This window comes from Patagioenas fasciata, chromosome 8 (assembly GCF_037038585.1).
Source record: "Patagioenas fasciata isolate bPatFas1 chromosome 8, bPatFas1.hap1, whole genome shotgun sequence".
In the NCBI taxonomy this organism is placed as follows: domain Eukaryota; kingdom Metazoa; phylum Chordata; class Aves; order Columbiformes; family Columbidae; genus Patagioenas; species Patagioenas fasciata.
In genome coordinates, this window is record NC_092527.1 from 37,446,389 (window position 1) to 37,590,567 (window position 144,179).

The 144,179-nt window shown below is 38.6% G+C and overlaps 1 protein-coding gene across 1 annotated transcript; it reads left to right on the forward strand.

Moving 5' to 3' along the window:
- The first annotated feature begins 47,322 nt into the window (after positions 1-47,322).
- On the forward strand, positions 47,323-103,975 carry PLPP4 (phospholipid phosphatase 4). The gene is made up of 7 exons (XM_065843969.2): positions 47,323-47,797; positions 67,106-67,214; positions 71,455-71,545; positions 74,238-74,301; positions 75,828-75,952; positions 97,769-97,939; positions 100,952-103,975. The coding sequence occupies exons 1-7, from the start codon at positions 47,742-47,744 to the stop codon at positions 101,149-101,151; spliced, it is 816 nt and encodes a 271-aa protein (XP_065700041.1). The 5' UTR covers positions 47,323-47,741; the 3' UTR covers positions 101,152-103,975.
- Positions 103,976-144,179: the final 40,204 nt, after the last annotated feature.

Below are 144,179 nucleotides of genomic sequence, written 5' to 3' on the forward strand. Positions count from 1 at the left end.
TCCCTCATATTCAACTCACATCTCAAAAAACAGTTAAGAACGCAAACATTAATCATTGAATGCAGACTAATATTTCTTTTGAATACTCAACTTCAACCAAATCATCCAGGAAGCATCAGCTGATGGTATCTCTGTGGGGTTGCTGTGAGAGTCCTTGAGGGTCATATACCTACTGTCTCCATGTAAGGAAAACCCAGGGACACCAACGTTTGTGCTTGCCATCACTTATAATTTTTTCTGGGTTCTCTGAATTGACTGAGGTCTGACTTAGAGGTGCTTTTACTTTCTTTCACTGTCTAATATTTAAGTGTCTGTTTTTTTCAGTTTGGCATAATTTTTAGTTAGCAAATACAGGGCAAATTTCCTTCTGGACTGGCTTAAATTTGGCTTGACCTTGGTTAACAGTTTGCTTTTTCCCAAGACATGAAATATAATTTAATCATGAAATTTATAATGAAAATTGCCAAGAGGATCTCATCTAATTAATTATTTACTAGTATAAGTGTTTTCTGTGCAAGTGAGAGAGGTGATTTAAAAAATTTAGTTTCTCTGACCCACACATCAGATTAGAATATTTGAGAAACTGACATAAGCAAATTCCTTTTTGACATCTTCTTTCTTAGCAGACTAAGGCCACCATTGTCTTCATCTCTTGCTGTAAGATTTCTGGGGTATTGCATCTTGCAGGGGAAATGAAAAAGCTGTTATAGTTTCCATGTCATAGCTGGATAGTGATAGTAGATATCAGGAAAATTTTCTAAGAGTAAGGCAAATGAAATTCTGCAATAGATTGCCCAAGGAAGTTGTGGAGTTTTTGTTAACTGAGGTGCTTAAGAATATAGACAAACACAAGCAAATCCTTTGTTCAGTTCAAGTGACCTCGCACTATATCTAATTTCCAAATCTGAAACACGTTGTGGCAACAGCATCAGTTGGCAGAAATCTGAGGATTCCATTATGTCCTCAAAATTTCAGCTGTGCCTTCTCTTGAAGGTAATTTAACTGTCCGCTCATTGCACTTATTTTCACATCCCTTAGTCCATCTACAGCTCTCCTGTGTTGCAGTGTTACACAGGTATGGAGAAAGGCAATACAAAGTTTCTGTAGTTCATGGGTGCGAAGTTAAGCTGGAAAATGAGCAAAGTGACATTGTAGAAATTGTGGCTTTGGGCAAAATGGTGTATTTTTGTCAGAGAAGAAGAGTGAGAATCAGAAAATCTGCATCTTATTCACGAAAGTTCCTTTGACCTGTTGCATGATGCTGGATAATGTTTTATTCTGTTCCTACTCCCACTTTTTGTCTGTCTGTTTAGAATGATACCTCAGACTTTTTCTCTTCACAGAATCCCAGAATGTCAGGGGTTGGAAGGGACCTGGAAAGCTCATCCAGTGCAATCCCCCCATGGAGCAGGAACACCCAGATGAGTTTCTTCTCAAATTTAAGTGGAACCTTTTGTGTTCCAGTTTGAACCCACTGCCCCTTGTCCTACCATTGGTTATCACCGAGAAGAACCTGGCTCCATCCTCATGACACTCACCCTTTATATATCTGTTAACATTAATGAGGTCACCCCTCAGTCTCCTCTTCTTCAGCTCCAGAGCCCCAACTCCCTCAGCCTTTCCTCACACGGGAGATGCTCCACTCCCTTCAGCATCTTTGTTGCCCTGCGCTGGACTCTCTCCAGCAGTTCCCTGTCCTTCTGGAACTGAGGGGCCACAACTGGACACAATATTCCAGGTGTGGTATCACCAGGGCAGAGCAGAGGGGCAGGAGAACCTCTCTGACCTACTGACCACCCACTTCTAACCCACCCCAGGTACCATTGGCCTTCCTGACCACAAGGGCCCAGTGCTGGCTCATGGTCATCCTGCTGTCCCCAGGACCCCCAGGTCCCTTTCCCCTGTGGTGCTCTCTAATAGGTCATTCCCAACTTACACTGGAACCTGGGGTTGTTCCTGCCCAGATGCAAGACTCTACACTTTCATTAAATTTTTCCCTGCCCAACTCTCCAGCCTGTCTTCTTTCTCTCTACCCTGCTTTGTATAGCACAGTCTCAGCCTGGAGACGGGTTTCCAGAGTTTCACTGGACATGGTAAATATTAATTGCAGTGAGGATGATCTCTTGGTGTGTAAGTACACAGTACCAAGCAAACACATCCTATTAGTCTGAAGCTCTGCTTAAATTTAATGACAATATTAACTGTTAGATATCCCATCCCAAAACCCAATATTCTCCAAGCAATATATTCAGAGAAGCCCACAAAACTGTGTCCCTGCCATGGTTTTTGCGTATGTGCTTTAGGAAATGACTTGCTAAAGCTGAACTTCATAGGGGAAAATTATTTGCTTGCAAGTTGCAAGTGTGGTTGTCAGTGTACTGAATAAGAGAGTGTCAGGCAACTTAAAGAACTCTGAACTACAGTATAGCTCAAGGTCTCGTCAGATAAATTGGAGAAAGGGAGAATCTGGCTATCATTAGAAGCTTTTCACTAATAAAGCTGATTGATCTCTAAAGGAGGACCATAGCACTAGAGATACATACCTGGGGGCTGGCCAAATCAAGAGGAAAATATGCTGTAAAGATATTTTTTTTACTGGAAAAGAGATGGCCAGGACAGTTCCCATCCTCAGTGTGTGGTCTGCTCTTGTATATATTTCTGTAAATAAAAGGGATGTTTCTATCTATAATTTATATTTAACTATAGCACATAAAAATGTTTGTGTCTGCTTTATAAGTGCTGCAAGAATCATGTACTGTTTTTTGCTGCAGCTATTACATTATTGATATTTCTAGGGCAGATTGTGCCACCCAGCAAAATTTACTTATAACATACTCAAACTAACCAAGTAACATCAAAAAACTCCCTCACAAATAAGCCAACAACATCAAACAGAAGCTCACAAGTAACCAAAAAAAGCAACAGCTTTAAAGTTTCAATCAATAGCAGAACTGGGTCGTTATCTAATTCTTGCTATGTGTAGGCTTGTGGACATGGCTTTAGTATGAGTAGGTGTTGTAGATATAAGAAGAATTGTACTTTATAAAGCACAGGATCAGTGCACAGGCTTGAATACATTTTCAAAATATATACACAGCAAAGTGTTTACTATTCTGCCTTTCAGTTTTAGTGCAGAAATTTTGCAGTGGAAAGTTCAGCTGGTTATTGTGGACCAGCAGCTAAATTTTGTTCTCTCAAGCTGGTATTAGTTTGACTTTTTCCTGAATTTGTGGTATTACTGATGATTACAGGTTTACTGACATAATTAGCTATAGTAATCACGTAATAATAACATGATAATAAAATAGTAATAGCCCCATTGAGTTGAATGGATCTCAAAAGAATGAACTGAAATTTCTATCCTGGTTTGTTCTACGTACTCGAGGTTGGCACTTAGCAGCCTGTGATACTATGACTTCTGCTGTGGGACAAGTTCAGTGGGTGCAGTGGTGTAAAGTTTAACTTCATCTACTGCTTCATTTGTCAGTATAAGGGTGACAGACTGAAGTCACAAATCTGAAGGAGTTTTTTGGTCTTGAAATTTGAAATGTCAACACCTTAAAAATAACTTATTGGTCTGTCTCTCTTGCCATTAGCACTGAAATAGTGGGATAGATTGTTCTGATCATTTCTTTCCATTTCTCAATTCTAGAAGAGTAACATTAAATTGGTAAGAACTGATAGATTCCAAGATGTGAGGCATTTTGGCTTTATAGGCCAGGAAACCAATAGACAAAAGCACATTACACAATAGCATCTGAGATAATGCCATTGCCAAACAGGCCCTAAAAGTTGTGAAATAAACTGCACAAGCAGATGGTGAGACACAGTGTGAAAAATCCCAACCTCAGGGCTGCTTAAAGCTGCTTCTTATGTAAAAACAAAGCTACTTGCAAAAGAGAAAAAGTCTGATTTCCCAAGAAATATCACTTTAAAATGATGAGTGTTCATGACAAAACAATTTGTTGTTGTTTTGTTTTGTTTTTACCTGAAAGAGACAGAATTTTAAGGGCACTTTTGTGCATTCTGAGACAATCGTGAATGCCCCAGGGAACAGAGCCCCAAAAAGCGAAGCAGCAGTGAACCAAATTGATGTTGTCGATATACTGAGAAACAGGGAAGCACCACTTAGTTCTGCACCCGAGTTCAAGCTGCACTGTAGGAATCTAGAAGCTTTGGCACGTATTTTAGCAGGCAAAATGAAGCTGTTAGCATGTTTTTTCTTTCACAGATGCTCCAATTCACAGCTCCATGCTGTATTTCTGGGCAGTGCAGTGAGTCACTGCTTCCCATTTGTCATATTCTTTAAGATGCTGATCCAGCACAGTGTCATGAAGGGCAACACTAAATAGATTCTGTTTCCAGGAAAGTACATTCAAATATTGAGCATGTTAGCTGCATGCAAAAACAAGGTTAAAACAACAACGAGCACTCCCAGGTAATTAGAACCTGTGCATTGGAGAGGGGCTGAAATGATCAGCAGATGGCATTTTTATTACTTCTTTTAGACTGTGGCACTGAGGTCAAAGTTTTGACCTAGTGTTGGGTCCTCTTGGGCTGTGAAGTCAAATCTGAATGACAATAATTGCCAAGAAACTTCCATAACAGACAGCACGGAAAAGACCAGGGAATAAAGCAACACACTTTACCAGTAACTCTGCTCTTGTTCTCAGAGCTGCCCACCTTGCTAAGAGCTAGTAAATGTCACAAAATATTCTGCAGTAGATTCCTCCAGTGCCCTGCAAACGTCGGTAGCTCCTTTATTTTTAATCACAGCTCTTGGCATGCATAAAATGGAAAGCTCTGTCCTTGAAGAGGACAATAATTTAAACTGTGTACTGGATGTTGCAAATAGAATTATTCATATGCATGTTTTACGTTTCTAAAATAAATTAACATAATTAAGGTACTTGTTTTGGGAAACAAATAACAAAAACCCAACCCACGGTACTTTCTTGAAGCAGTGCGAAAGATGCCAAGATCTTCTTAATCCAGTGAAATTCTTGATCCTTGTTAGTGTCAGTGAGATTTTAGAGTGATTGCTTAGTGACTTTTTCTGGCTCAGCTGTCTTAAAGCCTCTCTGCCAATACAGCAGTTTGAAACAAGTACATTTAACCTTGCATTAAACGTATTTTCTTCAGAATAATACTTTCTCTGGCTAATCCCGCTGGCAAGCATCCCCCAACTTTGTTATAAATGGCACATTCCTATTTATTTTTAATAAAACTATAGTCAAGACTGCAGGCTATGAAAGAAGAAAAGAATGTTACTGTAAACTAGCAGAATAGGTTCTGATATTGTGTGGGCTCATTTTTAGTCTATGCATTTTTGTGTAGAAAAACTACACAGATGTGTCACAGGCCAAACAGCTCAAGGCTAAAATGAGAATGAGCCGGTATCAAGCTGGGATAGGCCTCGTGAAGGGAATGGGAACATATTGAAATAGCTTCTGAAATAACTAGGAAGCGAGGAGGAAGGAGTGGGGATGCTGTGGCAGGGATGGGATGCACATGTTTCTTAACTTTTCTCAGTGCCCAGCAAGGCTGGGGACTCTGCAAAGCTAATGGCATTGAGAATGTGGGCAAAGACAAGACAGGTGGTGGGAAGGAAGAAAACATCAGGAACCGCCCTGGAAAAAAGTACCAAGAGTTCACTGCAATCAGATTTGAGTGGCTGCCCTGAAAATTTCAACCTGTAATTCTAAGGTAGATCCCAACCCTTCCCAGTTTTGTAAATTTATAAATATATGTATAGGTATACTACCAGATTAAATGAAACAGAATGACAAAAACATATAAACTATAGATGGATGAATAGCTTTTTGTTCAAGATCTCAGTGACCAGTCCTCACAAGAGAGAGATCCCTGTACCTTGCACTGTGGTTTTTCAATATTCATCTTGCTGGAACATATCTTTTATCTTCATCAAATTGCCGCTTCTGAATTATAATACTATTAACATACAAGTAACTATGTTTAAATGTCTGGCTTGTAGAGGGAATGAGGTAAAAGTAGGGGTTTTTTTTATTATAAACTCATGAAATTCTGTCTGTGATGCCATGTCTCATTTGCTGGCAAAATCAATCACATCTTCATTTGATGTTTCTATGCAACTATTAACAGTATCCCATCAAAAATAATCAAGTGTATGATCAAATAGGAGATCCAAAGGAAAGAAAGAATACAATATGGGATGGATGTTGATTTAAGAGCAATTGAGACTACATGAACAAATTTGTATTACTTTGACTACCCTCAGGCCCAGGAAATTTATGTTTACTTGCAGAGAACTGTAAGTTCTGGATAATTTCCATCCTAATATTTTGAAAACAGAAGCCTGGAGCAGGACTCTGCATTAAGAACAAGGAATATTTTATTACACTTCTGTTTAGGAAACTAGGAAAAAATGCAATACATACATTATTAAAGAAGTTGAGGGAGAAGTGATAAAGCCCAAACCAGTTATTTTGTTTGAATTAAATGGAAGACAAAGATTTAGAAACAGACTTGTAAAAGGAAACAACTTAAATATAGAAGTAAAATGAAAAAAAAAAAAAAGAGAAAAAAGTAATATAATTCTACAAAAAGTATATTGTCAGAATAATCTCATTTTTCTTTAACATTGATAATGAGAAAAAGAAATTGAAAAAAATGGTAGTAAATGGAACTGTTTGTCACTGTAGTAGCTGCTATAGTATCAGTTGTGAAATTATGTGTTACTTTGGGTAGGATGGGACACAATACAAATTTTATGAAGTGCTAAGTGAGAGAGTGGCTGTGAGGAACCAGTAACAGGCTTTGTTGAAAAGGAAAGTACTGGACTAAAGATAAGATGATTACTTTATTTCCTCAATAAATATTTTTAGGTTCCTGGCAAAAAAGGAGGAAGGGAGGGAGGGAGAGAGGGAGGAAGGGAGGAAGGAGCTAATAAATTCCTTCTTGACCTGTAGTAGAGGATGAAAAGTAAGTCCAGGTTACTAAGAGAAAAATGGATTAACACAAACATATAAAGATGATACAGGCTGAGCTGCAAACTAAGATATAGCTACCAGGAAAGATTAAGAAATCGCTTCTGATGTGCTTTAATAGTAAAAAAATGTTGGTTTAATCAATGAAGAACAAAACCTATCAATCCATGACAGTAGAAAAGGGCAATATTTTAACACTTTTTCTGTGTCAGTTAACTGCAAGTAATTAAGATAATTATGGGTCTGGAGGACAGGAGTATTTCAACAGAGAAATGCAAATACAGTTTCCATCTTTAAAAGTAGAGCAAGAGGAGAAAAGAATGATAGAGCCTAAGAAAATAAATTCCAAAAATTTCTATAAAAGTCTGAAATAAATGATCATATACTTTTTGTGGAATACCTGGCAGGTAACCAAGTCTGTTATAGACTGGGTGGATTTTCCAAGAACAAACTGTGCCAGCCAAAACAAAATATCTCTCTTTCCATTAGACATGATGAGCAGAGCAGGACCAGCAGATGCCATTAATTTTGACAGTAATTTACGCGATATTTTCCTAAATATAAAAAATGTCTGTATGTTTACTATAGGATGGATACGAAACAGACTAACGGACCTTCCCTGGGGAGGTTTTATTCATTGGTCAGCATCATAATATACTAAATAGTGCTTTGCAGAAGTTAAGAATAGTATGTTTCTGCAAAAGGAGTCACTCGTAACAGGGTGTAAAAGCAAGAGAGTAGCTTGCAAGATTGTTGGCTCTCCTCCCTTTCTTAATCACAAGCAAGATCCACCTGGTCTCATTTGGAGCACTGCAGTTTGAGAAAGGTAGAGAAAATCTATGGAAAAGGGAGGGGGTTTATCAGTAGTGTAGAAATGATAATCTGCGAGGAAGAAAAAAACAAAGAAAAGAGAGAAAGAACTGGGTTTTGCTAGCCTGAGGAAGAGAAGACTTAAAGCAAACCGAGGCACCTCCCAATACATATCCCCCCCGCAAAGCCTATTAAAGAAATGACTTGCACAGTCTTCATGTTGCAGGATGGACAGGAGTGGTCTGTTCTCCCTGTTTGTGCTGAGTAGGATTGAGATTCTAGCCGATGCTAGAAGAAGCCCTTTTCTAATGGTGAGGATATGGCAGCTTTGGAAGGGACTGTATTGTCAAGGTGTGGTGGTGTCAGTGCTGCTGAGTTGGAGAAATATTTATCAGTAGTGACAGTCATAACTGAGCTTGTCTTGGTGCAGGGCAAGGACTCCACAACCTCCTAAGGTGTCTGCCAACCACTCATTTCCATGATTTTGTGACTGCACTGAAAGATTTGTGCCAGGTGAACATTTTCCGTTTAGTATATTCTTTTGCCTTCCTGCTTGTCAAAATGAAAAATAACCCATTCTGGCACAGAACTGTTCCAGATGAAAGTGTCTGCCAGAAAGCTCAATGCCACAGGAAAGCTGCTTTGCACATACATCCTTTAGGAGATTAACTGAGCAGTTAGCATACCGATCCCAAAGCCTCAGAAAGTATATAAAGGACTTGTAGAAAACTGCCACAACTTCATCAAAATGGCATTCATCTTATTCTCAGCGCTTCCCTAGTAGTCTGTGGTCAGTAAAACCTGAATTAATGGGCTGTTATTATTCTGCGTGTGTGGCATAGCTTCTAAATGCTCAAAGATTTCACTATGCACAAAAATGGGGGCTTGGATATCATGGAGAAACAACTATGAACTGGTGTGTTCATGACAAATGTGGGCTTTGTTTTTCTGATATTGTCACTAGATAGGCACAAAAAGATTACAGGGACCAAATACTTACAGTAAGAAGCATAAACCAATGGCCAGAAAATGTTTTTTTTTCTCCAAACCAACCAAACTAATGTAATGGATTGAAATATTTTTGAAAATGGAAACAGCAATATAGTTTGGTATATACCTCTGAGAAAACAGTTTATTAAATCAGAAATAAGCAAGAAAGGAATATGCAAGTTCCTTGATAATTCCAGGTTTCACTAAGCTTCAATATTTAAGACAATGTTGTATTTATGTTTTCTTTACATTCCATGATGCAGTATCCAATGATCAATCTACCCAAACCCAAGAAACCTGTGATTCTAAAGTGAACATAACCCAGCTTTCTTTTGCTTTCTTATCATCCTTCAATCTCATTTCTGAGGGTGATTTTCCCATTTCTCTGCCACTTGCTCGACTCTCATATCAGCAGCATATTTATCAGGTAGAAAATATTGGTTGATACGTGGCCTTGGCTCATTTGGAGGCTGCCCATGGAGGTGCAGAATTGACTCTGGGATGAAGATAGTGACTTCTTGCCCTATTTCACCATTGACTTGCACTGTTGTCTTCAAATAATTTATCTACTCTGCCTCAGTTGCCTATTGGCAGGACTGAGATAGGGCTTCAACAATAGAGGTGGCTCAGTGACATTATGGCAGGTTATTCAATGAGTAAAAATTCTGCTACAGGTCTGTGCAAGCTGCACTATTTGAACTCTGACTTAAATTATGCCATCCACTGCCAAATTTCTTCATAAAATTTCAGGTAAGATGAATGAGTTGAGAAATAATTACTGTAATCTTAATTTGAGTGCTGGAAGCAGATTCTCAATTTGATTTATAAAAATATGCAAGGAAGAAATACCTCTGGAGAAAACTGACAAGTTCTTATTTCAATAAAAAATTATTTATTTCAGTAATTTATTTCAATAAAAGTTATTATTTTAATAACTCACCCCAGAGTTAGAGTTTAGTTTTTTGTTCTTGCCTTGTGAATATTTGAGATGAACTTTGCTTCTGTCATTAAAGGGAAGAAATATTTGAATCTGTGTTTATGAAACTGACAAATGTAAAGTGGAAAATACACCAAACAATTGTATCTGGTGAATTTGTATTACTATATAGCATAAGTCATGGATCATTCTTTACCAACTGGCTATCCAGAAGGGCTGAATCCAAAGTATAGATTTAAGTTTTGAGGAAAATGTATTATCAAGCAGCATATGCTTGTAGTAAAACATTACTCATTGTATTTTTTGCATTACATTCTATTATGTCCTATGACTTCATGTAAAAATCTTTGTAGATAGGCACAGATTATTATCATGCAATAGTTCATGATGTATTAAAAAAAATTCTATAAGGTATATAATAGGTATAATGTGAGAATTGAATTATGCCCTTAATATGTACTTTTACATCAGCTCTGAAATTAAGACATACTAGGAAGGGAAAAAGTAGTGAAGACAAAAAAGAATGTAAGACAATAGTTTCTGTTTGTTTAGTATATTTTTTCAAGTTAATTGAGTGTCTGTTTGTAGGACCTGGTTACACCACAGTATCGGCAGTTTATTTTCCCTGTTAAACTAGAGTCCTCAGACACTTATATGGTTATGAAAGCAGCAGGGCACTTAAAAGGAAGAAATTTTCAAAAAACCCAACTACTATCATGGGAGAAAGATTTAAAATGTTAGCAATTCACAAAGCAATGTCTTCAGCAGGCAGAGAACAAGTGTCCCTTCCTAGCAAAAGGGTGGTTATTAGCAGCAGGTTAATAACCTGGCGGTGGTTATTAGCAGTAGGTGATCTCGCAGTTTCTTGTGTTGACACTGAAATTTGAGGATTGCGTTTTCCTCAGCACCTGCCATAGAGAATCCTGTCAGCTATGTGGTCTGCAAAATTATTTTTTTCAATTATTTTTCGAACAGATCCCATAATCTTCATTAGAGCTTGTGGTGATGTGGCATTTCATAAGCAGGAATAACTCCAAGAATGATAAGAATTTTCTGATACCATTCCCAAAGAGACTTAGATATTTTAAAAAGGGAAAATCAAAAAGGTTGAGCTTGTGCATCTGGGAGTGAACGCTACAGTCATCAAGAGCAGTGATGATAAGTCAAACACATGAAGTCACACTTTTGTAAATATACAAAGAATACTTGATCAGAATGTTGGTGGGCTGTAGGATTTCCACAGTAGTTTTCTGTGCTGAGACAATATTGAAGCAGGCTTTGATTTAATTTCTTTTGTTGTAAAGCAAAATAATGTAACAGTATACGGTATGAAAAGATAAGGCAGAATTTTGTATTAGGAGTGCAACATTTCCCCAACCACTCTATTAGCAGGTCAGGATAACAAGCATATTGTGATTAATAACTACAAAAGAAGTTTCTGGGGATTAGGTACTTCAAAAAAAATTCTAAATAGCTCCATGCAGCAGGTTTCAAACTAATAGTATTTTGATCCACATCTCCAGGAGCCATAAACTAGCTTCAGTCCATTGCCTTTTGTGAAATAACTCTGATTTATATTAGCTCAGAATACCTCCTTTGTATTGTCAGAATTGTTACTGCATGGTTTCATTGCTCTAGCTGTGAAAAAACAAGCAGCAGCAGCCAAGGCTTATTTATAGTTTTGTTAAAGATGTAGCAGTGCAGGCGTTTTGGAATGAACTGAGCTGCAGGCACTTACATTCAGTTTGCAGATGGGGCAGCATTTTGGGGTTAGGGGTGTTGAACAAATGGAGACCCTGCTACTGGAAATTAGTAGTATAGTTCCTAGAGAACTTCCACTTCTCATTCTGGCCGTTCAGCAGGGCTTGATTTTCCAGAGGGAAAAAGGAAAACAAATGTAGAACAACAAGGAAATGCGTTTCTTTGTATTTCAGAGCTTTAGTGGACTATTAGAAGAAAGCAGTGGCGCTTTCTTGGCCTTTGTCATTATTGCTGCTCTTTTCAACATGGATTTCACTCCTGCAGCCCTGTATATGATCCAGTGATTATCCATAAAACGGACACATGCATCCAGACTTTGTGTTGTGAACCATACTAGATTAATCAATTTATCTTGTAAAGCTATATCAATTAGTCACCTTTAAAGCATCAGACTCAACTGTGTGTATAATGGTACATAATGTGTAGTGACAGGACACGATTTACTGCAGTGAAGTCAAATGCAATTACCTGACTAAACCCAGCATGTGTTATTTCCCTGAACTGTTGTAGTAAGACACAGAAATTCAATTTACTCCACCCTTCCAGAATTTTATAAAATTATACAAAACCATAAAAAAAAAGTTATAAAAATAACTACAGTGATGGAGCGCTCAAATTATTTACGGAATGATATCGTTCCTTTTTCTTTCCTAAAGTAACATCTGGATGACTGTTAAGTTCACTGATCTGTAGGGCTGCTCTGGGTGTCTGGGCTGTCCTGTTCTGCTGGTGCATTCTCCATGCTGCTTCTCAACCACCACTGAAGAATCCCTGGAGGTCTCAAGAACAAAAGAGAGGGCGAACTCCGTGTTCTCAGGGGTGAACAGAAGATCCATAGGAGTGATACAAACTTACCTACAGATCATATGTCCAAAGAGCTACTGAATTATTTTGCAGTTTCCCTAGGTCCTCTAGGTTCACTCTCTTTTCTTTAGAGTTTTACTGTTGTGCCAGATATAACAGGATCTCTTCTTGAGACACAAGACTTGGAGTTTGTGCATGGTCTCTTGTAGAGCTTCAGCCATTAGGCACCACATTTATACTTTTGTTTCAACTGGGAAATTATTGTCACTTCTGAGTGTCAGTTTGCTAAGGTTTCTGAATATCTTTACAAGAAATCAAGGCAAAATCAAGACTAAAATGCTCTAACCCTGTTCCCCTCAGCTGCTTTGTCAGTGTTAAGTGTTCTTTGGCTATTAAGCATCATTCTCTGAGTCCTGCATATGGTTCTCCTATCTCTCTTGTGTAGCCAGTTTTTTTATTCCTTTGCTGATCCAACAGTAGAAATAAACATGAAGACCTATACCTCTTTTCCAAGTTCTTTACAGACATGAGTCTCTCTGATTTTTATCTTAATCTGCCTGGACTGTGTTTTTCTGTGCCCAGTTTGACTTGTGACACCTGTGAATCCCAAAGAAGAGACTAAAGATCTTGATCTCTATAGGTAAAAATAGGTCCATGTGCTGAGCCTTCCACCTGAATATTAGTCAGCAACGACCTCTGTTATTCTGTCTTCAGGAGACATTGAGAGATGGGTTCTACATTAACTCTATTTTTTTCACTGCTATAGCGCTGCTTTAGTTCTGTGAGAATGGTCTGTAAGTGCCACGTGAATATATGTTCTCAGTACAAGGCTTTTAAGGCATTTAAATTAGCACATGCCAAGAAATGAACTTTAGTAGCCAAACTGAATGGAAGGAATTGCAGATAAAATGAAATCTGAGTCATCTTAAGGTAATTATCAAGCACTATTGATGTCTTATACATGTAGTTAAATCAAAGCTCATAGGTTTTAAGAACTTCTTGACAGACCTAAGGTGTGTGAGATGCCACATATCGGTTTTTCTTTTAACTCACAATTCATTGTGCATGATTTATTAATATTCAACTCTCTACTTTGACAGAGATAAATACAAATTTGAGATCTTTTCTGGGCTGGCTGTTCATTGCCTGATCCTTGTGTATTGCATTATAGGTCTCTTTCACAATTACAAGGATTTATCTACTCTCAGAATTCTTCCAAAACAGCTCTTCGGGCATAGTTCCAGTGTAGGTTATACTAAATAGGAAAAAGACACTTTAAAGCTAAATTAGAGAGCCTAGCACGGTAATTATTCTTCGCTAGCTATTTTGGTAAAGTTCCAAATGCAGACAAATCCTCAGAGTTCAATTAAATACAACTACTGAATACATTTATTGGAGTTGCTCTGTTATAGTAACCATTGAATACTTATTTTCTTTTTTAATTGCTCCATTAAAGTAATAATAGTTGTTACTTTTCGGGACTGTATCTGTCTTGTTTTATTTCTTATCTGTCAGCCAAACTTTGCTTTGAATTAGACCAGCCCTTTAGTACAGAAAGCAAAGCTGCGATAACGCCATCTAGAAGTAGGATGAGATTTACCTCGTTTCACAACAGTTTTGTACCCACTAATTACAGGATCTATGGAGGAATAAAACTGGGATATCTGTGATGTTTGGGGCACTGGCACAGAGCTCAGCTCCAATGCCTACAGGTAGGTCACTGCTTTTGCCTTTTGCACCTGGATTTCTCCTTGAGGATTCTGGTTCATGTGCCTTCTCAAGGATTAGTTGCCCTGGAATCATTGTGCAAGCATTTTGTGCAACAGATGCAAATACAAAAATCTACACAAGATCAGTTAAATCATACCAGAAATGTACTATGAATTTGAGAAAGCTTATCACAATTTAGAAAAACAATTTGCCATTATGCTGTTGACTTGTATTTGGTCATATTCAGATGTACAAATATCACACTCATAGGGTGATGAAACAAGAGATGGCAGAGGACACTACCATGCAAGACAACTCTCTATAAGAATGACAAAGGTAAATCATATGCAAGGCAGAACCATGTATTGTAACATATTTAGAAAGTCAGAAAAACATAGGGTACCCTCTATAAATTTGTGGATGACACTAATAGAGGCGAATGGCACTACTTTGCAGACTGGAATGTCAGAATGGAAATGTTGGGTAAAACCTTTTCAGTAGTGAAATAGTGCAGTACCATGACAAGATTTCCTAGAAAGGTTGTGGAATTTCCCATCCATGGCTTGACAAAGCCATGGTTGACATCGTCTGTTCTTTGCAATGGTCCCATTTCTAGTGGAATGTTAGAGGAGATGATCTCCAGAGATCCTTTCTAATCAGTATTTCTATGATCTTAAAAGTAATAATAACTACTGCATAACTTTCAGTGCATTTCATTCCATTGAAATCTTCTCCGCAGAGCTGGTCTCTGCCAGACTTTTCGTCACACTGGCTGCTCCTGAGTATTCTCTACCTCCTTCACCCAGTCAGACTCTGGTTAGTTTGCTATTTTTTTTTCTTAATGACTGTATGTTAATTAATTAGTAGCATACTAATTAAAATTAGTATGCTAATATATAACCATCCTTCAGAATTCATAATTGCACCTCCAGCTCTATTTCTGTCAGAGATGCTGTTCATTTACAGTCATCATCACAGATTTAAATTTTTAGATTTTAATGGGTTTTTTTTTAAGATCTACAGGTCTCAAAAGGTTCTGAGATGATATAGTTTATTTCAGTTAGAATTTGTCTGGAAAAAAATGCCACTAAGAACATGGAAGGCTTTATCTTAGAAAGAAGCACAGATTATTCTCTCCTATAACAGTGCAAATTGATGTTTAAAATTTGGCTGTCCTAGCAGGGGTTTGCAGAAGGCTGCAAAACTGTGGGATACAGCTAGAATACCATGTGATAAACATGTCTGTTGATCTCTTTTAAGGGAAAGTGAATCTCTTCAGGAACATTTCTTCACTGATACTGTTGACTAAAATAAGAGTTTGCTGTTTTTTTTTCCTTTTTGCACCACAAAACAACAACAACAAGACCAAACCAAAACAAAGAAGAATATTTTATTTACTATTGTGGAAACAACACTTTGAAGTAAGAGCGCCTCTAAAAGTCTTTAAACCAAGTGCAATAAAAGCTTGCAGAAGTAGTCAGAGAATATATTCTTTAACTGCTGGCAGAAATGAAACAGAGCAAACCTGTCTAAAGTTCTTCTACCTACTCCAGCTGAGGAAATAAACCACATTAGACCTATTCTCCCGTCAAAGATTGAAGAGAATCCACTGACTTTCAAGAGCAGTACCTGCAGATAACTTGGGCAGTAGAGTTCTGTAAATATAAACTGAAAAAAAACTGGCAAAACAACTTTTGGTTTGGAAGCTACACATTAGTGTGTGGTGGTGTTTAATGAAACCATTAGTATAATGTAATATTGACCTTATTTGTGATTTTCAGTGTAGTCTCCCAACATGACTTCATGTTTTTCTAGTTTAATTGGTTATGTCAACTTGAGAAGTTTATCTGGGGAATAGAAGACAAGAGTCTAAAGCAGGGGTGTCAAGTTTATTTTCATCAGGGGCCGCATCAGCCTCATCATTGCCTTCAAAAGGCTGAATGTAATTTTAGGACTGTATAAATGTATGAGTAGTTACATTCAGCCATTTGAAGGCAACAGCGAAGCTGATGCAACCCCTGGTGAAAAGAAGTTTGACACCCTTGATCTAAAGGATTTGCCATATATTAAACAAACTGTGAGCCTGATAACCCAGCTCATTTCACATGAAAGGCACAGAACTAATGAAATTTTAGATGGGTCTGGAAAATTACATTTGCTAACCTCTCTGACCCCATGATGGAAAATCTATCATTGCCATTAGGTTTTAAAAATGTAACGTGTGGAGCTGGTACACTAAGAATTCAGAAATTATATTACCCCTATTAAAATGAAGCTTGAATGTCCTTAAACAATTAAAGCTCAAATATTATATGCCTGTTAATGAATTTCATAAATATTTATAAGGTTCTATTAAGGTGTACAGTATAAAATGAGTAAGAAAAGACTTCATCTGCCTTTTGCTTAATTTGAAAGTATTGTGGCATAACTTGGAGACTACCTATCTGTTGCATGTAGTTCTGTATCCTTTGGTCATAGTAAATCAGAGGTAATTACATTAATGTCAATGAAATTATACCAATGTCAAAACAGTATATATGAAATATCTTACTGTTACACAATGGGTTTTTTTTGTCTCTACTCAGTCTGCACTTTGGCACCAGTATGGCTGGTATAGATACAAGGAAACGCGAAGATTGTAGATTGTACTGCCAAGTTCAACTCACTGCTGGTTCATGGATGGGCAGGAAGTCACTAGAATTTTCAGGTTTTTATAACTGTGGTGCAGTATTTAAGAGCTGCATAGAGAAATCTTTTTAGCAATGTCCATCTTCTATTCAAATGCCAAGAAACCCGTGTCCCACTTAAATCAGGGCCGGTGAAGTTACTGAAACTTTAATCGTGTAAAACTGATGTGCCTGAAGGAAGGGATACAGCACAGTGGTTTTAGTTCTGGTTATATCTTTTGGCGCTCTCAAATGGTTCTCTTTGTCAAAAAGCCCCATTGTAATAACCCCCTCTCTGGCTGCAGCCATGGAGCCGTAAATACTCAGACTGGGTAGTTGGGATATGTCTGGATAGCTGGGAAATATTTCCTCTCCTCTGTCAAACCAGGGAACCCAATCGTATTAGGTGTTTATGAGTATTTAGGCATTCCTACTTTCAGGAAGTTGTGGAAGTTGTTGATTAAAGTAACGTGAAAAAATATGCTTGTAAACAAGTTAGTTAAGCTACAGGCTTACTGCACAAACCCAGAAGTTTTTAAAAAGCTGCCCTTGTTCTGCTTGTTTCCCCTCATCAACATATTGGCCTTTTCGTACAAGTTGTAATAAATTCCTTTCAAATCAATTCATTCCAACTCTTGAATTAAAGCCGGAAGCAGAAAACAACTGCAGTGCATGCGCTTGGACAAGAGACTCATCTCCAGCCTTTGTCAATGTGATGGCCCATCTCAGTCCATTACCTGAAACTATTCGTTCTCCCTTTGATATCTGTCTTGGGAACCTCTTGGCTGGCATCACACAGCTGCATTTCCACATTAATGAGTTTTCACTGTATCTTCAAATATTATTGATATTCACTCGAAACATATCTTCTTATTTCTGCCTTAAAAAAAAATCCCATTAGAAATGCTACATCTTAGTTGCTTCGTCTTGTATATATGAGCTGCTGAATAGCAACTGACTTAATAGATGAGTCTCTGTTTTTCTCTGTCAATAGCTCACTGCATCACTGCTGCTAAACAGCAGACCCCAGTGCATTAGTAATTGCTTCCCAGATGAAAGTGAAATGCTTATAGTAAGTGTTTGGAAACATGTAGCAGATGAGCATAAGCAGCACCCTTTCAGACAGCACTCTGGTGTTTTTCACAAATTACAAGTCCCCTTCTAGACCAATAACAGATGGAGTTTCCTGAGAAATATTTTTCCTTTTTGATTCTTTAGGCCTCGCTGTAGCTGCCTGAGTTTCATCTTTGGAACTGGTACAATTTTAGAGATGCAAAAAATATTCCCTTATTGGAGGAAACAGAGCAGATTTGCTGGTACGGGAGAGGTTACAATTTGCTTTAATTATTCAAGAGATCAATAACGAGGCAATTTTATTTGTTTAATCAAAGTTACTGTTTTAACTTCCCAGAGTATTTACACAAGGAGAAAAACAATTAAAACTCTACAAATGCTGAGATTTAAATCAGAGCTGACTGATCATGTTTAATTCAAATGTCTTAATGGCTGTATATTTGTATTGGGTTTGCATTGCAAGGTTTTGGTAGCCGGGGGACTACAGGGGTTGCTCCTGTGAGAAGCTGCTAGAAGCTTCCCCTGCCTCTGACAGAGCCAATGCCAGTGGTTCCAAGACATGGCCAAGGCCAAGTCCTTCAACAAAGGTGGCAGCACCTCTCTCTGATAGCATATTTAAGATGGAGAAAAAAGTACGCAGAAACAGCAACAGCAGCTGACGAAAGGAGTAAGACTATGTGAGAGAAACAACTCTGCAGACACCAAGGTCAGTGAGGAAGGAGGGGATGGAGGTGCTCCAGGAGCTGGAGGGGAGGTTCTCCTGCAGCCTGTGGTACAGACAATAGTGATGGCTGGCTGTCCCCGTGCAGCCATGGAGGTCCATGGTGGAGCAGAGATTTACCTGCAGCCCATGGAAGTCCACAGTGGAGCAGATACCCACCTGCAGCCCGTGGAAGACCCAGTGCCAGAGCAGGTGGATGCCCAAAGTAGGCTGTGACCCTGTGGGAAGCTCCTAGCAGGACTTGTGGACCGATGGAGAGAGGAGCCCACACTGGAGCGGGTTTGCTGGTAGGACTTGTGACCCCATGGGGGCCCAGGCTCGAGCAGTCTGTCCCTGGAGGACTGCACATGTGGAAGGGACCCACGCTGGAGCAGTTTGTGAAGAACTGCAGCCTGTGGGAAGGACCCACATTGGCAAAGTTCATGGAGGACTCTTTCCCATGGGAGGGATCCCACGCTGGAGCAGGAGAAGAGTGTGAGGAGTCCTACTCCTGAGGAGGATGGAGCGGCAGAGATAACATGTGATAAACTGATCACAACCCCCATTCTCTGTCCCCTTGCACTGCTGGTGGGGAGGAGGCAGAGAAATCAGGAGTAAAGTGCCACCCAGGAGGAAGAAAGCCATGGCACAGGGGTGGGGTGTTTTAAGATTGAGTTTTTATTTATTACCCTACTCTGATTTGATTGGTAATCAATTAAATTAATTTTCCCCAAGTCAAGTCTGTTTTTCCCATGATGCTAAATGCTGAGTGATGTCTCTGTCCTTCCCCCAACCCATGAGCTTTTTGTTGTATTTTCTCTCCCCTGTCTGGCTGAGGAAGGGAGTAAGAGAGCAGCTTTGCTGGGCACCTGCTATCCAGCCAGGGTCAACCCACCACAATTTTGAACAGGACGTGGGTAGGTAGATTAGCTAATCCAGGCTTTCTTCCCACAAATAAAAAGGAAGTCAAAATCTCTAAGACTTTGCTCCAAAAAAGCATATAAACTCATAGACTAATTCAGGCAACTAACAGTTCCACTGAAGTCAGCAATATTGGTCGCTTAAAGTTCTTTTTGCATTGAAAGGCTTGAAATATCATGAGCTTAATCTTGTAGTAAAATTTTTGCACCAGAATAAAAACATTTTGATGGAACTTGAATATTTTCACAGCCTCTGGTTCACAGAGGACACAACAAAAGCCTTTTCCTTTTCCATCTGGCATAGTGTATTCAAATATACCAAATAATTTCCCTGGCCATGGGGGAATTAATTCCATCCAGAGTAGAACAGGACTTTATTTACACCACTGGGGATAATAAAATGTTTGGATGTACTTAAATCATAGTAAAGGAGAGTAATTTTTGGCATTAATTTTGGATTTCATCAAACAGAATTTGCTTCTTTCTTTACTCCCCAGAATAAAAAGTATTCAAACTTTAACAAGGGCTTTTCTGAAGGCATATGATAAACATTAAGTAGTTTTAGAGATAATTATAAGATAGGAATAAGTATAAAGTATTTTGAATTGTGAAATTTTTCATCTCCTGTCCATTTTGCTAAATCAACATCTTTGAGAAGGAAAAAGATTTGAAAATCTCTGAATACTCTTTAGTTTAAAGTCTCTTGCCTAAGGTCCTCCTTTTCCTATAACAACTTGGTGAATGGAAAACTGGAATGAAGTTTGTGATATTGTTGGTGTGTAAAAATACCTTTAAAGTTTGATACTATACCTAGTTTTCAATTCATCCTTAGATTCAACAGTTCCTCTTCAAAGATATCAGTATAGAGCTGCTATTGAACAAGGTAGTCACCAAGTAGCTGTCTTGACATGGTACATAAATATTTATGGCACCTCATTAAGCTGAGTTGTGATCTACTGTTTCAATACCCGCTGCATTTTATGGCTAATTTTTAAATTCCTGACCAAACAAGATTTTTAATGGAGTTCTGACTTATTTTCTATTTGATAATCTCTACCAAGCAGTAGCAGGAATGAGTCTAGCCTATGTAATGATTAGAGCTGTTATACTAACCATATACTAACTCATGTCTCTTTTCTGACCAGACTACAATGACAGATCATGGACTTCAATCACTCGTAAATGTAGCACAACTGAAGTATAGACAGAAAAATAGGTAAAGAATCACTGTTGGATATACAGAAGAAGGAAAGTATGAAAACCAATTTGCTTTTATAAGCTCTAAACCATATAATTGACTCCAGACCTCCCAAATAACAAGGTAATAAATCCGTATGAAAACTGAGCTTACTACATCTGTGGTGTCATTCAGCTGGGCTCATTTTCTGTACTTCCAGGCAGCTGCTGCTCTTAGCTCCTTCTTCATGAAGACATTGTAGAAATATCCATTTACCAACATAGGGAAAAATCAATCTTTTCAAATTTCTGTGTTTCCTGTGACTTCACAGCTGTCCCTAAACATAGAAGGGGAAATAGCTGCAGATAATTTCTGTTGTCTATCAGCAAATGTTGACTATATTAATGAGATTAATTAGTCATTTAGAGGTTAAACAGATTAATTAGATGCTATCTTCTTTTAATTTTCTGTATGCTAATGAATATTTTATATTACACTTTAGTATACATTTATTATAATTATATGCATGCTCTTTTCTTGAAGCATCTGTTTAAAATAATGTTAGCAGCTCACGCACTATATGCAATATTTCATGAATTCAGTTCCCTATCATGTTATGAATACCTTCTAATCAACTGCTTTTGCATGGAGTCCTTTTCTTCTCCTCAACCACCTGCTAAATCATATTTAGGCAAAATTTTTTCCAGACACCAAGAAGTATTCAGGAGTTCTGTCCACAGCCTCGCTTCAGTAAATTCACTTTTATTTAGACACATCTGCATTCATTCAGTTCTGAATCCCTGACCGCAGGGGCTTCAGACTCCTGCCCTGTTTTCTCAAATGGGTTTTGTTAGATCTTTTTTTGAAGACATCTCTCCCCTTCAAATCATTTAGTACCTCTGACTTCAAGTTACGTTCAAGCACAGCAAATATTCAAGGATGTATTGCTAGCTGAAAACATAGTCAAAGGTGTTAACCTCCCAATGAAAGGATATGAATTGCATAGAGCTTACAGAATGTGACCAACCTCTGAAATATTTAGAGATGATCTTTTGAGAAACATGGGAAAAGAGTGGCTGTGAAGGGAGAGTTTGAAGGCTACTGTTCCATTTTCTCACTCTTAGGACACAAATTACAGAGCTGTCAGTGCTTTTACATGGAGAGAATTCTAAAGCCTTCATCTAGGATTTACTAAATCTTACCAAGTCAGCCCATTCTCAGCAGCACACAACACTCATCACCTGTGTCTTTCCATTGCATTTTTATTGTTATTACAGCATCTTTACAAAATAGCTTAATTATTTGTTTGACAAACACATAAAACATTAAAAAGAATGCTGGCTGTCCTCAAAAATGTCAGTATATTCTTCCCCCGCAGTGCTGACGAATGAGTTTGGTTATTCAGTGCAGCACTATGACAGTAGCACCTCCAGCACCTTGTCCCGGCATCAGCCACAACCAGACCTTGTGCTCTTTTATTTCACATGGAAGTAACTTACACTGACCTTCCCCTTGGCCACTCAAACTTGAGTTCAGTAGTAAGTTTTTAAAATTGTCACTGGACTGTTTTGGTTTTTCTACTGAAAATGGGTTTAATCAACATTTAATATTACGGAAAAATTTAGTTTTGACATGAAAAGGCTCTGGTTTTCCCTAGTAAGAAATCACACATCTTCCTACTTCATCTGCAAGTGCCTTTCAACATTTTCAATTGCATTTTTTAATGGTTATTGTAAAATATCTCTGATTTAAATTGCCAACATAAATCGTGAAGAAGCCATATATCATATGCCACCTATTTCCAATAATGACACTGCTTTTTTGAGCTGTTAATAGATATTTCTACCTAAACAAAATTTCTTGGGTCTAAAACATTTTGGGTTTAATGAACTCTTCCTGATTTCAAAACAAGGTCCAAAAGATTCATCATAAAATACCTCAGGGCAAAGTTTAAAGCCAGTCTGCATAAGGAGTGCTCTGGAAATCCATTGCACGTAACCAATTAAAATAATACCATCAAAGCTCAGGTTCCTTGAGAAGCTGTAGGTTTCTGGACATTTCTAACTCAAATTGTTGGTTTGGATTCTGGAAAAAATGTAACTTGTATTCTGGGAACAGAATTTTCCCTAAAGCTGGAAACCTCTACTTTTTGATCAGCTTAGTTCCGAATGTTGAACTGATGCTCCAGTAGAATTCCTTTGTATTAGCTTAGAATAAATAAACAAGAATAAACTAAGAGAGTAATGGGTTTTGCACTTTTCCTGGCTGTGAAAACAGCAATACACTAGCACTAGAAACAGCCAGACATAGAGAAATTGTACCGTGCAAGGCGAAAAATTAAATGAGATTACTAACTCACAGAAAAGGAAAAACAAAAACATGTTATTTTATCTTTTCTAACATATATAATTGATTTGGTATTTTGTTCTATGTAACGGCAATTAATTAATTTGGAATTAAAAGCAATATCTTATCATATTATCGCACTGTAGTGCTCTTGGCATTCAATTCTAATATGTTAATATCAGGATAAAATTGTGAGTATAGATTTTGCCAAGAACAGGAGAGTAAGTGCAGACTCCAGGAAAAATAGAAGAGATAAAGTGCAGCCGCAGGCAAGAGCACTCCAGGGACTGAGCAGGGTATTTGCATTATTTCTGTTCCTGTTGCTTCCATCCGAGTATTTTACTCTTTGTCCTTAATCATGCTTTGCTTTTTCTTAATTGCTTTCCATGATGAATATAAATTCAATCACGTCTCAACAGTCTTGCTGATCCAAAGCTGGAGGTGTCTGTAAATGGGTATAAACCACGCATCGCAAAGTAAAAGCTGAAAAGGCTGAGGTGACTCGAGAGAGGTGCAAATCACACTTGGATTAAACTGCACTTTTCAGAATTTTCAGAACAGGGAAGACATCCAAATTTGTATCTAGTTACAGAACTGGGATGTTTTGCACGTTTTGGGTACCCGTATTCCCCACTGGATTTTGAAATGTCACAGCACATTCAGGAGAGCTGCTTGTGAAAATTCCCTTTCCACAATCATTTTCAAATTTCAAAAGATATTTATGAGCCGGTGTGGCATGAAGTTTCACTTTGTGCTTGGTGAATAAATTAGCAGGAAATTAGAGAGGTTTCTACTGGTAACCAGGCAGACAGGAAAGTTATTCCTGAAGGTTTCCAAACAGTTTGAAGGCAGTAAGTAGAGAGCATTTCAACAGGATGCCTGGGTCCCCTAGGGATGTGGAAAAGCAGATGATGAAACAAAGAGCTCCAGGTGATAGGAATCACTACTGGAGCTTGAGATTTGGCTAAAAGAATTAAGAGGCCTCCAGCAGAACAACAGGAAAGGACCGGGGTGGAATCTTTTGAGATTAAAAGGTACTACTTTTTTTGTTATGAGCAACATGGTAGCATCTTTTTGGCTCTAACTGGGTTGAGTTTTCTCATTCATTTGCCTGACAGGGTAAAAAAGGCATTTTGATGTATGTGCTTGGTTTGCTGAGGCTCAATCACTCTCAGAGACAAATGAGTAGACAGTGTATGCAGGTAAATGATCAGTTACGGCATCTGTGCTCATTGTGTCTCTCTCTCTGTGTCATTGTCATGGGTAGAAGATCGTCACCAACACGTGGCTGAAGAGGTGGGAAGGGGTAAATAGGAGAGGGGGTACCTGGTGGGAAGGGTGGAGAATGATGGGGTAGGAGACAGGAGAATGTAGCACTGCATCCTGTTGCACTTAGGAAGGGCAATAAGATCCTGCTCGAGCATGGGCAAGCCTGAGGTGAAGGGGGAGATGACACACTCAGATGTGTCAAACAAGAGCTGAGGATGGATGCCTGAGTTAGGGTGGTGTGTAGGGTTGATGTGAGGCTATTTGCAGGATGCAAATTACAGTACTTTTCCAGCGTTTCTGTTCCAGTTATGTGCAACATCTGGGAAAGAAGGGTGATCGGATGATAAGGTTTGGAGGCATAACTGGTGCCATGAGAATAAAGGATCAGAACACGGAGAGAAATTGCAGAGGTACTGAAAAGCTGGAGACAAGGGCTGATAAAAGCCCTGAGTCTTGGGGTTCTTGGGATCCTTGAGAAATGGCTGGAAGTACGTAAGGGAAAGGTAAAAGCCAGCAATTTGAATGGGCAGTTGCCACTTGCTAGCTGGTATAGATGATAGCTAAGGAAACATAATTGCTTTTAGTTTCTCTCTCTTACATGTTCATGACTGTGAACACTTAAGTATTTTTTTTCCTGTGTAGCTTACTCATTAATTAGTGTAAAGGGCCATTGGAATCTTTGCTTCTGTGGCATATTCGTTAAAACACTTCTTTGGGGTGCGAGAGGAGGTCTTCCTCTAACACATGTGAAAATAACATCCAAACCACATTCCTTTCCTCCCAGGGAAACTCTCTCAGAGGGCTTAATCTGCCATAGCTGTAGAGTTTGGAATGAAATAAAGATATCTACAAATGAGTTTACAGCCTATAGGTTGGAGTGCTCTCAGGGCACGGCAGAGATTTAAGTCTGTGATGCATCTCGAAGATGCAGGGAATATTGAGTTAGATATGCTATGGAATAGGTTCAGCAGAAAAGATGGGGATATACCTAAGCCACTCTTTAACCCACGATTTAATGTCAGAGAGTTTGGATCAGATGAGGTAGAGGGGAAAACACAAGCCAAACTATACTACTCATTTGTTGCTGAAGTAGTTGCAAAGACACGTGGTGTTTGAAAACCCTGTCAGATGCTACCTGTCCACCGCACTGCTGTATGTGCATTAATTATCCGCTACCAGCCATTAACACTCAGGTTTGGTCGTGGAGCTGGATTTTGTACAAAGCCTGGATTTAGTAGGCTAAGGAGCTACTACCTTTTCTATAGGTGCTATTAATCTGCATTTCCTCACACCTTTTCCTGCCTAATATTACTAGATACACACACTGAAGCAGTGTCCAAGTTAAGCGAGTTGATCTGTTTCAGCAGTTTACAAAAAATGTCAGATAATGGGACTGATAAGATTCAAAACAGCCTCAGAACTGAAGGCATCTAAGAGCTATTTTAGAAAGCAGAGTTAGAAACATAATTACAAGAGAGACTAATGAAGGGTGCCTCCTCAATTTCCCTGTGGCCCTTGCTAAGAAATTAAATCAAGTTTGTACTGGATAAGCATGACTGAACTGTTAGAAATGGGGGAAAGGAAAGATTAAAGTGTTATCTTCTAAACAGTAAGTACATAATGAACAGAAAATAAAAAAGAAAGCCATTATAATGATAAGCAAAGAGAAATTTAATGGACTGTATAAGACCCAGCACTTAAAAATTATACTAGAAAGAGTCAGTCAAGAGTTTATTTTGGAGGAATAACTCCTGAATTTTGAAACTTTTGAGTTTATTCCCTGTTTTCTATATAATATAAGAAGTAGCATACAGATGTTTGAGCAGAGGAATGCAATGCAAGTCTTGCAGACATTTTTTAGCACTATTTCAGGTCCCAAGACCTTGTTTTCCTACAAACTCAATCTCTCTCACTTTCTGTTCTGTTTTGTTTGGCTAAATCAATTTACCCTCCTAATACAATGATTGTCAGCACTCAGGTTACCTTTGTTTCTGAAATAAGAAGATAAATCAGCAATTAGTTTGTGGAACTTTTCCAAATATGCCTATAGGGCCCTTTTTAAAAGAATATGAACCTTTGGCAAACAACATTTGGTTGCATTAATTAATGCTACAGATACTTGCTACACAAAATCAGAGAGAAGAAATGTCATAGTTATAGCAGATATATATATTTGGGGTTTTTTTTTGGAGACTGAGTCCCTATTCATATTATGGATTGCTGGAACTCCCCAGACTTCCAACTACTAATGCCATTTTCCTGTTATATCCTTTGCTTAATTTAGTAGTCTTAGAATAATTATCTTTTTCTTATACAGCTTTTACAACTCTCTTTTATTTTCCTTCAGGGCCAACTTTTCTCCCTCTGGCTACTGCCCAGTCCCTGTATTGGAATATGTTCTCTGTCTTTAGTAGCAAACCATGAATATTAACACTCCAGCATTTATCACAAGTTACAGAAGCAAAGCTCTTAATGAAAGACACTTGGGCATGTACACGAAGGTTGCCTACCTAGCACATTATGATAGATGACCCACCACAGATTCCACAGTTCACCTGTTTTACTGATTTCACAATGTGACAAGCCTGCCCGTCATATAAAGATGTGAATAATTTCACCCACTCCATTACAGTTAATATCTCTCTGAGATGTGTCTGTTGGGGAAAAATGATACACTTATGAACTTTCTGAAACAATCAATTTTTGTGCCAGCTTTTCCTGTGAAGTTAACTCCCTAGTAATTTATTATTTTTTATTAAATCTGCTCTCTGAAAGTAGAAGTCAGCAGATCTACATGAGGAAAGAACAGTCAGCTGCATTTGCAGATAGAACCCAAACACCCTGTAGAATCTAATGCAATCCCCATTGAATGAGATAAATGGTATATGTCTTTGTGTTTACTTATGGAAAAACAGGGCATTAGTCTAATAGCTTGGGAGTTCTTTGCATTGATTATCATGCTCTTCTGATGTTCATACAGCCTTTCATAACCACAAGAATATGATAATAAATGAAAGTACAATTGTATTGGTTTTGCTGGTTCAGCTGGAGAATTAAGGATGATACTCTTTCTGGGATGAAAAGAGAAAATGTAGCATTTCTGCCATACAAAGCAATTACACTAGGCATCTAGTCACTGTAGCCAGCATTTGTCTAGTGCTCCGTAACTGACTCATTAAGAATTTACAAGTTAAGACTGAACATCTTTGAGTCTACCGAGGAGGGAAGGCAGATGAAAGAAACAGCTGCAGTAATACACACATATGAAAATAGTGTGCTTGTAATTAGAAACCTCACCTCTGGAATGATTTCTGAATTTGATCACAAAGGATGGACAGATGCTTTTGGACAAGAAGTAAAGGCACAGAGATGGAAATGGACATAATGGAATAAATAGAATAAATGGGCAGTAGAGAAAGATTACCTAGATGTACTTTGAAATGAGGGGAATTTTCTCAGGACAGTAGCTCCTATGACCTTGTTCTGTGTGGATGTATTCCAATTGCATTCTGCCAGTCACTGGCTGTCAGCACAACCTTTCAGGAAAATTAAGCAAAAATGCGAGGAACTTCTGTCACAGATTTTTTGGCTTTGACTTGAATTCAAGCAAGGACTTAGTATGACGCCCCCTGAATTTACGAGCCAGTCCTCTGTTTTTTCTCATTAGCCTAACAAAATGCTCTAGAACGGAAACTGAAAGCTAAAATATCATTCAGCCCATATGCCTAATTTTTACACTGAAGATTTATGTGTGAGGTTAGCTACATAATTATCCTTTTTAAGGGTGTTGCTGGGTTTCTGAATGAAGACTGATAGCATAGATGAACAAGTAAAGGTCATTCTTCAATGCATTAATTCTTTGTTGATGAACAATTTAACACACAAATACTTCATATTTAGCATGAAACCTCCTTCATGAAAATCACATCCCACTGCCAATCCTTATAAATATTAATTCAGAAAATGCATGTACTTTGTGTAGCTCCTGACAGCCTCTGTGGTGGAATTGACACGTTGGTCGAGAGAAGTACAAAAAAAAAGGCTGTAAAGTTTACTACTCTAAGGTGTCAAAAGGCATTAAGATACATATTTAAATATAGATTTCTACTGAGTTGCAGAGCATAAGCATCAAGTTGAAGACATTCTGATAGATGAAGATGGAACCATCAGCAAAATATTCAGATCTTAAAATTCGCGCTGTAGATGGGAATCCTTCCAAAAGGGCTATGACAAAACAAAATGGTTTTCAAGAATTCAGATTACTGTTCAAATCTGCATTCTTGAAAAGTCTTGACTACCAACCCTGGAACAGGAAAACCTCAGCTGAAGTTCTTATGAGAATTCTCACTTTTATAATAGAGAAAATTAAATCCCTCTGTTAATTCTGATGTCGTGGTTGAGACAGACAAATGACATAGACCAAGTTCTTCCAGGATCAAAGTAGTAGATGCCACTTATTGCCACAAGTGCATTTTTATACAGTTGTACCAATTCATGTGTCTCTTCACTATTGGTTGCAAGTTACAGCAGTAACATCTCATTGCCTAATTTTGCTATCATCAATGTTACTCTTCTACTCCCTTCTCTCTCATGGGTACATCCTTAACATCTCTGAATACTCCTTTACTCCCATCTTTCTCACCGGTAGGCCTTCATATCTTCAAGGCTAATTTCTGTTCCCATGCCCTCCATCAGGGAATCCATGGACCCACCGTAGTCCACCACATTCTGATTTACAAATTTTCTTCAAATAAAAAAATTATTACATTTCTATTGTTGATTGAAACATAACTACTCTTTGCTGTTTTCACATTACCAAACTTCAGAAACACTTGTCGTAACTGGGTCCAGCCTCTCTTATGTGCCAATCTGAAGTACCTGAGAAATTCTGCACCCAAAAGGAAAAACACCTTGTGCCATCTCAGCCCTTTCTGTAACCAGACTCCTGTTTTGAGGAGAGACAGTAACGGGTTCTATGAGATGTTATGCATGGAATAATTTCATGGTCTGTTTTTCACCTTCTAGGCAACTGCAGTTATGCTACAAAAAGTAGGGCACGTTCTTGAAAATAGAGATTATAATGCCATTTGAAGGTTAAAGTCTGATACGAATGTATATTCATTCATGTGACAACTTCCCTGCTTTGCCACGCCGCCACATATGGCTTTAAAAATGTGTTTCTATATCTGCTGATGCAATATCTTCATAATTTAGTCCCTCACCAAAATTTGTTTTGTGGGATCCTGGCCAAAAGTTTAAATCCAGAGTCATGGTAGTTTTCCTGAGAGGATGCGTCTCTAAGAAGAGCCAAAAAGACTGCATTGGGAAGCTGTCACATAGTCCTGTGCCTAGAGCTGTATATGACAAAGCAAAAAGCCTTAATGTCACTATTAACAAATGTATTATCACTCAGCCTTATCACCTCCTGACATCCTGCGACTCCAACTCCTTTTTATCTTCTCACTATCCTCAGGTACCTATGACTACAATAGCAGTTGCTGCATACAGAAAGAATTTAGATCAAGTGCCATGGTTCCCTGAATAACCTTCCACTTCTTTTTACCTTTTAAATGTAAATTATCCAAATGTAATGTTTTTCAAACCTCCTCTGTCTAGAACTTTAGGGATGTTCAAAATGCATCTCTAGTATACCTGGAAAAATACAAATTCCTGCTACAACAGATTCCATGGAGATAACCTGAAGTATCAAAAAAAAAAGTGAGTTAACACTTGGATTTGTGAAAATAATATTTAGTTGGTTGTAATGTAGATTACACAAGTATAATTTCAAATGCAAAGAGCAATGAGTTCTGTTACAAAAGATGTTTGAAAAATACGGAGACTTCGCCTCAACACATATTCGTTTTGTAGATATTAGAATTTGTCTTCAATAATTCATGACCTGCGCTGTTTTTTGTGGCATCCCAATGTTTTTTGACAGTCTTGCTCTCTGGCAAGGGAGGGATGAACAGAACAGAACCTCACGTGTGGAGGATGACTGATTTTTGTAATGTTGCAGACCTGAGATGCTACTAGGGGAGCCAATACGTAGTTCAGGATGGGAACATCTGGAGCCTTTAGACATTCCAGTATAGAATCCTTGTGGTACTATGGAGTTTTTCAATACCAATTTCTGTAATGATTATTCAGACCTACGAGCTTTAGTTATGGGTGTACTACAACTATTTTTCTTCAGAGTTAGATCCTTAATTGCATTTTTTACACAATATGTTCTTGTCTTTTGTAAGCAAAGGTGCAGTCCAGTATCAAATAACTTTCTATTGTCTTGCCCTTGTCTGTGTCCCTCTCTACCCCCTCACTGCGCCATGCTGGACCTGTAGGCCCTACTTGTAAGTAAGGATGCCTGTGGGGTGAATACTAAAGTATCCAAGCCTCCCTGTTAAAAAAAAATCATTATTTTTAAACCAGTGGCATCATTTCTGAGTAGCTGTGGGACAGGGTTGTGAATTTGAGCATTATTTTGTGAAAGATGGATACGGTTCCTTCTACCCATTCATCTTTTTGAATGTTGTTACGTTGGCTCAATTTACTCATTTACTTTGATGCTCTCAGGACTAAGGGAAAATTTCTATTCTACAAAAACAGAATTGAAGGGAATTAGGTAACTTGTAGGCACTGCCAGGCTGGAATGAAGGGCTTTTCAAGGACTGTCAACATATGAATAGGATTACCTTGGATGCACTGGTGACCAGACATATTTTAAGCCTTTGGCAGACAAGAATGGAACCTCCAAAACCAGCATGACTGTCACTCAGAATGAAAGAATTAATAAGCCAGGAAACTAGGGAAACATTTTGAACATTACAGAGAGGGAGCTGAAATTTTTGGAGAAGTGGACAAGGAGACAGGCAGTGCCAAAAGCAGAGATGTACTTTTTTTCCCCCCCTTTTAGAAACAGTAACAATATCTTAAGAAACCACTTATTGACACAGATCTGAGAGGTCTTGGTAAGGAGTTAAGTTATTAATACATACAAGAGGCTTTACTCTAAAAACACTAACAGCCCTGAGACAAGATGCACAGAGTAGGTATTGAAAATGTGTTTACCATAATCTGTAGCTTCTAATATGGCAAGGAAGAGGCTTTTCCTAGGTTTACTCTTGCAGCCACACTAGGTCTAAATCAGCAGAGTACCATGGCTTGTTCATGCTCCTCTTTGTAGCAGTGGCTGATGTTTTACACCACACTGATCATCAAGTGTAAGGTACCGGAGTCAGATCTCATAAAAATAAGTAATAAGGATGTATTTTTCTTGTGCGGGACAAATACAGATAATTGAAAAGCCCCACGTGTTGCTTGCACCTGCCATATGTAGTTCCATGACGGAGCAGAAGATGCCATTTAGAACTGGTATCAGAACTCACTAGAGTAGCATTCTTCTTTCAGGGATTTGGTCCCTGAATCCCAGGGCTTTTGTTAAACCTCTCTAGAGATTCCCTCTTGTCTCCTGAGCCACTTCTGACCTGTCACTTTAACCTCTCTGTAGTCAAGTGTGATCTTCCCTTTTGCAAAAGAGGTGATCTTGGTAGTTGCTGCATATTTCATTCTCACACAGGTCTCTGACCATCATAGAACAAAGACTCCTGGGATTTATTTTTTAAGTACTAGATGATAAAAAATATTAGCTGTTCTGTTGCAGCCCAATTCCAAATTGTGTGTGTTGTCTCTTTGAGATACCACATGTCCTGATCAGTTTGGGCCAGGATGCTGTCAATAGCAGATCACAAAAGTTGACAAGAGGTGAGATGTTGAAATATGGTCCTTAGTTAGGTTTTCATGCCAAGGATTTCTGTTGTGTTTTCTTCCTAGGTCACCTTTAGTTTTGGTCCATGTAGTCAGTTGCACACAGCATATTTGATTCTTCTGGATTTGAGAACTGATGATTTGCAGTTGTCTCGACAGTAACGTGCTCTAGGAGCTTCCAGGTTGGTTCCCCTTAACTCAATGGATTCTTGCCAGTGTGTACTAGAAATTGCCATACCATACAGAAGATCATCTTAGCCTCAGGTATTTTTTTTGCTATGCCTGGACATCCTTTGTTTTTCTTAGATTGCATAGGTCCTGCTCATCTGTTGTTACTAAATTCTAAGTAGACTAGATATGCATTGCTCAACAGGGCAGTCATAAGTGTTTACTGGTCTCAGTATTGCAGTTGGTGTCTGAAGTCGCATATTTTATTACTCTATGAGCACCAGGAGAGAATCTTTGGGAGAATCTCTTGATCATTTCCATCTACTGCATTTTGTTTGATGTCATTGTGTCTCAGAGCACAGAACCTGAGTTTTATTTGGATGAAACTAACTGGAAGATCCACCTAATCTGGAAGCTGGAAACTCATCTAATGAGTTGTTTTTGTTTTTTTTTTTTTTTTTTTAATAAAAACTCATCTAATGAATGCCCTCAGAGGCATTCAGTTCAGGGCACCAGCCTGGAACAACCCCCTCAAAATATACATAATACACACCAAATGCTCAGCACCGTTCCACGCTACAACCCCACTCCCAGCAGGCTGTACTACCTGTTAACATATATACGTATGCAACACATACTAGTCAGGATTAAAATATTGCCCTGTTTTCAAAACTTTCCCCCCTGGCGTTCCTCATGAACAGAACTCCAGATCAGCTAAAAGTTAAACACAGATGTTACAGCAAGATTCTGCTCTGCTGGGATCCCCTTTGTTTACTGCATAACTTGTTTTTCTTCTGCAGAGACTCCACTGATATAATCACAGCTGAAAGCACAGCGTCTTAGCCTTAGGATTTTCCAATTCTGCCCAATCCTGAAATGAATAATGTGAGAGTTTCTTAGCTTTTGGTTGTTGTTTTTTTTTCGATAAATGTCATAGGAAATTGAAAATCTTTTCAGCATCCCATCAAGTTTCAACCCCTCTTTCAGTTTTGAAGTGAACCCTATATTTAGCTGTACAGTGTTGCTGAGGTAAAACGTGTCTTGTGCAAACCCCCTCTCTGTGGGACGTTATTCTGCTCATTTGATGACAGCCTTCAGAGCTTTTATCGCTCCACCATGACGTCAAATCTGCTTCTACAGGGGCAGCCTCCCATCTGCTTTGCTATTGGCACGCAAAGGCAACTTAGAACAGAAGCAAGGGCTGGGGGATGTTGAAAAAGGAAAGGAAAGGCGAGTGTTTCACTGTAATGCTCCTTTCATTAGATGTGAAGTCATTTGACGTTCAAGCAGAGAAACTGTCCCTGTTCCCCGTGTGTATGCCAAGATCTGCCAACTCGGGAAGAAGCTGGTAGTTCATAGAGAAATCGCTGTTTCAGTAGAATTGATCAGACACTCTAAGTTTCTATGGCAAATAATTTATTTTTTGCTTTCTTTCATTTTCCTGAGAAGCAAAATGTTTCTACTGTTCAGCCTTGCAGGCAAAATAAATGTACGTTTCCCTGAAATCAGATCTTTTCAATGAAGAAATTAATTTAATCTAAACCCTGCATTTTCCAGTTTTGACAGGCTTGAAACCTGCATGTTTCAATCATTTTTTGAAACACAGAAGAGTTTAAAACCAAAACATTAATTTTTACTGCAATTATGTTTTGGACACCTATAAACGACAACTTCTTTACATCTTTACGTATCTATAAATATATCATCCTATCATTTATTAAAAGTGACTTCCATTGTGACACAAGCTCTAAGATTGTTTAGCATGGGGAAATACCTTGGAAATCTGGGGATCTTTTTGTTCACGTTTGACAGTTCAGATTTCTGGCTGGAGAAGGTCACCCAAAACTCAGCACCACCCTGGAGTTTCTTGGCTCCCAGTAAAGGTCATTGATTTGCATTAAGTTACTGGGGAGAGAACAAAGATCTTTGGGATTTATGAGAGAGAAGGAGAACCCAGGTTTTTAATCATAAGTTGAAATAACACTGAATGTCATTGCTGCCTTTGTCCTAATGATGGCAATACAAAAGGAAAGCTTTTGAGAGTAGGTGTTACACTGTTCACTGTAACAGCCTGTATGACAAAAAGTATTTAGTACAGATATGTTGCAGGAAATGCATTTGAAATTACATGGTAAATAGTAGTAAATGAAATGATAGACATTGCACGTTTTGATTCATTCAACAATTTGAGCTAGTACTTTCATAATAAATATACATGCAAAGTAGTGTATGTGATACATTCTATAATATCAAGTATGTTATTTAATATTTGTGCAATTCTTTTAAGAATTACAAGTAATACAAGGCTAAGAACTCAAGAGGCTACAGTGCATTGGTTAGGAACTGGTAGCTTCATCTTAATTTTGACTGTGTTGGCTTTGTGTGTCTTTGAAATTGATATTCTCTTCAAAGAAAAAAAAGTGCTTTAATTTTTGTTTAAAATCTATTTCAACTTGGAGCTGTTTTGAAAATAACTCGATTTTGAGTAAAGAGTGTGTTATACATTTTAAAATATTAATATAAATACTGCATGTTGTCAGCGTAAAACAGGTGCCCCCTGTGCACAGGACCGTGTTTTTGTTTATGTCTGATCTCTTGAACATCGAAAGTTTCAGACTGTTATGGAAGGGGCTTTATAGAAGATGGTTGGATGACTATTAAAATTGCAAAGTGTAATGGCAATGTTCAATTACACCTCAGGAGCTGAACTTCAGTCTTTTTTTCTCTCACTCTCATCTTTATCTACATGTATCATTATCATTTATACAGAGCTACAATTTTTTTTTAAGAAATACCTGATTTTTAATGCTTCTATTCTTTCATTTCTTTATTGAGGCACTTAATATTTCAGAGACTTTGAACACCCAGACTCCTACTTTTTCTGAGCCTTATTTTCTGTCTCTAGATACCAAATAAGCTGCCCTAATAGTTTTACTGGCAAGAAGGAAAACTCACAAATCTTTAGCCTGACTTTTCTGTTCTCTTGACAACAGTTTAGCATTGATCTGATTCTGCAGAGAGCTTGAAAGACATGAAAGATTAAAAGAAGCTGTGGCTCTGTGCCACAATTAAGAAACATGGATTTCTCCCTTGCAGGAACTTGTGCTGTGGATTCTTTTCCATCGTGTGTCTGATGCAAAGACTGATGCCCGTCTTTTGACTTACTGCTGGGGGACAATTGAGGACTCAGATCTCCCACTGATACCTTCAGAGCTGGACACCAGTGAGCTCTCGCTTTCATTCAAAAACCTTGCTCTGTGTGACTTTTTGAAAGTGCTTTGGGTATAAATTGAAACGGGGCTAATTTGGATTACTTTTACTACAGTGTCTACCTAGACAGCAGGTAGCACAGTCTCAGTTTCTCAAAGACTAAGTGCTCCAAGACAGCACTTTCCCCTTGAATTATCCCTGGTAAACCACAGTTACAAACTTTTCTTTCTGCCAGATCTATGAAGCTCACACAGTTGTAGAAATCTGTCGTGCCATCATTTACTGAAGGGGAAATTATGATCCAATATCCAGCGTTTATCACTTACAAATACTTGCAGATGAAAAAATGCACCTTTCATACCTATAAAATGATTGTGTTTGCTTTATGATATTTGCTAAACTTTTCCATTACTATCTTTTCCCAGTTTCCAGTAAACTGAGATGGTGCTGGTTTTTATCACTTAGTCATGTAAATTTAAACTGAAACCTGGTAAACATAAACCTTAACGCCCTTCTCAAAAAGTAACTAATCAGATTCTAATAATCATTACATTATGTTGTTGTTGTGTCATAAAAACACAACAATAAATAAGTGGGAACATTTCTGGTATTTCAGAGTCTACTGAAGATTCACTGACATGCCAATGAATAGTTTGTCAAACTGAAGCTAATATCTTCTCATTAAAAATAAATATCTGTAGTTTACATCACAACAAATATACTATGAAATATTAACTCTATGGTACATCTAGATGCTTCCTGGAAAAGCAAGGAAATAACAAACCCAAACAATGTTTTCTGGGTGAGGATCTCAAGGATCTAGTCCTGAAAGAAATGATGGGAATTTTCAGCCCAAATCCATGGGCTGAAAACAGCGTTCGAAACAAATCACACAGCGATTCCCTTGTTCAAAAGTGGCCTCCTCCACTACACCGCTAAACCCTTTGTTTCCTATTGTAAATCTAAAGAAATACTCTGTTCGTTGCCTCTAGCAGGAATTAGAGACTTAGCCTTTCAACTGCTCTTTACTGTTGCAGAAAATTACAAAGGAAGACAAGCCATAGTCCCTTCAGAAATTATGAAAAATCAAGGCTATATTTGGATTATATTGATGTGAGAATGCTTTGATATTTTTGAACCACCATAAATCTAAACTTCTCTCCATTTCAGTTCTTTGGCATGAAAAGGATCACTGCTATTAACTGTGTTAATACCAGTGTTAAAACATCAGCCGGTAGTTTATCCCCTTTCTTCATCAAGGCCTATACTGTGGTCCAGCAAGTGTTTTGATTTTCTGGGGCTGGGAAAAGGTGTAACTGTTTGAAGGAGGAAAAGAAACCAAAATGATGAGGAAGAAGAAGAAGAAAAGGGATGAATCAGAAGAGATGTGGAAAAAAAAGAATCCAAAAAATCACAAAGAACTGAAAAGAAAGGGTAACTGAACTTGTTATTTGACTCCAAAGATTCATTCATTCAATTTATTCCACCTGAGTGTAGAAAACTTAGATGGAATGCCAGTATTCAAAAAACCTATGTCCAAATTTCAGGAATGTTGGTAAAAAATGAAGATCCACAGTTTTGGAACCACCTGAACGAATAATGTGGATTTTTTATTATTATTACTAAAGTTAGCTTTCTATGTTGGTATGTATTAGTAATGAATACTTACTGTCCACTGTTTAGAAACTACTCAGTATTTTTTACTAGCAGAAAACAAGAGAAGATTATATAAATACTAATCGTCAAGTAGTGACAAATTTGCAAGATTGGAAGATCAAATGAGAAGATTGAGGATCATGAGAAATTCTTTTAAGAATCTTAATACTCAGAAAGCAGTCTGATGTGTTCATTTATTCTTTCTTTGCTATATGCAACACAAATCTGGTACGACTGCTTACTTACCACATTCAAACATTATCATAAACAACACTGGGGACCAAAGAGTAGAAATTGTCTAAATAGACACTCGAATACATTGTTTTTTCTTATCTTTCCATACAATTATCAAATCTCTTTCATTCTTAGCCCTCTCTTAAAGAAAAGCAGTAGGAAAAGGAAAATTTATCTCTCAGCATAATCAGTGAAGTCAACCTAGTGGAAGAAAAAAAAAGCTTTATTGCTTACACAGGAATTTTCCAGTGTGCTTAATTCAATGAATTTCTAAAGAATATTTAAAAGCATTGTAGCTAATGTATATATTTACGATTTTACAGTGCCAGCCCAGTGAAAGAGCCTCTAACTTAACTCCATTAAGTACCTTTGCTTTCTTGTACCCAATTTCTGATGAAGCTGAGTTAAATATTCCCTCTAGAACAAATTAAGAGCACAGAACATGTCAAGACTTCCCCTAAAAGCCTTGGAAACTTTAACAGAAAGCCCGTTATATTTGCAGGCTGCATCGCTAACAAAGATGCTCTGTTCTTTTTTGTTCGCAAAGACTAAACATTCAGAGGAATATTAGGTTCTTTCCTAAAAACCAGCAATAAGCAGCTAACATTAGTACTCCTGTGGTACCACACTGATCATGATAAATACACAGAACTAATTTCAATTAATATAGAATTCTGTAGGAATCCTACAATCGATACCTTTTTCAAAACCGTGTAATTTGTGGTTGAATCCACAACAGGATCCTTTAGTGGGTCCTTGCACAGCAGAAAGATCCTTTTGCCGAAAATAGTTTGACAGTTGAATATTTGCACCCAGCAGCATTGGTATAGCATAGTGTTAACCAGCTTGCTTTCTACCATCAAACACATAAAAGCTTATTCTTTAAAACTAGTTGATTAAAATCTGTCAGTAACCATAGCAGGTAAAATACGTATGAACCTATTTTTCTTTAGTTTGGTCTATTATCACGATTTACAAATCAATACATAAGTTCAAAATATGTTTAAAAAGCCAAATAAAAAATTAATATTTGCCTTTGGCTTTCCCAGGGAAAATTGCCCAGCAACCAAATTGCTTATTTCTACTTCTAACAGGAGACACAGTTGCTTCGTGAAATGAAATCTAAATATTGATTACGCATGGCCAGCAGCCACATCGCTATCGCCTGGGATGGCGCCCAGCTCAGTGCAGCTATTTAAATCAGCTGCCTATCATTTTGCTTCATCATTATCAACAACCGTTACCGTTTTCCAGTTACATATGGCAACCAATCTCTGGCTTACCTAGGAAGTGCATTTAGATTTGCCAACTCATGGAGCTGCTGATGTCCGGAACTATAGGATTACCGCATAAATGATGTATACTTTCCCTGCTGGGCAACATTAATGGCTGTTGATCAAACTGACTCAGAACACAGACTGCTTTATGTTGTAAGCTGGTTTTCAGCCACCGTGTTTAATTAATCAGTAGTCTCCACTTTGAGGAACTACAGCAAGATTTGCAAATTTAGCAGTAACATGCACATTCACACCAAATGAGCTCCTTAGCCTGCTCAGGTTGCAGAGCTGTTAATTTTTTAAATACAGATAATACGGAAGGCAAAGAAAATGAAAGAAAGTACTGAGGCTATCACAGTATGGCTCAGGTAAAAATAAGCACCAAGATCTCTCAGGCTTTCCCAGTCTACCTTGCAGAAGATAATGAAACTATGAATACATTTTCTAGTCATCTAAAAGGTAATGCTCAGGACACTTGCCCTGTTCTTACTCTTGTTGACTACTGGTAAAATATATCCTTTAGTACATATTGGAAATTATAAAAATTAAGCCACATATCTTCATTTGACATAAATCACTATGCTAGGTGAGCCTGACAGCAATGATTTCTGTATTTAAACACAACATAAATTATGACTAAGTAATTGCTATGAAGTATGAATTCCAGGGTTCAAGCTGGGGAACTAAGTTTTGCCACCTCAGTCACAAGTAGCATAAAGTGTTCAAATCTAATTTCAGTTTGATTTAGCGGCATTCATGGAAACCGGTGCTAAATCAGGATGTTTCTGCCTTCCTCTGACCTGTGTTATGTGTCTGACAAAACATCAGTGATGTATCCTGATTAGCCATGGAATTAAGAGCGCTTCTTCTGCAGTTATTGATTGGACAGTTCAGCATTCAATAAGGTAAGACGCTGATGGGAGGATAAAGTAAATTGCTCCTTCTGCAGCAATGTGGGTGAATGCACCCAGTCTCACAACATCACAGAATTTAAAAAGGAATGAAGCTCCTGGCATTTCCTAGCCCCAGGTTTAGAAATCACTTTTCCAGTAGCTCGCAGCTCCAACTTAGAAACCGGTCTCATTCTCATCTAGCAGAAAATCGTGTTTCTCCACCTACACATCACTGAGGTGATCGGTGGCTGAGGGAGACCACAGAGTGGCAATAAAGCACGATTTCTGCTGGGAAACCCCGACGCGTTGTTTTTGAAGCTCTCGGCACCGCAGCGAGCACAGACACCAGAACACGGTGTTCTCCCAGCGTTGGGAATGCAGATCCCCGTGCGCTCCAGTGTGCCGATACAGAGCCTGATTCCTAAGGCTGTGCAATAAACGGCATACTTAAAGGGGAATGCAGGCTGAAGCTGTATTAATACACTGTCTCATCCCATTTTTGCTGTTCCCAAGGCTATTTCCAACAGAATTGGTTAGAACAAAATTCTGCTCTGAGTTTCTTTAATATTTGGGCTTATTACACAAAATCCAGATGAAATGGCTAGCAGTTTGAAAAAATCCAAATGAAACCTGAACAAAAGGTCCTTTATTGTTGCTGAGTACCAAACCATCAGGCCATATTCAAACTTTGGAGTGATTGTTTTGCAACTTCTGTCCAATCCAAGTGGCCATTTTATTATGTTTTGCACTACTCATGTTGTGCTTGTTCTTCCATTTACCTCTTACATTTTATTGTCCTGCTTTATTATGTTCCCTTTTGGGTCAAGAGTCATTTCAAATGATTGTGGCAACTGTTGCCAAGTTTCTACTACATTTACAAGCAGAAACCTCCACAAAACAATGGAAAAAAAGTAATTACACAACCATTCCATTGAAAGCAATAATACCATTCATGGCATGAAGTGTTATTTAGGATTAAAGATAGCAGATGTCTGCTTTAAATCACAGTCTCCTATTAAATGCCGCACAAGAATACTAAATATTCTAGATGTGAAAGATTTGAATTTATTACAAGTTTACTATGGGAACATAAATACTTTCACAACTGTAACTCCACAACAATATACACAGTATATTCAGTACTAAAGCTACAGTGCTGCAAATGTCTTTTGGCTCATAAATAATAGGTATCAATTTCATATATACATGAATTGAATTACTTAGACTTATCAAATTTCACCGAGATGCTGATTATTAGGTGCAATAATGTACCGGCTGAAAATTTGTCCCTGCCCATTGTGGTGAAGCATAGTTATAAATGACACATTTAGAAACATGTAAGCCAGGGTTCAGTAGACAAATTCCAGTGAAAGCAGATGCAGCGGAGTCCGCTGCTTGGGGTACAGGGGACATGGGCCAGGTTTGCCCTTGCCCCCCTATGGGCAATAACTCATTTATTGCAGTGTAGTTCTGGGCCACGAGATGGCTCCAAGCACATACATTCAAGGCTAATAAATTTTCAGACTATATACTTGACACAATTTCATGAAATGACAACTACTGAGACACACTGGTGCATTAGTGTTTAGAAGAACTGTTTAATTAGGCACGGTCACGAGCCAGTTGTAGGCACTTGTATAGTGACTAAACAGAAATGTTAACAATTTGCTTTTATAAATGTTTAAATAGGATATCTAGAGCAATTAAGATGTGCAGGGTTACATCATGCTGATGGAGGTTTGTAATACCTTTGAGCTTTGTCCTCTGAGGTTTCTTTTGTCTTACCAACAGATACTTAGGAAAGAAATCATCAGCAGTACATGTGGAATAGCAGAAAAGTCCACTGATGATAGGAACTTCTCAGCTGCCATATGCATCTGTGTAGATGTGTACAGAATAAGTAAAATGTTCTAAGTCTCGACTGGTTTCCTTACCAAAGCCCTCCATGACTTTGGGATTACTCTGGTGGTAAACCTTCAGCCAAGGGCTGTGCGTTGCCTCCGGGTGTGCAGCGTGGATCGAACTCTCCAAAGACCAGCAGTGCTACTTAGGTTGCTCTGATGGCCAGAATACTTCTTCCTCTAGTCAATCTTTGTGATGTTGTTGAAGGTCAGAACTAGAATAAATTCTACCTTTTCATTGACATATATCTATTTCTAAACCCCTGGCTCCCTAAGACATTTGTCCTATACCAGGTAAAGATTTCTAAGCCCTAGAAACAGGTTTTGTTGATGCAAATTAAATTTTTACATCTCATCCAAAATTCACTTTTCAAAATCAAAAAGGTAAGCTGTAATAGACTAATAACATGTAATAGACAATATCTCCCAAATTAAACTATTTTGTGCTGGCAGCGTTCCACTACTCCAAGAAGCCCAACCAATTCAGAAAGCTCAAATTCTTGACTGACATAAATGGGCAAAAGACAGTTTAAAGTTCAAGTTCTTGGCTGCCAGTCCCCTAGAAGAGAGCTCTGCCTGTGCTTCAGTCTTGATTGCTCCAAATGTCAATCAGCACAAAGCAGTAACATCAGAGTAACTTTGCGAGTGGAATCCGGACATGTGGTGTGCAGAAGAGGAACAGAAGTAGCTTTTCCCCATAGTGACCTGAACTTAATTAGTCAAGCAGACATGAGGAAGATTAAGAGAAGCAGTAAAAGAAAAAATACTGACAGAAATAAAGACCGTAAAAGAGCTAAAATAGCCCTTAATTCATGTCTTATTCTTTCAAATAAGGGTTTTTTTTATGGATTGTAACTGCATAGAATAAAAAAGCCATCCAACGGTCATGCCAGGCTTGATCTTAGTGATTGTTTGGCCAAGAGTTTTTGCTTAATCACCTGGTTGTTTACAGACTTAGGCAATGGGAAACTAGAAATTTTGTTCATGCGGACATGTCTTAGTGTATGACTTGAACCCACATCAGTTTGATGTCCTGTGACAAATCTGGAGGTAAAAAAACTCCAAAATGAAAGTTGGTTGCCAAACTGTACCTGATTTTGCAGCAGGACTGTGAACAGTTGACAAAAATTGTCAAGCTTTAGTCAACATCACTTGAATCATTCTTAAAACACACAAAATTATTTCACATAGATGTGCTGCGGTGAGACCTTCGCCTGGTTTCAGAGCTCATTCCAAACTCCTTACACGGGTTTACAAAGAATCAATACTCTGTCTCCTTTGTCCTACAAAAAACCTGTAGCACTGAAGTTGAGCTATGTAGTAAATCCTACCTAATACTTGTATAAGATATTATTGTTATATACTGGAGGCATAACTCTTACTTTCTGAAAGTTCACTTACTGCTGACTTCAGCAGTAGTGGGGTCATTGTGAAGAAATATAAACCAAAGTTCTCTGCTCTCAGATACTCCCCTTTTTATATAAAGTAATAATAACCAGTGATTTAATAGCTTCAACAGTGAGGCATTTAATCAGTAAAAAGCCTCAGTAAAGTTATAAAGGGTAAGAGAGAAGGTGTTTGGTGCCTAGACAGCATGCTTGTTTCAGGTATTTGACGTGAATTTCTCTGTGCGGTATCTTAACATTCTAAGTTTGGTTTTCTTTTGTGGGCCATCTTTTAGATCTCAAGGAATCCTAATTTCATTAGTAATAACAGTAATTACTGGTAATAACTGTAATTTGGTAATAATACAAAATAATGGCCATTTTTCACTGTTAAGGAGCATGGCTCTGAAGCATTTGTGTAGAACTGAGCCACCCAATGTAGTACAAACCTGTAATCTTTCTCTGGGCAACCAGCTAAAGCGTTTTGTAGATGTGTTTTTTACCATAGAAATTAATAACATAAAATATAGGCTAGTTGTTTCTGGAATGAGCTCTAGCAATTAAGAAACGACTTACGCAGATTTAAGAGTTTTCCATGAGGTACTCATACATACACCTAGAGATTTTCTCAGAAATCAATTATGTACTTATACATCTTCCAAATTTCTTATTCTCTTCATTGCCCATCATTTTGTCTCAGGCTAAGTAATCTAAAAAAACGAATAACAGACAGAAGAGGGCTATGCAACTATAACATCTTGGAAAAAGTTCAGGGAAGAAGAAAGTGGTGGCATTTGTTCACTGACTTATGTGAACTGGTCGCACCAGTTCAACTTAATGTGAGAGTTTCACATGGTTAATCACCTGGAATCAATTAGATGAACTCGGGCAGACACACTTTGGGGATCTAAACAGCTCTTTTATTTGAAAATTATTTCAATTTCTGACATTATAATTTAACTTATGCAATTCTGTAAAAAACACACCAAAGTATTTGTATTTATATTCATAGATTAGACACTAATTTGAAGCATTAAAAGAACAGAAAAATGTACTTTACCGGAGAAAGTTTAAAAACAGAGTGAACATAATCACTACATTTAATGATTCAAGAATGAAAAAATGTGAAGTCCTAGTAGTAAATAACCTGTGTTTTCTATTAATTATAATAATGAGCTACTTTCTGAAATCCGGTTTTAAGTGGGGCTTCTTGAGCAAGTGCAATTACAGGAAATTTTCAGGATAATTTTGCTATGTTTCATTTTGGAGATATGAGAGTTTTTAGCATCCTGAATCAATGGAAAAATTCCTGTCAGCTTCAGTGGGCCTCGAATATGACTCTCAATCTTATACATTTTTGCAGTGATACGAAAAAGAGAGGTTGTTTAAAAGTGCTAGTCTGAATTCCGAAATAATCTTTATTTAAATTAATCCTGCTATCACTTCCCCTCCTGAAACCTATGAATTCTGCAACTGATGATGCGTTCCTTAGGATCTAAATGTTTTTCTTCAGCTTTTGAAACACTACTGGTAATTCTTCACAGATTATTTTTTCTTCACTTGTGCAGCCTGGGAATGCTTGATTTATCATTTTTTATAGCAACTACTTGTCTCTGATACAAAACTATAAAAAATATATAGAAGGTGGAACTGTCCAACAGATGTTTTGGGCTGGACCTGTGATTTTTCTCTAACTAACCACTGCATGTAGTCACATAAGGCTAAAAAAGTCAGGCTTTCATGTAATGTTTTTAAGAATCATTTAGAAGGAAGAAGAGTCACTATCAGCCCATGAAATTCCATGGACTTAAGAGCTTCCCCAACCACAACACCTAAAAATGAGCCAGACAACATTATTTAATGGAAAAAAAAACAGTCTTCTTTAAACTCGGTTTACTGTGAGCTGCAAGATTTTGCCCCAAGGCAGGTAAGAAGCACTCACGCTCTTGCTGCATTGGCAAAGAGTTGTGACCTCTGGAGAAACCGTATCAGCTATGCAGGTGTTTCTGCTCATGAACATCTCTCCATGGACTAAAAGCAGGCTGCAGGTGGTTCAGCCTTTCCTCCATGTACTGAGGAGAAGATTCAAGTAGTTTTCTCCTTTTTGCTCCCCAACTGGAGTCTGTACAAACAGAGAGTAATCCTTGTGTGAAAAAGACACTGAGAACCCTGGCCAGCCACCTAAAGGGTTTGGTAGCTACCTCCATCAAAGTAGGATCGGTTCTCTCTCCTTTGTAGTCACTCCTAAGAATATAAATAGCATTGAGAGCACCTGCTGTGCCTGTATAAGGGTGGGATGAACAAGAAATTGGGTTGTTCCCAGGGTCGTTGTGGTTTACTTTGAGCATCTGCTGCAGTGCAATGACTCTGCACGGCTCCTACTGCAGGGTTGTAGCTTGATGGCACAATGTAGCCTTAAATCTGTTCCTTGCCAATTATCCCAATAATTCATATTTGGTTTAAAAGTCAAACCAAGTTTTGTTTAGCAGCCAGCTGCAAGCTGGGTCTAGTTTCCAAAAAATCAATCTGAAGTATTTATGCTTCATAAATCACTGTCAGCTGACACATATTGGAGAATCAGAACACTGCAAGCAGATAGCTGCAGCAGGATGAATTTTGTTTAATTTCTAATTTATAACTAGTATTGTTTGTTAGCTCTGCTGATAACAGTTGAATGATTCCAGTCTGTGAGGAATATCACCACTTGTGTAGCAGGATAGTAGCAAAGGTGCTGTCGCAAAGTCAAAGGGACTGAAGGATCCACAGACTAAGACAACGCGATTGAACAGGTACATACGAGTCCGGGACAAAAATGGAAAGAGGAAAAGATGTGTGACGGTATATACATCTAGATGCTCAAGTGAGGCAAACACATCTTACCCACTTCTGTCACCTGCCTCCTTTACAGCGTGGGTGGAACCCATTGCTGCAGTACAGACCACCAGCATTATCTGATAGTCCCTGCAGCTCCTCATTTTAGGACTGGCTTGGTTCACACAAATTATGAAGCTATTTCTGTAAGGAAGGACTATTGATGAAAACAAAGGTTTTTTTCTTGCACACACCTAGAAACAACGTACATATGTGATCCGTCACTAAGGGCACAAACTAGAGGAAGTACAAATATTTGACAATAAAAGACAAAGCAATTGTCCTTTACCATCACCAGCAGCTTAATATGGAGATGTCACAGCTTAGTTTTGTTTCCTGAAGCAGACTCACATATTTTAAAATCCAGACTATAAAGAGTTGACCAAGCTCTATTAGTGAAATAAGGCATAGAAGGGAGAAAGATCTCCTTTAAGTAATGCAGACCTTTAAAGTGCTCTCCAATGCCATTTTCTGGGCTTCAGTCACCTGCCTTGCAATAAATTTAGTGATGGTGTAGTTAATCTGAGGATGAGGTTAGTGCGGAAGCTTATGCCTCTGTTCTTCTACAAACATGATCCATTTTTACTACATGGTAGTTAAGTCAGAGTTCAAAGCTTCCATTTGATGCATAGTGGATATATTAAGCAACTGGTTTAATAAAGCCCCTCTAGCATTAATTCTCTAGCAATAATCATGTAGTAAAGGGATTTGGATCCCTACTGCAATAGTGATGGTTGTTTTGTAACTATATGCAGTGTTAATAGCTATGAACATTTTCCTGAAGGACATGCCTTCAAAGGCCACAAGAAAGCAGATAATTAAATGCATTTAAATGTGAATTAGTTTGGTGCACTTCATGGCTGAAGGCTGAACTTCTTTTGCAATAAAGGTGTTTAGCATTCAATCCCTCCATGCAGAGAGGAAGTTAAATGAACTCTGTGCTAACCTAGGCTAAGGCAATACAAGGATTACGGTGGCTCAGAGCTCACGATTGGCAGGAATGGAGGATGGATTGGAGGAATCACAGGAGGAAACCAACGCCATGATTGTTTTGCTGCCTTTCTGACATCTCAGCAATCTGCAGTCCCACATAACCACCTCCTCTGCCTGATTGTTGAGCTGGACCCACCTCTAGGAATGAACAGACACTGAACTAAACACACATTTAGGTTGTAACACCACATGCTGGGCAGAATCTGACCAAATGAAGCTAAAGTGATATGCTGGGTTATTTACATTAACAATAAGTAGGGTTTAATACGACATGAATACCTAAATGAGTGCAAAGCCTGTCATATACATACTGCAGAATGTATTCAAACACTGTTAATCCTTTATGCAAAGATAAAGTAAACGTGCCAAGGTCAGGGTCAGCATGGGTGGTCTGGGATGTAATTGCCCCTTGCACAAACTACCAGCAATCTGTCTTTATGAACGGTGTCTAGTGGTGCTTCCCCCCTGATTTCTCTCCATCTTTTCGGGAGCACGGTGTTTCACTACCCATCAGAGCCGAACACAGAGACGCCAGCCCAGCTCCTCATCCGAGCTGTACCGAACCCAGGAGGTCCGAAATGCAGCATGTTTCGGGTTGTGCCATGAGGGAGTTCCGGGGAGGCAATGTCAGCCCCTTGCACCCGCAGGCAATGGCTTCATTTCATTCCAGCTAAGGATGGGCGACTGTTGCATTAAATGAGGCAGGAGAAACACTCTCTCCTTGCCTCCGTGCACCAAAGGGCGCCACGGCCCCCTCCCTAGCATTAGGCAGTGGCAAAAACGCGGGGGCCGCCCAGAAGGGCCGCTCCATCCCGGTAGGACCGGGGGCGGGTGGCGCAGAGCCGCCCCGGGGAACCGAGCGGGACGGCAGCGCCTCGCCAGCGCCGCGGGGGCGGGGAGGGGAGGGGAAATCCCCAGGATCCCCCGGCCCCCGTGCCGGGAGACACCGCGTTAGTCACCGGGTCCCTCCCCCTGGTGCCGGCGCTCGACTCCGCCGTGTCAGCCTGGTGACAGCGCCGCTCCTCGCTCCCGCACAGCGCGGCCGCGCCGCCGACGGGACGCGGTGCCTCCGCGAGGGGATGGAGGGGCCCGGGCTGGCCCTGGCGGGGCTCTGCACCGCGGCCGCCCTTCCTCAGGCCGGCGGGGCGGGCTGCCCGCGGGCGGCGTGAAGCGGCCGAGTCGCCCCGGGTGCCCCTTGCCCCGCGCGGGGAATGAGAGGCGGCGCCGCGGGGCTGCCGGAGCCCGCTGGGACCCACCATGCGGGAGCTGGCGATCGAGATCGGCATACGGGTCGTGCTCTTCGGGGTCTTCGTGTGAGTACCCGCCGGGCAGCGGGAGGGCGAGGGCGGCGGTGGAGACAACTCCTGCCGGAACGGCACCAGCGGGTACCTCGGTACCTCCGGGACTGCCTCAACTTTCCTCCTTCGCCCGGGGCCGCTCTTGCGCTTGAGTCCTTCCCGTCCACCCGGGCGCGGTGTCGGATCTCCAAGCCAGGGGAGTGCAGGGTGGGGATGCGGGGTGGGGATGCGAGGTTAGGATGCGGGGCTGTCCGCCCCTCGGCGCAGGCTGGCGGCCGTTAACAGCCCCGCAGCCCCTGCGGGAGAGGCTCCCAGCGTTGACAAGCCGGACCCCTCTTGGGGGGAACCCCCCAGGCTGCCGCTGGCCCCATCGGGAGCCCTGAGCGAGGGGGAGCTGCCGCCGTTCTGGGGTGCGGGGAGGAATTTTTCCTTGGGGTGAGTGGTTACGGGAGCAGCGGGGAGCCCTCTCTGCCTTGGGATTTTGCAGAAGACTTGCGGGATTTTTGGTTTGTCGGAGAAACTACTGTTTGTGAGAGAAGTGTGCAAAACCCAACTAAACAACAACAACAACAAAACCCTCCTGTTGTTTTCTTGTGGACGATTATAGTTTTTGCTGCGAAGTCTCATCTGCCAAGGCTGTAAATGCCCATCAGGAGGTGGTGGCAGCGGCGGGAGCCCGCGGTGGGTGAGCTCGGGGCAGGGAGAGTGGCAGCCCTGCTGCTCCCAGCTGTGGAGGAACCTGGGGCTGAACGGGAGCAGTGATGGAGCTGGGGATGCGCATCCGCACACTGGGATGTAGGAAGGAAAGTCACGAAAATCTGGTTGCTGAAAGATGTGCAGCCATTGCTGCGGGAGCACTCTTTGCCTTCTTTAGGAGAAAACAGTTACCTATACCGTATACTTCAGGCAGGCTTACCCCTTTCTCAGGGCATTATCTGTTTCTTCTTTCCGGCAAATTGTGTTCTCCATGCGTTTGAACAATCAAAAGTTATGCTCTTCATGGAAGTTTGCGTTTCAGTTGCCTAATGTTTAAAGATGAGTATTAACATCTTTGTCATCTCAAAAGTATCACAGAAACTAGATCAGGTTCTGCTACTGTTCACTTGTTTGTCTGCTTAACAATGGATTCTGTTCACGGGTGCAGGCAGGAATAGCTCAGGACATCTACCAACTGGTGATACTGACTTACAGCTGGTGATTCCAGAATGCTTCGATGTGATTTCTTTCTGAACCTCTCATGGTTAATGAATAACGTGGCTAATTTACTGGGATTTGAGTTTTTCCTTTGTGCTCATTTCTCTTGAATATTGATGCAAATCTTTTGATTTGCAACATGCTTTGTGAGTGTCATCCTCTTCCTTTTAGGATAAACTTTGATACCTTCAAAAACCTGTAAGGTACCTGTGATATCTTTCAGGGCAGTTACACCTTACTTTGAAAGCAGTCGTGTTCCTTTCAATAGAACTCTTTTCTAGAATACATGGAATTACAGGCTGAGCAGAGACAACTGCAGGTGTAATACATTACCTACACCATCCAGTAAGGCATCTCTTCATGCAACTTATTACCATAATATATAGATTGTACTCCATTATAAGCAGTAATCTCTAGGTTATCCTTGTCTTCTGTGTTCATTTCCTCTCTAAAACATTCTGTCATTTTCACTATTCTTGAGATGCTGTGGCCCTAAAATGAGCTGGGGGTGGCTGCAGGTAGAGCCACCATAGTGCCAAATGACTACACGAGCACTTTCCACATTTTCATATAGCTCAGCTTCTTTCTTCTTGGAATTCTGGGGAATAATTCTGATATTGTAAGAGGTCACTTGGAACATTCATTGACATCTAAAAGTACCAAATACGTAGTATTCAGAATTCACATCCAGGTTGGTGTTTAGTTTTTTGAAGAACTGCACTTTGTTTGTATTGGCTGCAAAAATGTAATCTCCAGCTTTTATATTCAGATAATCTTAACACCAAAGTGCTAATTTGTTATTGAAATATCATTCAGTATTTCTCTGTCCTTCCAGAGAGGCAGTTACTCATATTCTGGAACTTTTGTGTTATAGAAGTTTAAATACTGTATTTTCTGTGGTTTTGTAAAAAGCCAGGGCAATGATTTTTATGGAGTGTTGAGTTCATTGAAATATCACTTCAAGTATGACCAGTTACTGGTGAATTTGGAAGCCCTGGGACTGAGGTAGCAGCAATGTGAGCTCCACTGCAGAAGCTGTTTCTAGGAATGAAAAGTCTTGTAATGCTCCCACCTCCCTTGGAAAGGAATGTCGTTAATATCAATGAGTTGAAGCAAAGTCTGGGATCATCTCTATTGTGAATGCCAGCTGTGACATAGATATTTGTCCACTAGGACCTGGGTGTAAGAGAATTAGTTCATTCTGAAAAGGTTTTGATGACTTTGGGCCACAACCAACCTTGTAGTGTTAGAAATCTCACCTTGAAGATAATAGTTTCATAGTTATTTGCCAATTGTGAACCATCTGTGCCTCCCAGATGTCTTCTTAGCTACAACCTACTGATTAGTATAACTCAGAGTAATATACTGGCATATTTTGTACCATAAAATGCAAAACAAAAAAGATTCATATTCCATGTTGTAGTTTTGCTTGGTGATAAATGTCATTTCATAAAAATGAAGGTGTGAAAACTTATGTTGATTGCTAAAATTGAATTTATTGTCAATTTGAATGTATTTTACAGCAACAACAACCATATTTTCTATACTTAGGACTGGCAACTTTTTTTCCCCCATGTGCCATAATTATCAACTTTAGTCATTCCACCGAAGGCAAAGATCTATACTTGTGTTTTAAGTTCTTTGCTGTCATGAAAACATGCACCATTCCAAGTAAGACACATTTTTGCCGGTTGTGTATTGGTTTTGGTGAATTTGGCAGACAGTCAGTGAAGATAATGGTAAGAGCTGACTCAGTTCTCGATGTTCTGTTCTTAGCAATTGCTAGGTGTTCACTTAGCAATTAAAGACGGGTTTAGGGATTGAAATTAAGCAACTCAAGCTTCGGTGTGTTTACGAAGATCTTTGCTGCAGGGCAGTTTAACCCCTGGGATTTACTACAATTGAAAGAAGGATTAATTAGGAGAGATTTATTAGAAGAACTTCAGCTGCTGGAAATTCAGAAGCAGAGTTTAAAACAAACAAACAAAAAACCCAAACAAAACTCACCCGAAACCAAAACAACCGAACCAAAACCAACACACAGCTGATTGCAGTCAAACCCATGCTTGGTGCACACTTTACTTGGAAGGTAAATAGATGTTCTTTGAGTATCTTCAGCAACAGCTCTCAAACCACAACTTACAAACTGTAGGGATAATAGTGATATTTCTTTTCTGCCCTACAGTTTTCCCCAGTTCCTTAACATTGACAAATTGATTTTTAGTTTTACAGCTTTTGATTGAGCTGAACTGATCCTGATGGGCATAGATGATTTCCTACAGTAGACAGGAAAAGAAAATTCTCACGTTATAATTTGTCCATTACATTTTTACTACGTTATGCAGTTTCAAATATTTTTCAATTAAAGCTGACTTAAATAAATTCTCACTATATTTTTTGTTTGTGTAGCTTTTTTTATTTATTAAGAAATATCTATGAGTACAGAACTGAATTTTTTTTTTTTAAGTGAAATTTTTCATGAAAGGTCTCAGAAGTAGAAACCTTCTGTTGTTTAATATCACAACTTTGAGCACGTACTTGGTTTATAGAAAAAAATCAGACACTAATTTGAAGAACAATTGAAGGAGGGACTCATCTTTGTTTTCTTCATTTTGTACTTATTCGTGTGACCTGGAGCATTTTAAGATGCTTGATCAATGCTAAAACACGTTAAGTATGGCCGGTCTTTCATCTGCTCGATGTAGACAGTGGCATTTGTGACGTACTGAATGCTTGATGAAAGTGAATTGTTTTGATTGACTTGGTTTTATGCACGTAGGGCAACTGTAAGAGGATTTGTGAGCAAGTCTGATATCTTACACAGGAATGATGCCTTCAAAACAATGTCCTTCATCTGTCCTAAAAAGAATTCACTGACTTGTGGCTCCGGGTGAGCCTGTAATTGCCAGCAGGGACGTCCTAGTTTCTTAGCAAAATAAATGTTGTTCTATTTCAGATATCTCCTACAAGGAGAACTTTTTCATCAATTCCACAAGTTTTAGAAGATCACATCATTGTATTGGTAGGAAGACAGAAGAATTTGCGTGTGTTGTAGTATATTTAGCCCAAAGACTTGTCAACAGCAGATCGCTGATGGTTCTGTCTAAGTGATTACAAAGACAGTCTTTCAAGAATTGCTTCATCAAACCTTGAGCTCTTCAGTGAGTGTGATGTGATTAAAATATAAATGTCATTCAGAGTAATGGGGTAACTTCCCTACAGCACAGTCTCATTAGCAGCCTCCCTTGGGTATGAATGTTTGTCTGCAGACTAACATATGTATATACAGCATACACGAGAGTGTGCAGTATGGACTAGTGCTTACATCCTTGTAAGGATGTGGTTTAAGTAAATAAAACCTGATTCTGCACACGTTGGGTTTCTTACGAGTTTACAATATTAAGATTTTAATCAAGCTATAAATATGCATGAAATGATTTAGCGTGGAAAGCTCTTTCAAGTAGCTTTCTTTGTCATGGGTGGCGATCTTCTGGATACTCTGCATATGTTGCCTTCGTAAATGATACCATGTATTGTGTTGTTAACACAGACAGAAAATCAATTAGCTGAGGAAATTCCACAATGCTGAAGTTCTGCTTTACTCTTCTCACAGTTCGCACTTGCCTTTTCTGTCATATCTACTGGAATTCTGGAAAACAGACTGAGCTGAGAGTCATGAGCGGTGAGAGATCTGTAGGTAATATAAGCAAAATGATACTGAGAAGAAATCACTAGTCTGAGGCATTAAGATGTATTTCTCCATGCTGACAAAAATGCTGCCAAATTGCACAAAACAGTTAGACCAAGATTTCAATGCACTTTTTCAGCCTAGGTGCTCTAGCTGAATTTTTCAGGTATTTGGCCACATGATCTTAATCTTTTCATGACCTACATTCTGGATTTGAATATGTCATAATTCTGAATTTGTTTGGAACCTGATGTTTGGCTTCCGGTCATCTTAAAAGTCTCAAAGTTCATTTCTCTGTACCCTAATTTCTCATCAAGAAAGGGAGTGTAATACTTCTTTTGATTGCCTTTTGTTCATTTAATTGACAAATTCTTTGTTATGGTGTTTGGACAGTAGCCAAACCCATTGAACATGGAATGTGCTTTGAGCTTTTTTCAGTGTTACTTTCACTGATAGTAATGATAATAGAAAGTGAGAACCTCAACATGTTTGATTATTAACTTGTTTAAAAAATAGGAACTGTATTGTAAGCCATAATTTAGACAATACTATTATAAAATGGGGGAAAGATTTAGTTTTGTGGCCCAGGTTGAAGTGTAGTTCACTGAGTAGGGTTAATGAACAGTTAAGGGAAAGATGTGTTATAAAAAAGACCTGATCCTTTCTGGTGCTCAGGATCTGAGAGCAGATATCAAAGGTTGCATATTGAGCTCCAGTTGCAAGCGACAGACTTGTTCAGTGCTCAGCGGAGCCTGGGATACCTTTGAAGTGATGGAAGAATTAGAATGCCACAGAGCTTCTGTAACACACTGAATGCAGCTGATATATCACAAAGTAACCTGAATTTTAACTTTGCTCAGCTCTACATCCTTGAGAGGTTACTGTAAAAACAGAAGGCCATAAATACCTGTTATTTCTAGTGTAATATGAAGCGCAGAACAAAATGACCGTGTGCCCGTCCTAATATCTATGAAATATCACCAAGGTAACAGAGACACTTGGTACTTAGTGTTCCACTGAGCTGACGCTTCTGTTTCCATTGTTTTCTTATTTATTGAAACTAGGGTAGGATTTTACTGACTTTGATAACTGCTATTCAGGAGAAAGCATACCTGTCTTTTTAGAGCAGACTTTGGTCCGTGCGAAGGATAGGCTGTTTTACGGACTATTGGATCAATACTTTTAGGTTGTGCATCAAAGTTTATTTCATTTGTCTTCCCCGAGTCCCAGGGGATGGAAAAAAAAAAAGGGGGGATTTAACCATAGGAATTCTAATTGTCCTGTTAATAGGATGGGATTTACAGTTGATGTCCATGGCTAAACTTGCAGCCCAATACTTGCTAAAAAAGGATGTTGTTGTGAATGCCAAAGCATCTGCTCCAGATTTTTGAGGAGTAAATGGTCACTTTGTGTCTCCTCTTGTTGAATCCCATTGACTCACTGACTTGGGCACTTTCTATTTATTTGCTCCCAGCCCTGATTGAGGATGTTTTATAGTGAGAATGCTACTAAGACTGATGGGGTTTCTGTAACAGAAAATTTCCGTTACAAAAATTGATTTGTATACTTTGGTCTAAGCACAGTCTTGCTGTGACACAACTAGGTTTCTCATGGCAAAGTCTTTAATAAAAGGTACGGTCTTCTTGCTGAGAATGCAGCCATACCTGACACAGTAAACCAAGATCTTTATAGCTTCACAGCCTGTTGGTGACTTTGAAAAGCGGGTACTTAGAAATAATTGGCAGAACTGTTGATGCTAAAAGTGGATTAAGGATTACATTTAGTGGGTATTATCACTTTTTTCTGTAGTAAGCACTGTACTGATGCTGAATAGGGGATGTTTGAGTGCTGTATCTATGTTGGGAAGTATTAGAGGACAAAGAGAGAAAGCTAAAGACGAATACATATGTCCCTCATTAAAGTATTGGTTGTAATCCACTAATGAACATCAGGGACTTAGACGATTAAGGGACTTGAATGATTAAGGACAGCTTCACTGGTTTCCGAATCAGAATAACTGCTTTACAGACAATTCAATTAGATTGTCTTCATAGAAGAGACAAACTTGTCATCAGATGTGGTACTTAAAATAAGCTTTTTGTAACTACATGGGTTTTAAGGTACTTTCCACTCATGATTTTCCCTTGCTTTGTAAATGGTAAATTTGTAATCGCTGGACCATGAGTTATTGCTATGCAAGAAACTCTGTGACTGATTGATATGATTCTGCAAAAAAACTAGATTAAGAATGTTTATTTGTTGTAAATTTAATTGCTACAGTCACTGTGTGCTGTATGTTTGTGTTTCTCTGCATTAGAAAAACACTTTTAGCTTTTACTGTCAATTGGCTAAATGGCTTTCCTTGTTAAAATATCACTGAATTTTAATTAAAATTGCATACAAAAAATGCAATATGTGGGAATGGTTTTACTGTAGGCTAGAGTGACAGGGTTTACAACGGGTGTTTTCATAGTAAGTGGCAGATTAAGATTACTTGTGTGGGTGAACTTCAGAGAATAGGGGAGAAGTGAGAAAGATGGTAAGAGGACTATAGAAAACGACTTTTCTGAGAAAAGGGGGGAATAATTGAGCTGTTTAATCTAGAAGTGTGAGGAGACATGGCAGTGATCTTCACGTGTAAGCAGCTGCTGTGAAGGTGTATGAACACCACAAACTGCTCTTCAGGTCCTTCAGGAATTGTACAGAAATAAAATGTTTTTAAACTTGTATGTAGCAAGGGAATCTCGCTCTGAGTGTGGGGAAATGCAGCTTGATTGTAAGTATGTTTGAGCGCTGTGATTGCCTGAGGCACGTGTAGAATCTCCACCAATGGGAATTTTAAAAAGCAAGTTACAGTGAAGTATCTTGGGAGTATTTTACATCAAGTTTTGCTTTGCTGCGTGGTTGCAAGGGGACAGACTAGGTGGCTTTGTAAGCTGGCACGAATCAGTTTAGTGGACTGAGGTTTATGCTGCCTGAGAGTGTTCCAGTGTGCGGGGAAAAGTTGAAAGACATTAAAGTAAAATTGCTTGTAAGGGATTTTTGGTTCATGTGGATGGGCAGAAAAGGAAATGGTGTCACCAATTTGAAGTCACTTGGAGAATACTTTAGTAAAGACTGAGTAGGAGTTGATGATCCGTTCTGGTTGGAGGGCAGTGCCGTGTCAGATACCATGTTCTAAATACTCTGCGTTGACGAGATTGTGGGGAAAATAAATCCTGGATTAGGGGAAATGTTTCACTCTGAAGTCTTGTAGTTCAACATTTTTACTCTATATTTTGAGTGAAAAGTTTTACCCCTTCAAGAGCGTTGATAATGGGAGTGTAAATGTCAGCTCAGAAGTCCTTTAACTTTGAAGGATTTGTGGCACCCTGCCAAGTGTTGTTAAGCCTTGCAAATGGAAAACAACAGAGGAGAGTATCATTTGATACAAAGTGTTATATTTTCATTAGCTGCCAATTTGCACTAATGGGAGAACAGATCTAATAGCCTGACTGTGCTCTCATAGCCCGCAGAGAGGCCATTAATAATTTCATTCATCCAGTGTCCGAGGTGTTTACAGGAGTGTAACTATTGCTGTTGGACTTAAGTGTGTGCCACAAAATGCTAACAGTGATGTTCCTGTTCCCCATTACTGTATCTTTATTATTTTTTTAATCATTATTAATGCTCTGGAACATGTAGTTATTCACATAAGTGGTTTTGGATTGAGTGATTTTAATCTGGTTGGATTTGATTGTGAATATCATTAGGCAGGTCTCTTTTTCCCAGAGAATAATGAAGTCATTGCATGCAGCAACCATGGAGGAAAAACTGGAACAAAGTAACTTGTAAATTTGTATGCGATTTAGTAAATAACTTGGCCAAAATAGTGTTTCTTTATCAATACTGAAGTATTTTAAAATGTGCATTTTAAAATTGCTTTTCTAAAATGTCAAAAAATGCATTCTTAGAATGTGTTTTGGCACTTCCCTCTATTTGTGGGCAATTTGTTCGGTACTACTTCATCCTCACTTTTATTCAGCCTGTACCCCTCAGGTACAGCATTATATGGGGACAGATTTCACTGCCATCCAGGTCCTCTGTCAAGGTCACGTCTCTGTCTGTCCGTCATATGTCTAAAGAGAATAGTGGTGCATAGCGAATGGGATACAAATCATAAACATTCACATAAGAAACATATTCCAGACTAAAAATAAAGCTTTGGTCACTAAGACGAATGAATTGAAGCCCTGACTTTCATTTCAGCAGCAAACCTATAGTCAAGGGCAATATGGCACACAGGTATGAAAACAGAAGAAACTTCATCAGAATACTCAGCTCTATCGAATTGCTATGGAGTTAGGATAGTTGTCCAAGGAATTGTTGAGAGTTATTTGTCTGAATCAGTCTGAGATATAATAAAACAAAGCATTAAAAAACAATAGAAGCTGAATTTTGACTGTCTGTAGTGTGTTTCGGTTCGTTATTCGGATATGGGCTTAGGTGATTTAAACCTGTAGTTTTAATTCTGTTTTTCACTTCAGAATAATGTACAATATCAGTGCTCATATACTGATGATTTCCTTGCACAGAAATGGCTTTCATGAAATAGCTTACATTGCAGGGTATATTTAATAAAATAGAGCATAGAGGCAACAATTAATACCATAACTCATGCTTTTTTATTAACTAAAATGAGAGATAACACGATGAATGCAAAGAAAACAGCAGCCAATAGCTTCGATTTTTTGGTGTGTATTATTTTTGTAAGAGAACCACCGTTCTGATCTCTGTTACAGCAGTGCAGCTGGACCGGGCTGCCTGCAGTGTTGTACATTGGCGTAACAAGCAGCAGCTCTGACCTGTTTGCCTTGTGCTCCAAGTGCTTCGCCAGCGCCCCGTGTGAGCAGGGATCGCAAGAACTGAACAACCTTTTCACCCCCCGGAGCAGCTAAATGCCAAAACAAATATGTTTTTCTTTCAAACCAGTTTATTTTATATTCCTAAAGCAAAAAATGCAAAGATCAGTTTCAATATTAGGTCAAAGAAAGTTTACAAAATGTAAAAACTCAGCCAAAATGTGTCAATTTGACTCATTTTTGCGGTGTTTTTTCTCCTGGTTCGGTATAGCCACTCTTGTCTCCTGCTCTTCTGTTCAAAGCTGCAATGCAGCATGACTGACTGTTCCTTTTTTCTTCCTCTCAGTTTGCTCATTTCTAAATATTCCACTTCTGTAAAGAAGAAATGATGGCGAAAAGATTGTATCTAAGCAAATCAAGTAGTTTAATTCCTAGATATCCGTTTTTATTCCCATTAAATGGGAGTTTTCTAGATTCAGTCACTTCATATGGGCAATAATGATACTCAGTGATATTTAGTGCTACTTGCATTTGAAGTGCTTAGCCCATGAACAAGTAGAATGGATGGATTGGAAGCTCTTGGATTCTTTCAGGCGCACAAGAACAACTGGCTGGCTGTGTTAATTGCTTGTTCTTGTGCTGTTCATGCATGTTCAGATAATCCTTTCCCTTTCGTCTTAGCTTTAGTACGACTGAAATAATGTCACAGGAAGGAAATCTTTTATCCGGAGAGATTTCAAATACCAGGGATTGAGAAAGCAGTAGAGGTATAATTGAAGTACTAAGGAAATTAACGTTAGGTTCTAAAACTCCAAGTTCTTCTCTTTTTTTTTCAACATTGCAAAAAGATTGCTTGTTCACTATTTCATATTAGGTATTCTAAGATCATTTATATATTATTATATCAGCTGCAGGACTCCTGTTGTGAATCTATGTTGTTAGTTCAATATAGACTTTAACAGAGCCCAGGGTCCCCAGCTGTTGCCTCCTTGCTGGTTCATTTAATTCATATTGTTTCTTGAATTTGAACCAAACAAGGAAGAGAAAATTTGAGCAGAGGGGTTGGGTCTGGTTTTAACCTGTTTGTGTTCGTATGTATTTTCAGTGTGGGTACACGTGCCTTAAGTCATGTGTTGGAGCAGACTTGAACCTAGTCTTGGGCATAGCTGATTATGTCTTTATATAATAAATACAGCCCCAGATGCTGTAACAGAGAAGGGTCCAGTGCCTCAATAATCAGAGCCACTGGCTGGTACAGACTCCATCATCTAGTTAGACACACTCTGGTTGAAGAACCTGTCCTGGTATCATGGTTGGCTTTGTTGGCCCAGTAATAGTACAGGTTACCCTGACCGGGGTGCAATTCCAGCTGCAAGGCTGAGAGTAAAGAGAGTGGTTGTTCATCTTTGGAAGAAGTCCTACCCAGATATAGATCGGTTAAATCAGTGTATAAATGAGGCAAATCTGGGAAACGTGTTAGTAAGACTGAAGAAATATACTGGAAACTCTCATCTTTCAGCACATCTAGGAAATATGACAGCCATGATAATATATATATTTTTAAAACTGCATCAGAATTTATCTTCAAACCCTTCTTAATCAAAATGATTTCTCATATATCTGAGGGCCTGATGTGGGCATATGTGCTAATTCAATATAACACTGCAATTGCTACCTAATTTAAAATATTCAGAAATCTTTTATATCAAGTGATATTGACTCATCTGAAGACAAACTTACCCCTGACAAACCAGTTCTCTACTTGCCAGGAACATCAAGTAAAAACCCAGAAATATTCCCCTCACCCTTTGCCCTTATCAGTGCCGGGATATAATTCCATAGGCTTTTGGCTGCTCTCTACATAAAGCTGCACCCACAGAATTAAAAGTGGAGAAAGCTGTATACATTCAGATTAGAAAATCAAATGTTATCAGGAAAGTGGTATGAAGGCTTTTATTTCTAGCTTCTCAAAAATACAGAAATTCCCAGAGGTGTGTTGGGCACTGAATAGGGACTGAATGAAAGAAGCCTCTTGCAACATTTTTCTTTCCCATTTACTTTCTGCTGGCACTCCTCTCAGTCTTGGTAAATACTTGCCTACAAATAAGGTTATTGCAAATGAAGAGAGGCATCAGATCTTCTCATTTCTGTAGCAATAAAAGCAGCTTCTGAATTTTCTTTGTAGGGTGTTCCTGATGAATATTAACTACCCTGTATCCCTCAGAACACTCAAACCCAATAAAGCTCTATATTAGGATTATAGCTTGTTAATCAGAAGCAGTAGGTGTATACACTGCATGGCCTTGTATTGTGAAATATAAGCTTTTAGCTGTTAAAAAGGTAGAGATAATATATTGATACAGATGTCTCTGTATCTCTGAGTGTGAATGTAAATTACTTAATGAACTGGTTTTAGTGCAGTTACCAGATGATGGTTATAACAATGCTTTTCCATCAAAGCCTATGAAGAACTGATAAAACATAAATTTCTGTTCTCATGCACATGCTTCTTACACAATCAATATCTACTGCAATATAAATTCTAATGTATTTTAGAGTTTTAACTCTTTACATTTTATGTCATGGAGAAGCTAAAGCTATTGCTTTCCTACTTCAGTGCCTGTCAGCAGTAACTGCACAAAGCACAGCATTAGGAGTCTTGCTTTGATACTGATGTTGACACTGCTGGCTGGAATGATTTGCCCTACCTTGCCTTGTAAACAGTGGCAGAAAACATCAAATCTCTTGATAAATAGTGTTGTGCCTTAACAATAGGGAAGGTTTATCTTTCTATCAAAACTAGAGCATTGGGATTATATTTTTAATTCATGTCAGCTTCTTCCTCAGTGAAATTGCAGTTCATCATTGATAATTGGGCGTGGGTCATATTTTTTGTACCCCAATACATAGTTTTTTCTTGATAGCTGGGGAACTGTGGATTTCCCAAAGCACTATTGAAATTACCTGGCTCAGATCACGTTCCTTATGCTAACCTCTGAGCAATCTCATCGCAATGATATGCACAGACAGCAGCATTTCAGAAACTTAACTCCTCCAACGTTCATGTAGTGAGCAGAATGACAGTGATAAACCACAGGTGTTGTTTCTTATCTCACCTCATCACTATCCTGTCTGCTTCAGTCTGTTAATTTTGCATTCCACTCACAGACTATTTCAAGCTTTTCATGTTTTGCCTGTCTTTGCAGGTTTTCCTAAAATAACCACTAAAAGTTACTTTTTTTCTTGTTTGTTTGTTTCCTTAATATTACCTATAGGGAATAAACAAGACTAAGTTTTCTCATGGCATGGCAATAAGTTATTCTGTCCAGTTATATCAAATAATGTGATATGAATGCTTTTCCCTCTATTAGTATGTTTCAGAATGGATAAGTTAAATCTTGGATTCAAACGTGAGCAAAGGCAATGTGAATAAGCTGTGCTCAGTGCGATGGACTCGTCTCTTTAGCACAGGTCACTAGTTGGAAACCCCTAAAGCAAATTGTCTTTTGGAATATAGTTTTCTTACCTCCACAGCTGTTGTGCCCTATGATGTGTTCTACTTTATGGCTCTTCGTTCAAAATATTGGGGCTGCAAACTGAGCATGTGAGAATTTCTCACTGAGTTATGTATTGTGCATATACCCTGCAATTAGGCCAACTTACACAGAGCCCTACCAGCTTCAGGCTCACCGATGCTACTCACGACTATGCAGTTTTAGTGGCAGGACAACTGATTGCACAATTTAACATGGCAAGTACACTATAAAAGCTTTTGCTACTAGATTTGAGACCTGGTTTGGGGAATACTCAAGGAAATATCCATGTAAGAAAGTGCAGAATGGAGTTCCTATAGCACAGTCACAGCTGATCCGCGTCTGTGGGAAAGGCAGCAGCGAGTTGACTCTCGCAGAGTTTTGCCGTCAGGGAATGGTAGTCAGAGCCAAACTTTTTATTTCACAAGCCTTCAGAAGTGATTTCTAAGAGAGGTTCATGAATATCTGTGGCTTTGCTGTTGTTTCTTCATGACTTGTTCAAATGAGGAATTGCATATGAAGCCTTTTTAGGATCAGATTTACTGATCAACAGATGATGCTTAGGAAGAAGGAGTGTTGGGCATTAGGTATGAAAGACTGCGTATCACAGTCACCTGTTCCTGTCCATTCTCATCTGGGGCTTTGTCATGCCACATGTACTTATCTGTCCTCTCCTTCCTTAGTTATTGTCACTTCTTGCTTGGGACGACACTTACCTGTGTCTATGAAGAAGAGTGATTCTTCAAACACAAGGCAGAAGGAAAAAAACCCAACCCTCCCAAATAAACCCCCTTTGTACATCCTTTAGTTGATGCTCAAGACCAGGAAGCAATCCCTAACCTTCCAATGTGCTATGGACACTCCTGGAGCAGATACCTGTGTCCCCGGGTCTGCCAGGACAAAAGCCCCCCGTGTCATGTCTGGTGTGATTTCCTATTGTTACTCTCTGCAAATGGGGCTGTTGGCCAGCAGCCAGCCTTGTAATGCTAATAGGTGCTTCTAAGGTGGATGCTCGTCATGATTTCCTTGCTGGTAGTTTGTATCTTGTGCTAACAGGACGCAACAATACAATCCTAATGTTAGGCCCATCTATCCTATTCTTGTCCTGGTCTTGTTGCTAGATTGGGAACATACTTTGCTACTCTAAAACTTAAAGATTTCTGTCTTACCGACTTTGCAGTGTTTGAAACAAAAAGGTGAGGTGCTAAATGATATCCTGCTCTTATGGGAGGTGAAGACCATGGTGGAAGCGCAGGTCAAAGACTCTGTGAGGACACTTACGCAATGTTTGATTCACTCACTACTAGCAAATGGTTTCATTAAAAATGTTATTAGTCCATATTATGACAAAACTACTGTGTACTTTTACCTTGATCGGTCTGTGATGTGGTGCTTGCATAGAAATTATCTTAAAGGGCTATATTCTGTTAAATGGTAATGAAGTTGTAACTTGGAAATGCTGTGTCCTTGGAAATGAACAACATTTTTGTTTAGTGTAGTGTTCTAGGCAGTAATGTTGGGATGTCCAATGCAACCTCTGGCACTTGGGTACCTGTTCTTCACTGGTGGTTTTTTGGAATTACGGCTCCTCTTTCTCTTAGGTTGCTTTGAAAGTCACAGTTAAACCTCTTGAAGTTAATGCAAGGCCTTTTATGCCTTAAATATATATCTTATCAGCCTGAAGTGCTCAAAATCTTGCTTGTTAAGCTGTTAAAAATGGTGGATGAATATGTAAACATGCAGAAAATCTGAGGCCAAAAAGGCAATACTAAATTTTCATGTACTAATACAAGGTAAGCTTCCTAAGTTGCCCACCTGCTACTGGGGGACATTAGATGATTAAGCTGTATTTTCAGCCATAACAGAAGATGTCTAGAAACCCGTTTTCTTTATCAAAGGATTACATTAATTTCTAATAACAACTAGTCATTTAAACAAGCTTGTGCTGGCTTATGAATAGTGATAGACTGTACTTTTGGTTAGGACGAAGAAAGTGTCAGGCAGCTTAGAAACCAGTATGTCCTCATGATTGTTTAATAGCGTACAAAGGGAATTGCCTTCAAGCTAGTTAAATCTCATACCCAGTCGCCCATTGGTGATGCTTCAAAAAAGAAGAGAATTGTTCTCATATGAGTCTCCGCATAAAAATTTAATTAGCAGCTGAGCTCTTTCTGAAGATGAAAAAAAAGTGATTTCTTTTATATAGTCACTTTCTTTTAACTGTTTACTTTGTGTTTCTGAATTGTTCACACGAAAAGATCTGCTGCCTTCTACATCTGCTTTTTTTTCCCTTCAGTTGTGATTTAGAAATTATTTTACACAGTTTCAGCAATTTTTTTCATTATGTTTCAGCATATTTGAATGCTGTTTTTGGCAGAACATGAGTCAGAGGAAATGGATACATAATCAGATTTAATATGTAGTGTATAAAAACCTGCTGTTATTAAATAAAATAGTCATTATAATATTTATTACCATCGTTGATGGATTTGTTGAAATGAATCTTTCTTTAGAAGAGTACAAAGACAGTGAGTGTATTCTAACCAGAAAATCAGTCCTCAATTGGAATCAGATACTATTTATGTTATCATAGCTCCACATCTTCAGCATATGTGTTATATTACTCTTAAAGGATTCAATCTTATGACTTAGTGTGTATTTGCAGTGTCATAATATGATTCTTGTGAGAGCTATGAATTTCGTTTTTCTTTACTTTCTCAGATTTAAACAACGATACTTTAATCTTAGTTTTCTTACTTTACAGTGAGAAGGGAAACGAAAGAACAAGAAGAGCCCCAAACCTTTAATTCTTGTGGCCTCCGCTCATGTCAAATTAATTTAATCTCTGGTCTAATGTGACGCATTTTCCAAAAGTGCACAGATATATGCTGAGTTGACCTTGAAGCAGAAATGTTCGTGGGTTTGGGTTTTTTTTTGCAGTTAATAGAAATGCTTCAAGATGTAGATATGTCGAAGAACACTTCTTTGCTTCAAGGCATTCCTTGGCATGTCCATCAGTCCCACCAGTGCTTTGAGAACTTCTCAAAACAGTACCCAAACCAGCAGATACCCAGAGGAGCATGTCAGAAATGATATAACTGGCTGAGACATGTATTAATAGTTATTGAAACTCAGCTGGTGTTTTTAACTTCTTGTATGCCTGGAGGTGCATGTGCTTATCTATTTGTTCATGTTTAGATGACAACAGCAAAGTACATCCTGGCCATGGATCTTGTATAAATCTTCATAACAAATGTGAAGTCTTGGACAATATAGCTGTGAACTTTGCTGTTCAGCTCTCCCAGGTGACACATGTTGGATGTCATACCCAGGCCTGTGACTTTACTTGGCAATGAAACTGTTTCAACCAGCAGTCAATTGCTTCTAGCTGCCATCAATATCTTTAAACACTGAAAATAAATATAATATACTTTAGGACTCTCAGCTGAAGTTTGGAAATTTGCCGTGTCTAGAAATCAACCATTATTTTTCTAGTTGAAAAGAAAAACTGTAAGATGACTTTTTCATATGGAGATTTTATTTCCTCGAAATGGTCTTGTTTGGAAATGTTTCCCTCTTTCAAGTCTTGCACAAACCATTGTTTTTTAAACTTAAAAAGATGTATGTTTTTTGTTTTGAAAACACTGAAACAAAGTGTTTTGACACTTCTGAAATTCACCTTGCACCTTCTTTGAAGAGAAGGGTCAGACTGGATGTGAAGAAGCTGACTATAGTAGTAAATATTCTCTTTGCAATACCAGCCTCTTTGAAGTTTCCAGAAGAACCTAGTTGTCCATGGAGGTCAGTAAGGAAAACATAACTATCAGCACAAGTGACAAGACTGTGTTTGGCTTGTTTGGTCCTCAGATTTTGTTGTTTTACTTTAGGCTCTTTGGAGCGGCCAAAGAGTTTTGTACCTTCTGTCTAGTGGGAGTCCGAGTGTGCTCAGGTAAAGGGGGGCAGCAGTTGTGTGTGCTGGGGATGTGGGAGGCTGTAGCTGATGCACAGATCACAGACTATGGTGAGAAAATAAAGAACAGCTGGTCAGTCCTCAGGGGGCATGAAAAGAAGGATTTCCTAGGAACCAGAAGACTTGCTGTTGTTCAGGAAATTGCTGACTTGGCTAGATTTGAGGACTCATTTTCACAGGGGAGAGTTGCATATGTATAGTTTAATTTTACTCTGCTTTAGAAGTTACTTTGATCTTTTTCTATTTACAAAGGCAATTGTTGTAGCTGTAATTTGTGTAAAACCTGGGTTTGGAGAGGTTTAAGGCCTTTGGCTTTGGGAAATTTACAGTAAAAAAATGTTGGGTCACAACACCTCTGCTCCATGGGCAGAGAACTGGTCCCTGTGTCTTGTCTCAACAGCTGTTCTGTCAGTTCCAGCAAACCAGCCCTGAAATGGGTAATGTAAATGCAAAGCTTTCCAGGAAATCTGATATGACTTCAGAGTTAAAGGAGAGTGAAGGACTGTGGAAAAAAGGAGTATGGTTTAAATGAAGGGAGACAATTTATGTAGTCGTAAAAAGCTTTTGAAACTTACTACCGTCAAAGATCACAATTCCTGCTTCAGTGCTGGACAAAAGAATCACAGAATGTTAGGGATTGGAAGGCACCTCAAAAGCTCATCCAGTGCAATCCACCCCCCGGAGCAGGAACACCCAGCTGAGGTTCCACAGAAAGGTGTCCAGGTGGGTTTGAATGTCTGCAGAGAAGGAGACTCCACAACCACCCTGGGCAGCCTGGGCCAGGCTCTGTCACCCTCACTGAGAAGAAGTTTCTTCTCAAATTTAAGTGGAACCTTTTGTGTTCCAGTTTGAACCCATTACCCCTTGTCCTATCACTGGTTGTCACCGAGAAGAGCCTAGCTCCATCCTCCTGACACTCACCCTTTACATATCTGTAAACATTAATGAGGTCACCCCTCAGTCTCCTCTTCTCCAAGCTCAAGAGCCCCAACTCCCTCAGCCTTTCCTCATAAGGGAGATGCTCCACTCCCTTCAGCATCTTTGTTGCCCTGCACTGGACCCTCTCCAGCAGTTCCCTGTCCTTCTGGAACTGAGGGGCCACAACTGAACACAATATTCCAGATGTGGTCTCACCACGGCAGAGTAGAAGGGAAGGAGAACCTCTCTTGACCTACTGACCACCCACCTTCTAGTACACCCCAGGTACCATTGGCCTTCCTGGCCACAAGGGCACAGTGCTGGCTCATGGTCATCCTGTTGTCCACCAGGACCCACAGGTCCCTTTCCCCTATGCTGCAAAGATAGTTTACTTTGTGACAATCTAACCTCAACATCTTATTTGATGCTCTTCATTTCAAAATAACATAATTACAAAATTGTAGGTGTTTGTTGGTTGATTTGTTGCTCTATTTTTTCGTTTGGCTGTTTTTTTAAGAGAGTTAAATGACGAGAATGAAATTAAGGCAGTCAGTTTTGGTTCTGGTACACTGCAAAATTTCTGGTAGAACTATATTCTTCTTAAGCTTGACAGCCAAATCACAATACAAGAGAAGTGTTTCTATGAGCCCATCCTGTTTTAAGAGTAAGTCTCTTTTGGAGGTATTCTCTAAAGTTATCTGTTCTATCAGTAGAATGAATCATTTCGGCTGCTTCTTTCTCTCTGCTTCCTGATCCTGCAAATACAACTATCATGCTTCAAAGTCTGCATCTTGACACTTGACAGACATATCTTGTATTTGATATCTGATATATAACTTCTTCGGTATAAAACATCTGCTGTGTGATTTTTCTAATCCCGCAACATTCTTTGCACACTTTTCCCACAAAATATAAAATTACAATTTATTCTTCACAGAGAAGTTTATGGAGCTTTTATAATGTTGTAGAATATATAAATTTAAAATAATTTTCCTAAGGGGGTATTTATTGTAGTACTAAAAAACAGTGAGGTACAATAGCAATGCTTTGCAAGGGTAATTCATGGATAACATATCATATTTAACTTTAGGGGAAGCTTTAAATCAGCAGGACTCTTCTGGATTTTATGGTCATCATGTTAAACTGTGAAAACAATTTATTTTTAATTGTTATTTTCAGTTTTACCGAATTTTTGGATCCATTCCAGCGGGTTATCCAGCCTGAAGAGATTTGGCTGTATAAAAATCCTTTGGTGCAGTCAGACAACATACCTACGCGTCTTATGTTTGTAAGTACTAAAGGTTTATTGGTCATTGAAGGCTGTAAACTAAGTACACTTCCATTTGATAAGCAGTAGGAAGGTGTATGATGTTCCTTTAATTCTAATGACAATTGTTTTCCAAACCAGGGGTGTCGAAAATAGCAAAATGTAGGAAATCATGGGGAGTTTCTAAAAAGCAGCATTACCAGGTGACTGAATTTATGAATGTTGATTTTACAGTTTAAGTGTTAAGCTAGTGTTAACTTAAGAGGCATGCTAGAGAAATGATTAGAGAAGCTTTTTGAATTAGCTGGTTGGGTGACCTGACAAAACCTTGCCATGCTCTTATTAGATTAAGTGCTTAAATTTTGAAATCCAATTTGTTTTGCGTATGTTAAGCACTGAGATATTTGCTTCTAGATACTTTTTTCCATGTAGGCAAAACCTTTGTTTTAGCTTCTGCCAACAAGCACACTAAATATACCATAGAGCTTTTCTGCTGGTCCTGTTCTTCTGGCTCTCCCCAGCACAACTCACGTTCACAAACAGACTGGCTGTTGGATTTTAGTGGTTTATCTGGTTCTCAAAATTCATGGTTTTGATAGCCTACACTAGCAACAATTAACAATTGTAGTAATCTACATATAAAACTGTAAGAGTTCAGTAAGACAGACCACTACAGAAATGCTAAGAAAAATTATGGCTATAGCTCAGGCTATTCAAACAAGTAAATCGTTTTTTGCCAAAGCTTCCATCAGTGCGAGTGGTGATTTTGCGGGAATGGGCATGGCGGATGAGGTCAGATCCTGGTACCCTTATGTGAAAGCATCTTTTTCTGTATCTTCAGTTAAGCCAGGATTTTACGTTTCAGAGTAAGATTTGAATTCAGAATAAATGGAAGTCATCTATGTAATTTGTGGTTGGTTGCTTTGTTTGTTTGGTTTTTTTTTTTTTAATAAAGGCTCGGGCCTTCAGTTACGGAAACTTGAAAAATAAGTAAGGAACAACTTAAAGAAGGTGCTTCGTATTTATGAGATGATAATATATCCTAGCCTTCTAGACAGAGGCTGAAGGCCTAGTTTTACATTCACCAACATATCGTATTTTGCATTAAGAAGTAGATCTGTTAAGGACTTTTTCAGCCTGAATGGGTGAAAATATAGGTTTTTCCTGAAATGGAAAACAGCTATGTTAAAAACAAACCAACCAACCAACCGAAAACCCAACACACAATAAAAACCCAAACTCCCAAAAAAACCACCACCAAAAAACAAACAAAACCAACCAACCACAACAACAACAAAAAACTCACAGAACCAAACGTTAAGTTGTGGTGCTGGGAAAGACTCTGAGTTTAACTCTGCTGTTTTTCCTTATGTTGAGCATTATGCTGCTACATGATTTCTTTGATCTGTGTTTGTAAGAGTTCAAGAACCAAGAGTGAATCATTGTACAGGGGTTTGCTATTCACCGATAGTGAATCATTGTAAAGGGGTTTGCTGCAGTGGAAAAGCCATTTTTGAACCTATTTTCATTCTCTGGCTCTGACCATTGGCATCTGAGTAACTCAGCGAACAGGTTCTAAAATTAGGTAATTTCTAAATGTATTTTCTTATTTCTTTAATTAAAAAGAAGACAAATCCCACCCTAGCATTGACCACAAGCTTTCATTATGTAAAGAATATCTTGCCACTAGTGTTGTACTCTGATATTGAAACATGTAGGCCAAGGCTTAACAGGAAGCAGAGTTTGAGCTACTGGATAATTTTATACGCTGAGAGCTCTGAATTCAAGAGAAATGTTTTGAATACTCCAGATCCACATCCAAACGAGACAAAGCTGACCTCTGCATGTGTAACAAGCAAACCATAAAGGGCTGAAAACATCTGAGCCTTGTTCTGTGTATCTGTCAGTGCATATTCCTTCTCTTGGAAAGTGTAAGGTACCGTCAACTTCTCTTGAATGCATATGTGGGAGTCCCTGTAACTTTAGCATATCCCTGGCTTGCCAGGATGAATAATGAATGAGAGAGATTTTTGTCCATGTTTCACAAAAGCAAAGCAATGTTGGAATATTTCACTGCTGGAAAAGAAAACATTACTGAGGTGCATCTGAGGAGAGTGTTGCTCATTAGGCTGTTGCCAAATCCATTACGGATACGAGCCATACAGAATCTTTTTGCAAAATAAAGAAAAAGGAGTCTTTAGCTAGCCAAACTTGCTTTATACGTTCATTTTGCTGCAGAATAAAGAGCTAATGCCTTGGTGTAAGGAACAGCAATGTACTGCAAACATGAATAGTTCTTCATCTCTCTCAGAAATCCATACGCTTGTGAAATATGAAGAAATCTGCCGTTTTACCAAATTTCTGAAGATTGATTGTGAAGTTGTTTGGAACAAGCTGCTACTTGAATTCTGTTCTTTGTTGATATTTTCTCCTGCTCCTGCTTGTTCAAAAGATTTCTAACTCCATTAAACCACCACTATAAGCCTGTCAGCCTGGCTATATTTCTGCATGTTCTTCCATAACGGAATGCAGATATCTTTCTTCTTTTCTTTCCTGGTGGCAGTCCTTACTTTGCAGAATGAAACTAATAGTTCTAGGTTTTGCTTTAGCCAGTTTTATTTCACTATTTGTCTCTGAAAGCAGAAATTAAACTATTGCTGAGGATAGAGAGAAGGGAGCATTTCTAGAGCAGTAACAGAGCACTGGCATCCTAACTTAAAACTCCTGTTTGTCTACGGCACGTGTGAGATTCAAGTGGAAATGATGCACCTTTTTGCACAAGACCTGGCGCCTGCCTTTCTAAATATAAAAAAGGGCAGCAGAGTCCAGACTGTGTTTTAATTTTTCCAGATTCAGCTGAGGGGAATCTGATCCAAGGTGCACTACCAAAATAAGACATACAGTGTGTTTTGCTGTTGTTACCTACTTAGATATTCTAAAAGCATAACACGAGGACTAAGATTAATATGTGTTATAAAAAGAAGAGAGTCACACGTCTTTTGTTATCACACTTCTGTCCTGAATCGCTGGGTCTATTTCTTATTTCGGTGGGGCTGTTTAAGAGGTAAGTTGCTCGTCAGCCTCAGTAAAGAAAGACAGCATAATCTTACTTAAGCCCTGGTGCCCCTTGTGCCATGTAGAGTTTAATTTTTGCCTTGTTCAAAAAAAAGCCATTTTCACTTTTCTTCAAGAGAATAGATGCTTTTGAAATGTGATTGTGAAGAGGTTTGGTGACTCCAAAAAGGAATTAATTAACTTAAACTGGAACCAGCAAGAAGCATAAATGGACTACCTTGCCTACAAGTTGCCTTTTCCCTCTGCAATTGAAGGTCTGAGGCAGAAGGGACCATTTGGGAATAAAAATCATAGTCTCCACAGCAAACTACTAATGAAAAACTCCCTGGTGTTGTGCTTGGGAGAAACTGATAGGTCTGTCTCGAGAAAGATAATAAATACCTGCTCTGGAAGGACAGACTGCTGTAAATGAATACTGCATGAAGTAGGATGCTTTTCGGGTAACGGGTACATTTCCAGTGAATAGTTAACCAATACCCTAATTGCTCTATGATAATGGAGATGCTGTTCATGGGAATCGAGTATTTGCATTGATGTGCAGATCCCATTTCAGGTTCCTTGTAGGAGGAATCCTGTCCTACAGCACTGACAGTGAAAGAATGTGGTTCTCCTACATGAGTAGACTCATAGGTTTTCAGGTGGTGTTTCAAGCAGTTGATTCCACATCCAAACACTTGTAAATGAAAGAATCATAAAGACACGATCTTCTCAATGCATTCAGCAATGACAGTTAAAAAAGAAAACAAAAAGTAAATGAGCATTTTAAAAAGTCAGGAAGTGGGTGCTGGAGTCTGTTATGTTGAACAGGGTCTTACTGAGAGCGCAGCCTGGGTGAGCTGCCTTCTGGAGCAACGCTGACTGTGGAAAAATGTACACGATCTGTATGCATCAGTGTATGAATTTTGTGGACCTTATAGACCGTTGCTTTTTAATTTATGAAGCTGACATTTTAAATATAGCTCCAGGCAAATACAAATCAATTATAACCCACAGTTATATTAGGGTTTAAATGTATTCGTCGCCCTGTAGCTGCAGAGACAAATCATCCTACTTTGCGTAAGGTCAGGAGTTTGATAAAGATCATTCAGCCTTCTAGTTTAAATGGAGCTAACTGTAACTAATTATTAATCAGTTGGACTGAAAAAGAATTGATGCTCTCACACATGGTATTTGTTATCTCTTACAGGCAATTTCATTCCTTACACCACTAGCAGTCATTTTTGTGGTGAAAATTATCCGGCGAACAGACAAGACTGAAATTAAAGAGGCTTTCTTAGGTAAAGTATGTTATACTTCAAGATGGAAAACATGTGATAGCTCTCAGAGATTGATTCCAATTGTAGTCTAAGCCTTGAAGAAAACCTGTCTCTGTTACAGTCCATTACAGTAGTTTTCAGTGCAGTTATAGTTGCAAGCCGTCTCACAAAAGCCTTTGCTTTTATGTATGTTTCTAAATGTACAAATTATGTGCCTTAATTCCACAATCTAACTAGCAAGGGCCAGAATTGATCAGTGAGGACAAGACCATCTGAGTGACTGTTCAGGTGTGTATTTTTCTGTTACAGCCCATCTGTTACTTACCTCATATTTTTATACCTGCAGTTATTCTAAATCAAGGGTTAGACTGGCAAGTCCTGTGAGATTCAGCTGCTTAGTGTGGGAAATTTCTGCTCTCATGGTTTTCTCTAACCTCCCGCAGTTTACTGTTTCCCATTGCAAAATCCGTGCTTGTGGCTCAGCTTTTCTGATCACAAGCTGATGTTTCATCTTAAACTGCCAGTGGAGTTAAATGTGCGCTTAATCCCGGACTGTGAACTGCTATGGCTGTGTTATGGGTGAGGTCTATTTGCAGTTGTAGGCAACAACTTTAAGCAGAGGAGGCGGTAGGCAATGGGGGTGGTAAGTCTTAAACTGTTCCAGCTAACCTATGTTGTTGGCAGTCTGTTTGGAATATACCTAATTCTGTTTTAGTGGCTAATTTACACTTTAATTTACTGGCCCTTGAATTGTAAGGTCAAACTGATACTCAGCCTTGTCTTAGCTGAACAGGATGCCAATGCAGTATTTATCTGCATTTTTTTTTAGACAAGGCAGGGTTCACATAGGTTCGTCTTTCTCCAGTTGCTCTAACACAAGCGTGGAAAGATCCTAGTTTTGTTTTGGCTGCTGCCAGTCATTTGTAGTAAGTTCTGAAATGTCTTTTAGTGATATTTTACTAACAAGTCTATTCAGTAGAAATAACTCTGATTCATAAAAGTACAGTCACTGTTCTGATATTCACTTTCTGTTGTTTAAGAAGGAAAGGAGCTTTGGATTAGTTTCGGCATCACTTATTCTCACCTTTTTGTTCTAAAGAGACGTTCATTTTCTTTGCTGTTCTTGACTTCTCTTATGATTCCCTCTATAAGGCCCAGGAGAAAACTTGGCAGCTTCCCCAGTATTCTCCTCGCTACCCAGACTTTAAGGAAACCCCAGCCTTGATTTGTTCTGCAGGGTATTCCTGTTCAATATGTGCACTAAGTGTGGAACTTCCTGTGATTTATTTATGTTCAAGTGTACTGTAAGATTCATTAATTCTGGTGGAGCTTTGCCGATTTGCTGAGATCTGGCACTTAATGTTCATAATGAATGATCAGCAAGTCCTCCAAAAGGTGAATTTCTTTAGGCATCGTGTGTAGAAGAGATTAAAGGTTAAAAGGATGTGAAAATGCTTTGCCCCTTGTATAGCCATTAATATAAAGAAGGTGATTCAGCGCATCTAGGGTAAGGGGTAGTTAGCTTCCTAATGTAGGAGCCCTTAATCCTTCCCCTGGAAGTGCCGACATCTCTCTACTGACTAGATTATAAAACTTTTGATGGGTAGTATGAATCTTTCCTGCAGGGAACAAAATGAGAGCAAAGAAAAACAGAGAAATATAAAGAAAAATAGATCGTACAACACACATATTTTCATGATTTGTAGTATCCTGAGACAACGATTTTATGGAGTCAGGATGGGTGTTGCTGAAGTGCAGCATCTGGGGCACCAGTCCAAGGAAAGAATAGTTCACGTATCTGTTGTAATCAAATGTTATATTACTGTAACTGTTCTGCTGCAAATCAGACGCTTGATAATTTTTTTTTTTTCTGATGAGAAATAAAATTCAGTGGCTTTTGTATTGTACCAGGGAGCTATGTTTGCAACATTAAATCACTTTTAATCTAAAAGGGCTGTATACACTGGATCCAAGTGCCACTGAAGTCAAGGCAGAGATCTTCACAGGCTTTTGATAAGGTTCTTTGGAAAGTCTAGGGACTCAGCATGCACATACAAATAAGAGATGATTCAGTCATACCTAGTGTGACAGTTCCTGTTTATTACTCCAATTTTATAAGGAAAACTGGTTAATCCTTGCAGCAAATGTAAGGGGAAAGTGTCAGGATTTTTAGTCAAAACATTCACATCTTTCTGAAAGAAAAATAAAAAATCATCCAATTGTAGTTTTAGTGAAAAGGAAATTGTTTAGCCTGAAAGTGGACTGTTTAATTGCTTCATACATATGGATACGTACATATATACACAGGTGTATGTCTATCTGATGTGTCTATTCTATACAGGAATTGTCGTTGACCCAAAGAGGCTAAGATTTTCCTTTGGTAAACTGCAAAACTAATAAACACAGTACTTGATTCTCTAATAATTGTTTCCCTTTGATAATTTATGCCTGTGCAAAGGGCTTGGTAGGAAAACGGGCTTTGCATAAGGAAATAAGATTTCTCAAGAGTAAAAGCAGAACAAAGTGATGTGATTATTATGGTGCCCTGGGGTTTGTCCTTAGTCTGGGCAATAAGGAAAAATAATAGGTTGCAAAGATCATTCAGTTTTCAGTCCAGTAAAGGTTTCAGTCTATAAATCAAATGGTGTAATGCTGCAATTTATAGCTTGGTATTTAGGTTATTATTGTTCTGTTTGTTCATTCTGTTTTGTAGCTGTTTCCTTGGCTCTAGCTCTGAATGGCGTCTGCACAAATACTATTAAATTAATAGTGGGAAGGTAAGTCTTGTCATGTTATAAATGATTGCTTTAACTGTTAGGAGAAATGGAGGCAGACTGATAAATAAAATACATCTTAATAAAAAGAGAACTGCTGCTCCGAAGCACATTGAATTGGAATGGGCCCCTGTGAATCTGTCCTTCCCTTGGTGCTGGTGTCGTACAACTTCATTATGTGATATCCAACTGTGGCAGGAACCTGTGCCCTTGTGTTTTGTTATTTGTTTGACTGGTTGATGGATCCAGATAAACGAGGAGTTTGAAAGGAAAGTTGTGAGGTGAAATCAGTTCATTAAATTGGCGACACAGAAGGGAAGAGTCACAGCATGTGGGAGTTTAAGATGCCAGTGCTACTACTCTGATTAAAGAGGAATCAGTTGAGTCTCTATATAATCCACTGCCTGCATTTTTGTGGGAAGCCTATTACTGAATCTGGTATTTCAAGGTAACACTAAGATCCATGGCAGGACAAACTCTGGAGCTGAGCAATAAGTAGGCCATTTTTTTAGGGAAGCATAAATTTGAATCAAGGGCTCAGACAAATGCTAGCAAACAAGTCTTTGGAAAATAGTTTTTTCCAGGTGTTTTTTTGGCTATTAATAAAAATTTTAAATAATTTCAGCTGAAAAATATATATTTGCCTTGTATTAATACTCTTTATAGTAGAGTTCAGTGCTGCTTTTGTTGTTTTGCAGCATCGTGGAAGCTGTATTTGTGCTTGGTTTCTGATGAACCCTCTGTGCTGCAGTACTGATGCCCTGACAATAATGGTACTTGGCACTTCTAAGAGTGCTTCTGAAATAGAATTAAGAATGTCTGTGCCATCTTCTTCAGGCAGACATGAGCTCATTTTGTCTGCACTCCAACCCAACTAGTTGCTCAGTCAGCCTGTCTCTGAATCTGTGGTTGTTCGCCTTGCTTCTCTATCTGGTTTATTAGCTCGGGATCAGGATGACACCAGTCAAACCCACGTGCTCTCATTCAGCTCAGAGCAGGGTCAGAAGAAACTCAGAGGTTTGTTCAGTGCAGTTAGAGAGTCAGCATCAAGGTTGGGTTTAGAATTTGGTGGTTTTGGTGCCAATCTTGTAGCCTAAGTTGTGGCCCTGTTCTCAGCTAGATGTGTTGGCAAGACTTGTACAATTTTTGTGGAGTTCCTACGCTACGTTGCTCTGTCACTGGAGGTGCTGTGCGAGATTGATTGCTCTGAGCAAGAATAACCCTGCGTGTTTGTTTTCTGAGACAACTCCCACTTGCATGCGGCTCTTGAAACTTCTCTGAAAGAGCCTGCCTGCAAAAATGTGACCTTGAATTGAGGGAATTTAGTGGTGGACTTCACAGTGTTAGATTTACTGTTGGACTATATGATCTGAAGGGTATTTTCCAACCTAAATAATTCTGTATTTTCTATTGCTGTGTTAAGGCAAGAGGGGATGAACTCTGTAATAACCAGTGAATGTAATAATCACTTTGAGGTTTATTTGTTCCTACAGCTTTTATATTTTTGATATCCATGGTGTTTTTTGTAGACCGCGTCCCGATTTCTTTTACCGCTGCTTTCCAGATGGAGTAATGAACTCTGAAATGCACTGCACAGGTGATCCAGATCTGGTGTCTGAAGGCAGAAAAAGCTTCCCGAGTATCCACTCTTCCTGTAAGTTCATTTAAATGCAGTGCCTCTTTTGTAAAAAGCTGTCCTGTCTGTGTTTCAGAATTGCTCTTTTTTTTGCTCAATCATGAACCTGATTTTTGCTGGAGGGGCCATAGCAGGACTATCAGTAGAGTGAAGCACTATTTAAAGTTAAAGAAAACAGTCTGGTGCTGAGGGGGAGTCTGTTCCCTAATGCAGACCTCTGTATGCAACCTTTGTCCGTATAGTAAATATTTATTTTATCATATTCCATTGAAGTATGAAATGTGACAAGGCATGTTTGACCTGCAGAGTTTTCACAAAATCTGTTTAATGTCTTTCAAGTATTAGATGCATTAAACCAGAGTTCAAGTCACAAAGACAGTTCAACTGCTTTTATCATTCGCGGGAGGTTGTATGCTTGAAGATGGAAGGGGTGGAAAGGAATACACAGAGATCATGGTGCATCATTTGTGTGCTGTTCATCCTAATTAATGGGGTACAAAGGTTCAAGAAGTCTCTATGGCACTAGAAGCTGTCAGTACAAGGATGATTCTTTCAGTCCCTGTTTTCTTACAGTATCCACTGCTGCCTGTGGCTAAAGAAGGGATGCTCTTGATTCTGAGGGGTTCTTATACTTCCATGTTCAGATGTTTTCGAGGGTTATGATTGTGGGGTGACAATAAAACCCTGGGAGATGTGTTGTTAACCTCCTCTCCTCCCCGCTTTCCTCCTTTTGCTCCTCCCTCTCCCCCCTTCCCACTCAGCACAGGCGATCGGGAGGAAAAGAAGGACAGAGAGAAGAGAGTTGGAAAAATTAAAAATGTTTTACTAATGCTACTGATAAGAATAGAGAAAATAATACAAAATATACAAAACCAATCTTGAAAGTCTCAGCAACTGCAGAGCCAGCACCCAAAGTCCTGGATTGGACTCTGTAGCCAACCGGAGCTGGATTCAGTCTCTCACTAGGCCTCAGTTCGCAGGGATGACTCGCAAGGTCCTCTCCTAATGTCGGCCATAAGCAGAAGGGAAGAGGAAAAGGGACAAAAAAGGGACGAGATCCTCGTGATCTCCCGCTTTTAGATGAAGTATTCCTGTGAACGGAATGTTATACACAGTTGGTCAGTTTCTTGGTCACCTGTTTCTCATTGCCCCTCTTGCAAGATGGCCATTCATGTTTATCAATAACTTTGCATTCCATTGCTATGTTTACCAAAACATGTATCTGGTTCTCCAGGAAAATGCAGCTAATATGAAGGTTTTAGCTGACAGGCAAATTCACTAAAAGAGAAACTTGTTTTTTAACAAAACCAGGACAGATGTTTACTACCGCTGAACTGCTTTGCATGGGCACAGGCGGGAATGAATGGCAGCTCTGTTCCCAGCTCACACAGGCGGAGGAGAATAGGCAGAATGTAGGTAGCATGTGATGGGGAAAAGATCTCTCGATAGTACCTTTTTTAGAGGACGGGGTGGGCAGGGAACAGAGGTAAGCTGGGCACAGTTTGGAGTTTCTGTGGTTTCTTGTGTGCTCCTAAGACAGCACGGTCACTTGTCACTCCACTTGGTTTTGGGGGGGTCCTCAACCTAGGTCTGATAATTTGATCAGTTCCTCCTAGCTTGTGCTGTGTCCTGACAGAGGTTTGGGTGGCTTTATGAAAACCCATATGTCTGATTTAATTAGTTGTGCTAACTCAGATGTTTAAAAAGGTTCCTTCCTGACTTCTAGGGTGTTTTATGTCAAGTGTCTAATAAAACCTCTTTTCAGCTGTAAAATAACTTGATTACTGTAAACATTTTTTTCATGTCCCGTATTGTTTGTTGCCTTGTGCTGTTCTGTTTCCAAAAACTGTCAGCTGAGTACCAGTATGTCGTATATCTGGAATTTGTTTTTCTGATCTTTTTGAGAAGCACTACCTTCAGATTGTCTAATCATGCCGAATTATATATTGCAAACAAGTTGTGTAATGAGGTGAATGAAGTTCTAAGGTGATTGTGATACCTTTTTCTTGTCTGAGTCCCAGAAACAGATAAGGGAGAAGTAGGTATTTATGGATATAAGCTTCATAGTCCTAAATGACAAACCAACTTAGATGTCTCAAGTTTTGTATATAAACTTCAATTACATTAAAGAGACAATAGCGGAATACATTGTATGCTGCTTAGAACAAATCGTATTTATTGCTATTTGTAGTCTGTCTTCATATCTGGTTGTCACACTTATTTGAAATCCTCTTGGTTAAATGTTTTGTCAATGTATCACAACAAAGGCTTAAAATAAGTGCATGTGTACACTGATGTACTAGAATATACAGACCAGCCATCAACAAGTGTTGTATTTGGTCACTTTCCTTTACTGAAATGAAACAGTTTACTCCAAGGCTGCGAAGTGTGCTTTTGGGTTTGCACGGATTAGAAACACTGTGTGCATGTGGCTGAGTTAACTGTATTTTCCACTACAAAGCCTTTTACTACAATGTGATAAGAATGAAAAGATATTGTACATGTGGTAATTTTTATCTGTTGGTAAGTGTGTGCTACAGTGAGGCAATTCTAAACCTGTTTGAAGTACTTAACTTTCCAAGTCTCTGACAAGACTGTATGTTTTGTAGCCTTAAAATCCATACATATTTTAGTCTTATAATGGAGAAGAAAATAATTTTAGTTTTATAATATTGCAATGCTGAACTCTGCTCCTTCTGTGTAGCAAAATTATTTAGGTAACCAGGATTGTTCATATTATTTTATCAAGAATAGTTTATAGTTGTGATAATAATTTTAGTTTCTTGCTATTACTTCATCCCCCACTTGACTGAGGAGTGAAAAGCAAAAAATATTATGGGAAACACAACATTGTACTACCTTCCCAGACATAGGAAACAATGAGGATGTTGATACAATAATTCACATTCGGAAAATTTGCTGTAATTCTACATTTTCAGTACTTTGTTTTGTGTAGTGTATGAACTGTAACTCCTTGACCTCCCACTCCCTATGAAAAATTATTCACATATCTCAGCTTTTAAAAGCTGACTTCCTGACTTCTGAACATGTAGGTAATTGCAAACTTTCCTTCCATAAACTTAGTCCAAGATATTTTCTTGGCTCCTTTCTCCCTCCTTTCGACATAAAATTGCTAATAGGTAAAATGAAGGAGTTGATTTCTTCAGATTTCTGTCATCCTTTCTCCATTTGTTGTGGCATGCATGAAGTGGCACCACAAAAAGGTTATTTGTTTCTGTTACTGTTTGTGGGTTTTTCTTTTCAGTTTTCATGGCTGTGGAAATGGGGAGGATGAGAGTAGAAAATAAACTATGGTGCCTCTCTTGGAATGACAGTTACAAGTAGCCTACTACAGCTTGGTATTTTCTGCTTCACTTGAACACATGAAGAAAATAAAACACTAGTAAAAGCTACCAGGCAGCTCATAAAGAGAGGTTAGAAGCTTCAGTCAAGAGCCATTTTCATCTTCCAAACAGTTTTTCCTGGAGCATTCCTTGGACTGGCTGTCAATCAAAAGCTTTGTTATAGCAGGATCTGAAACCTCATCCATGCAAAACGAGACCTTTAACAAGAAAGTCTGCGGTGCTGTGAATGTTGTGCTGTAAGAATGTAGTGCAGGGATGTATAACGAGTGACAGTACTGACACCCCCAGATGGTCTGGCCTGGCCTTGTGTACTCAATAAAAATGATGTGAACTACCTGTCTCCCACTTTTAGAGTCAACTTTTGCCCTGAAGGAGTGTGCGTTCTCCTTATTAGAGAACAGATGATGTTCTTGGCTTAAATTACCTTGTCTTTCATCTCCCTGTGCAAAGGAGTGCATGTAATACAAATAAGAACATTGTATGGAGCACAAACTGTTTTGTATAACCAAAGAGTGACTTGCTGATAGATGCAGGCTATAGTTACCTGAAACAAATGAGGCATTTTGCACCGAATCAGAACAGGAGGTTGACCCACTTGAAGACAGTGGTGTCGTTACTGCCTTCTCTGAATGAGGAGCAGAACTCTACCTGCAGTGGCTGCTGGAAATGTACTTTGAGCTGGCATATCCCGTGCAAGGCTGCTGGCTCCCAGCTCTACCTTGTGCCCTCCTTTTCTGGAAGGGCTGTTGAAGTTAGGTGACTCTTGATAACTTTTAATAACAGCAACAGTTTAGAATCTACATGAGCACAACCCAACGTTCAGTGACTCCATTGAATTCACACAGTAGGGATTAAAGAAGTCCCTGGACCGTCTGGGTTGTTTGGAGCATGTTTTGCCTCTTTTCGAGTAGAACTGCCAGTATGTCTTGTTTGAGAGAACCAACATTTGGCGGTAGGGAGTCAAGATTCCTGCCTGTCTCCACTAGTTCAAAGATATTGCTGAGTCCCAGGTTTATATGCAGCTGTTCTGACCAAAATCTAAGTCTATTTTTCCATATTTCGTTTTTCCATGGTTTTAAAATCAATTGGCAGTTTTATGCTATTTAAACGTACTACCTGCGAAGATGCCCTGCAGCTTCTCTACGCACATACTTCACTGAAAGAATGTCGTTCATGAAGATCAGAAATGCAGCATTTTTTCCTCCTGCCCGTGTCCTTTGTGTGTGTCTTCTGTGCAGTTACCTTGCAGAGAGTTTTCAGGCATCCTGCCTTGGAGATAACTTACCTCTCTAAGATACATGGAGTAAACACACATACTCTTCAGAGTTTGTTCTGGATGTACTTTGCCAGCTTGTTATCCGAATAATAAGCAAGTCTCTCTCAGATGTGGCCCTGAGAAGAGTGGGAGTTTCTAAACATCTGAAAGCCGGTTACACCATCCAAAAGTGCTGACCATAGGAAGGAGTGGAGAAATTTGGCCATTCTTGTGGTGAGCTTCTGAAGAAACCTCTTCTTATGTTTGAAATATGATGGGAATGGTATTTTTTTATTTTTGGGGGGCATAGTTTCCACACAACCTCCTGACGTGCAGCAGAAGTGGGAGTAGGGTTCATGACTTGCAGCTCACATTTGTTGCAAAGGAAGAAGGGACAATAATGTCCCGGGACCTCTAAAGAGTTCTGGGATAGGTGCACAGAGTGACAATGATAACTTGTTTGAACCACACTAGTCTTTTATCAGCTGATGCTGACTTTGGTTTTAAAACCCCCTGTTCTTACTCCATTAATTGAAGCAGTGGAAGATGCATGTTCAAATCCAGCAGTTTTACAAGCAGAACGAATGAACTGCAGCAATCTGTAGCTGATACACACTACAATTCTGCTGCTAGAAGAAGTGGGGGTCATGACAGAGAGGCAGAGGAGAAAAGGAAAGTATATGACCAGTAAGGTAGCTGTGATGTTGCTGTATCACCAGTCAGGTGGCTGTAAGTGGGGGGAGAACTACAGTAAAATTCTCTTTACAATTTATGCTCCTGATAGTGTCTGAAATACAAACTTGTTCTGTCAAATACTGCAGGTTTTTCCCTCCCTTTCACTCCCCATTTTGAACAGTGGAGCTCAGTTAAACTCTTGAACTCTTAAAATGCAAAACCTGTTCAGTTTGTATATAAAGTTTGGGAATATCTGCTATCCTCTATCTGTTTTGGAAGCCGTGTACACTGAAATCTTGCAGAGCTCAGTATGGAAACAGACCTCATCTTTCAGGTCCACACATAGATTCATAGACACTGAAGATGGAAAAGCCTTCTTGTATCATTTACAGTAAATCAATTCGTTACGATATACAGATGATTCCTGACAACTTAAAAAATGTTCCTATATTAATTTTAAGCATCATACACAGTAGGATTTTCCTGCAGCTTAAAATTAGGCTGGTTATTACATGGTTTGAGAGTTCACTCTAGAATAAATACCTCTCTGGGATCTAATCGTGAGACACCTAATTGGACATCTCTTTTCTGAGCTTGGTGCCTCATTTCAAATTGCTCTGAATTCATCATGCCAGTGTGATTCTCCTCTATTAAGCTACAGTTTAATATTATAGTTTACCATGTGTTCTATTAATTTGCTGCATTTTTTTTCCTGCCATGCTAACCTTATTTTCTGTAGTTGTGTATATAATTGGTAGCACATTTGCTTGTTTTTCTCACCAAATGCACTAATAAGCAGTTCAGGAGATAATTCTTTGGGCTGTTGCACTGTGGAACTCTCCAAGTATTGAAAACATTGGATAACATCTGGTCATATCTGAAAGAATTGCATGGTAGAACTAGATAAGATGAGGAGGAGGAGGGAGGGATGCATGATGTGCTGGAATGAACAGTAGTAGGTCAGAAGTTCAAGTCTCCCTTGGTCCTTACACTTACACCATCAGTTGATACAAAGACTAAGATGATGCTTTAGGAGCTGTCAGCGTACCACTGATATTCTCTTTTAAAGCCTGTTTATATGTTTCTTGGTGATACAGAGTGATCATCAGTGCATGTTGTACTTGTACAGGCTGTAAGTTGCCCGTGTAAGGGTAAGCTTAGGTGTTGGGTTCCCATCGGATAGCATCACTTGTGGAACAGTCTATGTAGGACAAGTGTTTGAAGACAGATTCCCTATAAAATAGATGCCATCACAATATATGCTCTAGTCTTCTGAAAATCCCATAAGGAGCTGTATGATGCGAAGCAAGGAAATTAATTTTAAGGATGCATTTAAAATCTGGCAATTTGAGAAGTGGAGCGAAGGAACTGAGGCAGGTTTCCATGCTTTAGGTCTGAAATCTTTGAAAGGCTGGCCTTAGTATCTGGTAGTTTTACTTTTTCGTATTTATTTAACAGAAGAGACTGTCACCTACAAATAGTTTAATTACTACTGACAAAAAATGATTTTAGGTCAGATCTTTTGAAGGATCTTTATGGAAAAAACTACAGTTGTGCAGTGCATGGACAGAGTCTTTGACCAAATCAGGCTACAGTCAAAGAATGAACACCAGTCTACTTTCCTGGATATTTTTAGACTGTTTGTATGCTGCCTGGTAATTGATTTAAAGCACTATTTCTCAGGACTGAAAATAGATTTCTGCAGGTGGAGAAAGAGTTGAACATAGTTTGTGTGTGTGATGAAGGGAGACTAATAGGCAGGTTACGGAGTGAAGAGTTAGAAACTGAGGGATATTCCAAAGATAGGAAAAACAGCTATCAAGAAAAGCATGTTTTAGAAGCACAAATTAATGGAAAATCCAAGTCTTGTTTTAGTTACTGCCTGAAATTAATTTTCCTAAGTTTTTAGCTGTGAAGATTTTGGCTTAAAAGTATGGATCCAGATTGTCATAATAAATAATATATCCAAAGCCATATTGTGTACAGAGAAAGGGTGTGTCCAGAGACCTATTTAATATCTCAGCTCAACAAGTGATACATCGTTCTGATGTAAATACAGCTTTGCAACAGCAGCAAAACCCATTGTGTTGTATTCTGATCCGCTTACTACGTAAATGATTTCTGAATGATTTATCTGCTGAAGCTTTCTTAGAAAAAAATAGCAATTCAGCAATGTAGACTTGCTTCAAATATTGTTCAGTAAAATAGGTTGTTTAGGTTAAAAAAAAATCTTAGACAGTCAGATATCTTACATGCTGATACGACTGTAGTGATGCAAATATGGGTAAATAATAGTAGCACAACACATTTTATTTAGAAACACCAAAAAACCTGTGTGAATGAAATGCCAAATTTTTGACCCTGTTTGCTTTCTTAGAGGAAGTGATTAATTTATCATGATAGAACTCCCTTTAGGCTCTTATTCTACTCAAAACATTTGCAAGCATATTGCAGTTGCCAGAGTTTTGGCCTCAGCTTTATTTAGTGACTATTTTTAAATGTGTTATTTCTGAATTGATCAGAACTATTTAAGATGTGTTTATCAGGCAAGGACTGCTGTTCAGAGATTTGAGGAAGTTGCATAAAGCTGGTTTTGGTACCTTTGTGCTGAAGGAAAAAAAGAATGGCTTGGTGAGACGTTAATTTAATCTCCTTGCAGCTGGACTTAGTACTGGCAGGCAGTGGCTGATCGATCCCATGATTGTCATGAATACCCACATATGCATCTTGAAGTTAACGTGTCTGCTATGAATAAATGAATAATCACTTGCTAATTTCACACAGAATCACAGAATCGACTGGGTTGGAAAAGACCTCAGAGATCATCAAGTCCAACCCTTGGTCCAGCTCCAGTCCATTGACCAGATCATGGCACTAAGCGCCATGTCCAATCTCAGTTTAAAAACCTTCAGGGCCGGTGAGTCCAGCACCTCCCTGGGCAGCCATTCCAATGCTGACCACTCTCTCTGCACAGAATTGCTTTCTCATCTCCAGCCTAAATTTCCCCTGGCAGAGTTGAAGCCCATGCCCGCTTGTCCTATTGCTGACTGCCTGGGAGAAGAGCCCAATCCTCACCTGGCTAGAACTGCCCTTCAGGTCGTTCTAGAGAGTGCTGAGCTCACCTCTAAGCCTCCTCTTCTCCAGACTAAACAACCTCAGCTCCCTCAGCCTCTCCCCATAGGTCTTGTGTTCAAGTCCCTTCACCAGACTTGTTCATATCAGCTTCTAGTTTGATTCACAGAGTTATTAGGTTGAAGGCATCTCTGGAAATCACCAAGTCCCAACCTGCTGCTCAAAGCTGGATCAGTGGGATGAGGTTCCTCAGGGTGGTGTCCAGTTGAGTTTTGCATGCAACTGAATATGAAGATTCCACAACCTTTCTCTTGGTCAATGGACCACCCGCACAGTGAAAATGTTGTTTCTTATGTCTAAATGCAATTGCCTGTACTTCAGTTTGTGCTTGCAGGTTTCACATCAACTGACTGAAAAGCAAACTTGACAAAAATTAGTCAATTCAATAACACGGTGGCTGCAAAGATAATTAAACTTAGAATTTCATGTTGAATTAGATAGAATAATGAGAATAAAATCAATAAAACCCAACATTTTCTGGATAAAAGTGCTGTCCTAGCAGAAAATGAATAAAATACTAAAGGTATTTTTATATCTGCAATTTAGTTGCTTAAATTAATTTGAAAAGTTGACTTTGGGCTAAATTGTGCCATTGATTTTTTTTTTTTTAATAGAATTTTTTATCGATTCCAGAGGTTCTTTTTTTGCAAGGAAAAAATCAAGGTTTGAGGAAATGATTTAGTGGTAATATCTCAATTTGATTTGTATAGCTTCCAGAGTGAATATTAACACAGTGCTGTACAAAAGCTCTTATTTCTCATTTGTGTGCTGGTTGTGGGGTTGTTGTTGTGTAGGGTTTGTGTTTTGTTTTGTTTCTTTGTATTATATTGGCTGCAAGAGAGTTATAGCGATTACTATTGAATACAACTGAAGAAGTCAGCCCATTTAATCAGAAATCTGAAATGAAGCATGTAATCGGAGTGTTGGGTTGGGGGGACAATAACTGATTTTATTCTCATACGTTTTTTAATTACCTCCTTGATGAATGAAGGGGTCTCAATATGTTTCAGAGAAGTGAAGAAGAAAATTATTTGCCTTTCAAGCTATAGCATACACTTACCTCACAGTATTCATAGACAAGATGACAAATTATATTTAAACACCCAACTTTTATGTATTGGTTGACCCCATTTTTAGAAGGAATTGATTTTTCACAGTTTTGTTATTCAGGATGAGCCTTTGCAGGTCTCAACTCATCGCAAATCAGGGTAAACATCCATTTGCAGCCCAGGGCATAATCTTATTCAGGTTAAAACAATGCCAGAACTGAGTTGCCTGGAGAATTCTTATCTATTAATAGTCATCATTACTGCACTGGAGAAGTAATCAGCAAACGGGGCTAATGGGAGCAGTGATCAAGGAATTAGGATCTTAATACCTACTGTGCACATTAATACAGCTTTAAGAAAACGTTGCCAGTGGACGATGTTACACATGGTAGATTCTGTTTATATTAAAGGTAGGGTATGCACATTATGAGAGTACTGGATATGAGGTAATCGGTGTTTATTTGTTGGAGAAAGAACAGTCTCTCCAAAAAAGGAAGTACAAACAGCAATAGGGAAAAAGTAATTGGTTTTCCTTTTCTACCGGCATGATAAATGAGATTACATCTTCAGACCGGTCCTGAATAGTAATTGCCTATTTTAAGTAGCCAGATTCCATTATGAATGACACCAGTAATTGCTCATTCTTTTGTGACAAGTTTAAGAATAGATAAGAAAAATTCTTCTGCAGAGGTGCCTCAGCCCTATCTTCCAATAAAGAGAGAGGAATCCCAGCTGGCTTCTGCCATGACAATACCATTTCTTCCTTTGTGAGCAAGGTCACCCCCCGCATCCTACAAAGATATTAGGAATACGCATGCCTTTCCCTCCAGCATATTTTCCAGAAGTGGAGTGCACCTCTGAGCTTAGCTGCTGGGAAAACTCATTTATTCAAAGCTATTGCTGCTTCTTGATTATTATAGTTGTTCAATTTCCTTTCACCTGTGTAGGGAAGAAGCTTAAATACCTTTCAGTCTTTTCTCTTGCCTAACTTTAACTTTCTAGGTAAAAAAGCTAAGGTTAAGGCAGATGCTGAATGTCACAGCTTGCCAAAGACTTTGCTGTGATGTTGTAGACTTTAGCTGTATGTAAAACTAAGACCATTGTTCTTCTGACTGACCTTTTCAGTTAAAAGGATTCTGAGTTACACCAGAAATCTAAAGATCAATTTTCATCTGTAAACCTCAGTGACAGCTCTGCTCTGGACCAGAATGGGTCAGAAAGCTCCAGACAAATTTGAAAATGGATGGCTAAGTACTCACCTCAGACAGAGGAGGTGGGCACATCAGTTTCCAACCATCTTTAAGACAGAAATCTCATTATGGCACTAGCAAATATTGAGATCCCTTGAAATTGCCATTGAAGCCTGGTTCTGACATTACTCTCTGAAATCCATCCAGTGTGGTTTTGTATAGCACTTCTGTGTAAGAACAAACCAAATGTAGAGATGATGTTGTTATCTCTTCCTTAGTAATAAATCGTTCAGTGTGGAGCTTTCTTTAACGTAGGTAAGCTCAACAGTGAATAGCCCAAGCAAAACCGTGGCTTGGTTGCATGTCTGTTGTGTTCACTGCATAAATGTGTTTCTTTGCTCTCTTCTCGCTTTATTTTCAGGTCAAACACTGGCCTCATGAGGGATATTCCTTCATCCTCCTTTGCAAAGAGGAAAATATAGAATCAAATGCAATCAGAATTTCTGTTTTGGGACCTAGAAGCTGATGTTTATATGTGAATATGCCCCCAGGCCCATCAGCTGTGAAGCATTTTGATCAGGTTTGATCAGGAACCACTGCTAGAAGCAGTCATTGCTCCTAATCTTGATAGGGTAATTTTCTATGTCTGTAGAGACTAAGGGTGAGACTTTCTGTGGCTGCATTTTCGTTCTGATCAGATGTACACTGTTGAAGTCCCTCCTTGTACACTTTGCTTCACATTATGTGTGGTCTTGGAGCCCAGATTAAGAGTAAACCAGAATATGTATGAGAGTGTTCTGCTTAGACTAAAGCTATTTGGAATTAAAAACAACCATTCTGTTTCAATGGGGACTTTAAATGTCGACAGAGTAGTCACCTTCATGAACTGGGGTGTGTGTTTTCCACTCTAGAAGAGCTGGTTGTGATCAGTCTCCAAATGATCCTGGTTGACTCAGAACCCTTTTGAGCAGGAGGGGTGATAGAACTGACTCACGTAAGTGCGTGTTCTGATAATACGGACAAGCCTGAGTCAATCCAGGCTTTTTTTCAATAAAAACAAGAGTATCGACTGCAGTTCTGCTGTAAGCAAAAGAAAAATAAATCAATAACACCCTTGAAATTGAATTATAAAGTTAAAATGCAAACCACCTTTCTTCAGAGGTGGCTGTCTGATTTATCAAATTGCAGGAATATCAGTCATAAAGATTTCTGAAACCATTAATTTATGTCTCTGGAAAACAAGGAGATATTAAAAGTCTGTTGTGGAAAGCTATGAAATAAATGCAGGAAATCAAGCATAATACTTATACCACAAAAAGAATAGCACAGAATGTCTGCAGAAAGCCTCATTCAGATTTTGCTGGTACTGTCAGCTCTACCTAGAAAGCACCAGCTATTACAGATAAGTAGGTAATTTTTTTCCCCTCCCTTCTGCAGAGGACTGAGGAAATAATGAAGTCAATGTTTCATCTAACGAAACCGACACAAAGAAATGTTTATGCAAAACTAATACTGCTTTGTTGCAATCAACTTATTTCTCTGGTGATTTTTCTCTTGAGAGTTTTAGTTTTTGCTCGCTTCAATGTGAACCAAGTGTTTTTAGAACTCTCTCAGACTGGGATTCCTGTGTTGTGGTCAAACAAACAGGAACTTTTGGAAAATGGTTATGTTGGAAGGCAATATAAGTTGGACTCATGAATGAAGCCAGTGAATAATAGCATAGGATGCCTTTTAAAAATACTTTTATTGTGGGCAAGGAGTGGGGAAGGAAAAATCTGTGGATGATTTTACTGAGGGAATTAATCAGGAAATAGAAATCTGAATGGTTGACTAGATATATCATAGCATTTCCACTGATACTTAAGACGACCTATGATTTGAGTTGGTGAGTGGCGCTCAGTGATGTCAGAAATTCTCCATCATAAAATCAGCGATTTTATCCTTCATTGCATTAGCCTGTCTTCTCTGTCTTCCCTGTTCTGGCTTTCTTCCCCTGGTTTCCCTTGAAATCAGTTTGTGTGGAGAGATCCTGTCTAGAAAAATGGAAATACCCATTGCTATAAATTACAAAAAAAGTCTAAAGCCAAGAATTAATGATATTTATGTTATCGAGCAATAGAATAGGGTATAAGTTTCTGATATTGTGTAGGATGGCAAGGAGACTGGAGTCTGGATGAAGAACATAGTGTCACTGTATCCACAGAATTCCTCCTGCACTTGGGTTGGTAATGGTGGGAGTTAAATCTGAGGACTGGTGCTATAATTTGGATGTTCCTACCCTGGGAATGCCTGTTTATATCTAGAAATTACAGTCTTGATAGTCTCACATACCAGTGTCTGCATTTGTTTGGATGTGTCCCATTCCTTCTGGCTAAAATGCTTATTTGGGCAGCACCTTTGCTGTTGACTGGCGGATTGGTTAATATTTCATTTTCTCTTTTATCTCCACAATTAACTGTTCCACTCAGTGTTACTTTAATCTCCATTACTGTTCTGTGACCCCTGAGGAATTGCCTTTTCTGATGATATCAGAGCTGATTATGTAGTTCATGCTTCCACCAGATTTGCTTGATGAGGCACTAATTAAATGAATGTAGTATTTGCGGTGTGTCTTGCTGAGTCACTAAAAAGAAAAAAGGCGACTGGAAAACATAATGTCTTTAGAGTGAAAGGACAGCTAATGCCTCTTCCCCCTTTTCGCTAAATAATTGTCATTAATCAGTTGTAAAAATGAGAATATTTTTACATTTTAAAAGCCATCCGTTTGAAAAATTCAAATTATTTATGTGCCTCCAAGTAAAAAAAAAATACTGAATTTCAGTAGAATTGTTTGCTATCTTGTAATAATTTATATAAAATATTACTGAAGGACATGCAATTATACTTGGGTATCTAAATTTGAACTGTTAATTATCTTTAGCTAGCAATTTCATGGAGGATAATCATATTTCCTTCAGTTGAAAGTGAACATTTTAAGTAACAGATGAGCTACAAGCCACAGGTTTTTGGCAGTAATTGCTATACTCCCTTATTTTCAAGATAAATCTCTTAATTAACAGCTGTATGGCAGTGTCTCTCTGAAATATTTCATCCTCTTACAGAAGAATCCAGGGAGATATGGAATGGATTTCTTAGATATGCAAAACTCCTGTGGGGTTTATTGACTTCTTAATTCAAACTGTAAGTATAGTCAGGAATAGTTGTGTTTAATGCTTTTACCTCTTCTCTGACATATTTACCTCTTAGTGCTTTATAACAGAGGCTGTTTGAATTCACGAGGGGCTTGTGAGATGAACTTCTAGAGTTTACTTTTCCAGCTCTAATAGTAAATCAGCTCCTGCTAGTCTGTTTGAGGTTCAGATCATGTATATGTCCCAAACATACCTGATGATCTAAAGCTTGTGGCTAGATACTGTATTTATGCTAGGTCTAGCAGAAAGAGAAATTTATTCTCTGGTTATAGATAATTGGTAGGATAGTAGCTGTTTAATTAGTACTAGCCTATTTGAATTAATGTAGCAACTCTTATATCTTTGTTTGTTTTTCGCAAAAAAGTAGAGGTATAGTATCAGGACTTTATTTCATAAAGCGATGCACATCTGATCTAACAAAATAAAACCAAAACAAGCAAAACACAAAAAATACTCCACAAAACAAACAAACCCACCCAGTCAACACTTGGTATGAGCCAGGGATCACACTAGAGCAGCACCATCATGGGTGCATTCAGGGACCAGTTGCATCCCAATATCATTCTGTCCTAGGTTTAAATCTGATGCAAGTTCATTAGTTGGACCTAATTTCACCATGTGTAATTGAGAAGCACGGAGATCTTGGCAGTGAGTAGACTAAAAACCATACTTTGTGGAGAAAGATGTTTTTCTAGTCTGATACAGTTGTATGAATGGGGGTGAGTTTACAAGACAGTCCCTTGTAGCTCATATTAATGCCTAGGCCGCTTTGATTAGTGCATGAGTGCTGACCTCCTCTCTTCAAGATAATTCAAGAATCTGAGCCCTTTTAGGCTTGTCTTTACTGTGTTCTCAGAGAAAGGGGGTTTGGACAAGGCTTCCATCAACAGAAATGGAAAAGCGAGCTATGGAACAGGTTCGCTTTTAGGACTTTTTGTAAATGGCATCATTAACTGGACAAATCAGTCTAGTTGTCATTTTTTGGTAGCAGTGAGGTGCACCCTGAGACTGCTTCAGATATTTCAGGTGTAAAGAGGTGCATGAAAAGATGATGTGTCAGAAAATAAACCAAAAAAGATTCATGAGAATTCACTGTGACAGTCCTGGAAAAACAAATTAATGACTCATACTCCAGTTACTTGCTTTTCAGATAATGTAGGTCTGGTTTTGTTCTAACATGTCTCTGTCTCCGATATCTCCTTTATTTCCCAGGTCCCTGCATACATTTTTATGTTGTGATGTGCTTTTCATGTTGCTTGTGCTGAACTCTATTTGTTTGTGAAAAGAAATTAATAAAGCTAAACCAAAGGGAAGGTGATTGACTTTCCCACTTGGAGGAAAAAAAAAGGTTGTCTGTGACAATGAGCTCAAAACATTCTCTGGGAATTGTACTTCTATAAATTCCTACTTGAATTTCAGCATTAAAATTTATTCAGCCATTTGGTATCATACTTTTTCCTTCAGGAAAGATAAATATTTCAGTCTTTGAACAGCGTGAAACCGCAAACATTCACTAGTAGCCCCAGCTAAAATTGCAGTAGGCTGCTGTGCCATTCCAGTGATGAATAATATGTGTTTGCATTTGGAAAATATACAGTAATCACTGCAAGTATAAAGCATTACAGACAAAGAGATGGATTATTTTCTCTGATTGCTACATAGACTATTTGAATGGTTGTTTTGCAGTTTCGTAATTTGTTGCCACTTAAATAAGTTGAAGATTTTTACTTCAGTTCAAAATCTTCTTAGTGTAAAGAAGACATGTATTGTGTGCTTCGCAAAACATCCGTTAAAACTTGAGAAGCTGAAGGTCCTCATTGGGGAAGTTTGATTTCCAGAAAGCACCCACAAAAGCAATGGTATCTTTAATGAATAATTTATTCGGGGTGCTTTAGATCAGTTTCTTTTTCACAGTTACTCAATTCATGCATTTCAACTTGGTAATCAGTTGGGTCTGTACAGATGGGTTTTCAAACTCATGTGTGTCACCGGTTTGGAGAGAATCGTATGTCAGGATGGGGTCTGCAGTGTCCCCAGAGGCTGTCATCATCTTTATTGCAGTTTTATTTATTTCAGAAATGATAACGCCCAAGAGGAAGCTGTTTTTTGACACGCTTAAAGTACCATTATTGTATAGTTTTAAAACATGCCTTCCAATAGCAGTCACAAGGTGAAAGGCACATTCTTAACTTGATAATTCCTAAACCATTGGGATGTAGAAGTGAAAACAATAGTTTCTTGTCCTCACGCAGAAGTCCACAGCTATCTAGTTAGTTCTGAAAACCTATGCATCTGGGGTTTTTTGACTCTTCCATTTTTTTATGCTCTCCTGGTTGCTTATTTGTCAGCTCTGCAAGGCTTGGACCTGGTACCTTTACAGACTGCAACCCTGGTTCCCTGAAAATAAGGCAGTTTTTGCTCCAAAAGATTTTACTTTTTTACATGTATTGCTGCCTGTGCTGTAACTAGGGCTTGTTTTTGGAGTAGAGCTTATATTTCGAGCATCCTCAAAAATCCTGGAAAATCATGCTAGGGGGCTTGTTTTCGGGGTAGGTCTTATTTTTGGAGAAACAGGGAATTATCGCTTTCAAGGCTTTCTGTGGTGTCAAGGTTCAATCCAATTGCAAGATGAGGTCTTAGTGCATGAAATCCTTGGGCAGAAGATGTGCCAGGCTTTTGGATTTTTTTATGAAGTATTTTGCTCATGTCATTGCCGTAACAGTAAATAAACATACTTAGATACTTCCTCTTGCTTCTACCTCAACACGTGCTTGTAACAGAGTGTTTGCATCAATTCTGCATATACTTGATTACTTTGAAATGGGAGCAGCACATCTTGTAGGAAGGCTGTTGGAGAACATTACTCATTTTTTGTCTACATAGCAGTGTTTATATTTCTCTTCCTATTATGTTTTCCTGAATCAGGTCCTCAGATGAAGATGGCCCATGACAATGGTGGTTATAATCAATCGTGATTTTATCAGTAAGAACTTTACCAGGTGCTGGTGTTACAAATCTTGCATGTGAGATAATTCTCCTCCTCTCTTTTCAGATTATTTCTGTGAAAACAATATCCAAACTGACATTATGGTGCTCACTGGATTGTATCTAATGGTGTGATGTATAGGAGGTCAGATGAAAAGATCAGCTTGTCCCTTCTGGCTGCCAGCTCTGAACTTTTGAACAATCCATATTCAGCAAGCACGACTTAAAGTGGTGACTTCAAGTTGATTGATCCCATATATAACTGGTTTTCAAAAGTCTCATGCTGAGAATGGGAATAGGGGATTCATTTTGATAAGCAGTGAGAGGCAAGGTGCTCGCACTCTGCCACTCGCTGGCTTGGATCCTGCGACAGAACGTGCAGTGAGTCCCTGGATGGTTTACGGTCATGCTGCAAACAAAACCTTTGACTGGCAGGTCTACGTATCCAGTAGCATTACAAAAAAGCAAAACAGCTAGGACAAGTGTAAAAAGGAATGGAAATTGATTTAATTTTTCACAAACAAATGTTTATCCATAAATGAGAGACTATGTAGGTACCATTAATATTATCTGGAGAGTGCATCTGCATTATTAAAGATTCTCTGTAGATAGTAGTTTGAAATAAAACCATATAAATATAGCAAAAACATAATACATGTGAATTCCAGTGATTCCTTTAAAGGAACTCAAAACATAAGTAACATGCACTATTAATCTTAACTCCCTTCAAGATCTGCTTAGAAATGTACAAAGATTTGGAAATCCAGGATTTTTACTGGTGTTCAAATAGCCCCGTTAGCCCTAAACCAATTATCTGATGCTATCAGCAGATCAGGAAATGGAAGTAAACAGTAAGCGGACAAATCAAATATTGCTTAATGTGTTTTCCTTTCATTTCAAGTATTTTAACCCCCTCCTGCTCTTCACACTTCACCTCCTTTGCCTTTGTATCTCTAGGTGCTGAGCTTCGGGACACTGTCCTCAGTGTGTTTGCGTTGCACTTAGAAGAACGGTAACCTTGTCGCAGCTGAGATCTTTCAGAGCTGCTACAATGCAAATATTCCATTTTCTGGCTTTCAGTACATTTCTATAGCATTTTATCAATCCCTGACACAACACGTGACTTATCTCAGGAGGCGTTTTCCTGTGTTCAGCAACTTGTAGCGTCAGGACTATAATTTGAGTTAGCTACACAGATTGTTTAAAATACCTCATTTCTTTATACTATGTCTTTGATTAATACCTTTCTGCTCTTCCAGCACTTAAAATCAATTAAATATTTCTGTCTGGAATTTGCATCTTGAGTTAACTTTGTTTTAACTAAGTCAGTCTGATTTAGTTAATTTTCATTTGCATCAATGTCTCCAAAAAGGGCTGGCTGGTATTTTATGTTGCTCTTGCCTTCTTTATATAAACAACGTATTAATTTCTCATGATCTGTGGAGAAACCAGCTTAGCAGAAGTATTTGTGTAGATGAGTGTTGCTTTGCAGATTCTTTGAAATCTGTCTTCTTATGCAGAATGATAATTTTTATTATAATACTAGCCAGTATGTAATATGTTAGGGCACATGATGTGTGTATGTGTGTGTTTGCATTTTCTTTGTGACTCTAACTGATGCAGAAAAAAATGCTCAAATATATTCTATTGATTGACCAATTCTTCGGTGTAAATATCACCTATAGGCCCAGGATTCTTGAGGAGTGAATTGTTTTTCTTCATGTTGTTGACAGACACAACATCTTCAAAATACAGTAATCAAGCAAAGTTACGTACATATAGCACACAGCAATCGAGTTCTCTTGTAATACGTAGCTGCCTTTATAATGGGTATTTCCAAATCCCAGAGCATTTCGCTGTTAATTCTGTTTTCTCTGGTGCTGACTCTGCACATGCTGAGACTATTGGGTCAAACAGCTTTATCTGGATGCACATGCTCCAGGGTAAGGGAAGTCAGTCTTACAATATTGCAAAGTAAAGCTGCTCTGCAGAATATTCGTTTCATAGCCAGAAGCTAGAGCATCATTATATTAGTTTTTCATCTTACATTAGGCACAAGTTCCCCTGCAGGAGTGGTTTTGAGTCTCTATTCTTCATGGCCTTAAGTTTAGAGGAACACATCCAACGTGCCTTTGTGTTGAATGCAAGTACAGATCCTGCTGAATTTCCATATTCATTTGTGAACAACTCCTTCTGGAAACGTGGCAGATCCTGAAAAAAACACATTCTGGGGAAATAATTCCTTGAAAAAATATCACACAGTTTGCTCTAGAGCCCTTTTAGCTAAATCTGCTGCCACTGTCCACCACGCTGACAATTGCTAGTAAAATTGCCTGGGAAATGCTAGTGATCCTGAATATGAGTTGGTGAGAACTGAACACCTATGCTATAGTTTGGGCAATATTTCTTTAAGCCCTCTAAATTGCTAGGCATTGTAGATTGCCTGAAAATGAAGCCACAAAGCTCTTGATGTCTTCTGCCTGGAAATACTGTCTTCAGATTTCAGTATTTTCTTCTAAAGATCCAAAAAATAATAACCCAGGATGGCAAATGGAAATATGAAAACAAAACTAAATTTGGAGAGGAAGTATTGGAAAGTATTCATTCCAGGCTTGCACTTGATATTGAATATCCACAACAGATTTTGGTTTGCTCACTGCTGGTTACTCAACTGGAAGATGTAATGAAGCAGATGATCCTGTCCTTGCAGAATGGACAACAACCCTGTCACGCAGGTGCCAATATGTGTTATGTTAGCCATTGAAAACAAAACCAAACCAAAAACAACTCTAAAGAGCTGCACATCTTTGATACAAAATACAATGCTACAAAAATTATCAAGTGCAACAGGAAGAGCACAAGAGAGCAATGGTGATGTTGTCTTTTCTCATATTCCAGTGGCCAACCTAGCGAATGTGAGAGGCACAAGAGAAAGCTGACACTGAAAGAAGAAGGAATGTTTATGCTTGTTTTAAGTGCGTCAGTCTATACTGGGTGCTAAGAGTTGGAGAGGATGGTTGAAAGGGAGAGGGGATATTCCAGTTTTCTGAGAAATGTTGTCAGGATCATAGCATTTTTTCTTTCCATAGTGTGTATAGCGTGGTGCTCTGACTATGCATCTGACACCCTGTTTGTGTAAGACATGCTACTTTTAGGAAAACACATTCATTTTAACAATATCATGACACAGAAGTGTCGGAATAAATTATTTCCTCCTGTCCAATGTATAGTCTGAAAGGCAAAACGAATTTATATGACTTTCAAAGGTCTGTACACAAGAAGGTAATGCAGTCTGCAAGAAATATTTTTTCAGGATTGTTATATTTTTAAAGTTTGCCTCCCACTGTCTTCTGACAAGTATGGCATCAGCACTGGTTGAAAAAGTTTATAGGAAACAATATATTTGGTATAGTGTTTTGAAGACTAATCATCATTCTGTCTCGGTCCGCAACAGCCAGTCTAAAGAAGTGATTTATTTTTGTGTTTGAAGATGAAATGCAAATCTTCAGTAATTGCATTCAAATGGCTGTGTAGTAGAAACTTATGAAACCTCTCCATTGTACTGTCAGCTAAAATTGACCATCCCATAGATTCATCAGCAGAACACAAAGTAATTACTTTGTCACATCTAGTTTTTGGGAACGTGAGGAGAATGGCTTTTCAAAAGCCCTAGCAGGAGGTTAGAAAAAAGCTGCATGTCTCACCCAGCGCTGATGGTGATTTTACCATTAAATTGACTGATAGCAGAATTAGAACAGAATTTTGTTTCATCAACGTGACCTATTATCTCTTATACAGGTTCTTAGATATCACAAAGATAAAAGTATAAGGGTAGTCAGAAAATGGATTTCAAATGCTTGGATAAAGATTTATAATTTTGCTACCTGTGGTTTATGTGCTATTTTGATCTCTGCAGTCAAGTAGCAAAATTTAGTATGATGTTTGTGGAGAAAATAGAAGATGTGTTTCACAGAGCTACCTGTTCAGCCACAACATTAATTTTTCTACAGGAAAAAAATAAGTTTAATTAAAAAAAAAAAAGGCATACTAAAACCAGCAACAACACGCAAAACAAACTAAACGTACAAATTAACCAACCAACCATCCGGTATCTCTCTGGAAGGTGATCAGCTGCAAGAGTAAAAGAAGTTCAGTACAGAAACATGATGCCTGAGTTCTGTCGTCACTGCCAGTAGTGCATGTTCTGTAAAAACAGGTTAATGGAACCTAAAAATCTCATTTAAATGTAATTCAATTGCAGCACAAACTAACGGAATCTTTTTCACCTTTGGAACTTAACTTTTTAGAACAGATTTTAAAATTAGGAGAGATATGCTGAAGGTTAAGCATGAAATAGCTTTTGCGACTCAAGTTAAAAAATTGCCTAAATGTTTAATTGAATGTGCAAATAAAATGTGAGATTCTTTCCATGGCTGATGTTTCTCCCAGAGGAAAAAGATCAATTGCTAAAGGAAAAAAATTTCAATTGCTATTGGGTAGATGAATGTCTAGAGGTACCACAGTATTTGCAGACATGGCAGAAAAGCTGAGCTTCTATGAGAAGAAAGTTGATTTGCTCACTTGCCTGATTGCTTGCATTGCTCCATAGGCAACACCAATGCTGTGGAGAACACACGTACACCAAAGAACTGTGTTTTATTGAAGTTAGTAAGAAGATGATCTCTTTATTAAAAAACCAAACCAAAACAAGAAAACTCTCTACCTAGGCAGTTTGCTACATCCCTTTAAAATACAAAGTTATAACAACATCGTTTATTTGGTTACATAGGAATCACCATTCAGGTTATGAAACTTCTTCAGTGTTTTAAAGTTGGGTCTTCTCAACTTACCTTAGCTCCTAATATCACCCAAGAAAGTCCAAGACTTCTGTGCAGTAGAAGGATCCTGCTACCAGATCTTAGAGGATCTTAAGGGATCATACTGTCCAGTGTTAATGACAAAATACTGTATTTCTGTGTTTTTCTCTATCAGTTGCGTTTTCAGGCCTTGGCTTTACCACCTTCTACTTAGCTGGAAAGCTACACTGCTTCACGGAGAATGGCCGGGGAAAGAGCTGGCGGCTTTGTGCAGCAATTCTCCCACTCTACTGTGCCATGATGATTGCCCTGTCACGGATGTGTGATTACAAACATCACTGGCAAGGTGAGCCATGGAGATACCTTTTTTCCTATTTCTTTTTTATTTTTCATTAAATCACATGAGTTACAACACGATAGCATGCTATAGACTTTCCTTGCTCCTGCATTGATGATGAGCATTCCAGTGTCTGAAAATGCTGCAGGAACTTTTACCATTCTATGTTTTTATATATACAAAGTACATCATCATATTTATATACAAATCTACATCAGTGGGTTTTCTACGTCATTTTTTGCAAATGTACGTCAACACTGTAGCTGTTTTCAATGGATCCAGCTGTAGGTTGGATCTGGCCCATCAGATCTGTCCTGTGACTTAGTTCTTGCCTAGTGCTTTTCTGGGTACCTGTTGCGTATGTGAGTGCTAAAATGTGTTTGTATGTGCATTAGACTAAACTGAAGCATGTGTTTGTAGCTGGTAATTGCAAGAATGCACTCAGTTATTTGTCTACATTCTTGTCATTTGATGCACATGATGTAATACACTGTTTTTCATTCAAATGAAAGTATATTGAGCATGAGGTGGGTTCATGGCCCCTGCTTGAGTAGTATAGAAACATTGCATACCGAGTTACATAGCACAGGTTCTAACAGATTCTGCCCATACTGAAAACCTTGCTGCAAAGTTCAATGTTGTCTGCTTTCTTCATTTTTTTTTTGGCTAAGGAAGAGAAATGTTTCATCTTCTTGTTACATCCTATTAAAATGATTTTCTCTAGTTTTGGGCTGCAGTTATGAACCCGATGCTCAATGTGTAATACTTGGCTGGTATGAACTCTCTGTTAAAGAGAGAGAAGGAGGAGTGTGAATGGGAGTGAACAGGTTTACTCTGGAGCTTTGAATGCATGTTTTTACATCGTGTATTGTCTCTTGCCAAGAGCAAAAATTATTTATGTACTGAAACATGTGCTATGAAGCAGATTATTATGGCATATTTTATATATGATAGAAGGAAACTACACACAAGGGGTTGCGACTGTGTCCATTACAGCTGCCTATATTTTTGCCTTTGAAGTTAAAGGAGATGGAGCTGAAAAATGGGTTCTTCCCAAGCTAAGAAGAGGGTTGCCAGACATTATTCTGCCTACGACCTATGCTTTTACCTGAAAGAACCGCATTCTCAAGGGACAGACTAGCTCACTCTGTAATTTACAGCACAGAAGCTCAGGCCTCATCTTTTATGCTCAGCAGAGTCAACCAATTGTCTTAAATTACTTATGGTGGCTTCACGATAGAGCTTTAACTGTGAGGAATGGACAAGGACCATCAATATAATGTCCAAGACTTAGCACACTGTAGTTGAAAGATGGAGTGGAGTATCCTTGCATTAAAAAGCCATTGACTAGGCTCAGAATGTTAATATTATGAGTACTTTATGAGCTCCAGTTTGGCTAGAAGATCTTAGTGGTGGTATTCGTGAATATTAAGATATTTCATTATGAATTGTGAATGTATTAACTGCTTTTAAGTCCCAAGATCTGTGAAAATGTTAATTTACTCTTGAAATAAAAAAAAAGTAGAAAAATACTGAGACTGAAAGAATTAGATTAGGTTTATAGAAAATGAATCTTGTCACAATAACTAAGTATTTTACAAGTTGATACTGTAGTAGTATACTATAGTGAAAGTTCATGTCCTTGGTACTTTTTGTACCAGGAGAGTTTGACAGACAGTCCGAATGGTACAAAATCAGTCAGCTTCCAGTATGGGTAGGATAAGCTTCTGTCTGCTTGCAAATACTGTGTAGACACAATCACCTTTTAAAATCTCACTTGGGTCTCTGTTACATTTGTTTATGATACATTTGTTATGTCCTTTTGTGTGTAGAAGAGAACATAAGATTAGAAGGAATCTCCTAGGTCATTCAGTCCAGTTTTCTTCCTCAACAGACAACTGTGATTTACAATCACATCCCTTAATTTTATCCATCTCAGTCTTAAATTTTTCAGGCTTCCTTGCTCTAGCTCTTCCTGTGAAAATGCTCTTCAGAATCTCACTGCTCTGATGATTACAAGCCATTTATTATCCACTTAAAAGTGAACAACATGCCTTTGTCCTAATATACACTACAGTGACAAACTAGGGCATTTACTCCATATGTAATTATTTTAGACATTTGCATTGATTACCCCTTATTTGTCACTAATCTCAATGATTCATTATTTTTATTACACTGTGTAACTGAAAGTAAAATACAGAAACACAGGTATAGACAGACGATACAGTGCATAGTAAGCCTTGTTAAAATAAAACATGGTGTAAAGTCATATTCTAGCGAATGCATTCTGCCTCACTTTCATTACTGTGTTCAAATCTGATGCTTTCAAAGTCAGTGTGTATTTCCAGTGGAGTTTTGCTTTGGTTACTTGAAAATGAAATGTAAGATCAGGCAAGTATATTAGCAAGAAGCCAGGAGAACCTGAAAACAGAACAAATCCTCTTACCCTTCAGGTGCTGTGCAGTTCCCATGGAAAACTTGAAATTGCCTATGTGTGAGAGCTGCAAATATCTCATTCAATGGTCTAATATTATTTTTCTCTTATTTTATTTGCTGGTAGGAGTATGGGATAGTAAATAGCATCAAAGAAAGATATTCAAAAGGTGTTAAATCAGTTATTGTTTATAAATAAAAAACCTGGTGGTGGTCATTCTAGATCATGGTGACTGAAAGAAAATGTGTGGGTTCTCTACCCTTAAGGGCTGGTCAGTGGCGAGCTGGAACATCATGAGTGTTGAACACCCCATGGAAACCCTTCTATTTCTCTCATTCATCTCTTGAAACATAGCCAACCATCTACATTTGTGGTATTCAAAATGTTGGAGACATCTCCAAAAAGTACTGATTTTATGTGTTCTGCATGATTCAGCTCCAAATTAATTATGAAAATTTGAGGTTTACATTTTTTGGATTAATGACTTCCAGATTAGCCAAAGGTCTTTTATTTATTGCAGTTGTCACTACTGGCTGTTCTTTCCATGATAACATAGTTCTGGTTTTGTTGCTTTTCTTATCTAGATGCTTTTGTTGGAGGGATCATCGGCCTCATTTTTGCTTATATTTGCTACAGACAACACTACCCTCCTTTGGGTAACACAGCTTGTCATAAATCTTACGTCAGCCTGCTAGATCAGAACTCTGTGAAGAAAGAAGAGATACCTACAGCAGATAATGCTACTGGCCTGCCTCTGGAGGGAATTACTGAAGGTCCTGTATGACTTTGAGAAATGTGCAGAATGAACTTTTAGCCTTCTCATGTTTCCTCCAAACTGGTCTCTTAACACAGTGGTTCTTACTGTATGTGTTTTTTATTTTGTTTCTTTCCTTTTTATAAAGAAAAATGGAATATTTTATTTTTAATGCCACAATGTTATCATACTTCTAAATTTTCAGTTCACAGTGACTTGCTGAATTATCTGTTTTCAGTCTACTGCAAACAGGCTACTTGAGGGAAGGGGAAAGAACATTAATAAAAACAATCCCATGAGGAGAATGGTTAAGAGAGTGATTTTAAGAAGATGTGGTTGAGGATATGGTAGGTCTGGAAACAGATTTTCTGAAGTACTGAGTGTCTCCTAGAAAGTTCTTGTGATCTTCAGCACTCATTGATTTTGATGGGTGATGAGTACACGCAGCACTTTTCATCAGATGTTCACCATCTGTTGTGGCCAGCCATTTCTTTATATGATTTGATAAGTTGGGCATCATCCATATGTTTGTCTTGTTACCTTCTAACATAAAAATCTCAACATGCTGGTAGAACTTTGTATTAATTGTCAAGTTTTGACAAGGTCATTCTGAGCTACTAGTGATCGAGCAACTGAAGGGTAGGAATGGTTCAGTGTTTGTAAGAGCAAAGCCTCATGCATTAGTAGTTCTACAGGATGATGCTGACGTTCAAGAAATTCGACACTGTTAAAATTATCAGCTTGCAATAACAAATATGTTCATAGGATGGATCAGAAACTCGGGATTACATCATTAGCAATTTTTGAGAGCTTTCATAGTATTTACCATCACAGCAAGAAGAAAGAACACCTGTGATATTCAATAAGCTGACATCTTTAAAACATTTTTTTAAAAATCCTAAAACTGTGAGGATTAAGAAACACAATGTTTTCTGTGAATCTCGGTGTGCCGTGTTCATTCTTGTGTAGTGACTCACTGCAGTGCTGGTGATCTGAAGAAGTGCAAAGATTTTCATTTGTGACTTTGGGCTCACAGCCATAAATGCTCATGGTGGTCTCCAGCACTGTAACATTTCCAGAGGAATTGCTGGAGACGGTTCTCCACTAGACCCATTCCTCATTTTCAGCTCATGTTCTTGACCGTGGTTGCAAAGATTGACTTGGTACCTGAATTGAAACTCACCTGAATCAAAACACTGTTGGTATGGAGAAGATGACTAAGTGTATGACTCTGCATTGATTATTGGTAAGATCCTGTTTTGTTACATATGCACTATGCAGTAAACATCACATTCCTGTGCAATGATGTACCTTTGGATGGCAGAATGTCAGATTCCAGATTTCTTTTTCTTAGATATCCTGTGAAAATGCAGGCAAACGTTCCAGACCACATCTTGGCAGCTGAATGTTTCTTAGCTGCAGCTGCTGGTTAAAGCGATCAAGATAGTGTTGATCAATGACCATTATTATGGTGCTTTAGACTGGAGGACACTGCTGCCATAATTATAGTTTATGTGTTCCTGTTGGAATCTGTATCGGCCTTTTAGACATTTCGTGATTCAAACAGCTCAATGTCTTTACGTAAGGCTTGTCATTTACTTTTCTCAAAGGTAAGCTTTGTAGACTTTTTGAGAAGAGCTGCTTCCTGATTGGCAAAGCTCAAATTTTTATAGAAATCAACTAAATTAGAATTCCTTTAAAAATAAATTGTGTACAAGAGGATGCAACCATACTATGAATAAAGTTATATGATATTTGGAAATAATTATAAATAGGAAATTACATTATGGAACAGGATGTAATAAGCATAAACCCAGGAGGGTTCTGTAGAAATTAAGCCTGATCTACTTGTAAAACTGATACCAGTTTGACTGTGTCAGAGATAGGAGTTTTTACTGACAGTTAAGAGTATTCTGAGCTCTAGAATAGACACAGTTACCCAAACACAACTGTGGTTTTGAGGATGCATGTATGCTAGTTCACAAAACTAGCATCAGCAAAGCAAAATTATTCTGGCATTCCATTTGTGTTGGATTTGGCAGAACACTTCCCTAGTGCAATTGAGGTCTTATGCTAGAAATCCACACGGTTTAGTGGAGGTTTAATCTTTCTGTGAAGTTTTTAAACCATCCTACAAAATTCAGTAGCAGGGATATCATTTTCTATTTCTTCATATGGGAAGATTAATGAAAGCCCTAGAGTAAGGGTATAACGTCTTTACATTGTATAGGGCTTAACCATTAGTTTTTTTCTTTCAGCAGGAACCCTAGTCTTCCAGGTTATATGCAAATGTTAAAAAATAAAATCTTTAAACAGAATTGGAAGTTTAATACTGATGCATAGAGCATTTTGCATGTTTTTATATAGATCTGGCTTATTCTTGAAAATGAGTGTGGCCTCCTAACTGTGCTGTACACATTCCCGGTATTTTAATGGCTTTTGATACAAACAAGTGATCTTATTTGGGATGGGGAAGCTTATATGGCCCTCAAATGAGTAGTGACTGTTAAAAGATTGGAATATGAAGTGTAATGCAGCATAAATGCTTCCATTGCAAGAGTAATTGGTGAATTTGCAAAGCAGTAAAGAATAACATATTTTAATGGGAATAATTAAATTGAAAGTCATAAAATAGATGATGTAAAAGCTTTGATTAAAATGTAATTAAAATTATGAAAGAGTTAATGAAGTGAAACCTGTGGAGGGTTCTGTAGGCGCTGTAATTACCAGAGCAAAGTTGGTGCAGGGAAGGCATTTTTGTGGATCAATGTATTTTAATCTCATGCATTCTCAACGTGAAGGAGATGTAATGTTGTAACGCACCAATAAAACAACACATGAATGTGGGTTTGTACATCTGTGTGTGTTATCATGTTTTTCGAGAAGAATAAAAGTTACCAAGTTATTTTCATTAATAAACCACATGGAGTATTACAAAACCACAAGCCCTAATGTGACTGCGTTATTGATAAACAACAGTTCCAAAAGTTATTACAGATACCACTAAATTGGAATAGCCTTCCTCCTTTAACCAAAATATGCTCTCCAACTTTCATGTAGGAAAATGTAGAGTGTAAGTCTGCAAGACTGAAATTTTGAAATTACTAAACTACAACAGGTTCCTTTTATCTCTCAAGTTCTGTATCATGAAAAATATTAAAAGTGCCATATTGAATAAAAAATAGGGTTAGACTAGAAAAGGATAACAAAATCTAGTCAAACACAGCAGAAATATACTGAAACCAAAAGAAGCATGAGGTTGCAAACCAGTCAGCAAAATGCTGGTTCGTTCTCAGATTTTGTTGTGTGCAGCAAATTTTTCCTGTTTAATGTACTTTCTATTTAACTCTACTATGTATTTTTTTAAGCCCTAGTTTTATTTTATAGTACTAAAATTCCACTGACTTCAGTGGAACTACTCTGGAGCACCGGTCGCATCACATCTGGTAGGTGGAATAAAATCCTCTCTCCCATCTTCACAGGGTATATGATCTCAACTACTACATTAGAGTACACTCCATACCCATCTGCTAAGCAGAATTTTGACATTGGTTTCCTAAGAGGCTGAAACCAAATTAAAAGTTTCCAGTAGGATACAGTCTGTTTCATGCAGCTCATTATACAAAGATCTCACGGCTCTACAGGTGTGCGAATCATTCCGTGCTCAGGAACATGCTCTGAACAGAGAAAACATCATTTTGCCATTAAGTTAAAGCTTGCTCAAGATGTGTAAAATGTATACAATTAAAATGACAAGACTGGGTGGATAACTCCTGATACGCTGAATTGAACTGAGATTCATTTTACAAATCCCCAGCACATTGGCTGAGTGCTACAGGATTTTTGATGAAGTTGCAGAGGTAGCCAATAAATCATTATTCTCACCATTCAAGCCAGATTTGGATCTTGTTTGGTCGGGGATAATGATACTAAAGGCATCTGAGCTGCAATAGGTGGATGCTGAAGTTACAAAAGATCTACCCATTATTATTTTGCTGTCAGCTTCTGAGAAAACTTTCTAAAGGGAAAACCAAGAGACACTTGAGGGTAGCACATGTTGTGCAGTCTGTGTAGCAAGGTACGAACGGGGCATGGTATAGAAAATCCTCGCTCAGTGCTTTGACTTGATAAAAACAACAGTGCAATACATTGGCAAGTTCATGAGTATTGCAGAATGTCAAGAATGAAACACGATTCAACCAGCTCTGTAAACCTTAAACCTTTGGACTGAGTTTTTCTGTTGGTTTTCAAAAAAGACCTCTTAATTTCACTGGGAGCTATACGGTTCTCATCCATTATTACATCAATCTACTAGAGTTTAACATTTGATATGAAGACTCAATTCACATGGTCTGGGCACAAGGAGGCTCTGTTTTATATTCCAATATTTATATATAGCTTGTTTTTATTGGGCAACTTGTTCACAGGTAGAACTGTGCTTTTCAAGGACTCTGAGCCCCTTCACATCCCTTGTTCACCTGCAGAGCACAGAGCAGCCACTCGAATGATTAAGGGAATGGGAGGAAAAGTATATGTTTGTGTGTTGGTTGGTTGGTTGGTTGTGTGTTTTTTGTTGATGTTTTGGTTTGGTTTTGGGGTGGTTTTTTTTTTGTTTGTTTTTTTGTTTGTTTTGTTTTGTTTTGTTTGTTTGTTTGTTTGTTTTTTCCCCAATGTCATAGCTTTAGTCAGCTTAATATGCACAACAGACACACACCCCCACCCCTTGCCTTTGGAGCACTGATTTAATTCATAGCCTGGAACGGCCTGACATAACGTTTGCAACTCTCATTTCCACACTGAGGGAAAGCAGCCAGCACTTACTTTGGGATCAGTGGTTCGGGTTAACTTCCACTCTTTGATGTAAATGAAATAAATAGGCTGACACTAAGGGATCTGCAGATGTAGATTGATACTTGCAGGATCACAAACGCTGCAACTCTGAAGACTCTGCCCTGCACTTCCCTGCCTCTCCTGGGTGAAGCGATGCAGTCCTGTTCTCCAGGCGCAATGGAAATATCTGCCTAGGATGCACGGAACCTATTGCACACCTGTTCTGTGAGTGGGAAAACAAAGTCTCTCTCCCTCACCAGCCCCTGCTGCAGCTGCTTTAAGGAAACCCAAATGAGGAAACACTATATTTAAATCTGTGCATTGGAAAGTCTCAGGAAGGGAAAAATCTGGAATACTTACACTTCATATGAATAGCAAATGGAGAAATTGAGACCTCTGAGTAACAGTAGTGATACTGTGGCTAAACATAAATCAATAATAGGAAGCCACCAAAACAAAATAGCTTGGAGTATTAAGAATGAAAAGTATAATAACCCCCCCTCCCCCAGCTTAATCCCTTACACAGACACTTATCCCAGAGAGGCAGCCTTTGTTTTTTCAATTAACAGAAGCATCAATATCTATAAGCTTCCAAGTCTAATTAATGCACTGACATAATGTAAACAACATTTACCCATTACACAGAATGTAACTCCTAAGGGGCTAGAAATCAGCACAGAACTGCCCAACTGAATGAAAACAAGCTCCAGCAGGAGGACTCGGGTTGCCATTGTCTGATACACAAAAACTCTCACTCTGAAGTCACAGGGCACTTCCAAGAAGTGGCTTTTACAAATCTTAGCGTTGCAGTGAGAAAGGGTAAAAAATAAGTGTCCAAATGCACTTTTGCTCTCAAGTTCAAGGGAATTCTTATCCTGATCCACAGACAGAGGAGAAACAGATTCCTCTTCCTCACATTTTTGATGTTACAGGTTGAGCAAATACACATCTGATCTGCGAGATGCTATGAGTGACTTTTACAAGTGTGGTTTGGGGACAAGGATTCGGGAAAATTCTCGCTTGCTCCACAATGCCTTCAGAAGAGAGCCCACCAACACAGCTACACTCACAGCAGGCTAATGTTTTGCTTTAAAGACCTTTCTGAGATAAAATAAATCTTAGTCTATCCTGTCATTAAGCATCCTCAGCTTGGCACAGGTATTGGTTTATTATCCATTTAAGAAAGCATGAATCCTGATGGGGCTGCTTCAAGAGGAGACACAGCATACTGGATAAAGCTGCTTTTCTTCAGACCACTGTCTAATGAAACTATGTTGTTAGCATCTTTCAGCGAAATACAAAACTTTGTAAAAGAATTTGTTCTGATTCCCCTTACTCCCCGTTTCCAGCACTGTGACATTAGAAGCTTGTTTCTATCCTCAGGCTTTTTGACCTGTGGTCGCTGCAGCAGAATTGAAACAATCTGTGAAATAATGATGGCAAAAGTCCGCCGTTGTGGGAACTGTTGGTATGAAAACCACAGCTAAAGCCAATTTTGCCACTGTGCTAGTTAGCATCGCTCTCTCCAAGCGACTTCCTGACACCAGGCGGAAGATTAAGAGCAAAGAGATGCTATTTAAGATACATGCCCTTTCCGTAGCTCCTGGAAGAGATGTAAACAGGGGAATGTTTGATTTATTAGTCTCAAGAGCTTTGCCCATTGCCCCTTGCTGGACACACAGAGTAGATGATTCTCACTGACAGCTCCCGGGAGTCATATTATTGTCAAAATTCTCCTTGAGCTTTGTATTCAATTCCTTGTATCAGGGTCATTAGGAGAAAGGAGTCCCCACTTTACTGAAGGCAATGTTTACAAATCATTTTAGTTACTCAAGAGACTGTTGAAAAACTCTCCTTTACCAGGCAGGCTGAATATACAGTACTACTGTGTTAGTCTGTATTCTGTGCACATCATTTCTTATCAGCATTACAGAGCATTTGTGTATACAGAACTTCATTTCATCTTCCTTTCCTGTCCAACAGATTGAAGCCACAATAAAAGATTCAGATGTGAGTTCTTATTGAAACCAATATAACACTGTAAAAAAAAAAAAAAGAAGGGGAAAAGAACATTATGGCAATGTCACAATGTCACTCTTTAATCTAAGAGGTGTAAGCCTGTCTGTGGAGTGAATGTGTTGGAATTCGTATCTGCAGCATTGTCTGACAAAGATAAAACAACTGAAAACATCCTCTGTAGGGTGTGTATGTGAAAAAGTCTGGAGCTGACTCCTTCAGACAAATATTTTCATGAAACAGAGAGCTGGAAATCATGTTTCAAAGCTTATTTGGAAAAGAGGAATTCCATTTCACAAGCATGTGATGGGTTAGAAAACAGTCTTAATTCCATATGTTAATAAAACTCAGAATTTTAGGAATATTTTAATGGAAAAAGCTTATGATCTCTCCTTACAGCTCAGTGTATAAAGCCCTCTGCCAGCATGTGGAGAGACTGATTTCCACCCTTGCTCTTCTGAGGCTTCCAACCCACTCATATCAAGCAAATGCCCATAGTAGCAGAGTTATTCTTGAGCAGGTGATTTGTTCCTTCCTAATTTGTTCCTTTCCTAATTCTTTCCTGGGCTGAGAAACCTTCCATAAAACGTCAGTGCAACTCTTCTGTTTCTGTGAATTGTTCTGATAGGAAATGGTTTCATTTGAATTTTGGACCAGTTTGTTTTTAGCATCAGCTGGAGTCCCTTCTTTTTTAATACTAAAAGAAAACTCCTGGGCTACTCACCCCCAGAGAGATGAGCACAGGTGATCCGAGTATCAGTTTAGGCGCAACCACAGACAAACCCAGCCTACTGCAGCAATGTTTTAAGAGCTGGCAAGCTCAGGGAGGGAACAGGTTTATGGTACAAGAAGAGATGCTGCAGGAGAGCATGGCTAGTAAGTGGCTTTACATTTTTCTCTGATGAGATGAAAACAAGTCTGTATTCTATTTGAGAATTCCAAGGTAAATGCAAATGAATCAGTTATGACTACACTTCAGCTAAAATTTGTGAAGTTTAAATGCTGTATGGTTTAATGCAGTGAAATTGTAAAACGGCTTTGCGATGTGGAGAAAAGAGGGGGTAGAAAAATGGATGTTGTTTCTTGATGGCCCTTGGTTTGTGGAGGGTTTCTGCAGCAGAAAGAATTGGAGTTGATCACCTATTAAGCTTTTTCAGCTTCATACTCTTTTCCTAACTCTTAATAAACAGAGAAGCTCCAGGGTTTGTATTCTGAAGTGTTTTCCTATCTGTCATTAAATAAAGGGCAGCTTGTAGCTTGAAGTGTACAAATTAAGACTATCAATCTCTTCCAGCTCTACTTTTATGGAACAACTTTTCTGAAGAAGTCAACTAGTTTTCTGAACCTTTTTCTATTTAATGTGTATAGCAGTTTCTAAGCAGTTACACAGGACTGTTAGGCAAGTAAGTTCATATTTTGCTATTATGCTGTCCTCACTAAAAATAAGGGGAAACTTACAATACTTACCTTCCTGTACAGCTATAGTCATGACAAGATGGTTTATTGAGTTTAATGGCACTGGTAATGTCTAATCAATAAGAAGCATTTATGATGTAATTCATGCAGCTCTGAAGTAAGGTGCTTATAAGTTAAATCACAGAAAGACTGCCTCGTTATGTTGTGATAACCCACTAAATAACGAGTCACTGCTGTAATTAGTACTGATGTTCAGAATTGTATGTGAGGTTTAACATCCTCAGAACGTAGTGAACTGAATTCTCTATCAAGGACTATGAATTTGCTGTTTTCTTTGCTGGTAGCATTGCTGACATTCACCGAAGCACATCAAGATTGCGAAGAATTTGTTTAAACGCGTGAACTAATAGGCGATATACGATCTGAAACAATCCTGTGACCTGAATGTCAATGGCTTTGCTAGGAGAGTCTGGGACACAAATATGTCTTGTTGTCAGCTGAACTCTACTAAAAGCTTTTCTGTCACTTCCCCATCACACTGAATTGTCACTTAGTTTCAAAGGAGGGCAAGAGGTATAATTTACTCCTCACACTGTGTTAAAGGAATGAAGGTTAAGTTAAAGGGGGAAGCTAATCATACAACGTTCAGGCAAGTCAGGAAATACTCACAGGTACTTTTCTCACCCTGCTCTCAGTGTAGCATCACAGTTGACATTTTATGATCCAGTGATGTGTTTTCTAAAAACATGCCATGTCTTTCCTCAGGCTAATTTGCATGTTTATGTTTTGGGTTATTTCTAAATGCTTACATTAGTACTTCCACTAGTTTTTGTAAGCTAATGCTACTACACAGGAAAAAGACAGAAACTGAGGTTTTAGATATGAGGGTTTTTTAAAATGGGCTCTCCATATCCTTTGTGTACAGTGATTGCTCACTATTATTAAACAGTGATTCCCAAGTGTGTTTATTTAAGAAAGGGAGACTCGTCTGCAAAGCACTGGCTTTTAGTATTTCAGTGAAATGAGGGTTTCTCTCTTGCTTTCAGGGTACACAGCTGAGCAGTTCAGGTTTTATTTGGAGAGGCTGGAACTGGCTCACATAAGTGGGCTCTGAGCCAGGCTCCAACTAACGTTGGGTCCTTAAATGAGGCTTAGTGGCTCTGAGCTTTCCCTATAGCTAACAGACTATTCTGTACTTAAGCTGCTCTAAAGGAGGTTTTAAACCCCTAGCTGCAAGTGAATTACTGAATCTGTTTAGGACAAATACAGATGTGTCTATCTACCTGATAAGGAAAAGTTTATACCAGAATTTGTGTAATTACTGGTCGTTAAGAAACAGAACTTTCTTGGACCGATGAAATCAATGGAGGCCAAACATTGTTGGGGAATGCTAGCATTAAATGATGTATTTTCTATATATTTGTCTGTGATAAGATGAGCTGGCAGGCATGCTTATGCTCTTAGACAAGTCATCATTATCTCATGAGAAGAACTCATTTGAGCTTAACTTCCCATAAATCTGAAAGTGGGTCAGTCAAACTGTTCCATTTCAACAAAAATTAATGTTAGTTATTAACACTGATACTTGAGCTCTGATACAAGCTTGTGTTCCTGGCTGCTACACAGCAAAGGCAGAGAGTGGGATGGGTAGTTTTCTGGGGCACACATGGGCTGAATCACTTCTAATCACCTCTAAAGGTTTTTTTTTTATTGTTTCTGGTAACATCCAATGAAAGACATGAAAGAGCTTGAGGGATAAAAGTAGCTCTCATCTTTCCTTTTGCTCTTCTGCCTGTAAACTCAGCTAGACAGGAGTTGCTTTCCCCTTCATCCTCTGTTCAGTGCTTGTTACAACAAAGCTCTTTGATGCTCCAGCAGTAAGTTGCCACCTTGGTACCCTGGTGTCCCCATGGCTCTGTAACAGCTGAGCCTCAGCTCTTCATCTGCAGCAGTCTAATTGCTGAAGCAAAAGAATCTCACCAGTTAAGCCTTTCCAGAGTCACAGTAACCAAATGTCAGAACACTTATTAAAAAATTAATGTTAAAGTTATTGATTTGCAAGGTTTTTTAATTTGTTTTTCCCAACGAAATGTAGACCAGATTTGATATGAGGAGGTTTGTGTTCTTAGACTATTCTTTTTAGAGTTCATCACCAAAACTTATTCACTGCTTAGGTCTGGCAGAAATTATTTCTCATGTTTAGGGCTGTTCATGCCTGCAGAAGTGGTGTCCTAGGAGGAATTGAATAGATGATGCCTTTTTTTTTATTTCTTTATGGCTAAATGAGTCCAATGAAAATGCTTTGTTCCTTCACATGGTGTGTTCTTAAGGAAACTATGCATGTCATGCTGGATGCATGATAATATTTCAGATAATACTTGCTTACATCAATACCATCAGCTTGAAGAGTCGCTGAATTTATTTGCACTGAGCATATTAGCACCCTGTTATTCTACAGGAAAAGCCTGAAAGAGCACAACTCAGCATCGCCTCCCTTCCCGAGATACCACATCCACGTCTGGTGTTTCTTGCTGGAGCCTCATTCACTGTGGTGCTCATTATTATCCCTTCCCACACATTGAATATAAAACTTGCTATATAATCTTATTTTCTAAGACTATGTAGTTCTGCTACCTTTTTCCTAAAGCTTCAGCATGGATTTCATCCTTCTGGTACTGACAGTTATTAATTCCCCCCAAAATTTACCCGTTTTGCACGTCTGTAGCTGCTGCCCATGGTCAAGATTTGCCTCTTCTGTGGGAGAATGTGGTTGAAGTGCCCCTTCCAGAACATCCTCAGGGTGTGTTTTGTTGGTAGCTAAGCTAGTAACTGCTTCAACAGGGCAAATGAATGCAAAGAGTAAACTCAGAGACATTTTAGCACCACCACATCAGCCAAAATTCCATTGAAGCCTTGGAAAGTCATGAAGCTTGTAAGAGCCCTGTATTCATACAGGCAATAGGTCTGGAATATTTCAAGTAATTAACTATTAATGTTTAGTTCTGGTTAGAATAATCCAAATATTTATTAAGTTCTAGGTATTAAATAAACCTTTATTTCAGGTACTTAAATAGGCTAATGTATGTATAACTTGTATATTAAATTTCATGAAACACAGCATGTTCCATTTTTCCAGTTAACCCTCCCAGTTAATGTCAATAGTACTTTGAACATGTCTATCAGAACAGTCCATTTTAAAGAGAATGTTCTTCATAAAGCCAAAATCAGTTGTTCAAAGATAGACAATCATGTGGCAGCAAATTTTGTAGCTTGCTTATGAGAGTTCCAATATTCAGTGAAAGCCTTAATTATACTATTAAAATAGAAGACCCCTGAAGAGCACACAGCCCAAGAGCGGCATTGCCTGCACCCCCTGAGCTCTGCGGTGCAGACTGGCTGCAGATGTCCTCTGCTTGCAAGGGTTCTGCCTCTTCATCAGTGAAGAGCATGAGATGAGTTTTGGCAGGAGCTCTAAATTTTGGCTTCCTGAATGGTGCTTCCATACCTCTTGAGTTTTTTGCCAACAGTTTATGTATGAGTGGTTTTTATTTCCTCAGCATTAATTTGTCATGAATTATCCGTTATAAATGATATATTTAATTTTAAATCCACCAACGGATAAGTCTTGAAAATAGCCAAGAAAAACTATGGACCAATTACATGGAAAGCTGGCTACATAAACTATGTTTATCAATGAATTTTAATGACTGATAGCATAGCAGTCACTGTAATAGTGCAGCTCTTACATCTAGAGCAGGCTAAGCAAAAGTTTAACATCATTTTTGTGCCTATGCAGAGACCTGGAAGCAAAATCTTTTCTACCAGGCATAGCACGTGCTTGGTACCCCACTCATTGACATCTACCTTGGTGTTGTGAGGAGCAGGCTTACATAGCCACTGGATTTAAAAAGAAAAAAAGTCAGAGTCAATATTTAAACCCTGGCTGAAAGTCCTACAACCTGTTATTACACTGAGGGCAGGATCTCTAAATTAAAAATCAAAGCTTGGAACAAGAACTGGTGGTAGAAAGTCTGAGGAAGATTATCAAACTGGAAATAAGATACCCTTTCCTAAGTGATGTGTCCCTAATCCTTTCTGTTGGGTAATTATCAGTAGTAGTAATTCACAGTTTGAAGACCATACAGCAGGTTTGTGTGTCATTCTAAAAGATGTGCTACAATTAATGGGAAGTGAGGTTTATAAAACAGTTGCATCTGTTTTGCTGTTTCTGTGTATTTAGGTCAGTGGGAGTGAGCTGTTCACAGAAGCACTCAGCTTATCATTGAAGCATTGGGACCAGTACCAACTATGATAAGATGCTGCAGTGCTGTTTTGAGAGCATTTTGACGAGTGTCAAGAAAGTTTTCCGTTGCTGCTTTAGCTTAGCAGCTCAGTCCTCTTCAAAAGCTGCTCTTCTCAACATTGTTATTGGCATATTTGTCTTCTCCTTACTATTATGCTACCTGCCATATTTCTTTCTGGAGTGTCTGGGATGCCAAACGTAGCTCAAATACCTACTACAAATTTGATATTAAAAATATTCCTAGGGATACCATCCATAACCCCGATGATGTGTAGCATTTAAACATTTTAATTCTCACTCGGAGGCTTTGCTGTGGTAAGCAGCGGGATGTGTTCCTCTGTATATATTTATCAGGAACTGCTGGATCTCTAAGCAAAGGATTCAATTCTCTTTCTTTAGGACTAGATAACACACAACAGCAGGAAAGCTGAGCAGTGTATGGTTTGTGGAGCATGCGGACCCCATCAGCTCTGATCTGCTCTTGGAATCTATCCTTACTCTCTGTATGGGATGTTTTATTCCCCTGCTTTGCTAATGAATTCACCCTTTTCATCCACATAAAGGCTAAGGTATTTTACTATACATCCCCTCCAATGTACATTTAGGTCCCATGTCTTAGTGAGAGCTTGATCTCCGTGCTCTCTGGCTCTGGTGTTTGTATTGTGTGAGGCATCTGGCACCATCCTGGCCCATGCACCAGCATCCACACCGTGACAGGATGCTTCTGTTCTCCGACTGATAATCGCTTGTATGAACAGTTTGCTTTTCACCAACAATATCACATTCATTACAGAGCAGTATCTCTTCTATTGGTTTACCTTAAAGTAAGTGCCCCAGACCCCAGTCTCACTTCCCAAAATTTAGCTTACTGTTGCTTTACAACATCCTAAAGCAGACTTTTTTTGCCTTGCAGCTTTGCAAAAGCTGGTGGAAGAAGTTAATGTTTCATTAACCCTTTTGATAGCCAGTTGTGCAGCATTGTTTTTGTTTTTGGGATTTGTGCTTTGTCCAACTCTTGTCAAATTCTTGGATTTCTGCACTTCTGGAGCTGCCAATTGCTGCTCTCTTGTTCTTGTTTCTGCTGTTATTAATGACATTTCCTCTATGTTCCTGTTCAACTCAGACCTCTCCACCGAGCAATTTTGACTTTTCTATTGCATTTATAATTCCTAGTCTGCTGAGATTAATTAGATCCCTTTGCCTTGCATGTGCTAATTGCCTTGTTTGGCCTAATACTGGGCCAATTACATTTCTGCATGACTTTTCTCATTTCTCATACCAGTCATGGTAAAGTCCCAGAAAGGACTTGCTTAGCCAAAGCTGTAAGATTTTTCTATTCAATCTAATTAGTGAGACTGAAGAAAGCATCAGTACTTTTTTACTCCCTTTAAAGAACATATTTCGTATGCTTCATGTGAGTGCATGGATCCTCAAACTTCTGGAACAGAATTTCATTATTTAAACTCAACTTCCTGAGTTGACTCTGAATACTGTTAAAACAGCAAGTGCCTCAAAACCAGATACTGTCAGAAGCGAGTTGTCTTCTCGCTTGATTTGTTAGTATCTGTAGCTCACAGGCACACGGTACTTACATCTTCTGCTACATCATTGTCTTTCCCTCCATTCTTCTGAGGCTTCAACTACCAACCTGCTACTTCTATCTTCTACTCAAGGTGTTTTTGTTATTTTGCTTTGTTTCTGCTAGCTGTTATTTGGGAATCACTGAAGGACAGTGACAGAAGATTCCATGCTAAAAACGTGCATTCCAGCTGCTGGGATGGGATGAGGTGTACAAGGAGCTCTGCATAAGGCACTTGCTGTTTCTAACTCTCTTGCTTGTCAAGGTGGTTCTTCAGAACAACCAGGGTTTTTAGCCTGATGATTGACTGACTTATCTCATTATCAGTAGAAAGATAAAGGCTTATATGATTCCCTATAATACAATTCTTATGTGGACATCATGCCTCAGAGAAATCTACTCCAGCAAGAGATAATTTAGTCCTTTATTAGAGTCCTATCTCTTTCTGATTAATACTGACTTGAAGTTGCTAATTGTCTCAGGAAATATACGTACTGCAGCAATAGTGTGCCTGGCTTTTCTGACTGCATCCAGCTGCAAGAATATGTTTCTATTACCTGGCTGAGTGAAGTTTAATAGCTATCATTACTGTGCCAGTCAATAAAGAAATGAGCAGAAAGGCTTACTGCAAATCATGTATTTCAGGAGAGTCAACTCATTAATCTGATTATCTGCGGGCTCCGTAAAAAGGCCTTATTGACTGTGGCTGTTGGAGCATCAACTCAAACATGAGGAATTGCAGGAGCTGAGCTGAAAGAAACCTGCTCCGTTCAGGCAGTGCAGCCCTGTTGCTAATTCCATTTGCATTGCTAACCAGGGCTAAGCAAAGGGGACGTGTGTGAACAGAACGGCAGTTCACAGTAATGTGTTTCTGATGAATGGTTACTAGGTAAAGAAAGCACCCACCCCAAAGAGAAGTTATCTTGGTTTAACAGTCTGGATGCAAAACATTTGCTGATATCATTAGCTTAGTCCAATCAATTGTGAAGCCCACAGTGACTATCAAGAAATGTGTATGTGGCTTTATCTCACTAAAATATAAAATGCTAAGTAAGAAAGCAGATACATGGGATTTATTCTGCTTCATAGTGATAAAATTTGGATGGGGCAAGCCTAGGGCCCATTAGCCAAGCCTTTGGGCTTTTAAACTACAATATTTTCTGTGTACCAGGGTCTCTCCACAGTTTTTTTTTTGGAGTAGTAACAGTGTCTCTTGAGGCAGAAGAGTGACTTTGAAGATGAAGGCTGGAAAAGCTCCTCAGCCAAAGGACACCAGACAGCACCTGATTTAGATCTTGCCAAGCTCAATAAAAACACGTGACAATTTTGGCTGTAGGTCCATGCGTAGCTGAGTAAGAGTGGCAGCCCAAACCTCTGTGGCAGGTGTGTTGGGTTTACTGGCAAATGGTCTGGTTGCTCAACACTAGGGAGGTTCCTTTAATGCAAGTTTTGCTGGTGCTTTCAGTGCCAGTATGGCTCAATAAAGAGTGGTCACAGAATTGACCAATAAAGCAGGAACCCATGTGAAAAGATAAGCTTTCAATATTAGGATTTAAAAGGAACCCCAATAAGAATGGGTGTTTCTTCCTTCTAGAGAAGAAAGAACACAAATGGTTATTAACTTATCAGGAACTTAATAACAGGTACTAAACACAGATGAACATGGAATTAAAATTTTATATAAATGCACAGGATAATTAGTTATATACTGGTTTAATTAGGAAAAATCCTTTCCCCTTGCTAATAATGCTAATTATAAAGACTTCGATGCTTTAGTAAATATACTTGATAAGGAGAAGTTGGACTTAAGGAATATTGTTTCCTCATTTTATGACAATAGTTCAATTGTATGGGGAAAATGGTGTTAGGGAGAGCCTTAAACCATCATAACATAGTTCACTGAAGTGATATTAAGTGAGCTATGATGATTTGCCCTGCAAGTACAAGAGTATCTCAAGCTAATATGCTTAGCCTGAAATAAACACATGCATCTTTAATATTCTACAAGAACATATTTAAAACCAGAAAAGGGAAATGACAAAATGCTGAAAGCCAGTTTCATAATGGAACTTTAAAAATGCACCTGAAGTTCTCAGGAATGTGTTATTTAGGCACTTGTAACTCTGCTTACATGTTCTGAAGGGATAATTTTGCTTCTAAATGACATGCTTATATTCAAACAGACAGCTAAATCCTTCTCAGCTCTTTCAGACTTGCAGATAGGGACTCCAGTATAAAACAAAGAGACGAACTTTCAATTTTCAGGCTATGGAAACTTTGAAGTTAAAGTAGTTTTTTTGACCTCTAATTTTTTTCACTCTGTAAAAGATCTGCATTAGACAATTAGCTTTTTCCATCCTGCTAACGGAACAAATACTGTACTATTTTTATTTGGAAATGTTTTCCAATCTGAGATATATCAGAATGAGGAATATTTTCTAATATTTTATTTGAAATTTATTATTTTGCAATTTCTCCAGGTTTTAGTCTCATGTGGTGTCTTGTTTATTTCAGATCTCAGTTCTAATTCTTTTGCTGTCTTGGATATATAGAAATCTAAAAATGTTCTTAGATAGTGATAAAAGAGAGAACAGAAAGGTGTAGTTCTTGTATAGTTAAATCTAACATTATTTTTAGTTTTTAATCCATCCTTTAGGAAGGCAAAACTATTTAATATCATCAGTTATGTGATGTAATTTACTCCAGTTGGATGTAAACAGTTTTAATATCTTCTATAGTTCATCTCATATGGCCTTATCCTAATAACCTATGTAGTAAAGAGCTGTGCACATTGAGCTTTTTACTGCCTTTTTAATAAGGGTCTAATCAGAATCTGATACGGTTCAAAGCCTTACACCTATAAATCTATTTTTAAAGTAGTGATGATGAACAACCAAATCCTGGAACTGCTATTGAAGTTGATAGAAAATTTAGAGTGGCTCAGAATATCTCTGAGTTTTGGATTTGCGTTGCAAATACAGATTTGATCTTCATCTCTGTTGGAAGTCTGAACCAATTTTACCTTCTGTCATCTTAAAATAAGCTGTAGCTTTGTATTGGGTAGTTTGATTAAAGTCTTAAAACCCGCAAGATGGACAAAAGGTTACTTACAAAACCAAGTTTGGTGGTATGAATAGTATATTCACCCGCACATTTGAAATGAAATGAGATATCTGGAATTTACTCAAACACTTCAAGTCTACAAATGAGGGTATCTTTGTGATTTTGTTTTCCCAACCTGCAGGAGCTGTGCTACTTCTGTGTAAAGGAGAGAAGAGAAATTTGCAGAGATTTAATCCAGACACCAGCTCTGTCCCTATAACCAGATCAGACCCTGTTCTTTTTCCACATTCTTGCACCTTTCTGAAGTATAAAAGGTTGTAGGTATGAGCAGCTGCAGTAGTGTCAGAGTGCAAACCTGAAGTAATATATATTCTTCTCTTTCCTTCTTCAAGGGCATGCGTACCCTGGCCCAAACATGGCAGTTGGATCTCTGTGTGCTGCCAGATCCATTGCTAAAGGCAGCGAGGCTTGATGCCCACTGGAGTACTTAATTTGTGAGATCTGGGCTGTCCTAAAAGACAGACCACAACCACAAGTCCAAGATCAGGGTCTAATGTCCAGGGCTTATATCCAAACTACCTTGAGCTTTTCAAAATTGTTTGGGCTTGTGTCCATCCAGCCCATGACAGTTCTACTGGTCTATCAATATCAATATTCACCAACTCTAACATGAAGTTACTTGGTAAACATGTTACTTGAAACTAGAAAAAAATGGAGTTGTAGGTAGTTAACAGTCTAAATTCATGCGAGAGACTGAGGACTGTCATAGCTGGGTACCACAGTGTTGACCACAGGTCAAGTTTTGTCACCCCTGCAAGGCTGATGGGAACATCCATGGCCTGGTCCTTCTTCCAGGGTTAAGTTTTTGCAGCATATGTCCCCACATAAACACTTCCTATCGCTGAAAGACATTTGGGCACACAGGCATGCTTGTCTGCATACCAGTACTTCTTTCTAAAAACACAGATGTAATCTCTTTCCAATTGATTTGTAAAGGGTGCATTTCTTTCTCGCCAGTAAATCACACAAAGTCACTTAGCAGCAGTTTTGTATCGCAGAAGATTAATGAAAGGGAAAATGGAAAGCACTCAGATAATAGCCGATCTTTTTGTTCAGAAAGTGCTTCTCTTTATACCGTCATTATCTTTCTCTTTAGACAGACTAAGAAAAAAACAAACATTAAAACAAGTTTATAGAGCAGGAAGCTAACTAGTGAACTGGAAATGGTTGTTATGAATATTTATATGATGTGTAATGAAGGCCACACGCAAGAAAGGACTTCATTGATTTAGATTGGGGAGAGAAGGACCTTTTGTTAAGCATTTAATAACTTACTAATTTGAGATGAAGGCTGAAATTTAGGAACAGTGGACAGACTCAGTTGAGACCATGCTAAATGTGGGATACAGCCCCCAGCTCCTCAGCCTGCAGGTGCCTGGTGCTCTGTAAAGGATCCCCACAGACAGAAACACTCAGCAATTCACAGGTGGTTACATGCTCCAGGCTGGGATTCCTCAGATCATTTACATCCATCACTTGCAATTTGCTGCACTAATTCCACCAGCTCAGCACAAAACCTTGAGATTGATCACAGAATTAATGCTCCTGTTCATCTCGTGATGTCTCTGGTCAGGGCTGACACCAACTTAACTGAACTATACTGAGCTGCTGCTGAAAAATAACAATCTGCAGAGAAGGGACAAGTAAAAGCCAAAACGTTGAGTAATTTCATTTTGTATAAATATCACAAAGTCTCATTGACGTGAAACCTCTTGAGTCTGAGCAGCTGCAAGGCAATAGAAACAAACGATCCTCAGTCTCTGGTTGGTTTGGTTTTGATGTTGTGATTTTTGGTGTGGTTTTGTTTGTTTTTGTTTGGCATCTGAAGGTTTAAGCCAAAAACAAACAAAGGATGGAGAGGCAAGACCAAGAGATACAGGTCTCTAAATCAGCCTGTCATTGTTGTAATTAATTTCTCAATTAGGTGGGGTCAGTCCTCCGTGAATCCAGTTCTGTGACTATTTTTTGGTACTTTCTGAAATTTAGCCATGCTCAAAGCCCTACAAATCAGCTTCCAAGCAATGAGTTTTTTCTTTTAAATTTTTGATAACTGTTTTCCTGCATTCAAAGTTTTACAATGCTCGATAGCTCATTCTTTAACTCAGCTCTGCATCTTCTCTTGTGTGCATGACAGGTATATCACTGTATCCTTAGAATCTGTGTACCAGTGAGTTTCAGGCATTATTTAAACATACTACGAGTAGCAGCAGTTCTATGATTACAGTCTGGCTTTGAGTGACCTGGCAGAACTATGTAGGCATCTCAGGTGAATAAGAAATACATCTTGTTCTCTTTACAGGTAGGGAAAGGTGGCCACATGCTTTTCTCACAGCCCCTTATGCTCTCTCCAGGCAGTGAGCAATGTAGACTTTGAGAGCATGAAATTTTATATATATAAATTCCAAATCTTGTCTGGTTCCCTATTGTACTGAATTTATTTGCCCATATCACAGGGGCTACCTCAGCTGGCTGTCAATGCATCCTTCTGGATTTGATCTGGCCTTGGCAATCCATAGATGCAAATGGCTTTTAACAAGTTATGTTGGATTTGCACAGCATCTTCACTTGGCTTCAGCAATTAATTAAATTGGTTGATTTCCTTTTGATATTAGCAAAGTTGAGAGTTTCCACCTCTCTAGGGGTTATCTCAGATCTCTGTGTTGCATGCCAGTCAAAAAAAGCTTGAAAATAAATGTCCAGCAGAATGGCTTTTGAACAAAGACTGTTTTCAACCAGAATATTTCAGTTTTGATGAAATATTCACAAGAGTTTATAGATTAAAAGATATAAATTTTAAAAATGAAAATAGTTTTGATCTTGGTTATATTGTTTGTAGAAGAAATACAATTCTCAGCAATGATAGACACAAAAATATTCTTACACTTGAAATTAAAAGCTACACAGCACCAAAATATTACATATTACATGACCTACAATCCCAGTCTAATTTGCCTTACCAAGTCTCCCTTCAGTGAAATTTTGGGACTATTTAGAACTTATGTGATTAACAGAACAGTTCTAATACCTTTGGACTTACCACCTTCTCAGCACATCCTATGATGATGGATACTTCTATTCGTCCTTCCCACAGAATGTCATCACTCTCTCCGATGGCTAATAAATGAACTTTTTGATAAAGGGCAATGTAAGAGTGTCCTTTTCTATGAACTTCTTAAATATTTAGCAATATACACTATGCTGTTCATACTTTTGTTGTTGAATGCTGCATGCCTTTTAAAAGAGGTTCTCAGCATATTCTGTCCTTGTATGGGAAACATTCCCTAAGTTATTTTAAATATAGGTGGTTCTGATCTGCACAGTTAAATGCTGAAAGCAAAGGCTTACAAGAGGTGATGAGAAGGAATTGCTACTTTGATTTAACAGATAGTGATTAGCCTAAAAATATTCACTTAGGATAAAACTAAAAGTAAATGGGAGGAAAATTGGGTAATCATGATCTCATAACACTGCAGGATGTACATGGGTTGAATAACAAGTTTGGTAGTCTCTGCAAGTACATAGAAAAATTAACACTGGGATTACTCAGTGAACAATTATTGATTAACAATTAGGCGTGATAATGTTTAGCTTGCACAGTACAGAAAATTGAGACAACCTATTTCTAGAGGTTATGACCAAAATACATAATTTTTCTTATATCATTATTTGTGAAAGGTTTTATTTCCCTTGCATTTTTTAAAAGCACAGAAACATATTTTCTTTAGCTATTTCCTATCTCTAACAGTAACTCCCAGAACAGCTGGACACAAATCCTTCAAATAGGCTATTTGAAAAGATAAAAGTATTTTACAAGTGAAAAGATAGGCATAAATGAATGGAAGCAGTAAGTTGTTTTACGTTCTAATAATTTAATCATGACAGAGATGTGCAGACCAGAAAGAGGCATCAAAAGGAAAAGTATTTCTATAGTGATTTGTGCTCTATAACAAACAGTACACTTCTACCTATTTTGTTCAATAGAAGTTTCATTCTCTTTCCTTCCTTGGAAGATGCCCTAGATAGCCAATAATGAAATTTCATTTATTCTCAACAGCTTTTATGTTATTAAGCTGTGTATAGGTAGAACTTTTTTTTAATGTGAATTTGAACTTGATGTTCTGCTCACAAACAGGGCTCTGTGGTGATGAGCCATACTAAAGTTGTCACGTCTCACAATAAAAACCAGTATACTTTTAAACACTGGAAATGGAAAGAGGATTTCTTGATGGAAATTTTGTTAAAGATCTTGGAATCTAATCTTATTTAACTACTTCTGTTATTCCCAGTTTCTGATGGACCTATTTTGAATGTTTCTCTCCACTACTCATTTCTAGGAAAACAAAAAAACACAAGAAAGCAAAAGAACAGTTCTTCCTTCAGTTGATCTTTACAATCTCACACCTTTCACTTTAAAACGAGGTATAATAAACTGCTGTTTTTTTTGTTTTTGTTTTTGTTTTTTTTTTTTTTTTGTTGTTTTCTTAATTTTTGATAGGACCCACAGTATTTCTTTCAGGCTAAGTGGGATAACTTTAATTTGTGAATAGAGCTGTGAGGACCTACAGGGGTGTAATGAAGCCCAGCTGGGAACTGGAGGGTATCATATACATATTAATGGATGCAAAATCCTGGGAGTGGCAAACTAATGTAGTAGAGACAGCTTTAAGGTGCAGAGGGAGCTGGTAACTAGTCTTCCTATTTGGTTGTCTTTTTTTTCTGAAGAATTTGTATGTTCATTATATGACATCGACTGTGCAACCCCAGGTCAGAGAAGAAAAATGCGTGGGGAAACCGCTGTCAGATATTCAAAGCAGAACAAGATGAATGGGACGTGCTAGCAAAATTTGGGTGCACTTATTGCTTTCATAACTGTCTCTCCTACACCTCTAGACCTCCTGATATGCCAGTAGAGAGAGGACTGTGACCTACAGAAACAGAGTGGACCTGGGGTCTGTCCTCTGTCCCTTGACCTTACCCCAATTTTGAATGTTTTAGCAATCACATGCTATCATTTCATCTTCAGCCTTTTTGTTTTATTTGCTGAAGGCTGCTCTGCAATTTCCACCCTTTCGCCTGAATCTGATCGTAGTTGTGTTAAGCTCCCAGAGTTCCAGTGACTACTTTTAAAGGTTGCCTCTCCAGGCTGTCATAGCTGTCCCTTAATTCTTCTTTTTCTTCCATTTTGGTCCTACCATCCTGTCTATTAGCTCATCAATATTTTTTCCTTTCATCTGCCTCTATCTTTAAAAGTTAAAAGCTTTGATAAATCTCTGCCTCTTGCAATGACTCCCTTTAGGACAGTTAACTTCTCAATACATTCTTTTTACTTAGAAAAACAGAAGTTAGTCACTTTATATTGCTGCTGTTTGTTTTCTTTTTTTTTTCCTAACAAATTAATTCTGGGCCTATCAGTCTTATTGCTGATTACAGTCCCTTTCTTCCAAAGTATTCATGGCTGTTTCTTTTTCCCGTTTGGGATCTGGTTGCCACAAAGGTAACATTCGTATGCTTTTTTTGACTTGAATTTCCTCCAAGCAGATACGCTCTATTCATATTCTCTTCTATGAACAGTGAAGTACTTATAAATGAGTGACGCGTGAGTACAAGATAAATCTGTGTATGACTTCAGTATCCACGTATGCGGGATAACTACCAGAATCCATGGACACCTTTGAAGGTGAAATCATGACTTGTTTGAACTTCGGTACAAAGCTTTCTCCTTGAACTGATGGGTGTGTAGACATCTGTATGGTCATTGCTGAGCAGCAATGCTCAAGATGCACAAGAAACCCATTTTTGTAAGAAACAAGGATGAATGGTTTAAGACTGACAATGACAAGTCTCAAATCAGTTGAACGTACCCTCCCTCTTTCGCAGGAGACACTTGGTTGACGCACATAAGGCAAAAGAAAAATCTCTGCATGATAATTAATATGAAGCAATACTCCATTAATCTCTCCAAACGCACAAATGCTTTTTCTCGAAGTACAATAAAACTTGCATTCTCTTATTCCTGAATTACAGCCTGGTCTCTGGGTTAAGCTTACTTTGCTTAAGTGGTTTTGTGTTTGTTGAAGTAAAAAAACCAGTGAATTTGGTGCATGAGAAAATAAATCACTGCCATTACAAGTGCCATATGTTCAAGTAAAGACACTGCAAAATAAGCAATTTACACCCTGAGGGTCACTTATTATTATCTTTGCTGATTGAATAAAAAGTGTAACCACCGGGTGCATCTCACTGTCTCAAATATGCTCATGGAACCTTTTCCAGGAGTTATCTCCCATAAGAGAAATTGATGAAATTAAGTATTTTTTAATTTTTTTTAATTGCAGTGTAGGAGATTAGTTGTACTTGCACCCTGAAATTTAAAAGCATCCCATTGAGGGTGAAGGTGTTTATTGCTATTGGAGGAGAGGCTGAAGCATCTTTTGTGAAAAGTCTCTGCAAGGCATAATCACAAAAATATAGAATGAATTTACTTTGGTGTATAAACATGGAATTGTACTTTGGAGTTCTAAGTTAGGTCATGCCCAGAACACAAGGAGGAAGACTGGATGCCTGCTTGTGACAGAGGAATCGCCAAATAGAGGAAGAAATAGTCTATAAGCAGCGCCATGAAATGAAGTCTTTGTAAAAGACTGCCTGAGTGCCCTAGATTCCCCTCAGAGCTGTTTGCTACCTCTTTGGTATGTGTCTTCTGCAGTGATGAACAGGTGTATTTTTAATACAAAGGTCATAACCTGCAGGTGATGGCTGTAATGGTGGCAGTCTTGTGGTATCACTTCTGCCCTCTGCTAATATACTGGGTTAAAGCAGATCTTTCACATCCTCGGCATGGAGGATGCTGAAAATATTGTTTCAGCTTGGGACCCAGTTGCTCTGGCAGCCTCTGAAACGCTGGTGAGGAAATACTGCATTGCTCAATTTGACGTGTTTGATTTGTATCCGAAAAAACATTAGGCCTTTGTACTTGTCAGTTTTAATAATTTCTGCTGCATAGCATCTGATTCCATGGCAGCATGGATTTTAATTCATGCGAAGACAACTGAGGCATTGGGCAGACTTGAGTGATTTCAGACTGTACTTGGTAAGTGAGCTGCTGTTATACTTCTGTCTGGATAACTGGGTAAGGAGCCGAAGACCACAGGAAAACCTATTTGGTTCTACTTTGATTTTTAAAGAGAAGATACTTAAAACTCTAGTTGAGTTTCTCTGCATCCTGGATATGTGTCCATTGATTTATGTGTGACAAATGCTCCTTCAAGGAAGGTTTGTCATTGCATGCAAATTTGTTTTATATAGTGTTTTTCAAGCATACTTCAACTCAGAACACTTGATTGAACAGTGTAGTTGAAGAGCAATAATGATTGCCTTTTCCTTTGTTATTTTTGTGCATATTCAAGAAAGAGATAACAATTTACATCTATGGCTTAAAAAAGAAAAGGAAAATTAATGAGTTGAAGGGATTCTAGAGGTGTTCTCTGGAGTCCAGCCTCACCGATTTAAAACTCTTCTTCCAACTGCAGGGGCTGCTGGCTGTGGAAGGCAATGGTAAATCAATGGTAACTGAGCACGCTGGGTGCTGTCCCTGGGATGGAGAGAAGAGAAATTTTGGGGAAGGAGAGGTAAATTCCAGAAATGGCTTTGTAAGAAGCATATCTGTAAATAGTTTTCTCTGCTAACAATGCCTTTCTCGCTGCAGAAATCTGAGTTCTGGAGCTTTCATAAAATCCTAGTCAGACTGATATATAACTTCTAGGAGCCTGGAAGAGAGTGAAATTCAGTGTCAATTCTAATTTATATCTTACTGTTATATTTTAAGGTAGGGTTCTTTCCTTTAAGCAAATGAACCAAGTTAGCCTCTATTGTTGTTTGCTTTTTTTTATAACTCAGTTTGAACTGTACTGGTGCAAAACAGTGTAAGAGCAGGGTATTGTCATTATTAATGAAAGTAAAATTCTATATTCAGGACTCAGGCACAATATATTCCACAGTAGTGATGACATTTAGACGTAGCCTTGTTACTTTGTTTCTTAACCACCAGTTATTCCCCTTCCCATGTCATCTTTAAAGAGGGGTAAAAATGGAGCATTGAAGGGTTAAACCCAAATGACCCAAACTGTTCTTACTAGTAATTTACTACTCATCCTTTTAATTTATTAGTTATCCTTCAAGGTCTCTTTCAGACCCGAATCATGCTCACATTTTATGGATATATTTACTAATAACAGCTGTATTTTTTAGAAAGATAATGCTAAAATGTGGGAATATGGACGCAGAGCTAAAGGTAGACGTTTTGCTTGGTGTGCAGGGGCAATTCTTCACAAAAAATGAAACACAGAGGATGGAGGGAATGTGGAGAAACATCTGAAATCAGGCAGTTTTTCATTTTGAGGTGGATAAAGCAGAAGAATAAAGAAAACTCAACTGTGAATTGCTAGATGCAGTGGAGACAGTATTCTATACAGTAGGGAAAGCCATGAACAACTTGGTTAAAATGATCCCTGACAAGACGAGGCTAAAGATCTGGGTAGATTCTAGAGGAATCTGAGACACAAAGGAGGCAGAAGTTGTAAAGTATTGAGCTTCTTATTAGAGGTCTGTAAGGATGACAACCATAGGTAGGCTGAGACGGACAACTATATGTAGGCTGGGAGGGAGTAATGCTCATTTTGGTCGCTGTCAAGCTGGTCAAAGAACTTCCTCTAAAAGTTTGCTTTTTTTTAGTTAAATATTTCTTGTACTATTGCGTAGGCTGCTCTTGAGTGCCACGAAAAAGACCTAATTTTGCTGTCTATTAATTGATTTTGAGAAAAAATGTGAAACCATGCTGTGCTTACAGAAAACACTTTTGTTTTTATGTATTATCTTACCGTATGAGAAATGGAGGAGGAAAAAGAAAAAATATGCAAGCTAGGTGAGAAAATCATATTCTTTTGTAATAATTCATACAAATTCATTTTGTTTTTCCTTTGTATTATCTGTAGGTAACAACATGATATTTCTTACAGCCCCCTTCTCCCCAGTGTTGACTAATAGAGTAGCTAATGATCTGCTATGTCTAAACAAAGTGCAAATATTTCCAAGGGTATTAATCTTCCTTGGTAAACATTACATTAAAAGGGATTCATCTAAGCAGAAGCATTTTCTGGTACAGAATTAATTTGCTATTTCATACTGTGGCCCAATATATCAAACAAGGTTGAATTAACGCCTCCTTCAAACACCTTTGAAAATGTCAGAGAAATAGATTTTATTTTGCCTATTCCTCTGGAAATCTCTGCAGGCTGCTTGTTCTCTGAAAGCAGAGTTTACCATTTCAGGGACAGCTTAGACCTCAGGTTGGTTGACTTAGTTGAATCCCAGCTCTAAGTGTTTGCTCTGCAATCCCTAGCACTAAATTTGTTAGGGCACTGTAAACCAAGATCAGAGTATTTAATTTAGGACTAGAGATTTCTCTCTGCACCAGATACTAAAAATTAGGGTTTGCAGTACTTGATGCAAAGCCTGCATTCCCCCTGAGAGTTTAGGATTTGAAGTGTTTCTATACATTACCATGTAAGCAAAATTGCTTTGATCTACCTGTGCTACCAGCAGACACAAGCAAGCTGTGATATGATGCTGTGCCTTGGTTTTAGCAATCCAAAGCCTAGTCTTAGTGCCTCAACATACACTGGTTTTAATGGACTTTGAGTGCAGGTGGAGCAAGTTCGTATCTTTCTGAGAATAAACCACATAGATGTATCTTGTATCTCAGTTCTCCATTAACAAGTTGTTTAATATCTTGAGCCTGATCATAGGGGCACTGTGAAGAAACATGTAATGTAACACCGGGAAAGGCTGGTGTGCCACATTTATGAGGTCAGGTGTACAGTCTGTGTCACAGGAGATATGTAGCCATGGATTTTGGGTAAACTTTTTTAACTTAGTGCTTCAGAACAACAGACTGTTGGAAAAGTAGCTAAGTTTCACACCTAGAATGCATGGGTAACTTCTTATTTATTCTTGATTTTAAAAATAAGAATAAATACTTTTTTCCTCTGCAGTAGCTTAGAATGCCTGATAACTGAAGACAACTGAGAGAAGAGAGACAATTTATCCAACTGGTAAATAAACAGCACAAAGGAGTATTGCGTAGCCTTAATTATTGATAGAACCTCCGATGGGCTCAGCCACCAAGTTAGGCAGACACAAGCATGAAAAGCCTGGATCTGCCCAGTAGCCAAGTAACTGAAGCTTAAATTCTCTCCCATCATTTGAGATTCATTAACTGTGCAGGCATGGAGTTTTTAACCTGCGATAAGTGACTCATCCTAGCTTTCACCTGCCACGTGTAACTTGTTCAACTTCAGCTGCTTGAATGTGCCCAAGACCTCCAAACAATTTTGACAATAGGTGAATTAAATTATTTTGTGGGTGCCTGAGTGTCAGGAATCTAAAAAAATTTCTTACACAGTAATACAACTAGCTTGAAATCAGAATTAAAAGTATCTGATACTACTGGCAGTGCTGATACAGGTAATTCTAAGCAAGTTTCTCTCTTATACTCCCTTTGAAATGATGGATTCTGCGTCCATTTACATGCAGTCATGAACCGTTACGAGATTGGGATATTAGTTTATGAGGACTTTCCAAATCATTAAAAATACATATATCAGGCTACACAGTGCTATGAAACATAGATCAATGAGTCAGCATGCAGCTCATGAAAATATTTCTGAAGGCTATAAAAAGTAGCACTTTTTACATTTTTAATTAGTTTTTGTGCTTACACGTCTACTACAATGAGAAGGTAGCAAATACATTTTTTTTTTGCATGCAGGCAGAATGCAACACAGAAGATTAATAAGACAGAGCTCATTCCATAACCAAGGAGTATTTGCTTTGTATTATTAAAGTCACTTTAAGCTATGCTTATGCAAAACAAACTTACTCATAAGCTTCCATTGTTAAAGGTAAAATGTAAATTAGAATGTAAAAGAAAAGTTTAACTGGTTGTTGGAAGCCCAAGTAAAAATATTTTCTGAAGAAAAATTGTAAGACTTTTGTCTTCCTCGTCATGTCACAGAAAAAGGAAAGATAAATCACTGCAATTCTCACAGCAGAGTATCTCAGTTGCAGATCGACACACACAGATATAATCATGAGAAGAATACAGAATTAGCATCCAAGATATCAGAAACCAACAGAAAATAGTGATGGCAAAATGCTGTAGTATATCGCCTTGTTTTGGTATATTTGGGTATAATCTATTATTTTAAAGCTCAGATATTATGTCCTTCTTGCATTTAAGCAGTTTATTGAAAAAGTATTTCTAAGACAATTAAAAACCCCAAAACTGCTTAAGAGATTAATGAATCTTTTAAGTATAAATGGACTGGCTATTTCTGGCCAGCCACGCCAACTGAATTGTCTGGTGTGCATCTCATAAGTATTCTTTCTCAAGAAACGCAATATGAATAGAAGTAAGAATGGTCCATCTCAGTATTTTCTAAATTATAATGTTCCTCTAGGATATCAGAGAACTTGGGACCTAGTGCAGCAATTTTGCAAACAATTTTGGTTGACCTGAACATGTAGTAATGTAAGAAAAAAACCTTGTCCCAGGACACTTGGACTAAGTCTGATCAAAAGGCTGTGGCTCTGTGGGGTGTTTAACAGCTGTGCCTGCTGCGTATGCCTTACTGGCTGGATTTTGGAAGCAGGGACTTAGTAATTCTGGTGTTATTTTCTGGTTCTAACTTCCTCCACACTGTTAATGTCACCTTTTGTCTCTCCTTATAATATAATGCTTGGATGAGTCTTTGCAGGAAATGTTCCTGTTAGAATGTCAAAGCCTAAGAGCTGATGGTCTTTCCTGAGGACTCCTGTGTGCACCAGTGAAAATGAAGCATCTGTCAGTAAATATAATCTCTTTAGTAAATGTTTGCCTGCACGTTTCTAAGCACTACAAAATTGTATTGGCAAAATATTCAGACAGGCCAATTAACTTTCCTTCAAGCGTTTACTGTGGAAAATGACCAGACTATAACCCTCAAGGCTATTTTAAATTTCATCTACTCACAAGGATTTCCATATCACAGTGTATCCCGTATGGTGATTTTTATATCCCTGCTCAAGCTTTCTGTTGAATAGATCCAGCATGGATTGGATGTTCTGGGTTACACTGCCACTGGAGACAGTGGAGAGGAGGGAAGTAGATTTGGTCCATCATCAAAAGTTCACTACATTGAAGTATAATATTATGGGGAAGAGGTGGTAAAATGACTTCTTTCAGTAAAGGCAAAATTTATGCAATGAAATGAAGTGGGTGCAGTATTACCCATTATAAGCCTAGGGATTTAGAGATATATTGGTCAGACACTTCTCCCTTTCTCAAGGGTTGTGTGTTTACCCTAGATGAGACAGCCCAGATTGTGGAGAGAATTGCCTGATCTCTGTCCTTGTCCAGTGAGAATAAATCAGCTTCCAGCAAAGCTGGGCTCTGTACTTTAGTGGAAGGTACAGCTGAGCTCAGGTTTGGTGCTTTGGCATCCCTTGCAATCATTGGCCAACAGATGCAACGTGATAACGCCTTGGTCCTGAGCAGCTTATTAAAAAACATGGGGAAAATAATGACAACCAGAGAGGCTGGTGGGGGAACCCGTTCACAGAGTGGATGAACAGGCATCCAGTTACTCCTGCATAGCACCAAGCATGTGGCAAATAGAAGGTATAGCTCAGAGCTTTGTTAATATGCTGCTGATAGCATATACAGCTACATACATTCCTAGAATGTCTACACTTCTTAAAACTACACACCCAGGCATTCTATTCTTGAGAGTAAGGGAGATGGACTATAGGATGTTTTACCCTGAATCTCAGTAAATTTAAGGAAAGTCTCTTGCTTAATTGGTTTTGCAATTTTTCCTTTCTAGTGTTCAGTGGTAAGGGGAATAATTATTCATATGCATGGACTAGAATTCAAGCTCCCCATATGCACAAACGCATTCATGTTGGGGTTGGAAGACCCCATGCTTCATGCTTTGATTGCTGTATGTGGACTTCTGTGCCTTTGGAATGGCTGTGCATGACATTTTCTTGTTTAAAAGCTATAACCTCTGCTAGGCTGCTCATGAAAAACCCCATTTATTTTAAACAATCAGCTATTGATGAATCAGTATATCTGAGCTATAAGCCCTCTATATGTAGCTATGATACAATGCTATCTTCCACATTATATGTGTTGTAAAACAATCCTGTCTTTGGATCATGGTAAGTAACATCTGAAGCCATATCCTGCTCCCTCTTTGAAAACTCTGTTTCCTCAGCCTTATCTCCATGCACACCATGGCCAGTTCTTATGTACTGCATAAAATTAATACAATATTTAGGCAATACGTTCATGCCATCTGTTAATTTCATGGCAATTTCACTGAGAGCTGGAAAAAAGTTGAAGGGAGCCAAAGTTTTCTGTGGAGAATACCCCTTGAGAAGACAGATGTCAACTTGTTTCTAGATTGTGCTGAGCTCCTCTGCCTTTGTAAAAAGCCAGAAGAGCAGTTGACCCCATCTCCAGGCTCAGCTGGAAGAACAGGAGCAGCAGAGACAAATGTGAAGAGCAATCACATAAGAGACCCAATAAGACTGAAAAGTTTCATGCCGGTTGCAAATTCAAGCATATTAGTCCGATGGAAATTCCAGTGTTGTGTGTGGTGTGGTTTTTTTTTTTGTGTGTGTGGTGTTTCTTTTTGTTTCTGAATGCTTATTATAAAAGTATGGCTAAGTGGAGCTCTTTAAGAAAGAAAAACCTCTACACAACCATATTTGGGGAAAAAAAATTGAACTGTTTTTTAAAAACTGGGAAGAATATATGCTGTCACCCTTATCTATCCCTCTGCAAACTTCATTTAACTTATATTGACAAAGACTGATGGCTAAAATAGTTAAGATCAGGGATAAGAAATCGATTTGGAGAGAAAATTTTTCCATTTTTCTGAGTTTTATTCTCATGGATGCTGGTGAGAAAATCTGAGCAATACATTGGCAACATTGCAGTGGATCTGCTCTTTGTTATACTTTTTTACAGAAAATGACTTTTATGCAATGGTGAGGGAGGATATACCAGTAAATAAAGCTTAGCCCTGGAAATCAGTGCCTAAGATAGGTGTACAACCTTCCTAGCCTCTTTTAAAACTCTGCCTGGCCTTTTAGTCTTACTATGAACATCTTATTCAGCTCTAATTTTAACTTCTTTCTGGTTTTATGTTTCTGAGAGAAGCTTTTTAAAATGCATCTCGGGAGGTCCTTTCCCTTGTGACATTATTCCATTTTGTTCTTCACAGAAATCAGGTTATATCCTTCCTAATTGGATTTTGGTAAATTTTTTTAATGTAAAATTTTGAAAGCTTAGACTTCTGCTAAAAGCCTAATTTGAGAAACTGTCCCTCTGAAGTCTTAAAGAACTTAACCTCCTAGTTTGCGTTCTGGCTTCGTTGTCCTACTCCTCCTCACCACTATTGTTATCACCACTATTGTTATCAGTCCATCACTGTAAAGTATAGAAAGGTAAAAATTTTCAGTACATCCCACTGTTCAAATAAATCAACAGCAAAACCAGAATTCTAGGATTTGTTTTCCTGACTCTTCTGTATTTCTTGAGCTCATTAGAAATGCATACATGAAAAATTTAGGTCTAAGTACTTTGCTTGATATAAGTGAGGTAGTTCTGGAAATCAGTATTTCCAAACTCTATTCTAATGTCCAGGATATTACTGTTCATTAGAAAGGAGAGAAGTACTTTTTCTGCTTTGTATTTATATTTGTCTCAGGATGGCTTTTACTAACTAAGTACTTAATTAAGTTAAGTAGTAATATAACCATAGAAACATGATAATGAATGGAAACCTAAGTGTAAAACAATCATCTCTATCATGAAGAATAATAAAGTTATCCAAATCCATGTTACGATGTGCTAAAAATTATTTTGTAAATAGATAAAATTAATATGTCATTCTTTTGAGCTTTCCTAGAGCTGTTGTATCTTGTTCTTGGTTTCTCAGATGTTGTTGAAAGTACATGAAGTCATAGGGAGAGACTGGGATGGGTGATAAATGTTTCTGCTTTAGCAGTAAAAGGTTTTATAACCCTACAGTTGAGGCTCTGGTAAAGTAAGACCATCACTTTTATATTAATGAATGACTTGACAAGAACGAACTGTTGGGAAAACCTCAGTTAGGATCTATCCTGGATCTAAACTGAAGGTCAAAGAGAGGCAGCTCTTCAGGCACGAGTGGCATCATTTTAATCCAGGCAGATTTGCCACACAAGCAGAAGCATCACTGATCTGTGTTTGTTTGGAAATGTGAAACCTATGACCAAAGAGTGTTCTGAATCTCCTTTAATGAATCCTCAACTGACTTGTACTGATCTTACATCAACCTGAACAGAATTCTTCTCAGCCACCATTGCTCCGTTTTTTCTTTTTCAGGCTTTGGTCTCCATCCCCACAGACCTTGTTTCAGGCACTCATTGTTACAGTTTAGTAGCCGTTTTGGCAAAGGTGCTCTTGCCCCAAATCTTTTTTTTCTCTATCTAGTTATTTACAATTAAATACTCCTTTATGACTCTTCTCCTCTTCCTGAGAAATACCTGAACGTCATTTTCCAGTTTTGCTGCCATTAGGAAGAACAGGTTGATTCCTCATGTTATATTGCAAGAGGGTCTGCATGGGAACAAAAAACTGTTCTCCAGGACCTGATTTCTCAATTCAGTGTAGGCTGATGCCTCTTTCTACATCCCACCATGTTGTACCTACCATCACCTGTACACAGGCACTGACCAGTCAGGGATTATATTATCATGCAGCTTTTGCAGGGGCAGAAGACAATTTTAAAAGCAGATCTTTTTTCTAGAGCATAGTTATTTCTTGTGGATTGGTAGAATAATAAACCAAAATTAATCAAGGGTCCAGATCAACAAAATATTTGTTGTTAAATTTCAGAGACACTGCCCAGCTCTTCTAGGTGGTTGTTTTCCCTCACGTCTCTTCTCCTATGTTTTAATAATCTGCACTGTTTTTATTTATCATGAACAACTGGTCTCAGACTAAATGAAACCACCAGGACCTTAATTTGCCCAGCATTACCTAGGGTTTTTTGTTTAATTAAACATACTTGAACTATTCTAACTAAAAAGGCCAAAGAATATTAATCAAAGGAAATGCTATCTAAAAATATAATTGCTCATTTGATATGGCCAGCTCAGGTTAAATATCTCAAAGGAACAGCCACATTTTGAACTTTTGAAGTTTCAGCTAAACTACTGTTCCTGAAAGGAAGTAGTATCTTTCAGTAATTGGATTCAGTAAGATCTAAATACATTGTGCTTGTTGCTTTGCCTGCGGTGCAATTACCACGGTGCCTTTTTCTTCAGCTGTTACCCAAGTATGCTTTAAGCCAAAGACTGTACACAAACATTTCCAGATTAATTTTTTTCTGTTATGAATTTATTCTGCAGATAATTTTAATTATATATATAGTCTGAACTTTATATAGTCTGAACTTTCTGAAGCAACAGTTTATAGAACAGCAAGCAAGTGAAACGGTTTGTACCTAGATCTGTATACCAAATCCTCTCCCAGAAGGTTCTGAAGAACTTAACATTCAAATGTGTGTATAAGGTTTTTGTGACTGTGCATATTGTATACAATTACTACAGCTCTTCATAAAATATAGCTGTTTCTGGTGTGGAATAAATTCTGTTTAACAAGGTGTATCACACTTTGCTGTGGTTTAGGATGGGAAATAAGGGAGACTGAGTTTGTCTAAAACTTAAGGGAAAGGTGGGAAGAAGAGCCTTCATTATTTGAATAGAAATCAAAAATGAGATTAGGCATGTGTGTTAGTCTTCACAACAGATTTCACAGTTGTCATACATACATCCGACAGACTTTAGAAGTCATAGATGAACAATTATTGAATGGAAACAGAAAACGGCTCAAATATAATACTACCTCAGCTGTGCACACTGCTAAGCTCTGTTTAAAAGTCCCATGCAACTGCATCTGTTCAACAAACTGGTACCAATGAACATTTTGTTTGGCAAAATGAATGAGAAAAAGATAAACTACAGAGAAAATTATTCCCCCTGCAGATTTGGTTTGATAAGTAATAGTATATCCAAGTAGGATAAAAGAAATACAGTTTCAATTGTAGAAAGCGAATGAAGAAATCCAGCTTTGCCATGTCTATCTCCTCCGCTCCATCTCTACCACAGCCCCCCTTGGTGAACAGAAAATCCCTCAGCAAACACTGCAGGATTGTTTCTCAGCTATGTCAGGGCTCTGATTCGTCTGCCTCTTTGCTTCTGTTTGTGTTTTTTCACAATAACAGACTGTTTTTTCTATATACTTTTTTAAAAAATATATTGTATTTTTTCCATTAAATATATAACAGCAAAGACAGGAGACTGGACAACCCCAGGTGAGTCAGGGTGACAACAAACACTTTCTTCATCAGTGTGTCCTACCCATTAACCTGGAATAACAGCTTAGCACTACCATTCTGGCAGCAATAAAAGGTGCAGGCTTATTTACTAGACACTAAGAGCAGTGATTTATTTTACACAGGTCTTTGAACAGATATCAGAGTTTAGGTCACTAAAGGTGTATCTGGCAGTGATGTATGATGTTGTCTATAAATACCAATTACTTGAGCTGTTAGGTGCAGAGAGGGAGAAAGATCAGTCAAGGATCCTTCAGGTGAAGATGAGGAGTAGGGGGAAAACAGGAAAAAAGAGGAAATTAGACTAAAACACAGCCAACACTAGGATGGTGACAACCTGGAAGAGCAGTTTGTCCCCTTAGTGGCAACAGCTGGCAGGTCCCCATATGTCCCTTCCCCACAGTTGCTTCTGCACTGTGATCTCAAGGCTTCCTTCTGCAGCCTCTGCTCACTCAGCTCCCTTAAACTCTGGCAATTCCCCACATCTTTAGACCTAGGTAAAAAGAACCAGTATGTGACTTAGTATGTATTTACCGTGTTAAAAAAAAATTAGACTGCGTGATTAATGCTGCTTGATTTTTCTTGTTCCTTGTCAGTGCCTTTTCAGCCATTATTGTATTAATAAAGAATCAATGATATGTCAGTAACTAAAATAGTGTTTGAAGAAATGAGGGCAACATACTAATCAGAACTCCATTACATTGACACTGAAAAATGATGACCAGATATAGGCCTCAAACACTTGACTTTTTCTTCTGCTGCTTTTACTCTAATTGGAAATTTTAAAAAATGATTTGTTTTTAGATAACATTGTTCACATTATTTTAAGTTCTGCTTTGAGTACCAGATTTTTATTTTTTTTTATTCACAAGAGAAAAAAGCTACCCTGAGATTACATGAAATGAGGGTCTGACCAGTTGCTTTGAATTCCACTTTATCAGACTGATGATGCTATACGGAAAACTCTTGAATGGGGAACAGTATAAAAGTTTTGGACAGCAGACAGAATGCAGGAAAAAAGCTCACTTCTCAGAGCTATTAACTCTTTGAAAAGGAGAATCTCTGAAGTAGTTTTTACCTTCTGTTAATACTGTCTTATCCTGAAATAATTGACAAAAGTCATGCACTATTATTCAAATAAGAAGGTATTTTTGGTTACTAGGAGGGCTGCAAATATTCACTATTTGTAAAATATTCTTCGACGGCATCAGTGTCAGAGGCTGGTGCTTTACAAGGCAGTTGAGTAGTGGAGTGGTGGGTGATATGTGAACCACTGCTGGCTAGGAAACTAGACCTGGTATAGTGGTGAGCCTGACTTTCTATTGAATTCCTCTCTCAATTTTTTTAATTGTGTAATGGATCACCAGACAATTATATTTGTTACTGCTGTTACCTATTTTTTCAGGTTTGTTGTTTGGGAAAGTTGATCTTTCCTTCTTGACATGTAGCGGCTAGCACTCCTGATGAAAATATGCATGTGCATGGAGAGAAAAGGTCACCAGCATCTTTAAGGAGTACTCCTTTATCCAACATACACAAGAATTTGTTACCTGTGAGTGTGACAGTTGTGCAAAGCGGAGCACACAGAGGTAAGCAGCAATTCTTGAAATGTGGTTGGTGTACTGTCTGACACATCGTTTAAAAATTGATAGAAAAGATCCTAAGGGGCCATCCAATTTATCTTCCTATCTTCTTCTATCTAAACTACCTGACAGTTTTTGATTCTTCTTCTCTGAGAAACTTTAAACAGTACAGATCCTGCCTTCATTTATTTTTTCCTTTCCATCTCCATCCCTCACCATCCCAGGCGATGCGTTGTGTACTTCACCTTCAGCACACGAGTGAATTGAAGGTTGAAAGAGGTCCTTAGGTCACCTTGGCTGATCTCCTCGCACATCATACACTGCATATTTTACATAAATTACAGCACCAGTTTACTCTGCAGCTGTGTGACAAATCTGGGCCTGGAAAGACCAAACTGTACCTGACCCAATTAAAAACCTGAGGGGAAATGTTCTGCTTGGAAACTGGACAGTAACTTTCACAAAATGCATTAAAATGTGGCCCAGCCATTGCTTTTATTTCTCTTTTGAGCATTTAACCTTTTAAATGTGCCAAAGTGCGTTGTAAGGAGAACATTCAGAACTTATTTTTTAAGCACAGCAACACAGCGGTTTCAAGTATGGTCTGTGAGCTGCCATATTGCCCATAGAAGAGCTTATAACTCTACATATTTATACATGTTTTCAGAAAATGTCTAGGGTGAGTATAGGCAGTCCAGGTAAATAACTTCTGATTCATCATAGTTTCCTCTCTTCATTCCTTGCCTCTCTCCCTGAACTCTTTCCTTGACATTTCAGTGTTTACTTCATCAATGGACTCTATAGGATGCAGTCTGTATTTCTAAGCTGAGCCTGTTAAGCAGAAGTGCTTAACAGCAGCAGTGATTTACAAGACAGACAGGAAGGCAGGGAGTGGTGACAAGACACTCTGAGCAAGTGCGATATTAAAACAAGCAAAGATTTTACTCAGAGAAAAATGTACCACAGCTCTGAGCTGATGCAGACTTGGGAGTCGTTTCAGGTCAACTTCAGGTTTTTCCAGCAGTTCTATGCAGTGTTTAATTTATCTTTGAGAACTTGGGCTTGTTCTTGATGCTGACTTTCCTTTTAGATCACGTAGCATTATTCCCATTGCAAGCATGTGGTTGCTTTTTATATACAGGGAAAATACCACACACCTCGTGTGCATCCAATAAAATCTAATAATACTAATTTAAATAATGAATTAATACTATGCCAAAGCAAAATGTGCACATTTTTAAATGAATAGCTCAATATCCAAATGTTCAACTCGAAGTGCTATCAAACACGTTAATGTTTCAGTCACTCAGCTGCTTATTTTTATCACATGGTAAAACTCAATGTTGGGCTTTATCCTTGCAAAACCTGAATGTTTATGTAAAGTTGAGCTTGCTTATTTTCCTGTCTTGTTTAACTCCAGTGAAAGTGTTAACTAAGCTTTTATTACAGAATCTTTGATGAATAATAGTAAAAATGTTAGTACCATTCCTGATATTGTTTGCAAAGATGGCAATTAAAATTAAAAACAAACAAACCCCATCAAAAACAAACTCAAGAATTTTCACATCAAAGGGTGAAGAAATCCAGCTTATAAATTAATGCATTTAGAAAAATGATCTCTCTCATTTTTTACACTTACTTATTAAAATACAACGGCCAATATCTTTATATTGTGGCTCTTCTGTATACTTGTAAGATGTCGACAACTTTTATAAGATAACAAGCCAAGGTCCTGCTCTTTATATTTCATTTGACATAAATGTGTCAGGTAGACTGGAATGATTGACAGGTGCCACTTCAGAGCTCCTGTTTGCCAAAAACTTGACAAGAGTACTTTTTGTTTGGAAGGAAATGAGAACTTTATTTTTAGCTATTTGATACTCACACCCACTTGTTAATTGCAAATTTTGTAATGTTCCCTGTTATTCCATATAACTGAAGATCCAGGAATTTGCTGAAAATCGCATGGCTATAAGATCTGAGCATAATTTTTCTTCATATTTGGTAAATTACTTGTCCAATTCTCAGGTTTACTTTTTATTAGTGATGTTTGGAGGCTGTTTTTTATGTGAAACTGCTAGTTTTGAGGTTCATTAACAAACCAATCAGGTACACTGGTTGAATTCATCCAACAGAATTAACTTTCAAATTTCCTGTAATGCACTCAGCAAAATAAGGATTGTGACCAAAGCTGCTGCATTCTTCCATCCTTTGTGGTTTCCTTCTTGCTCAGTCTTTGCACGTCTCTGATGGGAACGGTGGGTCAGAAGCTGCTTCTCTAGGACAAGATGCCTCATCCTAGATCTTGACAAGGAAGAAATGGTTGCAAGGAACCTGGAACCTCACTTCTTCATCTCAGATGAAAGCAGGTCCTGGATTTGCTACTTCCACAGGTAAGCTACAAAAATGATGGGTTTGGTGAGGGGTTTTTGCTTAATCCACAGCTAACGAGAAGACAACGAATTTACAACTGGGTTCCCTGAATTAGAACAGATTTGTTAAAGATCTCTGAATGCTCAGAGAATTCAATAGACTTTCCTGAAGCTATTGCTTATTTGGAATAAAGGCGTGTTCTTTCTCTAACATCTAAATCTGGAATAAGTAGAGTAAAACCCAAACTCGTTTGCATGCAGAGATTTTTTTTTGATCTGTGAATTCCCTAAACTCCTTCTCTAATAGAAGGCAGTCAAAGAGCTGTTTACAGATATCAGCAAGCCAAAAAAGTTGCAAGAGGGTTCAGACCAGGATTTGGAATTTTGAAGCACAATCATGCATAATTTTTCCTCGATTGAAGGAGAAGATGAGCATTGAACAAAACCATTTACTGATTTGGAATTGTTCTCTGCTGACATTATTAGCTATTTATGCTGTTGGCCATGCCATCTTGTAATTGTTCACCCCACAATTAGATGGGGCTTTGCTTTCTACTTTGTCCTATTGCCTCACTGCAGATGTAGCCTTGCAATGAGCTGGTCAGGGGTGATCTTAGAGTTCTTGTTTTTGCTTAAAATCTTGGTAAAACTAAACAAACAAAATTTGTCCCTGTAAACCCCTCAAGGCTGACAGGCAAGCTGAGTATGAAATTTGCTATGTCCAAACAGTTGTCCACTGATGAGGAAAGCTGTCTGTCAGCTTTCCTTTGCAGCTAATTTCTTAAAAATCATCCCCACCCTATAAGGAAGAGGAATGGAAGCTTTACCAAATAAAAAGCAAAAAGCTTGTGTTGTCTGGAAAATATGCTGTGATTCCTCCTTTTGTTTTATTTCACATGTGAAAAAATAAAAGCATCCCAAATCTGAAAGAAGTGAGGAAAAAACAAGAGTGGGAATCAAATCTGCATCATGCTAGTAAGTCCATCACTTTTCTTCCCTGTGAGTGCTTTATTGAAGCATTTAAAAACCAGCATCTCCTGAAACTACAAAGTTGTTCCACTGGCAAGTGTAATAAAACAATTTTCAGTAGACACTGGTTTCTCTTTAACTGTTTCTGCTTAGAAGAATAACAGAAAAGTATAACCTGACCCTTCTACTTTAGTCTTTTCATACCCTCAGTTATCTTTGGGTAAGTTTGTGGTGTCAGCATTGATTTGAAAATTAAAAAAAAAAAAAAAAAAATTAAAATTTAATTGCGGTACTTGCAAACCTTTGAAACAGTTATTGAGAAGCTAAAAATGGGGATGAGCTTCCAAATGTCCACCTCTTCTTGGCAGACATCCCAATGACCTATGGGCTGGAATGGTCCATAGCCAGGGGCTCATCACATGGATGCACATGGACCCTGGCCTTACAGGAAATTGTTGCTCGCAGATTTATGGTAACTCTCTCTGGCTTCTTCACAAAATGCAGCATCTTTTTCTACAAGAAAATTTAGTGCACAAGGCTTTTGCTTGCCAAGGTAGATTTTTGCAGTGAATACTTAACCTCCAGCAAGGTAGGAAAAAAAAAATGCATGGGATAATGGGAATAGGTTAGTAAAAACCAGGAATTGTAGCATAAAATATTTCTTTTGCATGAGAAATGAAAAAAAAACCAAACAGAAAATGCTAATGTGCATTTTTGCCTTAGGAAACTCCTACATAAATTGCTAAAATAGAAGAGTTCCTCCCTATATTTACAGTTTTCTTAAAGTGATTCTTTGGGCAATGAGTGCTTTTCAGTGATTTCATGAGGGTAAGGAAGACACAGAGGCTCCAGAAAATGTTGTATCTATACTTTTATGTTTTTCTGTTATGGAGGTTTGCTGGAATGCCTGGCTTAAACACAGATTAGCTAGGCTGTACTGTGCTCTGCTGAAGCACCTCATGGAACACTCATTTCCACATCAAAGTGAACTATCAAGTCATTCTTCTCATTACTTGCCCATCTTATCACCTCACACCATAATTTATGCTACCCCCTGCATGTTACCTTTTCTTCCAGTGATGAAAGTGGGTGGGATGTGGTAGGCATCCCTTCTTTAGTCCACATCCACCTTTGTATGCGTGTTATTTCTGGACCTCACTGGACAGTCTTGAATTTATTCAGTTAGGCTGCCACTTATTCTTTTCCCTCTTTGACTGATGAACTTCCATTATATGTGCAATGTGTTTTTTTTATTACCAATCTGTAGTATTTTATGTTGTTACACTTGGAGTGATTATACGTCTTGACTATGTGCTTTCCTGATTACAACTTCCCTTGTAAAGAGCTCCATCAGCACATTGATTTTCTTTCTGTTTTCTAACCACCTCAAAATCTTAGCACTTTAGTGGGTTTTCCTTAGAAGTGAACTCAATTTTGAGATAGCATTCTGATATAAGCTTAGTTTATTTTAGGTATGCATCAGTTGCTCAGCACTCTACATTTTTCACTAGTAGAAAATAAAATAACTCAATTGAAGTCAAAGAAAGAAACCACAAAGCAGACAGAATTTTTAAAAACTGAATTTAAAGGTGCTTTTTAAAGCTAATTCAGTAGTCCCAGGCTTTCCTGATCTCAGCCACTGGAGGAAGATTGCTTCTAATTCTGTTTGGACTCCAGCACTGAACACTTTATTTTTCACCTGTTCCCAGTGCAGGCAATGTAGATATATTCTGCCTTGGAGGGTGCCAGTTTTGAACAGTCTGGACTCAAGCAAATCCATACCAACTGGCCCCTGAGGGTCATAAATTTAAATGCATTAACGCTGCAGAAAAGATCCAAGGTGTGGAAGGGAGACTCTGCATTTTAAGACTGTGAGATCCCAGGGACTGTGATGTATTAGGTCTTAGTGTCCTCATGGAGTCATTTCCCAGCGCTACTTTGACAAGGAGTAGAAAGACATGAGGCAGCCTACAACTAGGGAATAAACACACACAGCAATGTCATTTTACTAAATAAATATTGTTGGAAAATGATTTTAGAGTGACAGATATTTGTTGTAAGTTCAGGACTAGCGCAGACAATAGCTTCAGCAAAAGATGAAAATGGAAATATCTGTTACGAGTTAAGATACTTCCAGGTTTGATCTTAAAGCAAGACATTTAACAAAAATAAATGAAGAGGATTACAACAGTTGCTCTTAACCAAAGCAACACATTTTTGCTCAGCTCTTGTACCACCTTTCCCATCTTTCAGACACAGGCCAAGGAACAGTTGGTATTTCTCATTTCTCGGGTGACTGAAGTAGGTGTGCCTACAGATTTTTGCCTTTACTTCTGGCAGTCCCAGTATAGAAATTCTCTAATCCATTTCAAACACATAATTATTCCGAGGAACCTACTGAGGCTAGAAATGAAAAAGCCTAAGGTATGGAGGACCTGCTGGGCTGACATTAGAAGCCCAGCATGGGACCAGCATCAGGGAGATGGCAGCATTGTGGCCAGCGCAGGGAGTCCTGTGGCTGCTGGCTGGAGCCCATACATGTACATCAGAAAAAGAACAGCTGCTGCTCAGAGAGGAAAATGATTTTCAGGGCTGCCTTACCCAGTGTCAGCTTATAAAGCCCATGTTTATTCAGCCCTGACTCTGAAGTCCATGCTGATTGTACTGGCTGTGATGGGAAATGAATGAGCACTTGGCAAGGGAAGGCTTGATCGTGGGAAGTGACACTGTTAAATTAAGCTATCAGTATTAATTTCATTCTTGGTAAACGTCCTGATCTTCTCTGAGCATTGGGAATGAGTTTGGGAGGTGGGATTTCAGAACTTTTTCTCTAAAGCTTGTAATACAGTTCGTTAAACAAAACTTACACCAGTGAAAATAAACTAAAAAAAATATTTCATCTGTTTAATGACTTTACATTTCCTTATATTATTGCTCACAAATTGTTTTGTTTGCCACAGATTTAAGAATGCATACGTTATCCGTAGGCAAAGACCAAGTACTTCCTTATGGCTGAAACTGGATCAATTTATATCACTTTAATTCTTCCAAGTGCCTTCTGGTATTAGGTGGCCTTCCCTGGAGGTCAGATGATGTCTCCCTGTGGCATTAGGTACTGCCCCAATAGATGTACTCCACCAGCCAGAGCCGTTTTCCTTCCCATCTCAGCAGAGTCACTTTAAGCTAATTTTGTACTCCATGGTGGCAGCTGGACTGGGAATAACTGAAAGAGGACTACAAGGCCACATCCTAAAGAGTCTGATCCGTGTGAGGTAAAGGCCATGCTATGTGATTGCTGAAGGAATACCAGGAGGCTGTGGGATTCCTTCTTCTTGTGTCTGCAGTTGTCTACAATTTCAGCATCTTGAATTTTAATTACTA

Coding starts and splice junctions, on each gene's coding strand:
- PLPP4 (XM_065843969.2), top strand. CDS start 47,742: ATGCGGGAGCTGGCGATCGAGATCGGCATACGGGTCGTGCTCTTCGGG. Junction 47,798..67,105: donor GTGCTCTTCGGGGTCTTCGT/GTGAGTACCCGC, acceptor TGTTATTTTCAG/TTTTACCGAATTTTTGGATC. Junction 74,302..75,827: donor ATTAAATTAATAGTGGGAAG/GTAAGTCTTGTC, acceptor TGTTTTTTGTAG/ACCGCGTCCCGATTTCTTTT.